Raw genomic sequence first — 100993 nt, 5'->3', positions numbered from 1 at the left:
AACATGGTGGTGGCTGAAAACCTCTGGCAAGACTTTAAAATTGATGTGAAATTTGATGAAAACATGAAAAATGTTAAAGTGTTTGAAAACTTTTCTAACGAACCCAATAACTTCTTAATTTCTCTTCAAACTCTGATTTAATAGCTGTTTTGTTTATTTTGTTTTCTGGGCCAGACAATCACTATCTAATGACTGCCTTTCATGCACAATTAGCAAAAATAAACCTGAAATAAAGCATGTGCAGTTAAACAAATGTTCCAACTAAAGGATGAAGACCCCCCACTATGTGCAAAATCACTCACACACATAGGAAACCTGGAGCACGTACAAATGTATAAACATGATGAGAAGACTCACGGTCGGGTTGAGTTTACTCCGGCTGTAAACTGCACTTACAAAGCCTGCTAATCACAAGCAGATTCGAGCGTTCAGGAGTGTGTGTGTCTTTATGTGTATTGAAGGAGTTCAGTCTGTTCTTTATCCCTGTCCGGGCTACCGCACTCCTGTTGGCGGTCAGACGCCTCGGAGCTCCTCCGGTCCTTTGGAACCCCGGAAGCAATCACATTGACTCTTAAAGGCACTATTCTCAACCAGTTTCTAACTTTTAGCTCCTTTAATCTAAATTAAGGCAGAGGAATGATTACAGAGGTCAGTGCTGAGGCTCCCGTCTCAGACCGTCGCAGTCTGTTAGAGGATGACGAAGAGCCTCGATAGAAGGTCACATATAGTTTTATATCTGGCACTCCAATGCAATGGATGTGCCCTCCCTCAGTGATTATCAGTAGACTATGTGTCACCATTGTGGTGTCTATCTGTTAGGTTGTGTAGTAGCGGGTGTCCATCCTTAATCTAAGTAGGTTTCTAATCAACCCAGTTATACCGGCTGCTCCACCATCAAACCCAGTGCTCCAGCTTCAGGTCATTTATGACAACCCTTGGGCCATTCATCCTTGTACTGTATGTCTATGAGCATTCTTATCCTATTGTAACAAAAGGGAAACATTAGAACTTATACTTTACTTCACTATTGTATAAAAGGAAAAAACAGCTATGAGTCATATTAATAAAGGTTATTCCTAACAATCCCGTTTTATATATCTTTAACCCCTTCCACATGCTTGGGGTCAAATTCAAAAATGCATCCTAAGCGCTCTGTAAGGGAAAGGGAAAGCCGAGCGACCCGGGCTTGTCGTGCGTTCACATCCTCTGATGCCAAACGGACATTACAAAATGGCGGAGTTAAATGCTTCCACGAGGATACACTAACAAACCCTTCAGGCCCTATTATACTGGCGCACACAGCAGTCACACTGGTGCAGGAGGACACAAGGAAGCGCGCGCGGGTGCGCGAGAGATCCGGCGGAGCCACGGCGCCCCCACGCGGACAGCTGCACACACCATGGTGTGTCGCGCGCTCCGTGGAGGAGGGATCAGGATTTGAGGCTGGGGCTGGACCGGGACAGCAGGGCGAAAGGACTTTCTGCTGCGGGAAGTGAGCGCACATCCAGACGCTTTTCTTACCCAATTTGTCCTCCCGAATCCCCCTGTTTTCTCTCTCAGCTTTCCCTCCCGTGGAAATGAGGACATAATCAGCTGGGGGTGGGGGGCGCTGCGTACAAAGGTTTGAAGTTTATAACTGTTCAGGTAAGATGCGCTTTTTTTACGCTCAGCAGCTCTCCAGATTTGGTTGTGTTCAGTCATTGCTGTATCTGAACTCTCGCCTCCATCTTCTTTTTTCTTCCCACTTCTGTATGAGTCTCCGCTGCTTTTTAATTGCAGCCCGTGAGCAAAGTTTGATCACACGTCCTCAGAAATCCTCCAAACTTGATACTTGGTTTCTAGCGCTGCTTCGCTGTTTTGACCTATCTGCATATTTTTGCGTGATGTTCACCTGCACAATGAGATGATAGGGCCATGCTCCTGGCCCGGGAGAAGAGTGAAAACATCTGCAGGAGCGACTCCTCTCCACTGGATTGTTGTCTGTCCGCGAGAGGGAGCCATAGCAACGCGTGTGACCCCCAATCTGATGGGGTGTAGTGTTCAGTTGAAACGCAATTATAGGAGACCTACGAATGATGAGTCAGAAAACCTCCTTTGCAAAACTTGGGGGAAAAAAGGATCCTTCCATGTGGGTTCAGGCTCTGTTGGTAAATTTTCTAAGTTGGGTAGATAATCATGCTGCGGTTTTTTTTCTCAAGAGGCAGACATTCTCTGAAGGTTGTGGGGGTTTTGAACACACTGCATAAACTCAGAAAGCAATCAGTTGGGAGCAATTGTCATTTGTTCGTTGTAGATTGCTCAGATTCACGTAGAGTGATAAATCCTACGGACGCAGGACTGTTTTGATGTTACTTTCTGCTCTCTGCAAGCTCTCCGTCTACAGAACAGGATTTCATATGGGCTCTTTGCCTTGAATCTATACCCTCTAAGGCAGGGACGTCAAATTTAAGTCTACAAGGGCCGGTGTCCTGCAACTTGTGTCCCTGGTCCAACACACCCGAGTTATATGGCTGCCTTCCCTCCTCAGTATGCAGTCATGCTAATGACCTAAGTTTTTGATTCAGGTGTGTTGAAGCAGAGGCACATCTAAGGTTGCAGGACCTTTAGATTACCTTTTTTTTTAGATCTTCTCAAACTCAAATCCTGGAGTTTGACACCTGTGCCTTAAGGTACTGAGGGGTCCTGCATGTCACGTATCAACTTTAAAATATAAACATATTCCTACAATCCGTACAGACTTAACAACTGTCCACGTAAATGTCTTTTGTGTATGGCAGGGGTCTCCAAAGTCAGTCCTGGAGGGCCGGTGTCCTGCATGTTTTAAATGTTTCCTTGTTTTAACACACCTGATTCAGATGATTGCAGTTCAGCAAAAGCTTGTTAATCAAGTATCAATGGAAATCAGGTGTGCTGAAGCAGGGAAACAGCTAACACATGCAGGACACTGGTCCCAGAGGTCTGACTTTATACACCCCTGGTCAATGGGAGTGAACTGGGACACTCACAACCCACACAAGATAAAGTACCACTAACCTGTCTGCACAGGAAATTCCCAGCTGATCATAATTTCAAAGCCACACATTTGAACCTGTGTGTGGCTGCCCCACCAAGCTGCCCAGTGTGTAGTTTGTGCAAACTTGATTTTATGTGGGTTTTGGTCCATGAAATGATCTGTGCTATAAAGTGAACTTTCTTAAATCAGCATTAGATATGAATGTCAGTGGCTGAATCAATGTCTCTTCCAGGCAGTGGGGGTTCATCCATGAATGGCAGCTGGGGCGAGCCTCTTTTTTTGCTCTTTTCGAAGTTTTTCTTCTTTTTTTATTTGCTTTATTTTGTTAAGCTTAAATGTTTCAGACCATCAAACACATTTTAATATCAGAGAAAGACAACCTGAGTAAATATAAAATGCAGTTTTCAAATGATGATCACATATAACTTGTCTGACCACATGAAGTAGGCTAAAATATCTCAATAAGCAGTAGGTCATGCCCTGATCTGAAGAAATCCATGTACAGATCACAAACTACATTGCTAATATTTTTCAGTCTGGAAAAGGTTATAAAGTCATTTCAAAGGTTTGGGGCTCTAGTAAAGAACATTGATAGCCATTATCTACAAATTGAGAAAACATGGAACAGTGGTGCACCTGTCCAGGAGTGACTGTCCTTCAATAATTTCTCCAAGATGGCTCATCCAGGAGGTCACCAAGGAACAAAGACCAACATCTAATGCCCTGCAGGCCTCACTTTTGTCAGGAAGGTACATGATTGAATAATAAGAAAAAGGCTGGGCATCCATGGTAGAGCTTCAAGAAGAAAACCACTATTGACTGAAAATAACTCTAAGGCCCATCCCACATTTTCCAAAACATCTCGATTATCCCAAGGACATTTAGGACAATATTTACGGTCTGACAAGAAAAAAGGGGAAGGTTTTGGAAGCTGTGTGTCCCGTTACATCTGGTTTAAAACTAATACAGCATTTCAGAAAAAGAACTTCATACCTACAATAAAACATGGTGATTGTCATTGTCTGTTTTGTTGATTCAGGACCTGGACTTCTGGCTTACTTGATGTAAATGTTGGAATCATGAACTGTATCAGAAAATCCTAAAGGAAAATGTCCTTGATCAGATTGTGATCTTAAACTTCAGCACACTCGGGTCATGCAGCTAAAAAGTAGTCCAAAGCACACCATGTTCCTGAATGGCAAAAAAAAAATATATGGTTTTGAAGTGGCCTTGTTAAAAATGAGATGCTGTGGCATGATCTTAAACAGACCATTCAAAAAAGCACAGAGAAGAAATCTGTAGAGTGGTAAATACCTATTCACAGCTGCATCCATCTATACAAACTGTGTTTAAAAGAATTACCTTGAATTACTACTAGACACCATTTAGCAAGTTCAGCATAGGCTTCTTCCACTGAGTCCTCCCAGGAGACAAAGAGTTTAACGAGAAAGACTTTCTTCAGAGAAGGAAACCAGAGCACTATGTCAGGTTTGAAGGTTGTGTTTGCAATCTCTGTGGGAAAGACAAGTCGCTGGCCAACATCCAAGTGCATTTCCCAGTTGAAGCTGATTGTGCTTCAGTTGTAATGAGATGCTTCTGGTAACCTCTGCCCCCTCCTGTACAAAAGTAGTTCGCACAAGCTAGCGCTCTGTTGGTATCAGAAAGTTGGTAGCAGCTCATTTCTCTTCCAGAGTGGTGGCAAGGCTTTTGAGGACCTGGTTGTGGCGACAGGTGTAACGTCCTTAGGTGTGGCTGACTTTACACCCTGTCATGATGTGTTTGAACGATGCTGACATGGAGCACAAGGCACATCCTGGATCTTCACCCAGCAACTGTTGAAGAATGTTGGTGTTGGAAGGATGGCATATGTCTCTCTGATGATGACGCTAAGACGCTTTGCCTTAATACCTCACACCTCATTCCAGCTGATCTTTCACCTCTCTACACTGTCCCATTGTGTCCACTGGCCCTGCTTCCCATGTCAGATTGCCTTGGGCCACCTTGCCACCTACCCTGACGACTTATTTCCTCCACCGCAATCTTCCTGTGCTTTGTTACTTTAGCTGAGTTTCAGATTATCTGTCTTGCTGTTAGTCTAATGTCTCCTCTTCCTTGTGAACATGTCATCATGTCTGAGGGCTGATATGCCTCCTCCACTGCATTGGCTGGTTTCCATTTGTGGCCTGCCACCAATGTTGCAGCATTGTTGCTCACCACCACATCTGGAGACTTCCAGGGGTTTTCCCTGGCTGCTCAGACACTGTGGGCATGGGGTCAGTTCTGATGAAGAACTTAAGGTCAGCCAGCACTCCCTTATCAATTGAAATGTAGCGTGACTTGGATGGTTTTGTCTGAAAGCAGCGCAAAGAAGCTTGTGAGCACTGACCCAAATGTATTAGTCCAGAAAGACTACATGAAGTCCTTCTTCTGCCCATTTGCCATCTTGATCTAGTGCCATGTCATACTGGTATGATCTAGGCACCCTGAGAACCCTGTTATTCCTGCCTTATGTAAAGATGAATCAATGTACTTGTGTTTTAGAAGTGAAATAAACATTATTTTAGCGAAGATACTGATAAAGATTTTACCTCCCACATTCACCATTTATATGGACTGGCTGATGTTCTTTGATTCCTTCTCCTTTGGAATCAGTATCCCTCCTGCCCTTCACCACTCTGTGGGTACAACCTTCCTCAGCCACATCACTTTCATAAGCCTCCAAAGAAACCTTAGAACTTCTGGAGCACTTTTGTACACCTTGTACGGGCCATGTCGCCTGTATAAAAAAACACTGCCTGCAGGGTTAATGTGACTGTGATGAAATCCTCTAGAGCGCAGCAGACTTGTTAATCTAATTGTTTGCAAAGACCAAATTTAAAGCCTATAGCTGCATATCCAATCAAGTCCATTCTGTTTGCTCCAAATATGTAGCTGTAATCACTTCACTTTTGTATAAACACCCTGAAAATTGTATTTTCAGGGTGGATTTCTACAGTTTATTGCTGCAGTTTGGTAATTGCTTCTCCTTAGAGGCTTTTATTTAAACTCAGGACAAAGGGCTCTGTTCTGTTTAACTCCAGCAATGTTTTAAAAGCATCAGTATAGCTAACTGTGTGGTAGCTATTTTGTTCTCTGGGCAACAATATGATGTTTGTTTTTTTGATATCCTTATTTGAAACAGGCACAAAGTCTGGATGAAATCCTGTTCAGAATTTTATAGACAACAAACTAACACAAATCAGAGAAATGTACCAAAACAAATAAAATTTGTTTTGTTTTATTATTTTCATATGTGGATGGGTTCCATATTTAAGGAGTTATTTTCTGAATTGGTCTTTGTGTTTAACTTTACCATTTTACAAGTTACCAAATGGATACCTGGAAGCGGAGCAACCATGATGTGAACTTGTATGCGCCTTATTTTTTCTATATGTATCAGACAGCAGAAGAGGAAGATGCTGACGTTAGAAGCCATCGTGCTCTGCCTTCTCCTCGGAACCCTGACTAATACCATAAAAGCAGAGTGCAACCGTGAGTGCAACTCTCTCAACGGCAGCAATAACAGTGATGTATTTTGTTTTATGTCAAGCTTTAACCATATTCGCTGGCGTGTGTTTCTTTCAGAGAGGAGAGAATGTCCCATACACTTGTACTTCACCATAGATACATCTGAGACCATCGCGCTCCAGGAGTCGCCCCCTGGATCGCTGGTGGAAAGCATCAAGGTTCCTCTTTCATCTACTGTTTTACAAACTGATTTATAGCAGACAGGTCTGGTGGTTATAATAGGCTGTATCGCATATAAACTATAAGAGGAAAGTCACTGTAAGTGAAATATTTTACAGCAAAAATCATTAAGGTTCAATGTACTACAATATGTATTATTAATGAATAAACAAAGCAAGACGAATTCAGTTTAACTTTTTGTAGGACCCTTACACAGCAACGTTAGCAGATCGACCATAGAAATATAATTAATAGAAGTTGTTATGCTAAATAGCTAATTACTAATTTGTGCTAATTAGTTGAAACAAATCATGTAACTTTTTTTCTATTAAAAAATTTATTATATCAGACACTGTAAACCCACAGCATTACCTGTCACAATGTTATTAGATAAATCACCAGTGAATGTTATTTATAACAGACACAGAGCTTCAGTTCCCTCAGCCATTCTTCAAAATGGCAAAGACAAGAAAACATGTTTCTTTTTAAGAAAGGAACTGAATGCAAAAATAAAACAATCACTCAAACGTGTCCATATCTTCAGTTAGAGCAATAATGAAAATAAATGTTTAAAATAACTGAAAACTGTGACTAACAAGGTTGAATGAGGGCATACCAATGAACATTGGTGTTGAATAATGAACCAAAGTTAACAAAAAAAAGACATTTTGTAACAATGAGTGGTTGAAAGTCAAATTATTGTTCTTTTCTTTACCTCTGAATAATTTTGTGATTTTGCTCAACCTCAATGTTACAGCCCCCCTCGACAGTTTTTAATATTTTTTGTGAAAATGTGTAAGCCTTAGAGTAAAGTAGTCTTTAATTCCAATTGAATAACCATATACTAAATATTGACTCCATTACTCCAACGGTGAGCCATGGAGATTACTTCAAACCTCCATTACCATCCTCACGGTTTGCAATGGCAAAAGAAACCTTGATTCTCGTCCCATCTCGTTTGCCACAGTTGCTATTTTTGTAATCTTTATCTTTTCTGTAATCTTTAATATTTGTATTAGAAGAATTACAAAAATACTTTAGTTTTATTTCTTTTATAGAAACTATTCGGATTGTCAGTTATTGTGGCACCAGGTATTATGTGAAAGTAATAGTTTTTTTTCCAATATACTGTAAATGTAGATAATAATGTTCTGAAATTAAAGATTGGATTTTTTACATTTTCATTGTGTGAATGCTACTGCTATAAAAAAAAGAGTAAATTGTTGAGTTAATTGACCTTAAGATAAGAAAAGCTAAAAGAAAAGTAAATTAAAACAAAGTAGAATAACAGAAAACACCTCTGTGCCTTCTGCTAATGTGTAGCATTTTAACAGTGCTGTGCCATTGATGTAACACCTTCACATTTCTGTTTTCTAGTGAGTAGTCATTTTAAATACTTGTCTTAAAAGAATGAAACTATAGTACAGATCGTGGCAGCTTCATAAACTGTACAAGGCTCCCATGGGTCCTTGAAATCCTTGAATGTTTGTGAATTTGAAAACATGAGTTCAAGGCCCTGGAAAGGTTTTGAAAACAGTCATAAAAAGACACCCATCCTTCAAAGTCCTTGAATGTTTTTTGGAGTTTAAAATTTCAAATGGATGATGACCGCTGTCCTGTCGACGTGTCATTAGTTTTTTTTCATCATTGCCTTCTTGTGTTTCTTGTATTGTGTCCAACGTAGCTAACGTGTGCGTAACAGCACATGCATCGGTGCGTGCAATGGTCATGTGAGTGAATTGGTGAATTGCCAGTCTTGTTGAGTCGACACGTAATGCCATGCCTGGAAAGTTTCAGAATTGCTTGCCAAAGGAAGCTATGCTGAGTGGTTTTCAAAGGACAACCACTTCTACTTGGTGCATCACAAAAAGTCAACAGTATTACTGCTCTAAATGCAATATTTTAGATATGAGAAAACTGCATTAATGAAAAATACTATTACTAGTATACTAACACTAGAATATTATTAATATGAATGTAGGCTATACGGTCAAGCCACCTTCTTTCATTGATTCTGATCCAACAACGTCATTTTGTTTTTTTATTGAATTTGCATTGAATTAAAATTGTCTATTGACAACATATTCAGCAGTAGCAGTATGTAAATTCTGTCGCGTGGTCCTTGAATTTGAGGAAATTGGTGCTGGAAAGTTCTCGAAAGGTTCTTGAATTTGATGTTGACCAAGGTGTGGGAACCCTGGCTGTAGAAGTCATATTATTTATTTCATTTTCACCCACTGGCTTTGATGTATCGCTTTGGAAAAAGTCGAAATGTGAAAAGTCTTTTACCTAAACCCAACAGTTGGTGTCATTTCTAAACGGTGTCTGATCATAGATTTCTTCACAGTGTACTGTAGTATAATGTTCTGTCTCTTCTTTCCTGTAGATGTTCACAGAGCAGTTTGTACAGCGTTTGAACGATGATGACGTCCGGGGCACTGTTAAAATCAGCTGGAATATTGGTGGACTGCACTTTTCCCAGACTCAGGAGGTTTTCAGCCCTATCCAGGCCAGGAGCGAGTTTATCACTGTAAGACACAAAGTCACACAGACCTATTTCACTAACCTCCATTCGCTACAGCCAAAGCCCAACATATCTGAGGGCTATGTTTAAACCTTAGCAAGAAACGTTGTCTCAATTTAGCCTCTTCACTGCATCAATGTTGAAACTTTAGGTAAAGACAGATGTTGCTGTTGAAAATACTAAATGTTGTGCTTATTTCTAAGTTATGTTGCAGCAGCACCCGTGCTTCTCTAGTGTTTCAGGTTAAAATATTTGCTATAAAAATGATGAACAATTCTGTTTAATGGCTGAGAGCCCTCTCAGACCTTTAAATATGCTTGTTTTCTTGACGCTGCAGCTACTTCCTTTAGCTTAGCACAAATTCTGGATACATAATAGTTAATTCTGTATTTTTTAATAACTTAAAAACAACCTGCGTTCTCCCTGTTCATCTACAATAACAATTTCTTAATTCTGTTTAGCAATGTTGAAATGAACTTATTCATGTTCATCATTCACCACCTAAATATGATTTGCATTCGTTTGACGTTCCACAGTTCAAAGTTCTTAAAAATGTGAGCTGAACTCATGACAACACTAAAAACAACCTAAAAGTGCAATTTGGAGCCACACACAGGAAAAGTTTTCCTTCCTTAATTTGCGTACTGTACTAGTAAAATAAATTTTATGGATTTTAGGTACTTCCTACTATTACATTTGTATTTGTGAGGGTTGCATGACATTAGAAAATCTTGGGATGGCAATAATATTGGTAAATACTGCCACCACGATATCAGTTGCGATGTATGCCTGCTTTCTTCTTTCTTCCATCACTCTGTGACCTGTTGCATTTTAGGCAATGTCATTTGTGTCCATTGTGAGCATCTGCTGCTGTGAGACTCTGTCCAACTGGCTAAATAGTACATTAGCATGCAAATTGCTAGTTCATGACACTTGGAATATATTAGCCAACAGTTATTGCACTACAGTCCTTTGCTATATGAATATTTTACACACTCACATTGTGGAGACGATATACAGGCTATAAATTGTGCAGCCTTAGTACTAGTATGGTTTTGCAACGTCACATGTTGGTTACATCACTCATATTTCCCACCAAGAAATCCCTTGATTATGTTTGAAATGTGTTTTTTGTGGTTGAGGTTTTCTTGGTCATGTTTGATAATGATATTTGTCATTTTCAAAGAGTTGATCTGAGATTTGTGACATGGTGCATTATCCTGCTGTATGTAGCCATTGGTTGGTACACTGTGGTCTTAAAGGGATGGACATGGTCAGTAGCAATACTCAAGTAGGCTGTGCCGTTTAAACATTTAGTTGGTGCTATGGGGCCTGAAATATGCCAAGTAATTTGCTCCATATCACTCCAACTAATATTGTCCAGTATGGACCCAATCTATCATGCTGTTTACTCCAAATTCTGACCCTACTAATATGAATGTTGCAGTTAAAGCTGAGATGTATCAAAACAACATCTACTTTTAGCCATTATGGGTGAACCTGTGAATTTTCTATACCCAGTTTCCTGTTCTCAGCTGTCGGGAGTAGCATCTGGCACAGTCTTCTGCTGCTGTAACCTATCTGCTACATGGTTCAGTGTGCTGTGCATCCTGAAATGGTAGTGCACAACCCTTAGTTGTAACGAGTGGCTATTTGAACTCCTGTTTACTTCCCATCGCTTCAAACCAGTCATCCCAATCTCTTAAAACATTTACAAGGCATCTACATTTGCACAACTGCCACACACTCGATATTTTCCTATTTTCGGTTTATTCTCTGTAAACCCGAGAGATAATTGTGGGGGAAAATCCTAGTAGATTAGTGGTTTCTGAAATAATCAGAGCAACCCGTCTGGCACTAACAACAATGTCAAATTCATTTATATCTTTTTTTTTCCCACATTCTGATGCTCAGCTTGTTCATTTTTCCAGCGTCTCAGGAGCATTCGTTACCTTGGAAAAGGCACTTACATTGACTGTGCTCTCAGAAAAATGTCAGAGGAGATGCTGCAAGGACCTTCAAACCCCACACCCCTCCGTTTCGCGGTGGTAATCACTGATGGCCATGTAACTGGAAATCCATGTGGCGGCATCAAGGTGTCGGCAGAGGACGCTCGTGATAAGGGCATCAGGATGTTTGTTGTGGCAGCATCAACGAACATTGAAGAGACAGGACTGAAGGAGATCGCCAACTCCCCAGCGTCGGTCTACAGGAATGACTTCATGGCTGTGGATCTTAGCCAGGGCAGACCTATTATACAGACTGCGACAATGGACCGCATTATTAAGACAATAGTAATGCTCAAACATACGCTCACACATTAAACTTAGTTTTTAATACTTGTACTTAGATTGTTTTTCTTTTTTTTTTTTTACAGAGACATATGGCGTTTGTAGACGTAAGACTTCCTTGAATTATGTCATGAATATCATAAAATTAGACTACAATTTGTTATTTATATCCTTATTGACTGCTTCTCTGTAACTAGTGTTACAACGTGTCCTGTCTGGAGACAAAAGGACAGCCTGGTCCAAAAGGTCACAGAGGACAGAAAGTCAGTTTTATACATACACACTTAATAATTTCACTATATTTCAGCCACTTTCCATTGTTAATGATGCTTGAACTTGTTGGCCACAGGGAGCTAAAGGAGACAATGGTGAAGCAGGACTTAAAGGAGAAAAAGGTCGCCCAGGTGACCCTGGCATTGAAGGTCCTATTGGTCAGCCTGGTACCAAGGTAAGAGGCTCTCACCAACCAATTTTAACTGAGCATTTAGTAGCACTAAAATGTAATAAAATGTTTTTTCTTTTCCTCTCTTCGTAGGGTGAACCAGGTTCAAAAGGCGAGAAGGTGAGGGTTCAGCTTGATTTTATGGGAATTTAGTTTGTTGGTCTTGATGACATTTAAGGTTTGTCAGAAGTGCCAATAATCATGGCTGATTACCATGTTTTGATCTTCTGTCTGAACACAGGGAGAGATTGGAACTCAGGGGAAAAAGGTAGGTTTTTTTGATGATTTCAGACTTGTTGCCTATTTGTACTGGGTTTTAACGAGTGTCACGATCTCTAACTGTGCTCATTTACTGCCAATAGGGTGTGGCTGGTATTCCTGGACGTAACGGAACTGATGGACAAAAGGTAAAGTTTTCATCATAGCGCTTTTGTTCTGTACGTTGCAGAGATTATGGTCTTTTAAATTTACTTCTAGAGTTCTTTGTTAATGTACATTTTTACAATCTTTTCCTACTTTCAGGGCAAATTGGGACGGATTGGTGCTCCAGGTTGCAAAGGAGATCCAGGCGACAGAGTATGAGACTTATAATCACTTAAGGCAATTGGAGCATCTCTAATTAACTGGTTTATAGTCTATTTACGATCAGGGTCAAATGGTTTTCAGGGTCCTGACGGTCACCCCGGAGACATCGGTGAACGTGGTCCTTCAGGAACTGATGGAGAGAAGGTACGTTTCATTTCCACATTTTTTTGTAAAAACCATAATATCTTACCCATGCACCCCATTGTTGTTTCTAGGGTGACCCTGGGCGCCCAGGAAAAGCTGGTCCCCCTGGCCCAGATGGAGATGGTGGAGCACAGGTAAACCAGAAACAGATAGTGAAAGCAGAAATTTTCCACAAAATTGTCAGTGCTGCAGCTAAATTCTTAAAATCTGATGTTTCATCTCCAGGGAGAGAGGGGAAGTCCTGGGTCACCTGGCATTCCGGGAACTAAAGGGTTACCTGTAAGATGCTTGAGACAGATTAATTAATTAAAGCATAAACTTTCCCATGCGGAGTGGTTGATCTAAACGTTTTCTTTACTAGGGACCCCCTGGACGTCCAGGAGCACGAGGCGAGGAAGTAAGAATATCCAATTGAACTGCATTCAAATGTTTTTGTGCATGTTCTATCTTTGTGCTGCCTGATGGCATCAATCACTGTTGTTTTGTAGGGAAGAAGAGGAGACTATGGGCCTAAAGGGGATCCTGGACCAGATGGTTCTAAGGGAGAAAAGGTAGGTGTTCATGTGGTTATGGGCAAGGACTTTCTTTAAAGTTTTAAAGCTTTTTGGATAACTTCAAAATTGCACCATCCAGCTGAACACTGATTGTTTCAGGGTGAAATGGGGCCAGAGGGCTTGAGAGGAATTCCTGGAGAACCAGGAAGCAATGGTGTAAAGGTAGAAAGACCTATTTTATTACATAAATTGGTGTCTGGTCAACAGTATATACTTGTCAATATACTCTAAAGCTTTATTTCAATGCAACCTCCATTTTCTTTGATCTAAACAGGGAGACATTGGTTTGCCAGGACCTAGGGGACCAGCAGGAGCAACAGGGGATACTGGAAGAAATGTAATTCAAAAGTCACATTGAGGAACCATTTCAAAAGGTCTCACAAAGCTAGCTACTGCTTTGACACTGTTTGAACTTTAGGGTACCAGAGGAGACCCTGGTGATGTGGGACCAAGAGGAGAGCCCGGACAACCTGGACCAAAGGTTAGAAGCAGTGGATTTGTTTTTGTGTCCACAATAATATTATTCTCAGTTTATTTCACATCTGCTTTTACTTTCTCGACAGGGAGACCCTGGAAGACCTGGCTTTAGCTATCCTGGAACCAGAGGAGATCCAGTAAAATACATAGTCACACAGACATCTTCAAATTTCCAATTTCCTATCTTGTGGAGTTAACTGACATAAAATGTTTCTGCTTAACTGTAGGGTGAAAGAGGGGACAAGGGCAATCGTGGACACCGTGGCAGCAGAGGAGACTGTGGTCAGAAGGGACAACCTGGCAATAAAGGAACCCCAGGAGAGCCAGTAAGTAACATCATAAATGTAACTATAGACACGGTTTTACTTAACATCACAACTAAGTGACTCCTTTGCCTTCACCAGGGTGAACCAGGGCCCTTTGGGGAGCCTGGACTAAGAGGACCAAGAGGGGAGCCTGGTGGTGATGTAAGTCAATGAATAACATTACTTAGCATTATCCGCTGACAGTGGTATTCCTAACACACCAGAGAGCTCAAAGGGAAATTAATGAATTCTTCTTCTACAGGGAGATCCAGGCCCAGAGGGAGATCCTGGACTTACTGTGAGAACACATTGTCTAATCACATTTTATCAATAAAATACAAACTCTGGGGTTTTAAAGGTCAGGATGTTGTTTCTTTCTGTAGGAATGTGATGTTATGAACTACATCAGAGAGACATGCGGCTGCTGTGGTGAGATAGGTTACTTGTATACAACCATCTAAAATCTCTTAAGTGTTTATTACTTACTGGATGCATTTGTTTAAATCTTCAGACTGTGAGAAACACTGTGGAGCCTTGGATATTGTCTTTGTTATTGATAGCTCTGAGTCTGTGGGTCTCACCAACTTCACCTTGGAAAAGAACTTTGTCATCAACACCATCAATAGACTGGGATCTTTTGCCAAAGACCCTCAGTCTGAAACAGGTTCGAATGTCAAATTGCAACACCAAAACGCCCAAGAGGATTCCCCAAATTAAGCACTCTATTAAGAAACCCCTTACTTTTACAGGCACGAGGGTTGGTGTTGTACAGTACAGTCACAGCGGGACCTTCCAAGCAATCCAACTCAACGACCACAAGATCAACTCATTGTCGGCTTTTAAGGTTTGGAAAGCACTGGGACAGAAATAAACACAGATGTACAATACGGCAACATTACTTTTTAGTTGAAATCACAGATCACTCTTTCATCCTGTTTGCTGCAGGAAGTTAAACAGTGATCAAATCTAACACTAGTTGTATGTTGCTCTGTTTTTTGTCTTCAAGGACAATGTCCTGTTTTGAATCCAGAAATGTTGTGCATTGATAGCTGAATTGGAAGCTGGAAGCTGAAATCTTCTGCAACTCTTGTGGGAAAAATTTTAACTTTAATTTTCCAACAAATTAGACAATATATTTAGAGTCTGATTTTAAATTTCTATATCATGAAAAGGAACAAACGCATCAGGAACTGTAGTATACACATCACACCTCTGAGATCCAAAATAAGCTGCACATATGCACCACTGCTAGTGAATTTACACAACTGCTACTTATATGTTGGAGCAAAGATCTGACAGTAGCACTTTATAAAACATATTTGACAACATTGGGGCACTCATGGAGCACTGGATTTCCATCTCCAGATGGTTAGTTTATCTTTAAATATGAACGAATAGAAAAGATATAGTGTCATCACAGAAAGAGAAATTTTTTCAGGCCTTCTTAGCACTGGGAATTCCTTACCCTTCATCCCAAAACACATGCACTATACAAAACAGAAGTAAATTAAAAGCGACACAAATACTTCAAAGACATTCCCCAAACATGCATTTAGTTTTTTTACATTTAGACCCAAAAAAGCTTGTTTTTATATGCCAGTAAACAAGGCAAGTTTGGTAACAGTGAGACAGCAGCTTTATCTTAGAATTGTTTCTAAATTTGTAATTTTAGAATTTAGAGTTTAAATAGTCAAGTTATTTTTAGTCTTCGTTTTCTACATTTTTAAGCTTACTTTAACTTGAGTGCCTTTTTTTGCTTGTAAAACCGCACTAACAAGTACTGCATGTTGCCGGATCTCCTCTAATACCAGTATGGTTGCCATACTAGCTCTGCTGAGCGCTGCCAACAGAGGCTTTTTTTTTTTATGTTTCCAATCATTTAAATATACTGATACTGCATTGTCCAAACATTTGTTAGCTTTCATGGTTGCCTCTTAGTTTGAGCCAACCAGTGACTTTATTTGTCCATAATTCTTTTCTCTTAAGCTGCTCCCACGTTGTTCCTACTCGTGCCATGTATGTTGGTGTTCTGAAAATGTGTTATATGGATCTAAATATGAGGAAAGATGTTTTGGCGAAACATCAAGTACTGTTACATCTTGGAAGTCTATATGTCGTTTTTCCTGGGCTCTATTTTGAATAGTGCATGTGTATTCACTGTGTTCTGCTGTGTCAGGATGGGGTATGTTAATTTTGTCATGACCTCACTGTCTCATTCAGAACGTAGGTCATACGGTCAGTTTCAGTTTCAAGCATCCAGGTGAGTGAATCTTTATCAGTACAGACACATAGTGTAGCCATAATTGTTGTTAGTTTTGGGTCATTACTGTGATATTAGATTGGCATTTGCAACAGAATCCAGAGCAGCAGTGCTCATGTGATGGAATTTTTCAACATCCACAAAAACAGTGGCAGTCTGGCTTATTTGGTGATCAAATTGTGTATGCTGTGTCAAGTGTGTAGTAAAGTGATGCGTGATCATTATTTATCTATGGCATCGTTTGTTCCTATGCCATTGAAACGTAAAGGCACATGTGTGATGGAGGTATAAACACACTTTACCACCATGAAGTCTTTATTAAACAAGCCCTTAAGCTAAAAATTGCATTTCAGAAATATTGTTGCAGATATACTGCATGTAGTTTGGTATTTCTCTTTGTCAATTTTTAACAAACCCATTGCCCATGTCCTCTTCCCTGTACTGTCCAGGACGCTGTGAAACAATTAGAGTGGATTGCAGGAGGAACCTGGACGCCATCTGCTCTTAAGTTTGCCTATGACAACCTGATCAGAGACAGCCGCAGAGCCAAAGCCAAAGTAACAGTTGTTGTCATTACGGATGGACGTTTTGACCCGAGAGATGACGACACACTACTCACATATCTGTGCAAGTGCGACTGCTGCTCTGTTTTTTTAAATTTGGGACTAGAACTTGCTATAAATGTAAAAAAAGAGTCTTATCTCAGAGCTTGTATTTGTTTTTGTGTGTACTGATCCATGTTAACAGCGACCCCAACGTTGATGTGAGTGCCATTGGTATCGGAGACATGTTTGAGCAGATTGAAGAGAATGAGAGTCTGCAAAGCATTGCCTGCCAGAAGGATGGCAGAGTGATGGGAATGAGACGGTTTGCAGATCTCGTGGCAGAGGAGTTCATTGACAAGATTGAGACCGTGCTTTGCCCTGGTAAAATCATACAGTGGATACATACTATATGTACTGCATGTTTACTTAGTGTGTGTTCAAAGATAATCTTTAAACCGTTTTTTATTATGTCTTTTTTTTTGTTAGATCCTGTCATCGTATGCCCCGATCTTCCTTGTAAATCAGGTAAGACTAATTTTATTTAATGCTTCTAGGTATGGGGACCCTTGTTTTTTTTTTTTGCGGGGCTGGTCCGAGTTTGTGTGGAGGCCCCAAGCGGAATATCATTTGGTTTTATAAACCAAAGTTTTAATAGACACTGATTACAAACAGACTTATATATTACAAGTGTTTACTTTCTGTTAATTTTGATAATTATGGTTTACGGCTAATAAAAATCCCTAACTTAGTTTTTCAGTACATTTGACCAATAAAATAATATTAACTTGAATGTTTTTGGCCTACATAATCATAGCGAAGACTGCTTTCTTCTTGTCCAGCATACAGTCACTAAATATCTTTGTTAAGAATTTTAATCTTTTTTGAGCCTTTTAGGCCTGCATGGGCCCATAAGCAATAACAATGTTTGTTTATACGTCAGGCCAGCCCTGTTTGGCCACAATTGGCTTCAAATTAAGTCTGTCTGAAATGGCTTCTTAGGACTCTGGTCTGGATTTTACTGAATATTTTATATTACACTCCATTTTTGAAATTGAAATCGAATAAGTGCATTTACAGGCATGTTTCTCTTGTATAACATTTGTTTTCTAGCAGGAGGCTTTTTGCCCCTGTCTTTCAACACAACATTTAATTAAATCATTAAGCTGTATGCCATTTTAGACCAGCTCGGTGTGCCTTCAGCATCATAACTGGCTCTGTTGATACATTTGTGGGACACCTCCCACAATGTTGTTCCACCCACTTGTTGCAGGAGGGGGCGTCACTGTGGGGGAAACCCCGTCCCCTTGGAAGCCGCTGGCCGAAGAAGGCAGCCCCTCTTTAGTCCCCACCTCATTGGAGAGTGTGGCCAGCCTGCTGAGCAGCCTGAATGAGCAGCAGTACGGTGTTGGCATAGCAACCATGGCGTACACAGCCCAGAGAGCCAAACTCACCCAGGGAGTGGACAGGGAGCAGTGGACCAATCTGTTCATCGACTCATTTAAATATGTCTATGGAGATCTTATGGGAGACCCTGAGAAATCCTTTGGGCTTTGCTAGTGTTCCGGTGCTAATTATGCTACCTCTCCTAAATGACAATGAATAAACTTGCTGAAATGACCGATTTTTGTTGAAATTATTTTTATTCAGCAGGTGCAATACACATACAGGCCACTGAAAATAACTCTATGAAGCTATGAGAGCAGACTTGGTTTTTTGTGTAGATGTAAAGGGAAAAAATGTGAAATGTGTGTCATGCTGTCTTCTCACTAAAAATATTTCCAACATAATGTGTTTTTTGTCTCACAGAAAATATGTGTTAATTATGTTATATAATATATGATGTTCTTCCATATTAGTCGAGAGCCATTTTCAGTTAAAATGGAAAACAGATGTCATCCATTTGATGGTGTTGACTGTAGATCCATTCATGTTACTTTTGTACAGTGGCTCTGTGATGAAGCCTCGTTTCCACTGTGAATCATGAGCTCTCTGAATCATTGAAATGTTTGCCATTTTGTTTGCTGTTTTGCTCGTATCCATGGCTACAGCCTTTACTTTTATTCCCCGTGAACGATTTATGGTTACACATGAAAAATAGCAGGTCTATAAATATATATTATATTATTTTGTATATTAGTCAGAGGCTTTTGTATGTGTATGTTTGGTTGATTTGCTTGGCTCAGAGAGAGAAGGAAATTTTGTATGTTATACTCTTGACTGGTGCACGATTTTTACAGCCTGTTGCTTGGTCTGTAAAGTTTGATGACTAGAAAGAAATTACCACCTTGTAGCTTTCAGTAAATGTTATTTAACCAGCTCTGTGACTGCATCTATCAGATGTGAACAATGTTGTTTTGAATAAAATGGAATGTAATTGATCTTTATATGTTCGCAGGCAAATAAAATAGCAGAGCAAATTCAGACAGTGCAGTTTTTGTTAAAAAAAATAATAGCCTTGATTGCTGCTGGAATGTAAAGAGTTGTTGCATGTTATTGGATTTTTTCCCCCAGCTTGCTTTAACTTTTGAACATCTGTGCTCCAGCTGTTGCTGACTGAACACTGCTCTGTGCATGTGTGTGTGTCTATTTCAGAGCCTGCTGTGGCTAGCTGTGTCCAGAGGCCGTTGGATGTGATTTTCATGTTGGATGGTTCTGAGAGGATGGGCCTGGAGAACCACCGTAGGGCCAAAGAGTTAATTGAGAATGTGGCGCGTCGCCTGACCCTGGCAGACGGGCCGACTGATGACAGCAAGGCCCGTCTGGCTCTGCTGCAGTTTGGCAGCACAGGAGACCACAAAGAAGAGTTCCCTCTCACACATAATCTCACAGTGATTGTGGATTCACTGGCAGCTGTGAACTACTTGGATTCCTCGTCTGCTTTGGGCAACGCCATCATCTATGCTGTAAACAATCTGGTGATCAAACAGGTACTGTACCTTCAAACAAACAAGTTAAAAGCCTATGCTAATGCAGGGTCTAACAGTGAATCTGGCTCCATGTTAACACGAAGCTTAACATTCAAACACTTTTTTCACTTTTTAATTTTTTGTGAGGCTGTTCGACAAGATTTGTCCAGAGTTACTGTCTTTCATGATTTACTTATATGTTTCCTTTAAACAAGTCACTAATACCAGAAAAGAATAGGGATTCGAGTCTGAGACGTACTCACTAAACAAGTAAAAATTAGCTGGTTAATTAAGTCTTAAGTCGAGTCTTCATAACTAATGTAATTAGGTTTGAAAGTAAGCCACAGTCTGTGAAAGTTTTTTGACTGCTGGTATAGCTTTCATAGTTATAGCCGGACCCTGTCTAGTTCATAACTAACCCTTCTTGTTAGCTATGGCATTGTAAAAATGTCCACACAGGATTTTCTCAAACTGAATTCTGTTTTAATGACTTTAGGTCATTTCAGAAGATAATAAACGTACCTTACCTTCACCATCTAATTATCTCACTGTCAAACTAGTCTTAATAAATTGACTTCTATTCACTTTTTGTTCTTCAGAATAAAAGCACTTCTTGTCTGATTCATTCAGAAAGTCAACATTAACAGGTGTTTTGTCAATTCTGTTTAATTTGAACATAAATGAATATTTATATTACTAAATGGGTAAATATTACAAAATACGATTTTCAAATTAATATTAGTTCATACCAGTTTTGTATGTGTTTTTCCTAACTTTATGACCAAAAAAAAGTGATTAGATTGTTATGATCAATGTTTTATCGCTTGCTGTTTGTCTTGGCACTTTTTCTCAAATGCTAACCTGCTGTTCTACTTTGCATTTGTAGAGTCAACGGTTATCACGACGCAATGCTGAGGTGGCTTTTGTCTTCATCACCGATGGAATCACCTCCACCGACCAGCTGGATGAGGGCGTGTCCGCCATGAAGAGAGTTGAAGGCGTTCCCACTGTGATCGCCTTGGGAAGAGACACCGACGAAGAGGTGCTGCGCAACGTTTCACTGGGAGACTCGTCGGCCATCTTTAGAGGCGAGGACTTCTCCATGCTGGGGAAATCTGCTTTCTTTGAGCGCTTCATCCGCTGGATTTGCTAGTGAGGAACTGCAGTGCTCTGCACAATAGTGTTAGAAACCATTGAATGACAGAGGGACCAGCTCCTTCAGTGTACATGTTAAACCCACACAGAGGCACCAGATGTAACTCTGTTACTATTATCATTCCTGGATGAAAAGCACTGAGGTAGCTCCATATTGTGTTAGGGAATAAAATTTGTTTGCAAAATTGAAAAGAGCGTATTCGAGTCCAACTCTAAAACACTTCCAGACATACAGAACCTGTGTGTCCATTTAAAAGTCTTGTCAGCACTGCCACAGTAGGTATCCCACAGGAGAGATTCGAGATTATTGTATGTTAACCAAGCACTCTATACATTTTACATAGTTATTTTTTTATCATGTTTAGCTTGCAGGAACAAACATTTATCTATCATTCTCTCTTTGACAAACCTTACACACAATCTCTTCTTTTAAAACATTAGTATTTACATTAATGGTGCTAAAAGCAGTTTGGGATGTTCTGAAACCATTGTTTTTACTTCATATTTTACTGTTATTATGGTAGTTTATACTGGTTATAAAAAAAACCTTAAATGTTGCCCTGACCAAGAAATTTTCCACATAAATGCCAAGCAGGTACACACAAATGCTGTGGTCGATTACACATAAGCAAGAAACAGTGAAATCTGTTTACAGTAAGTTTAAATAAAGACTAAAGTTTGACCCCCTTCACTGTGTCCTGTGTTTGCATTGTGATAGTAGGTGTAGTGTTCATTTGTCCTGGATACAAGATGATTTCGGTTGTTGGAAACTAAACACCCTTTAAGCTCACGGCTCCATTCAGATCTCTCTCATTCACACACATATTTTGTCTTGCTCTGGCTAACCTTCATTTTTCTCCTATCCAAGGCAAACCTCCATCTCTCTAGATTTTCCTCCACCTGTTCCCTGCTCTCACCAAAGATGATAATGTCATTTGCAAACATTATAGTCCATGGAGATTTGTGTCTAACCTCATCTGTCAATTTGTCCGTCACCACAGCAAACAAGAAGGGGCTCATTGCCACTTCCACCATAACTCCTCCGTCACACCTACAGCATACCTGCCCACTGTCTCAAAGCTCTCATACATGTCCTGCACAACTGTAAAATACTTCTCTGCTACCCCCGACTTCCTCACACAATACCACAGCTCCTCTCTCGGCACCCTGTCATCTGCTTCCTCTAGATCTACAAAAACACAATTCATCTCCCCCTGACCTTCTTTGTATTTCTGTTGACATCTTCAAAGCAAATATTGCATCTGTAGGACTTTTTCTTGGCATGAAACAATACTGCTGCTCACAGATGTTCACTTCTGACCTCAGTCTAGCTTCCACTCCTCTTTCCCATATGTTCATTGTATGACTCATCAACTTTATTCCTCCATGGTCTCTACAACTCTGCACATCTCCCATGTTCTTGAAAATTGGTCCCAGCACACTTTGCAATTCCTCAGGCATCTTCTCGCTCTCTAAGATCTCATTGAATAGCCCAATCAAAACTCTACTGCATCTACTTGCATCTCCATCCTTTATCACTTTAACCTGCTGAACATCCTCCTTATCTGTGTTTCTCTGTCTATATTGATTTTAATAACCAGTTCTTTTGTCAAGTTGTGAATATTAAACATAGCTAGCACTAACTTGTGCTAACTACTTAGCATGTAAAAATCTAGTGTTATGTTTAAGTGAACTAAGGAACACCCAGGAACTAAAGTCATTGACACAATTCAATGGCATTAACATTATAATAAATCATCATTTTACCATCTTACCATTTCTTAGTGGTTCAGGAAAGCCTGTTCTGCTCATTGCTAGTTCAAAATGACAGCCTATGTAGAATGACAGGCTTCTTTTTAGTCTCTTTTCTAACCCTTCAAGCAGATTTCAAGATTTTTATCTCAATCAGTGAAAACCTATCAGCATTTGAGTTTTAATAAAATGCCTATGTGTAAGAGAGCTGCTGGGTCAGTAAACCAATATGGCCCACTGAACTGTTGCTTTCACACAGTCCACTGGGTCTCGGTTTAGCATACATAAGGGGGGGTCAGATATGCGATCTGCCCTTTAGTTTCATTTTGCCTCGTTTGCAGAAAAACTTCTTTTTGTTTTTGTAATTTCTTTGTCCAATCATTTAAACATTCACTGATACCTAATCTACCAATTTAGAAGTTTAGACAAAAAGAAAAATCCTCTGTGGAGATCTTTACTAAAATATATTTTTTTATTTGACCCTGAGAGCAAACCTAGTGAGGAAATGGTATACAGAATGTAATTTTTGTTATATCAACATGCACTATTTAGAAGCTATAGCTAAAAAAAACTCTTCTCAAATTATTGGCCATGTAAAAAACCTTAGAACAACAATCTTCTGTTGCATTATATGAAACTGAACATATTTGAAAATTCCAACTTTTAGTATTTCATAATTATGGCTAGATATCCTAATTATGTAATAATGACAATAAAATAATAGCAGTCTCCATCACACGCTCTACTACACCATATATTGCAGGTGATGGAAACTACTATTCCTCGATGCAACTGTTTGGGGTTCAAGTTCCCATGTTTAGACCTTTGCTGCATGTCTTCTCTATTTGCCCCTTTCCTGTCTGAATTATGTGAATAAAGGCCACTAGTGCCACAGAGAATACAAAAAGGAGTATTTACATGTTCTGACCAAAGCCTTTTTATCTTAGCTCTGCTTTGAAATGGGAGAGACAAGAGGACACACAATTCATCTTCTCTCTTCCATTCAACCAGGCAGATGCGTACTAATTTGTAAAACTCACCAGCTTTGAAATTCCTGTAACATCTGATGGACATCTAGCCCTCCGATATTCATCTTTTAACTAATTAAGTAAGACAAATGTCAGTTTTCTACCTGAACAGCTGATATCTGTATTTTATAATTCTGAAATTGTATCGGACATTTATGAGATTGTTGAATCATAAATATAAGATACAGGATGTATTTTTATTTTTACAGAGATGGGAATGGGTTTCAGTAGACCTGGTCTTGGTTCGAATGTTGTTTTATCTGCTGGACTGTGCAGCCTCTCAGTGCACACGTCAGTTGCACTACGACCTGCTCAGGGTTGTTTGATGATTGTTTGTCCACACGAGGGCAGCAAAGACCAGACTGTGAAAGCATTGTTTTAAGCACATGCCACATTACCTGAGAAAAAAATGCAAAAATTGAAAAATTAAGTCCAATAATTTCTATATAGCTTAAAAACTACGTTTACTATTGCACTTTAGTTACCTTATTAAATAAAAAATACTCAAATAGCAACCTATGTAAAATAGAATATAAGCATTAAATGTTACAATTAAAAACATGCGTTTATATCTCTTCAGATTGTAATCAATAATTGAATAAACCTGTTGGTGTGTGGACATAACGCAAGGAATTAAACAGAAACGTTTACCCGTCAAGAAATCACATTTCGGTAGGGGATCTTGGCCCCTAAAGGACACCGTAGATGAGAGATCCAATACTCGTGATACTGTTCTGATTGTCTGCTTCTAAAAGGTAAAGCTTTTGTTTTCTACACAGTTATTGATCCTCTGCTGTTTGTGTGGTTAGATGCATTTTGTTCAAGTGTAGCGGTACTTTATGCACAATAACGGTATAAAAACGTATAAAGTTTCCAAGGTGCAAAGTTCTATATTACACAACCCTGGCCAGGATAATTAGATCACAGAAAAAGAAAACGCTGTTTGTGAGCAGAACTCTTTATCAAAAGGATAGTTTTGTCTTCATCAAAACAAAGGCACCTCTTCGATGTTAGCTGAACCAGTCATGCATAATAATTAAATTGCATATAAATAGGCACCAGTATGGAGGGAGAGCCTGTTTCCGCCCTGTTTACCCCCGCTTTGGTGGTGGATGTGGACAAAGTGAAGAGAAACGCGCAGAGGATGAGGGAGCGCTGCCACAAACTGGGAGTCCAACTCCGACCGCACATGAAGACCCACAAAACCCTGTACGCAACTGCACTCCTAGCACTGATGTGTTCATCAGGTTGTAAGTGAGGGATGCTGACATTCTCTCTCTCTCTGTATGTGTGTGTGTGTGTGTGTGTGTTTCTGCAGTGAGTGTGCTGACATCATGACAGGTGGATCACGACAATGCATAGTGGTTTCCACCTTGGCAGAGGCCAGTTTCTATGCTGATCATGGCTTTGATGACATCCTCTATGCGTACTGTCTTCCTTTAGACAAGGTACTCTCAAATGACACTGTGACTATGTTTCACATTCAATTATACTGTGCTCATTACAGTGCCATGCGAAAATATTTTTACACCCCTTTTCTATGTACCTCCATGTATGTGGTTGTGACTTTACACTCACCGACACTTTATTAGGTACACCTATCCAACTGCTCTTTAACGCAAATTTCTAATCAGCCAATCACATGGCAGCAACTCAATGCATTTAGGCATGTAGACATGGTCAAGGGCTGCATGGTGGCGCAGCTGGTAGCACTGTTGCCTTGCAGCAAGAAGGTCCTGGGTTCAATTCGGCCGGGGGTCTTTCTGCAAGGAGTTTGCATATTCTCCCCATGCATGCATGGGTTCTCACCGGGTACTCTGGCTTCCTCCCAAAGTCCAAAGACATGCCTGTTAGGTTAATTGATCTCTCCAAATTGCCCTTAGTTGTATGAATGAGTGTGTTCATGGTTGTTTGTGTGTTGCCCTGCAATGGACTGGCGACCTGTCCAGGGTGTACCCCGCCTCCCGCCCATAGACTGCTGGAGATAGGCACCAGCTTCCCCGCAACCCACTATGAAATAAGCGGTAGAAAATGACTGACTGACATGGTCAAGAATATCTGCTGCAGTTCAAACCGAGCATCAGAATGGGGAAGAAAGGTGATTTAAGTGACTTTGAACGTGGCAGACAGGCTGGTCTGAATATTTCAGAAACTGCTGATCTACAGGGATTTTCATGCACTACCATCTCTAGGGTGTACAGAGAATGGTCTGAAAAAGATAAAATATCCAGTGAGCAGTAGTTCTGTGGCGCAAATGCCTTGTTGATGCCAGAGGTCAGAGGAGAATGGCCAGACTGGTTCGAGCTGATAGAAAGGCAACAGTAACTCAACTCGTTACAACAAAGGCATGCAGAAGAGCATCTCTGAACTCACAAAATGTCAAACCTTGAAGCTACAGCAGCAGAAGACCACACTAGGTGCCACTCCTGTCAGCTAAGAACAGGAAATTGAGGCTTCAATTCACACAAGCTCACCAAAATTGGACAATGGAAGATTGGAAAAACGTTGCCTGGTCTAATGAGTCTCGATTTCTGCATTCAGATGGTAGGGTCAGAATTTGGCATCAACAACATGAAAGCATGGATCCATCCTGCCTTGTATCAACGGTTCTGGATGTGCAGCCGACAAATCTGCAGCATCTGTGTGATGCTATCATGTCAATATGGACCAAACTGTCTGAGGAATGTTTCCAGTACCTTGTTGAATCTATGCCACAAAGGATTAAGGCAGTTCTGAAGGCAAAAAGGGGTCCAACCCGGTACTAGCAAGGTGTACCTAATAAAGTGGCCGGTGAGTGTGCATGATAGTATAAAGCAGAGCAATATATGGTTTTGAGATGGAATTATAGGGATATAATGGCTCTCCAAAATGCAAATATGCCAGTCGAAAAAAAATGTGTGACTAAGTTATGACAACTTGATGAATAATATCTGTTAGAAGAAAAATATTTTAAAATGAAAAAGCTGTAATACTTTGGTTGTGTAAACGTGCACACCTTTAAATTTCAAGGAAGCCAAGAGGCCCGTGGTACCTCTGGGGTGGCTCCAGGGACTCAAAGCTCAGGTGCTAGAATCTGTCAACACGATAACTGTTAGTTGTGTGCACTACACAAATCTGTTATGGGTCAGAGATGCCTCTCTTTATTGAAGAGACCTAAATGGAAATGTTGTGGCATCCAAGACATGATGCTTGTCGTAAAGCTTACACTCTATGTCAGCCTGAACACACCAGGCCCATGGGAAAAGTTGGTGGTGACACCATCATGGGGTGGGGATGCTCGTCTTCAGGAGGGTCAGGGAAGCTGGTCAGATTGATAGGACGATGGATGAGGATAAGCACAGGGTAGTCCTGGAGGAAAACCATGCTGCAATGTATGGAGGCCTTAGTCCTCAACATCGTTGTTCCGGGTAAGAGTCCTGGCCTGGTGACGTTTGCCGCATGTATTCCCCTTCTCGTCATCCCAATTTCAGTCTGCCTACTTTCAGAAAAAAAAAGGCACTAGTCCTGTGAAACAAATAAAAAAAAAAGAATATTTATGTGGTACAGTGACTCAAACATTTTTAACACCATGAATTCTTTTCCTTATTCTTTACAACTTTGTGTTGGTCTGTCACATATAATTCCAATAAAATACATTGAAGTTTCTGCTTGTAAAGTGACAAACATTGTGAAACATTTCAAGAGGTGTGAATAGTTTTTGCAAGCCCCAACGTAACGTGAGAATGTTACAGACACCATTTGTTGCAAGAATATTGTAATGCAATTGTTAGCCTTTCTAAAATGACTAAGATTATTGTTCTACATCTGTGTTTATAGGTAGAGCGCTGTGCAGCCCTGTCTGAGAGACTGGATCTTTTCCAAGTCCTGCTTGATCATCCCGATGCTCTGGAGCAGCTCAGAAAGAGGCCCCTGAAAGGCAGCCGGCAGTGGCACGTGTGGCTAAAACTTGACTGTGGCAACGGGAGAGGTATGCACGCTGGGAAAACGCACCCTCGATGCTTCTGATTATTCAACGGCTGTGTGTTTGCTCTTTGCTGTAGCTGGCGTCCTGCACTCAGAGCCCGGGTCGCTCCAACTGGCCCAAGCTATCGCTGAGGCAGATGGCGTGGAGCTAACAGGAGTGTACGCCCACTGTGGGAACACCTACAATTGCAGAGGAGTGGGGCAAATACAGACCGTCGCCCAGGAAACCACCAACCTTACACTGCAGTTCATGGACAAGTAAGAAAAGAGGTTAAGACAGAGTTGTGCAGAGGATGAAGACTATTTAAACAACTAAGAAAAAAAAAAACAAATGTTTGCTTTGAAAGAAGCATTATATTTGTTGTTTGTTTTCCACTTGGCAGATTGAAGGCTTTTGGCATCAGCTGCAAGTCCAGCATCGGCTCTACCCCTTCCTGTAGTCACCCTGTCCAGGACATGGGAAAGCTGAGCGAAGTGCATCCTGGAAACTACGTCTTCTATGGTGAGTTATGTATATCGAGGTGCATCTGGGCATGGTGGCTGGTTTCAGAATGATGAAAACCAAAACGACGTTTACAGTATGTATTTTTGTTGGGTTTTAGATGTCCAGCAGTCTATGATTGGCTCGTGCAGTCTAGACGACGTGGCTGTGAAGGTTTTAACGAGAGTTATAGGACACTGTCCACACAGGAACCAGCTCCTGGTCGACTGTGGATGGGCTGGAATCAGGTGGCCTCTTCTGTGATATTTAACCAGTACTGCATTCATTTAAACCCACTGTATCTACAGAGAGATCAAAATCTTTCTGACATTTTTCCTCTCAGTTTGGATGGAGGTGGAAAACTTCCCACTGGATACGCTGTGATCGAAGGGCATCCGAACCTCAAGTAAAACCTGTTCCCTCTTCCTTCCTGATCTCCAAAAATAACCCAGGTGTGGCAGATTAACTCATGAGAGATGATTTCCTCTAGGTTGTTGTCTATGACTCAAGAGCATGGGAGAGTGGAGCCCACATCAGGTCCATTGGACTACAGCAAATACCCCATTGGCTCTCTGCTCACATTGATCCCCTACCATGTTAGTATGGTTACTCTGTTGTGACTCTATTAATGGAAATAGCCTCTTGAGTATTACAGTGAGACTCTTTCAGAGGTTATCTACTACACACTTAGTGTGGAGCAAGGTCAGTTAAAACAAGCCATTTTAATTACCCAAAAGTAGCTTTTTGGCTAATTCTGGCATTGTGTTGATCAATGTGCATAAATTAAAGAATTCAACACGGTTCCTTAAAGCCTTTAACTTCACACTGTCTTCCTGTTTAACCTCTTTTTTTTCTTTACAGTCATGTGCAACAGCCATGATGCACCCTGTGTACTATGTGCACTCTGAGGGTCGCCTGCTGGGAAAGTGGACACCCACCCGCGGGTGGTGAACATCTGTCCTATAGCATCATTCCTTATTATGTAGACATAATCTAAACAAAAAGACTTGTGAACTAACATAGTGTACAGACGTGGCAGCCCTGTTCACTGCATGCTGCCTCGAAAAGGGCAATAGAAATGAACGGCTGAAGACAAAAAGAGTCTCATTTCTAAATAAATGAGTTATAAATAAAGTGGTTCTGTGATTATTACACCCATACAATTACAGTTTTGTTTTGTATTCCATTGTTATTATATACAGCATCTGAGAGGCTGTTTAACCACCTGGAGAAACATGTACAAATCTGTTGCTTTTCACCCAGAGAATTGCTGAATTTTTCCAATCAGCCAACTGGATGTGATTTATTTTGATCTGTTTAATAATACATTCTATAAATAAACATTCTGTGAGCTTTGGAGACTATGGCTACATGTTATATTGTACCAAAGACCTTATTCATTTATGTATTTCATGTTTAAATTTAATCAAATCAATTTAGCATTTCAATGTAAAAAAAGAAAATAGAATGCAACAAAACAAGACATTTTATCTGGGATCATTCAACAGATCAGTGTAAAAAAAGAAATGAAGTTGTTAAACATAAATGCATAACACAAAATAGTTAATATAGCTGCAATAATGTAAAGTGTATAATCTTAACAGCGTTTTAACAACTTGAGGCAGAAAGCAGTGGATCAACCTGGTGGTTCTGCTTTTAAGGTTGCAGTACCGTTTGTTGGCAGTTCACTCTCCTCTGCAGGGACCAAGTTGAGATGCAGTACATCCAAACACTCTGTACTGTCCAAATTATTATCTGCATAACATCGTTTGTTTTTGTCCTTTTGAGGATGGCCAAAAAAAAAAAAAGACCAAAAGGTTTGTTTGGATTTTCTTTCTTAGACAAATTCTTCAGCTGATCAATGATCTCTGATAAATGCTAGAAAAATGAAAAAGCGCATCAATAATAATTACATTCATAATAAATAGAAATATAAAGAAAATATGTCTCATAATGTGACTAGCATATTTTCGTTGCAGTCAAAAGAGATCGTGTTTCCTGTTAAACATGGACTCGCAGTGAATCCACATCGATAACTAGTTTAACATCATACTCTGTAAAATAAACGAAAACCTCTAAGGAGTTGCAATGTGGCAGATTTACACGCTGTGTCTTGAAATGCAACTTGGGAAACGTAGTTTTAAGCGACTGCAGCGTTCTGATTGGTCACTGCCTGACTTTTCACTTGTCACGTGGTTTAAAACTTCAGCAAGATGGCGCGGAAACACTAACAGATGAGATTTGCTTTCTGTTTTTTCCTCGGGTTCAGCCAGTCGCTTTGGTCCACCGCGTCATCTCCAGATGTTCCAGTTCTCCATGACTCAGCAGCCTCAGGAAATATGGCTGCGTTCATGAGGAAAACAGAGTAGAAACCCTTCATTAGCTGCCATCACACGTTCTCGGACTGCTGCGTGGTTGCCGCCTGCTTCTCAGTGTGTCTTGTTGTTTTTATCCTGAGGGATGAGCGTGTTGGAAGTGAAGTTCGTCGCGGATGGAGATGTTCTGGAGCACATCCTGGACAAGCAGGAGGGTAAGGAGCTCGACTTTTCTGCCAGCGCTTGTAAAAAATGTTCAAACACTCATCAAATATATTTTAGGCAATTTAGGATACATTGAACTGTCCTTTTTCCGCGGTAGCCTCAATATTCAATGAATAACTTTTTCTCTAATCCAATTGGACTTAAAAGTATTATTAGGTTGGACTTAAATTCTGACAAATCTGGCCTTCTTTTACCAAGCTTCTTGGCCCAGTTGGCGCCCTGTTGGGGCCGTTTGTGTGTTTGGGATTATTATCCTCTGAGAAGAGCCATCTGATCCAAATTGTCCCCCACAGAAGTAATTAGTCTGGAGGTACATGATGAAACCAGAAAACCATAAAGGTAAACACCACAAACTGGAAACACCAGTGCCAGTGTCCACACTGAACTGGGCCAGTTGTCAAACATAGTGGTGGCAGCATTATGCTGAGAGGCTGTTTTGTTACCAGTAGTTCTGGCACAATAGTGAAGAGGCCACCAGATACCTCAACTTAAATCAACAGCTACATGGTTGAAACTAGGATACATTTGGCTGATCCGTTAGGAAAAAGATCCCGAACACACCTCTAACCTCGTTTTAAAATGGAGGCGACTTCGGGAATGGCCCAGACTTCAACTCCATTGAGAATTTGTGGACTGTGCTGTACCAGCTCTGCCAAGATGTTCTACCTCTAACTTGTTTGTGTTCTGCCTTAACAAGGCGTGCAGAGCAGCGCTGGCTCCGTGCAGAGGATGGTGAAGTTTAAGAGCCCACCTGGACGGAAGGGATGCAGAGAGGATGGACAACAGGATGAGGAGGAAAACGGAGTCTTTGATCAGCAGAATTACATCCAAGCTTTAGGAACAGATAATATTGAAGGTATCACAGACAGTTGGACAGTGCAGGCTGTCAGGTTCTTTATGCAGCCTTTATCAATTTGTTCTCAGGTTCCCCATTTCATCTGCTGGTGACAAAAGAAGCTTCAGGTGTGCTTTCTGGCTCTGGGTAGATGTTGGTGGTGCTCTGATTCAATTTACATTCAAGTCAGCTTTTACCAACATATATGTCCATCTCAGCAAATTAGAATATCATCAAAAAGTTCATTTATTTCACTGATTCATTTCTAAAAGTTTAACTCATATTTTGTAGAATCACTACACATAGAGTGATCTAGTTCAAGCGTTTATTTCGGTCCATTTGAATGATTATGGCTCCCAGCTAATAAAAAACCCAAATTCAGTTTCTCAGAAAATTTGACAAAAAAAAAAAAATCAGCCTGCACTCTGGTGAGGTGTTCAGGAATCCCAGGTTACTTTAATAGCGGCCTTCAGCTCATCTGCATTGTTGACTGCGGTGTCGCCAGGTTGCCAAGTTATGCTGGAAGTCCATAAAGCTCGTCAGCAGAAGGATGCATGTAGGGCTTTAAAACCTCCTCATTATCTCTTTCAGGAGTAGCTTGAAATGCAGCAGTTGTAGCCCAGCCGGATACAGCTGTGTGGTGGTTCTGGATGCTCTCACTCCAGCTGCAGTCCAGCTGCAGTCCAGGCCTTGTGAATCTCCTCCAAACGTTTAAATAAGCTTTTGCTGTACAATCCTGTAAAGGTTGCCGTTATCTCCTGTTTCAACGGGCAATCTTATGGTGTCGGACATAACATGGATGTGACATAACATTGTTCCTCTAAAAACTGTTTTCTATTTAGTTATTTTTAATATTAGAATTTTCTAAGAAACTGAGTTTTGGGGTTTTCATTAGCCATAATCATCTAAATTGCAGAAATAAACGTGAAATAAATGCATTTCCATATATGTTGATGTAAATTCAAAAGATGTTGCATTGGTAACAGTTTATGATACTAGACTGAGTATATATGATTAGAGTTTTGTGAACTGTCTGCAGTGTCTTTAGTAATAATTAATAAAGAAAAGATACTGCATTCATGTTATTTTCTTGGTTTTGCAGAAGACGAGGAAAGTTGGTCCAGAGTTGCTGGTTCCTCCATTTTTACATTCCAGAAAGTCAAACATGGCAACAGCATGGCCCACACTGGTGAGAGCTGCCAGTTTCCTCTTACATTTGTATTCTTTCAGTGTTTTTCTTCAGCTGGATGCATCACTTGTCATATTGGCCACTTTCTGTTTATATGTCTGGTTTGTGGACGCAGCCAGCGAGCTGGCTCGGACCCCTGGGAAAAGCGTGAGCTTCAGTTCGGCCGAACTCTGCAGCCCCACACGAACAGGCCGAAGTGAGTCCAGCAAATCGTCTCAAGGTTTATGATTGATCATATCCTGTGTTTTTTAATTATTTTAATGGGATGTGCTTTTCTTCTCTCTGTCTAGACCACAAAGCTGAAAACAGGACCCCACAAAAGGTAGGACCCCAAAAAGAAGTGTTATTTTAGAATGTGGTCTGAGATCTGTCTGGTCTCATAATCGGCTCTCCCTTATGGTTCTGAAAGCAGAGCAAGAAGGTCCAGTTTGTCTCCACAACCCCACACAGGCTTAGAAAGAGACTAACAGGTAAGTGTAACATGTGGTAATGAGATCTAGTCCAATGCCTTCCAAGAATTTTCACACTCACTGACACTTTTCATGTCTCGTCATGATAAATCCCCAAACTTCAATGTGTTTCGTTGGTGATTTCCTGGGATCTACCAGCACTAATTAATTCAGAAATGGGACATGGAATAAGAAAACTAATTCTTCAGGATTGTCCTGTTTGTTGCTTCATCCATTAGCTTGTCCCTGCTGAAGACAGATGTCCCCACAGCATGATGCTACTACCACCATGTTTCCCTTGCGGTTGGTGTGTTCAGGGTGTTGTGCAGTATTAGTTATTTGCCTCACATAAAACGTACCGTATTTTCCGCACTATAAGGCGCACTTAAAAACCATTAATTTTCCCAAAAAATGACAGTGCGCCTTGTAATCCGGAGCGCCTTATATATGGATCAATTGGTTAATTGGTTGATCCATACTGGTTGTACACGGCGCTCTGTCAAAATGTTTCAGTACGACTGGTAAACTACAAAGCCGCACCGCTTGCAGCATTACGGCTACCGTAGTCAGGGGCGTCGCCGAAGTAATAGCGGTAAACACCTGTACTGTGCTTACTCCTAGTCCAACACCACTTGTGTGTGTATAACGTTTGAATGTACTGTTGCAGGAATTGCCTGAACTATATGTGATTAGAAGCTCAGTGTGTGGGGTGTATGTTTCGTGTGTGTGTATGGAAGATGTTGACATTACTCCTCCGGACAGAGGTGGCGCTGTGTGCTGCCGTAGCTGAGAATCAAGAGTGAAGGAGTGACGTCGGTATTATTGTGTGTGTGGGGTGGGTAGAGACGGCGACCGGAGCAGCGGTGTATGAGTCTGTAAGCCCTGTGTTTTTACGTGCTGCAAAGTCATTAAAAAGAACCTCGAATCTCGTCAACAACTCAGTGTTTTGATGCTGTTTCTTCATGCTCAACTCAGCAACGTATGAGTGAGGGAGTTAACCCCGAGGAAACTAGTAACTTCGGCCCTGGAGAAAGCGTCTCCCCTGTGTCATCAGACTACGGTCAGGGGACAGAAACAGGAAAGGTTAACAGTACTAACGTTTGATTTAGTTCATCAAACTGTTTCTTTTACGTGTTTACTGAATCAGGGAAAAGTTCCCTTTCACGTTTTAACTAACGTTTGATTTCAACTTCAACTTCATAGACTCCAATGCATTCCTAACGTGCGGTTGGCTCTATTCAATAGATTTCTATGTAGAGGAGACCTTACCATGAGAGTGAATGGAGTTATCAGAACGCTGGTTTGTAGTGTATTAATAAAGTTTGACTGACTGACTTATCTGACTGTTTTGTTGACATTCTCTTTAGCACAGCTCCATCTAGTGGATGCATAACGCAACCCCAGTCAAACGTTAGACTGCAGTAGCTTCTATTCTATGCGCCTTATAATCCGGTGTGCCTTATAGTGCGGAAAATACGGTAATTAGGTGACTTCTGATAGAAATTGTTTGCTCTGAATTTTATTTTGGATTTTGGGGTATCGGAGTGAAGGAGGCTGAGCTTTTTACTTTTAAAGGAAATTTAAAACCATGTATCGTTTTCCTTCAACCTGACACTTCTGCACTACTATGTGTTGATCTATCACATCAAATCACATTAAAATACATTGAGGTTTGTGTTGAGAATATGTGGTAAAGTAAAATAATGAGAATTGTATTGCAACCACTATATGTAAATCTGGTGTAATGTGAATGTTTTCAGCACCGAGTCTTCGGTCGGACAGCGATAGTGAGCTCTCACCCTCTGATTCTGGGGAAGAGGAGGAGGAAGAGGATAAGCTAAAGGAAAAACAGAAAGTGAATAAAGAGGAAAAGGAGAACCAGAAAAACCAAAGAAGTGCCAGTAAAGGTTCATCTGTAGCTCTCTACAAGACTCCAACTAAGAAGAGCAAGAACACACCAGAACCTGTTAACCAGCCCACCATGACCGAGGAATATTTTGAGGCTCATGGCAGCTCCAAAGTTCTGACGTCGGACCGAACCCTCGAGCGGCTGCACACGCCTAAACTAGACAGGGTTTGTTGATTACTTCCAATGTTTTACTACCTGCTAAATGTGTCTGATTCTGCTTAAAGTGGAGACTGAATTTCTGTCTTTTCCCAGGAGACTTTGGCTCATCTTTTAGAAGGTAAACCGGCCTGTTACTCTAAGGAGATCCAGGAGCTGCACAACAAACACAGAAAGCACTTTACCAAATGGATGTTACAGTTACAGTAAGTATGGCTCTAATTTAGTCTTGTTTTTCTCAGGGTTTAAGCGTTAGCTCTGAAACATGCAGGGCCTTGCAAAGTTAGTCCTACTCCTTAAATGTTTCCATGTTTTACAACCACCAACTTCAAGGGATTGTATGAGTCAGATCAACACAGAGTAAAGCAAAATTGTGAAGCAGAATAAAAAGGAATAAACGTTTTATTAATAAGCCTAAGAATCCATTTGTACTCAGCCCCTGTGAAAATAAAACCCAGTACAAAGAATCGCTTTCAGAAGTCACCTATTTAGTAAATATCCGCTTGTGTTTTTTAATCTCAGTACAAATCCAGATGTTCTGTGAAGGACTCTTGGGTTTGTTAGAAAACATTAGAGAGAAACAGCATCATGAAGATGAACAAATACAGCAGACAGGTCAGGGAGTTGAAAGAAGGTTGGGGTCATAAAACAATACCCCCACCTCAGAGCTCTGTTCATCCATCATCTGGAAGCAGAACAATCAGAGCCCAACTACCAGGACATTGCAATCCACCTAAACCGACAGACCTGTAAGGAGAGCATTAATCAGAGAACCAATCAATAGGCCGATGGTAACTCTGGAGGAGCTGCAGAGACCCACAGCTTAGGTGAAAGGATCTGTTGACAAGACAACAATTAGTTGTCCTCTCCATAAAACAATTAGAAGTCTTGCTTGCTTGTCCCCATCAGGGACTGGGAAGATGGATGAATCCAACGTCCAGCAGGCCCACTGTAAGGTGTCTGAAGCGGATAAAGGCTGACCCCAAAAAATCTGCAGCTATGACTGCAGTGAAAGACTATTTTACAAAGTATTGACTGTGTGAAGCTGAATAAAAATGCATACCACACATTTTTATTTGTAAGGCAAGTCTATTTATGTAGCACATTTCAGTAACAAGACAATTCATGGTGCTGTACATGAAAAAAAAGAAAAAGAGACATAATAGGAAAAGTACATTACAGTGGTTTAAAGGTAATTAAATAATTACAGAATAAAAAATGAATAATTAAAAAGATAATAAAGAAATAATTTAAACAAAAAATTAACGATAAAATGATAAGAAAATGAGAGGAAATTTCGACTGAAAGGCAACTAATCATGCCTAGATGGCATAGTCAAAGGCCACTCTAAACAAATAAGTTTTTAATCTTGATTTAAAGCAACTTAGGGTTTCGGCGCTTTTACAGTTTTCTGGGAGTTTATTCCACATTAGTGGAGCATAAGAACTAAAAGCTGCTTCTCCATGTTTGGTTCTGGTTCTGGGTGTGCAGAGTAGATTTGAGCGAGAAGACCTGAGAGGTCTGGCTGGTTGATACACTGACAACAAGTCTGTAATGTATTTTGGTGCTAAGACATTCAGTGATTTAAAGACTAACAAAAGTATTTTAAACTCTATTCTCTGAGCTACAGGGAGCCAGTGTGAAGACACTGTTGCAGTAATTAATTCTACTAAAGATGAACGCATGAATTAGTTTTTCAAGGTCCTGCTGAGACATTAGTCCTTTAATCCTGGAGATGTTCTTTAGGTGGTAGAAGGCCGACCTAGTTACTACCTTTATGTGTCTCTGAAGGTTCAGGTCTGAGTCCATCACTACACCCTGGTTTCGAGCCTGATTGGTGGTTTCTAGCTGTATTAACTGAAGCTGTGTGCTAACTTTTAAACGCTCTTCCTTTGGTCCAAAAATGATTAATTTAGTTTTGTTTTGATTCAGCTGAAGAAAATTTAGGCACATCCATGCATCGATTTCTTCTAAGCATTTACCCAGCACTTGAATGGGTTTATAGTCACCTGGTGACATCGTAACGTATAGCTGTGTGCCGTCTGCATGGTTATGATAACTTACGTTGTTGTTTATTAAAATCTGAGTTAAGGGGAGCATATAAATATTGATCAGAAGGGGCCCTAAGATGGATCCTTGGGGAACGCCACATGTGATTTTTGTGGTCTCTGATGTAAAGTTACCTACTAACACAAAAAAGTCCCTGTCCTTCAAGTAGGATTTAAACCAGTTGAGTGCTGTACCAGAAAGGCCGACCCAGTTTTCCAGGCACTCTAATAAAATGGGGTGATCAACAGTGTCGAATGCTGCACTAAGGTCCAATAATACCAGCACTGTGGTTCTTCCACAGTCTGCATTCATACGGATGTCATTGAACACCTTGACAAGAGCAGTCTCTGTACTGTGGTGAGCAGGAAGCCTGACTGGAAGACATCGAAGCGGTTGGTCGTTGTTAGGAAGTTGTTTAACTGTTGAAAAACAGCTTTTTCAATAATACTGATGAAGGGGAGGTTTGATATAGGCCTGTAGTTCTGTAGTAGCAGCTTGTCCAAGTTGCTCTTTTTCAATAGAGGTTTGATAATTGCTGTTTGTTAACCTGTCGACCGTGGCAAATAATGCACGAGCATTGTTAATGTTTTTGCTGATGATCTCAGAAAAGATAAAATAATTTGCATTCGTGTATCATTTTCCTTCCACTTCACAATGCTGCTCTATTTTGTGTTGGTCTGTCACCTAAAATCCCAAATAAAACAGACAGAAGTTTGCGATTGTAACTTGTCAAAAAATAAAAAAGCCCAAAGGGTGTGAAAACTTCTGCGAGGCGTTATTGGACATCTGTGGATGTCTGTGTGCAGGTTGGGATTCAGTGTGCTGGTTTATGGTTTGGGCAGCAAAAAGGCTTTGTTAGAAGACTTCAGGGTGTCTCATCTGTCTCAAGAGATCCACCTCGTCATCAACGGATTCTTCCCCTCCATTACTCTCAAAACGGTTTGTATTCAAAAGAAAAAGAAAACAGAATAAAAACTTGTCTTTGTAATACCTTATACCTCCATTAACTGTTTTATTTCTTCTTCTTTAATTTCACTCCAATATTATTTCTTCAGATATTAAATGCTTTGACCTGTGAGGTTCTGGAGCACCAGGGAACGTTCCGAACCCCCTCAGATCAGATCCATTTCATTGCTCAGACCCTCAAAGACAGTAAGCGTTTATGTTGAAATGTTTTCCTCTTACGTTGGACTTGACTGACGTTTCCTCCCATGTCACCCCAGGCCCAGATCTCCACGTGTACCTGCTGATCTATAACATCGACGGACCAATGCTGCGAGGGGAGAAGACCCAGAGCGCGCTGGGGCAGCTGGCGTCCCTGCCTAACCTGCACTTGGTGGCCTCTATAGACCACATCAACGCTCCGTTAGGTGGCTGCTTGGAGAAACTTGGTTATTGATCACGGTGAAGGGTCTTCTTGTGGCTAAGTGGTTCCTGTGATGTTTCCAGTGTGGGACCAGTTTAAGCAGAGCCAGTTTAACTGGCTGTGGTGGGAGTGCGTGACGTTCCAGCACTATACCGAGGAGACGTCATATGAAAACTCGCTCCTGGTGCAGCAGACGGGCGCTCTGGTTCTGTCCTCTCTCACACATGTGCTGCGCAGCTTGACACCCAATGCAAGGTAAACCATCCGTGCTTACCCCTTAAGGACTTAAAATGAAAGTAAATTATTTATTGACTACTTTCTTAGAAGTACAGTGACGCTTAAGTCCACTCATCACCAGGAAGGATTCAAGTCAGTTTGAACCATTAATCCATAATTCAAGTGAACAAGTTTAAGGTTTTATTAAGATTTGAAAACTATACATCAGATATGCATCTGACTCCACAATGATAGAGCTTATTTGAATTGGTTAGTTTCTTGTCACCGGTTTGGTTAAGAATCATTTTCTAGAAAGTTCCAATGGGCTTGAGGTTGGGTCCATTCCAGGTGCTTAAAACCAGTTTTGGAATCACTGTGCTGCTGGAACACCGATCTGTGATGAAGTTTCAGTCAATCTGATGAAACCTTTGGCTTCAGGAACAACCAAGGAACTACCAGTGATCAAGCCCATAAGAAACTGAAGTAGTCTAACATCAACATGGACGGAGAGGTTGCTGAGCAAGAAGCCCGTTCTTAAATCTCAACAGAAAGTTGCTTCTGTCCACATGGACCCCTAAAGACTTCTGGAGAAGGAGATTTGTGGTCCGAAGAGACAAAAATGTAGCTCTTTGGCCACAATGATGATAAGAATGTTTGAAGGAGTCAAAAAGTGAAGCTTGCAAACCTAAGAGTATGGTACCGAAAGAAAGGCATGGGGATGGCAGCATCAGCTGTACAGGTGCAATGCAGAAAGTGGATCAAATGGTGAAGGAAGACTACCTCTAGATTCATTAACCTCCCCTCAAACCAACAACTAGATGGTTGAGACTTGGTGCGGTGGAAAGTTCTAACAGGAAAATGATCCCAAACACAAAACGGATAAAGCAGGCTAACATTTTGGCTCCAACCTCAACCTTTTTGAAAATGTACACAATGTGGACTCCGTGCCAGGAAACTAATTCTGCAAAGATGTGTGGCCAATAGGAAGAAATGGCCCAGAAGTATATAATGTGCACTTGATTTTGTCCCATTTGAGAAATTCCCCAATAAACTCAAAGTTGTGGAGCATGTTCTTGCTCTTAAATTCATTGATTGTTGAATAATCCTTTCACCCTGAATAAAGAACAATTAAAATGCTTCATAAAATGAAAAAATGACATTCATCCTGATGAAGAGTGGAGATGGACTATAAACTGGACCTGTAAATTCTTAAAATGAAATCTGGTTCATATCTTTTTTACCATTACTGGGATGTCAAACCTTTTTAGAGTTTATCCACTGAAAACATGTTCACTTTCTTTTTGCAGAGGAATCTTCAAACTGTTGGTAAAATTCAAGCTGGAAAACAAAGACAATCCTTCATACACAGGTAGGAATACTTTCACAAGCTGAAACTACTGAACAGTTATTTTCTTTTGGGGTCATTTCACCTCATCATTGTGATGACGTCAACACTTTTTATGCAACATGCAGGATTGTCATTCCAAGACTTTTACCAGCGCTGTCGAGAGGCGTTCCTGGTGAACTCTGATCTCACATTGAGGACTCAGCTGACAGAGTTCAGAGACCACAAACTGATCCGAACACGCAAGGTGCTTCACTTTAGGATTACCGACTTTACTCCTCGATGTGTATCCCTTCAATATAATTTAGTTTAATTTTACTTCACTACAGGGTGCAGACGGAGTGGACTACTTGATTGTTGCTGTGGAAACGAGCACGCTGATGGACTTCCTAGAGAATGAGGATGACGACTGAAAGGACAAGACTTTAAAATTATGATCTGTATTTTTCCCTGCAGGTTTTAGTTGAGCCATTGGCAAATTAAGAAACCCACGCTGGTATTTGCCACGGGGCTAATAGTTAAAATCACATTAATAAAGTGTTGGCTCTAAAAGCACCATTGCACTGTGACGTTCACATTAGTTTGATGTACACATCTTTGCAGATTTCGTCTGATCCAATGAAAGCAACAGTGAATTAAATTATTGCTGGATACTGTCTTTAATTTCAAAATAGAGCTACACGTTAAACACATTCATTCTTTTATTCTTGCAAGGCGTTTAGGCATGCAGCTAAACAATGAAAGCAATCAAATCTCTTGATGTTCGGGGAATCTTTGGCCACAAGAATGAGAAATTAAATCATGCACATACACAAGCAGACGGTACCAGGGGACGACGTGTGGGTCTTGGAATCCTGAGATTGGTGTTGGGAGTGGGATATTGGTCTCTGAGTTCATGCTGTGGATATCGTTAGTGCTGGATGTCTGCGGTTTTCTGAGCTGGCGATCTCTGACCATCTCCTGAATCCAGTGTGTAGGTCTGCAGCCTGTTCTGTGTGGCTGTGTGCACGACCTGGAGCTCCTCTTCATCCAGGTCACTCAAGAGAAGCAGAACCGCATCCAGGATGTGGGTCTGAAGAGAGCACAATAACTGGCATAAATTTCATTCAGCACTACGTTTCACAAGGGGGTGCTGCTTGCAGAAGTTACCTTTTTCATTGTTGGTTTCTCCACGGTGGAGGGAGAAGATGGAGAGGAGAATTTGTCTCTCGAGAGGGGCTTCATTCCCAACTCTTTCCTGATTTTGCTAACAAAAAATGGGATTTGAGAAACGTCCTCATCTGATAAAGTGAAACTGTTTACCTTGTTAATAGATGAAAGGTGAGAAAATCTACTTGGTCTCCTCCATGTTGTAGTTAAGTGGATCGTTCTCTGTCTCTGTGTCCAGAAGGCCATTGTTGGGAAGCTGGCTTTGGATGCTGCTAGTAGGTGTGCTGACCTCGTCACCTTCCACAAGAGCAAGCGCGATCTCATCCTCTGTTACCACTGAATACATAAAACGTCAGATGTGGACAGTGCCTCACAATCGTATTCACAGGCATCTGCACATTTTACCACGTTACAGGTGCAAATACAAAAACCTGAAAAGCGTTGCATGCATTTGTATTCTAATCCAGTGAAACCAGTTGCCTTCAGAACTCAATTACTGTGCCCACCAGCATAAATCCAGTTCTATGTAGGCCTCGGAAGTTATTTAAAGAACAAGCAACAGCCCCAGGAATATCAGGAAACTAAAACTACATCATCTGAACACACTATCACCACCCTGAAACGTGGAGGGGGTAGCATCATGCTGTGGGGGAGCTTTTTGTTTTATAGGGAAGCTGGTCTGAGGTGATGGGAAGATGGGTGGAGCAATAACAGGACGATCACTTGAAAATCTTGAGAGTTGTTTAGTTGCTTAGCCATAAAAAAAACGTACGTTTGCTGTTGTAATGTGACAAAATGTGGAAAAGTTCAAGGACTGTGAACACTTCTGTAAGCCTCTGAATATGACCCAACTACATCTTAGATAGTGAAAAAGGATTGAAAGTGAATGGACATCTCGGCCAGAACTGCCCTCTACCAGAGAGCTTGTACATAAAACCATGATTAAAAATAACCTTGATTGTCGAGCTTCTGGAGTCGAGGCAGGCATCGCAACACGGTTAGCCGATACCGGCTCGGGTCAGTCCCACAACAGGGGTTCTCAGCTAACCAGAGCACTCTGAGACGTGTCAGGGGGCGCAGATGGCACAGCTCTGACAGTGTAGGAATCATGTTCCTCCTCAGGTAGAGCTCACTTAGAGACAGACAGCCAGCCAAGGGAGATAAAGACGAGATGTTGTTCACACTGCAGATAGAGAAACAGGAAGAGCATTGTTGTCAGCAAATCGACACAAAATGGTTCCACAGATGTGACAGTAACAAGATATTGTCTATTGTTTGGCTAAAAAAAAAGTATGGATTTTCACAGCGGGATCTCCCCAAAGACAGTTTTTAAAGAGCAAACAGAGGAAAAGAAATCCCTAGTAATTCTGCTTTGTGTGTATATGGATCGATGACATCACAAGAGGCACAATAATGGAGCTGCACAGCTGGCATTAATAAAAAACAAACTGGGGCAGAGGAGCAACCTATGATGCATTTTAACACAGATATAGGAGCATTTCAGGTATGAACCAAAGACTGAGTCAGATGACCTACAAGCCATGAGTAATACTGCTGTGGGTGGCAAACTAAGGATGATGATGATGATTGACTCAGAACTTTGAATGGTGCAAATCTGAACATTTCTAATTAAATCTTTCTTCTGGTTGGTTTCTATGGATGTTTACCACTCATAATATGAGGAATGCTACACTGCTCAAAAAAATAAAGGGAACACTCAAATAACACATCCTAGATCTGAATGAATGAAATATTCTCATTGAATACTTTGTTCTGTACAAACTTGAATGTGCTGACAACAAAATCACACAAAAATCATCAATGGAAATCAAATTTATTCACCAATGGAGGCCTGGATTTGGAGTCACACACAAAATTAAAGTGGAAAAACACACTACAGACTGATCCAACTTTGATGTAATGTCCTTAAAACAAGTCAAAATGAGGCTCAGTATTGTGTGTGGCCTCCATGTGTCTGTATGACCTCCCTACAACCCCTGGGCATGTTCCTGATGAGACGGTGGATGGTCTCCTGAGGGATCTCCTTCCAGACCTGGACTAAAGCATCCGCCAACTCCTGGACAGTCTGTGGTGCAACGTGACGTTGGTGGATGGAGCGAGACATGATGTCCCATGATGTCTCAATTGGATTCAGGTCTGGGGAATGGGCGGGCCAGTCCATAGCTTCAATGTCTTCATCTTGCAGGAACTGCTGACACACTCCAGCCACATGAGGTCTAGCATTGTCCTGCATTAGGAGGAACCCAGGGCCAACCACACCAGCATATGGTCTCACAAGGGGTCTGAGGATCTCATCTCGGTACCTAATGGCAGTCAGGCTACCTCTGGCCGTGCGGCCCTCCAAAGAAATGCCACCCCACACCATTACTGACCCACTGCCAAACCAGTCATGCTGAAGGATGTTGCAGGCAGCAGATCGCTCTCCACGGTGTCTCCAGACTCTGTCACGTCTGTCACATGTGCTCAGTGTGAACCTGCTTTCATCTGGGAAGAGCTCAGGGCGCCAGTGGTGAATTTGCCAATCCTGGTGTTCTCTGGCAAATACCGAGCGTCCTGCACGGTGTTGAGCTGTGAGCACAACCCCCATTTGTGGACGTCGGGCCCTCATACCATCCTCATGGAGTCGGTTTCTAACCGTTTGTGCAGACACATGCACATTTGTGGCCTGCTGGAGGTCATTTTGCAGGGCTCTGGCAGTGCTCCTCTTGTTCCTCCTTGCACAAAGGTGGAGGTAACGGTCCTGCTGCTGGGTTGTTGCCCTCCTACGGCCTCCTCCACGTCTCCTGGTGTACTGGCCTGTCTCCTGGTAGTGCCTCCAGGATCTGGACACTACGCTGACAGACACAGCAAACCTTCTTGCCACAGTTCACATTGATGTGCCATCCTGGATGAGCTGCACTACCTGAGCCACTTGTGTGGGTTGTAGAGTCCGTCTCATGCTACCATGAGTGTGAAAGCACCACCAACATTCAAAAGTGACCAAAACATCAGCCAGAAAGCATAGGTACTGAGAAGTGGTCTGTGGTCCCCACCTGCAGAACCACTCCTTTATTGAGTGTGTCTTGCTAATCGCCAAAGATTTCCCCCTGTTGTCTATTTTATTTGAACAACAGCTGTGAAATTGATTGTCAATCAGTGTTGCTTCCTAAGTTGACAGTTTGATTTCACAGAAGTTTGATTTACTTGGAGTTTTATTGTGTTGTTTAAGGGTTCCGTTTATTTTTTTGAGCAGTGTATATTCTGCCTGTGCTCCACTGCAGCACAATACTCTGGCTTCCTCCCATAGTTCAAAAACATGACTGTTAGGTTAATTAGTCTCTCTCAATTGTCAATTGGTATGAGTGTGTAAGCAATGTTAGGGTTAGGTTTAGGTCTCAGTCTATATCAGAGTTATCATTAGCCAACACGCAGAAGTTGCCCCCTGATCAACACTACCAGGTGAAGTTAGGAAGTTGTGCGACGCCGCATTAAATAGCCATTAACCAAAATGCTTTCTACAACTTTTTGAAACCCTAAACTTTATGCTTCAGGTTAAGAGACGGCTCCAAAGCATCAATAGGAACACCATTCAGGCTGGAGGCAGTTCAGGCAAGATCTACAAACAGAAATATTCTGAAAGGATATTCATTTCAAAGGCATTGAAAGGTTTACTGACTTCTAAACTAGCAGAACAATATCCTTTTTTAAAATAGAACCGTTTGACTATTTGGCACTGATCATAAACAGTGCATATTTTTTAATAATGTCAGAAATCCAGGCTGTGGAATAAAAGATTTCAGTGCAATCTAATGTCACAATGAAAGCCTTTTTTTTTTTTTTGCAAGAAGTACTTTTTCTAAGAGTCTATAATGGGCTCATTAAAGGTATGTCTGCCTAATCATTATTTTGGTGGAAGCAGGACTACAAACCATAGCCATACAGAGTGAAATTAAAGTGGAATTTGATTTACAATGTGAATAAATAAATAAATAAAAAATAAAAATAAGCATAAATAGATAGATGTATTCCATGTGAACTGTGATCAGTTCCCTTACGCCTTATGTGATGTCACCAGAGGCACGTTCAAATAGAAGCTTGTTTTTGGAAGGGTAGATTTTACCATGAAATAAAGATTTACTATGAAGTAGAAAAACAAATGACAAAACTGCCCATAACGTGGTCTTATAGGTGACGTGATGTTTAAAGTGACTTTGGTTGATTTTCCAGGAAAGCCTTTTTCACAGCTTTAACAAGAAGTCTATAATAGATATAGAAAACAAAGAGCTCACTTGACCAACCTGAGAGTCAAGACTTCAATACTGGGCATCTGAGAGAAGATAGAAATCTGAAACGACATACATTTATACAACTACATGATTGTTTGAAAAACTACATCAAAGGTCAACACAATTTAGTAAGAAACATGCATTCACACAACTTTGACTACTCACGTCAGTTAGGTTGCAACCCCTGTAAAACAACACGCACCACAAGGTCAGCTCAGACTTAAAATATAGAGCCCGTCATTCTTAACCAACGCGGCTCTTAACATGTAGACCAACAACCAGGTAAATTAGAGATGTGATCAATTTAAACTCCTACCAGCAGTTTAGTTTCTTCACACTTTCCAAGTCGGAGGCCTTAGCCTTAGCAAGAACAAGTTTCCGTGTTAGCTTCATTGCCTATCATCTACACGCCTTAAAAATTAGGAATATTTTCAATTAAATGTATATTAACAAACAACAAAGGCTGCATCATGACAGCATCTGCGTACAAACATTTCTGCTCGGCTGCACCGGGAAAAGCTGGCGTCTACAACATTAATGCGCATGCGCGTATCTAACAACACGTCCTTAGTTACGGCTCGTAATAACAACTTGTCTTTAATTGTTCTTGCTTTTTTTGTTAACATCATACACTAGTTAGTACCGAAATCATTACTTTAAGAAGCCATTGTTTAAGCCATTTAAAGCGTAAAATTTGTAATTGTCCTGTGTGAAAACTCAAAATCCCACAATGCCGCTTAAGTGAATCAGTAAATCGCGCCTGCGCACTAAGGCTCTCCCTCTTTGGACCTACGTCTCCACTGAAACGATGGTGAGCCTAGCCTGCTCCGTTCATAATCCGAATCAATCTCACTTTTACTGTGTTATAAATCGTATTTTTGCCCCTACGGAGGCTTTGTAGGGACCGTATTTGTCCGTCCAGAATATTATTTTGGTTTGTTTGGTGGTTGAATTGTCAGTAAAAACGATGTTTTTGGAAACCACTGACACAGAAATGGCTGCCGCTTTAGCTCTGTTAACCAAGCCAGGCCGGCTGGTCACATTTCATTCAGTGACTGCTTAATGCCAGTCGCTACAACGTAACCCCAGCACCTCCTCGGGTGTGTTACATTAAACTAAAAATAACGCGTCATTTTTAGTTTCTCTACGGAATTGGTTGCGTTTTGAACGGCTCTAAAATTGTTGCGTTGAAGTGAGTAGGCTAGCCTAGTCAAGAGAGCGTTACGTTTGCCTAGTCAGTCTGACCCTGAAAAGCTACTGCTGGCCGTTTTGTCCCGTTTCCAGGTGTCTGACCTTACTGGTACCAATATTAAGCACATAAATAGTATTTTATAGGGTCCTGAATTTGCTCAGAATAACTGAAAACGGCCATGGAGACACTTGTTAGCCTAGCAAAGCTTTCCAGCACACTGCCAAGTTGCATGAATCCTGGTTATCACAGTGAATATGTTATATGTCTCCGTAACAATCCTACTGTTTCTGTCTCCAGGCCAAGCGCACCAAGAAGGTGGGGATTGTTGGTAAATATGGCACGCGTTACGGCGCGTCGCTGAGGAAGATGGTGAAGAAGATTGAAATCTCCCAGCATGCTAAATACACTTGCTCTTTCTGTGGAAAGGTAAGTGTTGGGAGTCTGTGAAAGTATTCAGTTTGAGATGGTATTTTTTTTTTTTTTATGTTTGGTTTTTGGAGTAGGAATGCCTCCATGATATCATGTCCAAATTTTATGGAAGCAACGTGGGGAGTTACACTTGAAGAAGTTGAAAGCTTACATATGTCATTATTTTACAGACCAAGATGAAGAGGAGGGCTGTTGGCATCTGGCACTGCGGGTCCTGCAAGAAGACGGTGGCCGGAGGTGCCTGGACGTACAAGTATGTTTTACCTATTTAGTGTTTCTGTTGCTCAGCTCTCTGTGTTTAAGTTTATTTTGCAGGAACCTCACAGCTATGGTCCATCCTTCAAATGGTTATTAAAATACGGTCAATGGTTTGTATGTTTATTGGCATCAGTTTGTCTTCTCCACGAAGCATGTTTGGCAATTGCTGTTGCATTAAACAGTTAATATGCATTGGGTCAGCAGCCAGCTAAATAACTGGATAATGTTTTTATTTTTTTTGGGAAAGTGGCCAGGTGTCATACATGTTGGTGCTCTTTCTAGTAACTCCTGGAAGGTTTAGCTCGGGCATTGAGGATTTAAAGCAATGTGTGTTTTTAAATGAGGAAAACACCTAAAATCTACATGTGTGTGCCTTGAGGACTGGGGCTGTTTATCGCATTACAGTGATTAAGGCTGCACAATATATTGCGAATAAATCATCACCGCAGTATCAGTGTGGCCATTATTCATATCGCAAAGAACTGTTTGGGGTGCAATAATTGTTGCGTATTATAATATATTCGTTTTTTCATGTTTGTGGCAAAAAGATTCTTAAAAGGGTGATTGTCTCCCGTGTGTATGTTTTTTGTCATATTGGAAATTAACAAATGGGTTATTGCTGTTTTTATTTATTATTTTTTTTTCACAGTCTAAGCATCAGAAAATTCACCCTTTTGCCATTTTGTTTTTCCAGTTTATACCCTTATATTTTTTTAAAGATTTGATATTAAAACCTATTATTTTAAATCATCTGTTGCCAAAACGGGTTAGAAATGTCCCAGAACTTGGTATTAAATGAACCAAGGTTGGTACAAAATGTCCTTTGGTAGACAGGTGGTTACAAAACCCCCAAAACAGTTTATGTATGGGCAGGGGGAGAATTGGTCCCCACTGTTCTCACCCATTTGTTCGTAGGAGCATTTGTGTGCATTCCTGTTTTATTCATTGTTAAACTTGAAAGTATTGCATAACAAATTGATTTAATCAATACATGTTAAACCTGTAATATGCAAGCCTACTTGACTTGATTCTGTACCAAAGGGGAAATGCAAACTATACCTAACGGAGCTGCATCAATGTTTCTTTATTTTGTGTGAAGATAACTGAATAACTTGTAGGTATAACAGGGATGCACAGGGTCTTCAGCGTGTTTTAATATTTGTCTTTTTGTTCTTGCAGCACAACATCTGCTGTCACAGTCAAGTCTGCAATCAGGAGACTGAAGGAACTGAAGGACCAGTAAACCAGTGCACAGCTGGTGGATTTGGGACTTTGTTTTCTATTATTTCAGCCGAACTGGACATGGCCTCAACATCCAAAAATAAAAGTCTGGACCAGAGATCCTTGTGTCCTTGTGTATATGTGTTAAAATTAAAAACCTGTGGGTCTTCTCATGGAGGATGCTTCACTGCCACTCAGGGTGTAATTGGGTTTTAGCATGAAGCAGTATGTAAACATAAAACCTTACAACAGTTTTTAAAGTACAAACCAGTTATTCACACAACATTAATCATAGTTTTTTGTCTTGAGTTTGCATTTTCATCGGATAACAATATTGTGAATAGGCATGAATAGATATTTGACTGTTCAAACTGGTTTCTGTAGAATCATGGTCAATTTAAAATCTCAAATCTAAATGGAGAAGATTGTTAATAGAAGCTGTGATTTGGTGGCAAAGAAAAACGCCTAAAGGCTTCTAGTGAAGGGATGGAGATGATCTATCAGCAGTACTCAAGAAATTTAATTTGGTGTTTGTGGGGAGGACATGTTTGGATAAACATAAGTTCAAGCTGTCAGAACAAGTTGACCCAAAACATACTTGTGAAATGCACTTTTTAGTGTTGAGAAAATATTACTCGTCTTACCTTTTTTAGATTGATCAAAAGAAAGTTCTAAAAATGAGTACACTGCATTGGAGCTACCTCACGAAAGTAGAATTAATCCAGAACCTGAGAAAGTTGGGCTTGACAAAGACCTGTCAGAGCCTCCTGAACTAATTGGTTTCATGAATGCCAGGCTGAGGATAAGCTGCAAAGTTATTTCAGGTTTAAGTATTTCTGCAAAGTAAACAATGGCTGTGTTGAAGTGAGCATCAGGTCAGTCACAAGTTTACTGATGTGGAATAAGTTATGTCTTGGATATAGGTATAGATCTATATGGATCTTTTTTTTTTTTTAGCAAATTTGTAAACTGAAAGCTGCAGAAGTGACCAACGTCCAGTAGGTGGCAGCAGGGCCCCACTTACCGGAGGCAAATTCCTTGTTTGTATGCACGAACTTGGCAATAAAGCTGATTCTGATTCTGATTAAAAGGCAAGCCTCTATTGAAAATTGTGTCTTTGCAAGTGCCTGATCAAAATAAATAAAATTATGTGCAAATTAAATTATTAAATTTCAACCACTCACTACTCAGCGCGGCTTTGCTCGCTGATTAGGGTATTTCTATTGGCCCTTTTCCATGGGCTCTATTTTTGCCGGGGCTTGGATCCATTCAGCCCGTTTTTTGCCCGTTTGTGATGTATCTTGAAGGGGGCGCTGTTACTCACGGCTCCAGCTGACTCCTGGTAAATACTAGCATGGCTGCGTCCAGTGTGTTCCGACCGGGGCTTTTCAACCACAGAGTAGCGATAGTGACCGGCGGAGGGACCGGGATCGGTAAAGCCATCGCTGCGGAGCTGCTGGAGCTGGGTGAGACTAATTCTGTTCTAATGAAGTTTACTTTCTTACTTTTAACAGGGTTAACAGATTGTTCAACGTCTGTCTGGCGACTGCGGCCAAATGAACTCCAGGACAGATTCATGTTTTCTAGGTGATCATTAACAACCTTGAAATGTGTTACATTTATCAGTCTAACTGTGCATGCGCAGCGTTCGGGTTACAGCTTACTCTGTGGTGTTTTACAGTTGGATTCAGTAGAATTGCATACTAATTTCAGTATAGAGAGCCATATTTTCATGGCATGACTTTTCATGACCACATAGTAACTTGTTGATCATCAGATGCATTTCATTGTCTCTTTTGATCCAAGTGTTGTTGCTCTGTCTGCAGGCTGCAGTGTGGTGATCTCCAGCAGGAAGGCAGAACGGCTGGAGGCAGCAACTCAAGAGATGAGACAGAAGATCCCCACCAGCAGCCCTGCAAGTGTCACCTCTGTACCCTGTAACATCCGTAGTGAAGATGAGGCGAGAGAACATTTTCAGCCTCTGCATGCTAATCTGCTCAGTTCATGATCGACTGCTTTGATTGAACTGTTGCATCTCTGTGCTTTTTCTGTGACAGGTGAAGACTCTTGTGTCATCAGTGCTGAAGCAGTATGGTAGGATAGACTATCTGGTGAACAACGGAGGCGGTCAGTTCAGCAGCCCAGTGGAGCACATAGCCTCCAAAGGCTGGAAAGCTGTGATAGACACCAACCTCACTGGAACCTTTTACTGCTGCAAGGAGGGTAAGTCAGGCACCTGCAGTGCCTTAGACTAATATTAATACTCTTTGAATTGTTCCACCTTTTCATTTTAGATCGATAAACTTCAGTATTTTTTATTGGGATATGTGTCAGTGCAATCGTGAAGTGGAGGTAGGAAGAATGATTCGTTTTCCAAATCATTTTAAAAAATACACTTAAAAGCATGACAGGCATTTGTAGTCAGCTCCTCCAAGTCACTGCCTTTAGTCTGTTGCAGTATGTCTTTAACATCTTCGTCGGGAGCTCCACAGGGTCAATATACACGGCCGGGCTGCTATAGCCAAACCTTTGGTCACTCATGCCAATGCCAAACGTCGTTTTCAATGATGCAAGGAGCGCAAATCTTGGGCTGTGGACAATGTGAAACATGTATTGTTCTCTGATGAGTCCACCTTTACTGTTTTCCCCACATCCGGGAGAGTTACGGTGTGGAGAAGCCCCAAAGAAGCGTACCACCCAGACTGTTGCATGCCCAGAGTGAAGCATGGGGGTGGATCAGTGATGGTTTGGGCTGCCATATCATATCATTCCCTTGGCCCAATACTTGTGCTAGATGGGCGCGTCACTGCCAAGGACTACCAAACCATTCTTGAGGACCATGTGCATCCAATGGTTCAAACATTGTATCCTGAAGGTAGTGCCGTGTATCAGGATGACAATGCACCAATACACACAGCAAGACTGGTGAAAGATTGGTTTGATGAACATGAAAGTGAAGTTGAACATCTCCCATGGCCTGCACAGTCACCAGATCTAAATATTATTGAGCCACTTTGGGGTGTTTTGGAGGAGCGAGTCAGGAAACGTTTTCCTCCACCAGGATCACGTAGTGACCTGACCACTATCCTGCAAGAAGAATGGCTTAAAGTCCCTCTGACCACTGTGCAGGACTTGTATATGTCATTCCCAAGATGAATTGATGCTGTATTGGCCGCAAAAGGAGGCCCTACACCATACTAATAAATTATTGTGGTCTAAAACCAGGTGTTTCAGTTTCATTGTCCAACCCCTGTAGCTGTCCTGTCATTAGATATTCTTAATCAACCTGTACCTTTACAGCTCCTCCAGTGATACCATGAAGACAGTAGGTTGCACTGGATTTTACTTATAGGCATTGGATTAAAAAGGTCAGAATAAAAAAGCACGCCTCACTTTTCAGAATTTTAGATTACTTTGTGGCTGTAACGTGGCAAAATGTTGAAACTCTGAAGGGGTATGAATACTTGCTTCTCTGCTTGACTGTCACCTGTCCCTGCACTCAGTCTACACAGTCTGGATGAAGCAGCATGGAGGAGTGATTGTCAACATCATCGCCGACATGTGGAAAGGCTTCCCAGGCATGGCGTAAGATGCGTTTCTCCACCAAATTGACAAAAAATGTAAACATTTCCTGCACGCTTCTTTTTACATCCCGCTGTTTCCTCTCACTGACAGCCATACAGGAGCAGCGAGGGCAGCAGTGGACAACCTAACCAAGACTTTGGCCATCGAGTGGGCATCCTCAGGAGTCCGAGTCAATGCCTTGGCACCTGTATGTGAAGTTATGAGCTGATCACGTTCAAAGTTTTTTATGCTGCACTAACTAGGGTACATGTTCGGTTTAAGGGAACAATATTTTCCAAAACGGCAATGGAGAACTATAAGGAGCTTGGACCTCATCTCTTCAGGATGTCCATCCCATTTAGCCCTGCAAAGAGATTAGGAGTGCCAGAAGAGGTGTGTACTTGTTTATGTACACCCACACACACACAGACACACTCTGTAGTCTGTAGCTGTGTGATGTCAACAACTACAGCTTATAGTAAAGATATATATCTAAGATTGAGTTGGAATGCACAAATTACCCAATAAAACTACTAACTTAATTATTTGAGGTTTTCAGTCTGGAAATTGGTGTCATGACTCATTTTTCTTCTTAACCAACCCATGCTGCAGTAGAGCTAACTTGATCTGCGGAAATATTAATTTATAAGAGGACTTTGAAGCCATAAGAACCCACTTTTCTCCATTCAGATCTCTTCTGCTGTATGCTTCCTGCTGTCCCCTGGTGCCTCGTACGTCTCTGGAGCCACCCTGAAGGTGGATGCAGGACAGAGTCTGTACCACTCCCTATGGGAGATACCTGGTATGTGCATCTCACAGCTACACTTGAATCCTCAACTTTGAAGGGTTGTGTTTGACAGCTCGCTGTACTTTATAATGAGCTGAATAATTGTGTGTGTTTGTGTGCAGACCACGGCTCATGGCCTGAAGCTCCACAGGGGGAAAACCTGGACGCTCTGAAGGAACTGCTCAAGCACCAAAGCAAACTTTAATAAATCCTGTTATATGCAAAACTAAAAACGTTTGGACAATAAATGCCACAAAGATACAGCCGTATATCCACCATGGCCAATAGGCACTAAATATGTAGAGTGATTTATTGTGGAAAATTTTATATAAATTTGTATATGATTACTACGTATATGTTATGTTTTTGTTTTGTTTGGATAGTGAGACATAACTCAAAGATTTGAATTGTACTTAAAGATATTTTAATTATTAGCCTTTTTAGCTGTTTTAATAATAATAATACCCTAATTTTTGTTTTAATCAAAACATAAGGGCTTTACAAATGGAAATTTAAAGGCTTTCAAACTACAAAACACCGAAACAGAATAAAAATGTAACCATTAAAATACGTGCAGTCTGTTTGTTTTCGCTTTTATCTGAGACTAAAAAAAGATTTTAAAAAATCTGGAATTTCAACATTTTTAAGGTCTGGATAAGTACGGGAAAAGAAAATAGAAATTGGAAATGTTTTCTGAATTTCCTTATTTACTTCCTTATTCAATTTTCTAAGTTGTATCCATCCATTTGTTTTGCCGTTCATCCACTCAGTTGTGAATTTCTGTTTTTGTATTTTATAATTTGGCTTAAAAGGAGAAAGGGATGAAGTGGCTTGAAACGTATAGGAACCCTGTGAAAGGCAACAGAACCATTCACATGACAGATTTACACATGATTGTGCAAGCTGACAATATGTAGGGATTTTAATATGTGTATTATAGTCACAATATTGTACAACATTTATATTTGTAAAAAAAAGTCACGAAATGGAAAAGTTTCATTTCTCATTTTATGCAAAACAGCAATAAGGTTTTGTTGCAATACAGTAATACACCTTTAAAGTGATTCTGCGTGATCTAACACTTTTAAGGGACTACTTTGGAAACACATCTATAAATCATCATTGGCATATACTCTAATAAAGATATACTTTTTTTTTATAAGCATCATAGTCTAGAAGCAGATACTACCTGCTAGCAATCAGAAACTACACCAATAAATAAATGTATTCCTCGTCACATATACTATATATGATCGCCCTTAAGGAAAACATTGGTGTTTTGTCCCATACACTATGCCGTAATTTTGCCGTCAAGTGTTGCTGATTGTCGCAGCCTTCATTTCAGCAGCAGAGGTCACAACACATATTTCAGGTACGGCCGATTATCTTTGTAAAACCTTATATGTGCCCGGATTATTGTTACCATGTCACGAACTGTGCTGATATTTTATACCCAGAAGTGAATCTGTGAGCAAAAACAAGCCTTAGGCTGAATGTAGCTTCTAAATGACTCTAGCTAGCGGGCTAGCTGAGAAAACGCCAAAAAAGCATAAACGTAAATAACCAAGTTTACAGTAAACTGGCATCCTTGTTTAACCTTGGATTATTAATAGAGTGACTGTTCCTATTGTATCTTTATTCAGATTGTCTAATTTAAAGATGTGACATCTATGTTATTTACAGCTTATCACTGGCACTGATAAGCCAGTACATTTAAATAAATAACTTTTTTTTTAGTATGGGAGGTGATCACGGCCACAGCAAGCTGTCCATGCCGGACTGGCGACAGTGGAAGGTGGAAGGAACCCCGCTGGAGTTCACACAGCAGAGACTGGCAACCAGGGGCCTCAAAGACCCGTGGGCACGGTCTGTGTTTTTACATATGAGTGAAATATTTAATTAATTCAAGTTTAACAATGAAAGGAACAAATCTAAAAGATAAAAAGCGGCGGCAGCCTGGCACCAGTGCATACACCTTTAAACACATAATTTAAGGCAACCTTTGATTTCTGCATTAGGTCTTTTTAAGTTCACACTATCAATTGTAATAACTCTGATTGAAACTGAAATAAAGTTCAGCTGTTCTGGTAGGATTTACCCGACATTTGCCTATTTGATTTAGATTCATTGTTTCATTATACTTCTCTTGGCCTTGAGTCCAGAAGGTGTTGAATTCTTCAGATGAACCCGTTGGCAAAAGACTAGAACAAGTTTTCAAAGAATCCCACTGTGCAACATTATCATTCAGGAGAAAAATCCCACAGTGTCTTATGTACGCTATGGGACACTGAAGGTGATTAGCTGGAGAAAAAACGTGACCACAGTGACGTCACAAAAACTGGATCTTTCTCCAAAGGTGATGAGATAATGAGACTGAAACTGGTTAAAGAAGTAGCCAAGAGGCCAACAGCAACACTGGAGGAGCTGCAGTGAAGTTCCAATGTGTCAACAATTTGCTGTGGATAAGGTTATGAACAGGTCCAAGTTTGGGTCCAGAACCTTCTGGTGTTTACCAGGAAGATGAAGAGAGATGTTATTTTTCAGCATCACAGTGATTCGAAGCATATGTCAAAATTGGCAAAGAATGGCTTAATGAGAGAAAAAGTTCTGTAGTGTCAGGTTCTGGAATTTCCTAGTCAAAGTTCAGAACTGAATACTACAGAGAATATGTTGATTCACCTGAAGCCGGCTGTGGACAATAGTCTGATAGAGTTGGTGAACATTAACAAGTTGGCAAATATTGGCAAATCATGATGAAGACTGAATGTTAAATCTGAATCAAAAGATGCTTCAATAAAACATTAATTTAAGGTAATGTACACTTATACAATTCTATTATTGCAGCTTTAGAATTATTCTTCCTTCTATTAGATTTGTTTTGAATTTACAAGATGTTTGTGACATTATATGTGAAAAGGTTTCCGATAAATTTATCAAAGTTGGTTTTTTATGCCGTAACAATCTGGCATCTGAACAGGGGTGTGTTTAGAGCCATGATATCTGACACTGGATTTTCTCCCCTCTGTGTCTGTCTGCAGCAACGAGGCATGGAGGTATTCAGGTGGCTTCGCCCGTGCAGTGACTCTGTCAGAGGTTCTGCTCAGAGGATTTAAGTGGGGCTTCGCTGCATTTACTGTTGCCCTGGCGATAGAGTACACCATGTTTCCTCCAAAGAAAGGGGGGCACTGATTCTCTGCACTTGAGCCAACACCATATGTAATTTGATCTTATGACATTCTGTATTTTCAGTTTAATTAAATGTATTTTGATCACCTCAGATTTGTTTTATTCTTAATGGTGTTTAAGCATCAGAATGCTTTTAAAACTTCCCTTTACAGACTGTTGAGGATGGAAAGGGAGAATTTACAGATCCTCCTAGTCTTGCTTCCTCTTCCTGCTCAGTTTCTGGAGGCATAGTTTTAGACACTTAAATGTTAGTGTTACAAAAACCAGCAACACAGTAACTAATAGTGCTATAACATCCAGGCAGTAGTACTGGAACCAGTAAAGGTCATGGAGAGCTGGTCTGAGGTGCTTTGCTCCTTTATGTTGCATCACAAATTCTGTCCAGAACACTGAAAGATCCAGAGGGTCAATTGGGCGGTCGTTATGAAGAGCTGAAAGCTTCTTGATGTTCTCTTTGTACCTGAACACACACATACAGAGATACACAGGGATGGAAAAGGTTGACTTGGAAGGAGATCCAGTTCACATTCTGAAACAAAAAGCTGAAGTGAAGACTAATCAGATGTCAAACCTCCTACCTGGTGTTATTGATGAGCTCATTCAGCCCCTGCAGAAGGCTTTCTGAGGTGATGGAGGTTATATCCAGCACGAGTCCTGCTCCTCTGCTTGCTATCTTCTGTGCATTGTCAGGCTGCTCTGCATTCAGTGGTACCATCAGCATGGGTACAGCATGACACAAACCCTCAAAAATCCCATGTGAGCCAGCGTGAGTGATGAAAGCTCGAGCTCCAGGATGAGCTAATAAAAGATGTCAATATTTTTTTAGAAGAAGGATATTTTAGATGTTTAAACTGTGATGTGTTATCTTTCCTGACTTTTTAAATGCATTTAAGCTACCTAACAGGTCATTCTGAGGCACCCATTTCATCATCTTCACATTGTCTGGAATCCTGCTGGGAAGTTTGCCAGTGTACCTCCATATCACCTATAAAAAGTGATAAAGTTTCAGTTCATGGCTTGGAGCCTAAAGATTATATGCAGTGCCTTACAAAAGGATTCATACTCACTGAACATTTACACATTTTGTTTTCTTCTACACAGAGTCTGATCATGAAACACTGAAAAAAATTTCTTGTACAAAAAAAAAATCTAGAAAGATTGTGTACGCAATGGATGACGGGTGCTAAAGCATTCCAGACCGCCCTATTTAAATTAGGAAATTGTATGTGCTACTGGCTGTCATCATGGAGAGTGTTGGAGAGCAGAGCAGCCATAAAAGAAAGATGAAGTTCGAAGCCATGGAGTTAGAACTAAAAACAATAAAAAAGTATAATAATTACAAATGTCATTTATGTATCTCAAAGTGGTACAAAACAATAGTAAAACAGGAAAATAATAAAAGCTAAAGTTAAAACAGCAGTCATAACTTTTGTTGTTGTTATTCACAGCAGCAGGTCTGTCATCGCAGCCTTTGCCCTGATGATATTATTTCCCCTCTCTGTTCATTTGCACAGGGCACCTCTGAGTGCATACTTGCACATGCAGAAGGCTGAGTTTAAAGTTGTTCTGCTAGCAGATGCTTTATGTTTGTTGTCCGGACAAACCCAGTGAGGCAAAGACTACACCCCGCATTGCTTTTAATGAGAATGATGGATTACAGACTGTTGTCCAGGAGGTCAGAAATGTCCAAAGTGGCGAGTGCCCTCCGCCTTTAGCGGTTTGTGCGCATTTCAGCAGCAGATGATCTCACTGACAGTGATGATCCATCTATGCCTCCAGAAGGCAAAAGTGACAGCAGACATTTTACAAACATGCTAAATCTAGATGCAAAAACAGCAAACGCGATCCGTTTCAGGTTTGATAAATCGCATTGCAGGTGGAAAGGGATTACATTTGAATATCCCCCTCCTTAAATTTGCATGTTTGGGTCACTTTCCTATGTTATGCTTTTTCATGAAGGCAAAAAAGTTTTGGCCCACTGTTTGGCTCATTTTGCACATGCAATTCAATTTGCATCTGTTTTGTAGATTAGCTTTACCCACACAATCTAGTCTAAACGTGAATTTGTACACGTTCAACCTAGCCTAAACCTGAGTTTGTACACGTTCAACCTAGCCTAAACCTGAGTTTGTACACGTTCAACCTAGCCTAAACCTGAATTTGTACACGTTCAACCTAGCCTAAACCTGAATTTGTACACGTTCAACCTAGCCTAAACCTGAATTTGTACACGTTCAACCTAGCCTAAACCTGAATTTGTACACGTTCAACCTAGCCTAAACCTGAATTTGTACACGTTCAACCTAGCCTAAACCTGAGTTTGTACACGTTCAACCTAGCCTAAACCCGCGTTTGTACACGTTCAACCTAGCCTAAACCTGAGTTTGTACACGTTCAACCTAGCCTAAACCTGAATTTGTACACGTTCAACCTAGCCTAAACCTGAATTTTACACGTTTAACCTAGCCTAAACCTGAGTTTGTACACGTTCAACCTAGCCTAAACCTGAGTTTGTACACGTTCAACCTAGCCTAAACCTGAATTTGTACACGTTCAACCTAGCCTAAACCTGAATTTGTACACGTTCAACCTAGCCTAAACCTGAATTTGTACACGTTCAACCTAGCCTAAACCTGAATTTGTACACGTTCAACCTAGCCTAAACCTGAATTTGTACACGTTCAACCTAGCCTAAACCTGAGTTTGTACACGTTCAACCTAGCCTAAACCCGCGTTTGTACACGTTCAACCTAGCCTAAACCTGAGTTTGTACACGTTCAACCTAGCCTAAACCTGAATTTGTACACGTTCAACCTAGCCTAAACCTGAATTTGTACACGTTCAGCCTAGTCTAAACCTGAATTTGTACACGGTCAACCTAGCCTAAACCTGAGTTTGTACACGTTCAACCTAGCCTAAACCTGAGTTTGTACACGTTCAACCTAGCCTAAACCTGAGTTTGTACACGTTCAACCTAGCCTAAACCCGAGTTTGTACACGTTCAACCTAGTCTAAACCTGAATTTGTACCCACAAACCTTTTGAGATCAGGCCCATAGTGTTTAACATGTAGGCCACAAAGTTCATTGTTGTTCTTATCTGACCAGAGAACAGGTGCAGTTGGACCAAACTAGATTCCTTCAGAAAGTCATTGGTTGCAGTGGATTTTATTTAAGGGTATAAGTAGTACACTGGGCTGAAGCCAAATGTACATCACACTTTTTTATTTGTAAAAAGTGTGACGTATCTTTTTTTTCCCACTTCACAGTTAGGCACTACTTTGTGTTGGTCAATCACATAAAATGACAATGTGACAAAATGTGAAAAGGTTTAAGGAATATTAATGCTTTTGAAACTGCATGGTGCCATTTACATCCATAAGTGTCCCTGTACCTTCTGTGGAATCTGCCTGAAGGCATCTAGGAAGGTAGCAGCGATGTCTTCTGGCAGGTCTGAAATCATGGAGCCCAGAGTAAACACTACAAATCCATGCTCTCCTGATAGCCACGATGCCAAATCCTGAAAAACATACACACACATTGAAGCTTTGTAATATTTTTGAATAGTTTCTCTGTCTCATTTGTTTTTCTATTTAAAGATGTCAAAATAAACACAAGGTTTGCATTTGGAATATAAAAAAAATGTCTCACTTCAGGAAGAGGATTCCTCACTTTGCAATTGATCCCACCAACCAGAACCATGTTTGGCATGAGGGGACGGGGAAACTCCAGCGTGAAGTCAATCCTGTGGAAATAGAATCAGAAGAGAAGGAGATGTTTCCTCTGTACTCCACATTACTACAAAACACACATTTCTTCATTAAGACAGTGTGTACATGACAATATAATTATGAATTTTGGTGTTTCAGGTCTGCAATACAATCTGAAAAATGTTGGGATGCAGCAGTCAAGGTTCAATGGTGTAACAAGGAGTCTTTGAGGAGTGATTATTGATTCTAGTAGCAGGAGAACCACACCAACAAAGCAGGGCTTTGAGAAATGAAACAAACTCAACCGTCGAAGTTACCACCTTGGCAGACGTAATAAATGGAAAATTAAATAATACTGAATATGCAAATAATGCATGATGTACAACTTAATGACATTATAGTTGTTCTGAGAACCAAAACAAAGCAGTAAAAGCTTCATTATCCCAAAATTTTTTTAATTTGGAGACAAAAATGTAAAGAAATAATGTAGAGAATTGATCTTTATACTTCCTACCTGAGCAGCCAGATATCAGCTTCTGAAAAAATCTCTGCCACTCCCACCTTCTCTTCCAGGAACTCGTAGGCCATTTGGTCAAATTGCCAGTACAGCAGCCGACAGAGTAATGGCTCCAGTGAAGCCACCTGTGTATCGGAAACAAAACAGGACAATGGACATGGTGAACAAACCGTGGGCAAAAAAACCCCTGATAAAATCAAAGTAAATAAATTCAAAATTTTTACTTTATTTATTTATTTTTTTACATACAGTATGGACACAACTCTATTTATTGGATAAACATTTAGACATCTTTGTAAATGATGTAATATCTTATCTTCAGATCAAGAAGCAGGAAAAATTATTTGATATTTCTAAAACAAATACCCGCACAAGTCCAGATCTGCTGTTAAAGATCTGCTAGCAGGGCCTAATGAGCTCTTTCACCTGTCTAACTGACAAGACCCTTTCTCCAACAAGGACGCTCTGGGTTAAAACAATGGAAAAGATAATTATACTATGTCAAGAAGTTAATTCAATACAGAGTTTAGCAAAACTTATGGGTTGTTCAATTTGCACTGGCTAAGGAGCTGATGCCAGAAAAATGTGTTTGATTTCATTCCAATAAAACATTTAAAAGATCGCTGGTTGAAATAACAAGCTCATTTCCACAGTCATTGATGATATGGGGCTGCATGTCAGGTAAGGAAGCAATCATTACCTCAACCGCAAATGCTTAGGTGGACACTGACGTTTTACGCTCTTTATTTTCTTTAGTGAAATGTCCAAAGAACTGAAGCTGTTTTAGAATCCAGATAATCTGCAACTAAACACTAGTTAATCACCCGGGTTGAAGTCACTGAGGTGGTCAAAAAGCTCCGTGGTGGGAAAGAACATTAGGGACAGTGCCTCTGCACTGGCAGACAAGAAGGGGGCAAACAAGAAGAGGGACCAGAGGATGTGTTCCAACTACAGGGGGATCACACTCCTCAGGCTCCCTGGGAAGGCCTAAGCCAGCGTATTGGAGAGGAGAGTCGATAGTCGAACATCGGCTTCAGGAGGTTCCAAGTCCAAGACAATGGTTCTCAACCGGAAAGGGGTGGCTTCCCCTCTCCAGAATGGAGCGGGAGATCGACAGATGGATTGGTGTGGCTGCTGTAATATTAAACTGAGAAATGTTAACAGTTTTGAGTAAAATCCCTATTCCTGTACTGTAAAAAAAAAAGCTGAGTGAACATTGTCCAGAAACAGTGATTCTAGATTTCGTCCCATGGAGTTCATATGTACTGTGTTGTGGACTCAACCTTCAGTCGCAAATCAACAAATCTGTTCACTTAAACAAGGCCTTAACCATTCAATGTGAAGGTATGAACAAGGTTAACTAGATCCCTGTGAGCTAGAGACCTGATTTTTAATGGTGGATTTTGCAGCCTTTCAGAATGGGTTAGTATAACATGATGGGGAGAAAGAAAAACATTGTCTATATGTCCTCACCAAGGTGTTGATGACTCGCTCCTTGAAGTTCATTCTGTCTGTGTATCGAGTAAAAAATCGAGGCACAAAGGATGGAGGGGAGGGACAGCCTGCAGCCTTCATATCCAGAGAACAAGGGATCCCCCTCAGTAAGTTAATGGTGGGGATACCTGAAAGTGATTTAGCAACAACTGATGAGAGGATACACGTGGTTCTAAAACTGCTCCTAGTAGTGGTTCTTTGAAAAAAAAAAAAGGTACTATTTATAAGTAAACATCAGAATGACTTTCCAACCTATGACAAGTTAACAAGCAGAGAATAGAAAAAAACGATTGGTTCAAGCGCAATACTATTGTAACTCCAAATGAAACTACTTGGGAGCAGAGGAAATTGTTTGTTGGGTCTGCATGCAAATTGAATTAGGCAACAGTGAACTGGGTTTGACATGATACAGCAATCATTTGGTGAGGAATGATATCAGCTATGAGCCACACATGAAATTCATCAACCATGAAATTCATGTAAGGGATCAAACCATGACCTCCATTCAAAACTTTGAGCTGCTCGTTAGAGGGTCTTAAGGCTAACTCTTTAAAATCTGTCTGCTTGAAGTTCTGTGATTTAATGTTAGTCTAAATTGAGTTTCATGAGAGGACAGTATTTCCTGTGGTGGTACTTGTTCAAAAAAATGAGTGATAGATAGATGTAATCCAAAGAATGGATAACTCAAAAACAGAATCAAAACACAAAAACAGTTCAGGCAGCCAAAGATGTTGAGGTCTTGGCGACCACTGACAAGGACCCAGAGGCCGGCTGTGATGTTGAGACCTCAGTGGCTGGCAACAACTGAGAAGGTGCATTGGAGGTCGGCAATGCATTAAGTCTGGAAGTCGGCCCGAAAAGCGTAGAGGACCCTCTGAAAGCCCTGTCTGGAGGTCGGCCGGGCTCTGCAGACTTGAAACCGCGGTGGAGCTTGGGAACCTTGGAACCACGGTGGAGCTCAAGGGAGCACTGGGAGAATCCTTGGGGAAGCCCTAAAGAGTGGTGTGGCAACCGATGACATCCTCAGCGAGGCTCTGGAGATCAGCATTGGAAGTCTTAAAGAACCCAGGTGATCTGCGGTGGATGTGTTGTGGAGAGTCAGAAACATGAGGCAGGCCTACTTTGTTGGTCTGGAAAAAACAGCAGTGATGATGATGGCTGGTCTGGAGAAGCTGAGCCGTTGAGATGACCCTCAGAGGAAGGACCTGAAGCTGAAGCTGAAGATGAAGCAGAGTCGTCTGGCTGACGCTCTGTGATTTGAGCAGACATGTCCATCTTACAACGCCATCTGTGGAGTGCAAAGGAATTTGAGACGGGCCCATCACCAACGCTCTGGAGACGAGAAGCAGGAATGTCGCCTAGGCCCTTAAAGGTAGGACCGGATGCAGCCAGCCAACAGTGCCAACTGCACCGAACAGAGGAGGTAGGTAGAGGTGGCTGTGTTGCAGTGCTCTGGAGACATAGTAAGGACATTGATAGTGTTGCTGGTGGGGCCAGAAGTATAGATGGTGAAAATGAAAATGATGATGATGTGGATTGAAACAAGAGTGAAGTTTCAGTACTGAGGATGGCGGAGTCAGAGGTGTAGATGACAACGAGGAAGAAGATGACTGAGCCAAGAGTTTGCATGACGAGGACAGAGCTGCAGATGTCAGGCACGGGGGTGGTGGAGATGGTTGAGGCAGAGGCTGTGATGGAAGTGAGCTCTGGAAAATCTCCACCTATGACTCACAATAATGTTTGTACACTTCCTCCAACAACTCCTCAAGCCCAATGGGGAAGGTAAGGAACCATCTCTTGCAGCTGAAGAAAAATGCACACTGCTGCCAAACTCTCCCATGGTCTGTCTGGCTGTGGCACAATAACTATTAACAATAAGCAAGAGGTGGTCATATGTCTCCTCTGACATAAACCCTGCAGGGTCCAGATGACTGGTTCCTTATGTCAAAATGTTTGTTGAGGTAGGACCCAATGCAGAGCATACAGGTCCTTCTCAAAATATTAGCATATTGTGATAAAGTTCATTATTTTCCATAATGTAATGATGAAAATTTAACATTCATATATTTTAGATTCATTGCACACTAACTGAAATATTTCAGGTCTTTTATTGTCTTAATACAGATGATTTTGGCATACAGCTCATGAAAACCCAAAATTCCTATCTCACAAAATTAGCATATTTCATCCGACCAATAAAAGAAAAGTGTTTTTAATACAAAAAACGTCAACCTTCAAATAATCATGTACAGTTATGCACTCAATACTTGGTTGGGAATACTTTTGCAGAAATGACTGCTTCAATGCGGCGTGGCATGGAGGCAATCAGCCTGTGGCACTGCTGAGGTCTTATGGAGGCCCAGGATGCTTCGATAGCAGCCTTTAGCTCATCCAGAGTGTTGGGTCTTGAGTTTCTCAACGTTCTCTTCACAATATCCCACAGATTCTCTATGGGGTTCAGGTCAGGAGAGTTGGCAGGCCAATTGAGCACAGTGATACCATGGTCAGTAAACCATTTACCAGTGGTTTTGGCACTGTGAGCAGGTGCCAGGTCGTGCTGAAAAATGAAATCTTCATCTCCATAAAGCTTTTCAGCAGATGGAAGCATGAAGTGCTCCAAAATCTCCTGATAGCTAGCTGCATTGACCCTGCCCTTGATAAAACACAGTGGACCAACACCAGCAGCTGACACGGCACCCAGACCATCACTGACTGTGGGTACTTGACACTGGACTTCTGGCATTTTGGCATTTCCTTCTCTCCAGTCTTCCTCCAGACTCTGGCACCTTGATTTCCGAATGACATGCAGAATTTGCTTTCATCCGAAAAAAGTACTTTGGACCACTGAGCAACAGTCCAGTGCTGCTTCTCTGTAGCCCAGGTCAGGCGCTTCTGCCGCTGTTTCTGGTTCAAAAGTGGCTTGACCTGGGGAATGCGGCACCTGTAGCCCATTTCCTGCACACGCCTGTGCACGGTGGCTCTGGATGTTTCTACTCCAGACTCAGTCCACTGCTTCCGCAGGTCCCCCAAGGTCTGGAATCGGCCCTTCTCCACAATCTTCCTCAGGGTCCGGTCACCTCTTCTCATTGTGCAGCGTTTTCTGCCACACTTTTTCCTTCCCACAGACTTCCCACTGAGGTGCCTTGATACAGCACTCTGGGAACAGCCTATTCGTTCAGAAATTTATTTCTGTGTCTTACCCTCTTGCTTGAGGGTGTCAATAGTGGCCTTCTGGACAGCAGTCAGGTCGGCAGTCTTACCCATGATTGGGGTTTTGAGTGATGAACCAGGCTGGGAGTTTTAAAGGCCTCAGGAATCTTTTGCAGGTGTTTAGAGTTAACTCGTTGATTCAGATGATTAGGTTCATAGCTCGTTTAGAGACCCTTTTAATGATATGCTAATTTTGTGAGATAAGAATTTTGGGTTTTCATGAGCTGTATGCCAAAATCATCCATATTAAGACAATAAAAGACCTGAAATATTTCAGTTAGTGTGCAATGAATCTAAAATATATGAATGTTAAATTTTCATCATTACATTATGGAAAATAATGAACTTTATCACAATATGCTAATATTTTGAGAAGGACCTGCAGTGGAGTAGATGAAAAAAGGTTTAATAATAAACAGACTTACAGGATGACCAGGTACAGGAACGCAGGCAGGTGTGAGACAGGGGCAGGAGGATAACAGGAGCATGGGATAAAAGGACATGGAGCCAGGCAGCAAACAGGGTAGTAACCAGGAGAAGCCAGTGGAGAGTAATGACAACTACTGAGTATAAATGCTAAGGAAGAGTGGATAATGAACCAATGAACCATGGGAGTTAATCGGAAGGGAATGAGAAGCAGCTGGTGGAAGAGGGACTGCAGGGAACTGGGGGAGAGTGAATAATTAATACTGATGAGCAGGGAGTGCAGGGAGGTAACAGAAAACATCTAAATGAACTGAAATTAGTAAACAATGAGACTGCCAAAAGAACGTAAACAAGGAGGAACCAGATCTAAAAGGAAATACAAACTAACATATCTAACATGGGAATCCAGGGAAGTAACAAAACCCTAAACACCAGAATTTATCTAATAAGCCCAAATACACTGAAATAAAGCAAGTGAAGAAACCTGGCAAAGCAGATAAAGTAAACAGAACACAAACTCAAAACCCTAAACACAGGCAGATTATGACAGTGATACATAGATGTAATCCAAAGGAAGGGTCACTTACCTAATTTCCGAGCAACCAATGACCCCGTTGGGACCACTGGGTCTGTCAGGACTGCATCAAAGTTCTATGAAGTGAATGAGACTGATGAGAGGAGAAAATTAAGAGTGCAGATAAAATCTAGTGCAATTCTTTTTTGGGGGGGTCTGCAAAAAGCAGCAACAGGCTTGGGACGGAGGCAAGTGTTCACCTTCCAGTAGGACAAGGCCTACTAAACATACCGCCAGAGGTACAATGAAATGGTTTGCATCAAAGAATAATGATGTGTTAGGATTGCCCAGTCAAGGATCTGTGGCAGAACTTAAAAATATATGTTGACAGCTCCTTTCCATCCAATCTGACTTAACTTGAGCCATTTTGCAAAGAAGACTATTTGTTTATAGACTGAATACAAATGTACACCATACTTTTGAGATTTGTCAAAAAAACATTCAATATTGCTTCCTTATTATGCACTACTTTGTGTTGGTCTTTCACATGGAATACCAACAATATACTATGAGGTCTGTGTTGCTTAGGCATTTGAGACACAATCAATGTAGACAATATATAAGTCAATAGGTTTTGAGCTATGTATTCTGCTACACAACGTATTTTTAGGAAATGCCTGTCATGTTTCAAAACACAAAGAGATATATTTCAGGCTCAACCCACGGTTAAAATAAATCTGAAAACATTCACTGTGAAAATAAAGAATTCCAAGGTGCTGAAATAATGCTTGAATATTTACGTTTTTATGTATCTACGTATCTACACTGCTTGTCCAAAGAATAGTTCAGGCAACAAATCACAGTATAATCTACAAATGTGATGTATTTTCACTCACCTGCTTTGCCAGATGAGAAATGAGGCTAGTGTTGAACAGTAGACTCGCTGCCGTGGTGTGAAAAAAACCTGTAACTTTCTGGATCTGAGCGAATCGTTTCTTTATTTTCTGAATGAAAGGCTGTGCAGACTTTTCCATGATCTCCTTGAGTGAAGACATCACAAAATCAATTTCATCCTTGTCATAGGGAACAGGATAGGTGATGGTCTCATAGTATTCTCCTGGACCCATCCGTATGTTCACCTCTGGAATTACCACAGTGACCCTGTGTCCACGCCGACCCATTTCTTGTGCGATGGCTTTTATGCCCACCCAGTGACTCCCATCCATGGGCACCACCAGCAGGTTACCTAAAAATTCTGAAGAAGAGCTGTTTTTGGTAGGAATGGTGTCAGTTTCTTTAACGTCCTTTGTCTTAACAATCCTGGGAATCTCTGCAGAGTCCTGCACTTTCTCTGCAGCACCTCTACTCTCTAACGCCATGCTCAGGAGGAAGAATAATACCAACACAGCTGCTTTCCCCATTCTTCTTCCTTCCTTTTTCATGTATCTCCAGTGAAAAAGAAAAATAATCAAAAATGAACTATAAAACCTTTCTTTGCTCTGCTCTTGCTGTTGGAGCTCTGTAAATTAGAGTTGTGTGTGTTCAAAGTCCTTACAAACAAGAAGAGCAGATATCTCAGTCCTCAGTAGCTTCAGGTTAAAAGTGTTGGTTCTTTAGTTACTAAGTAATTAAATTACCACCTACCATTCAAAAAGAAACTCCGTAATTGGCTGCTGATATCTCCCATTCAGCTAAAGAACTGAGCTAAAGTTTAGTGGGCGGCAACAGTGGTGTTCAGGGGCGTTTGCACAATACCCAGAAGTGAATCTGTGAGCAAAAACAAGCCTTAGGCTGAATGTAGCTTCTAAATGACTCTAGCTAGCGGGCTAGCTGAGAAAACGCCAAAAAAGCATAAACGTAAATAACCAAGTTTACAGTAAACTGGCATCCTTGTTTAACCTTGGATTATTAATAGAGTGACTGTTCCTATTGTATCTTTATTCAGATTGTCTAATTTAAAGATGTGACATCTATGTTATTTACAGCTTATCACTGGCACTGATAAGCCAGTACATTTAAATAAATAACTTTTTTTTTTAGTATGGGAGGTGATCACGGCCACAGCAAGCTGTCCATGCCGGACTGGCGACAGTGGAAGGTGGAAGGAACCCCGCTGGAGTTCACACAGCAGAGACTGGCAACCAGGGGCCTCAAAGACCCGTGGGCACGGTCTGTGTTTTTACATATGAGTGAAATATTTAATTAATTCAAGTTTAACAATGAAAGGAACAAATCTAAAAGATAAAAAGCGGCGGCAGCCTGGCACCAGTGCATACACCTTTAAACACATAATTTAAGGCAACCTTTGATTTCTGCATTAGGTCTTTTTAAGTTCACACTATCAATTGTAATAACTCTGATTGAAACTGAAATAAAGTTCAGCTGTTCTGGTAGGATTTACCCGACATTTGCCTATTTGATTTAGATTCATTGTTTCATTATACTTCTCTTGGCCTTGAGTCCAGAAGGTGTTGAATTCTTCAGATGAACCCGTTGGCAAAAGACTAGAACAAGTTTTCAAAGAATCCCACTGTGCAACATTATCATTCAGGAGAAAAATCCCACAGTGTCTTATGTACGCTATGGGACACTGAAGGTGATTAGCTGGAGAAAAAACGTGACCACAGTGACGTCACAAAAACTGGATCTTTCTCCAAAGGTGATGAGATAATGAGACTGAAACTGGTTAAAGAAGTAGCCAAGAGGCCAACAGCAACACTGGAGGAGCTGCAGTGAAGTTCCAATGTGTCAACAATTTGCTGTGGATAAGGTTATGAACAGGTCCAAGTTTGGGTCCAGAACCTTCTGGTGTTTACCAGGAAGATGAAGAGAGATGTTATTTTTCAGCATCACAGTGATTCGAAGCATATGTCAAAATTGGCAAAGAATGGCTTAATGAGAGAAAAAGTTCTGTAGTGTCAGGTTCTGGAATTTCCTAGTCAAAGTTCAGAACTGAATACTATAGAGAATATGTTGATTCACCTGAAGCCGGCTGTGTACAATAGTCTGATAGAGTTGGTGAACATTAACAAGTTGGCAAATATTGGCAAATCATGATGAAGACTGAATGTTAAATCTGAATCAAAAGATGCTTCAATAAAACATTAATTTAAGGTAATGTACACTTATACAATTCTATTATTGCAGCTTTAGAATTATTCTTCCTTCTATTAGATTTGTTTTGAATTTACAAGATGTTTGTGACATTATATGTGAAAAGGTTTCCGATAAATTTATCAAAGTTGGTTTTTTATGCCGTAACAATCTGGCATCTGAACAGGGGTGTGTTTAGAGCCATGATATCTGACACTGGATTTTCTCCCCTCTGTGTCTGTCTGCAGCAACGAGGCATGGAGGTATTCAGGTGGCTTCGCCCGTGCAGTGACTCTGTCAGAGGTTCTGCTCAGAGGATTTAAGTGGGGCTTCGCTGCATTTACTGTTGCCCTGGCGATAGAGTACACCATGTTTCCTCCAAAGAAAGGGGGGCACTGATTCTCTGCACTTGAGCCAACACCATATGTAATTTGATCTTATGACATTCTGTATTTTCAGTTTAATTAAATGTATTTTGATCACCTCAGATTTGTTTTATTCTTAATGGTGTTTAAGCATCAGAATGCTTTTAAAACTTCCCTTTACAGACTGTTGAGGATGGAAAGGGAGAATTTACAGATCCTCCTAGTCTTGCTTCCTCTTCCTGCTCAGTTTCTGGAGGCATAGTTTTAGACACTTAAATGTTAGTGTTACAAAAACCAGCAACACAGTAACTAATAGTGCTATAACATCCAGGCAGTAGTACTGGAACCAGTAAAGGTCATGGAGAGCTGGTCTGAGGTGCTTTGCTCCTTTATGTTGCATCACAAATTCTGTCCAGAACACTGAAAGATCCAGAGGGTCAATTGGGCGGTCGTTATGAAGAGCTGAAAGCTTCTTGATGTTCTCTTTGTACCTGAACACACACATACAGAGATACACAGGGATGGAAAAGGTTGACTTGGAAGGAGATCCAGTTCACATTCTGAAACAAAAAGCTGAAGTGAAGACTAATCAGATGTCAAACCTCCTACCTGGTGTTATTGATGAGCTCATTCAGCCCCTGCAGAAGGCTTTCTGAGGTGATGGAGGTTATATCCAGCACGAGTCCTGCTCCTCTGCTTGCTATCTTCTGTGCATTGTCAGGCTGCTCTGCATTCAGTGGTACCATCAGCATGGGTACAGCATGACACAAACCCTCAAAAATCCCATGTGAGCCAGCGTGAGTGATGAAAGCTCGAGCTCCAGGATGAGCTAATAAAAGATGTCAATATTTTTTTTAGAAGAAGGATATTTTAGATGTTTAAACTGTGATGTGTTATCTTTCCTGACTTTTTAAATGCATTTAAGCTACCTAACAGGTCATTCTGAGGCACCCATTTCATCATCTTCACATTGTCTGGAATCCTGCTGGGAAGTTTGCCAGTGTACCTCCATATCACCTATAAAAAGTGATAAAGTTTCAGTTCATGGCTTGGAGCCTAAAGATTATATGCAGTGCCTTACAAAAGGATTCATACTCACTGAACATTTACACATTTTGTTTTCTTCTACACAGAGTCTGATCATGAAACACTGAAAAAAATTTCTTGTACAAAAAAAAATCTAGAAAGATTGTGTACGCAATGGATGACGGGTGCTAAAGCATTCCAGACCGCCCTATTTAAATTAGGAAATTGTATGTGCTACTGGCTGTCATCATGGAGAGTGTTGGAGAGCAGAGCAGCCATAAAAGAAAGATGAAGTTCGAAGCCATGGAGTTAGAACTAAAAACAATAAAAAAGTATAATAATTACAAATGTCATTTATGTATCTCAAAGTGGTACAAAACAATAGTAAAACAGGAAAATAATAAAAGCTAAAGTTAAAACAGCAGTCATAACTTTTGTTGTTGTTATTCACAGCAGCAGGTCTGTCATCGCAGCCTTTGCCCTGATGATATTATTTCCCCTCTCTGTTCATTTGCACAGGGCACCTCTGAGTGCATACTTGCACATGCAGAAGGCTGAGTTTAAAGTTGTTCTGCTAGCAGATGCTTTATGTTTGTTGTCCGGACAAACCCAGTGAGGCAAAGACTACACCCCGCATTGCTTTTAATGAGAATGATGGATTACAGACTGTTGTCCAGGAGGTCAGAAATGTCCAAAGTGGCGAGTGCCCTCCGCCTTTAGCGGTTTGTGCGCATTTCAGCAGCAGATGATCTCACTGACAGTGATGATCCATCTATGCCTCCAGAAGGCAAAAGTGACAGCAGACATTTTACAAACATGCTAAATCTAGATGCAAAAACAGCAAACGCGATCCGTTTCAGGTTTGATAAATCGCATTGCAGGTGGAAAGGGATTACATTTGCATATCCCCTCCTTAAATTTGCAGGTTTGGGTCACTTTCCTATGTTATGCTTTTTCATGAAGGCAAAAAAGTTTGGGCCCACTGTTTGGCTCATTTTGCACATGCAATTCAATTTGCATCTGTTTTGTAGATTAGCTTTACCCACACAATCTAGTCTAAACGTGAATTTGTACACGTTCAACCTAGCCTAAACCTGAATTTGTACACGTTCAACCTAGCCTAAACCTGAATTTGTACACGTTCAACCTAGCCTAAACCTGAATTTGTACACGTTCAACCTAGCCTAAACCTGAATTTGTACACGTTCAACCTAGCCTAAACCTGAATTTGTACACGTTCAACCTAGCCTAAACTTGAATTTGTACACGTTCAACCTAGTCTAAACCTGAATTTGTACACGTTCAACCTAGCCTAAACCTGAGTTTGTACACGTTCAACCTAGCCTAAACTTGAATTTGTACACGTTCAACCTAGTCTAAACCTGAATTTGTACACGTTCAACCTAGCCTAAACCTGAATTTTACACGTTTAACCTAGCCTAAACCTGAGTTTGTATACGTTCAAACTAGCCTAAACCTGCGTTTGTACACGGTCAACCTAGCCTAAACCTGAATTTGTACACGTTCAACCTAATCTAAACCTGAGTTTGTACACGTTCAACCTAGCCTAAACCTGAATTTTACACGTTTAACCTAGCCTAAACCTGAGTTTGTATACGTTCAAACTAGCCTAAACCTGCGTTTGTACACGTTCAACCTAGCCTAAACCTGAATTTGTACACGTTCAACCTAATCTAAACCTGAGTTTGTACACGTTCAACCTAGCCTAAACCTGAATTTTACACGTTTAACCTAGCCTAAACCTGAGTTTGTACACGTTCAACCTAGCCTAAACCTGAATTTTACACGTTTAACCTAGCCTAAACCTGAGTTTGTACACTTTCAACCTAGCCTAAACCTGAGTTTGTACACGGTCAACCTAGCCTAAACCTGAGTTTGTACACGTTCAACCTAGCCTAAACCTGAGTTTGTACACGGTCAACCTAGCCTAAACCTGAATTTGCACACGTTCAACCTAGCCTAAACCTGAATTTGTACACGTTCAACCTAGCCTAAACCTGAATTTGTACACGTTCAACCTAGCCTAAACCTGAGTTTGTACACGTTCAACCTAGCCTAAACCTGAATTTGTACACGTTCAACCTAGCCTAAACCTGAGTTTGTACAAATTCAACCTAGCCTAAACCCGTGTTTGTACACGGTAAACTTAGCCTAAACCTGAATTTGTACACGTTCAACCTAGCCTAAACCTGAATTTGTACACGTTCAACCTAGCCTAAACCTGAGTTTGTACACGTTCAACCTAGCCTAAACCTGAATTTGTACACGTTCAACCTAGCCTAAACCTGAATTTGTACACGTTCAACCTAGCCTAAACCTGAATTTGTACACGTTCAACCTAGCCTAAACCTGAATTTTACACGTTTAACCTAGCCTAAACCTGAGTTTGTACACGTTCAACCTAGCCTAAACCTGAATTTGTACACGGTCAACCTAATCTAAACCTGAATTTGTACACGTTCAACCTAGCCTAAACCTGAGTTTGTACACGTTCAACCTAGCCTAAACCTGAGTTTGTACACGTTCAACCTAGCCTAAACCCGAGTTTGTACACGTTCAACCTAGTCTAAACCTGAATTTGTACCCACAAACCTTTTGAGATCAGGCCCATAGTGTTTAACATGTAGGCCACAAAGTTCATTGTTGTTCTTATCTGACCAGAGAACAGGTGCAGTTGGACTAAACTAGATTCCTTCAGAAAGTCATTGGTTGCAGTGGATTTTATTTAAGGGTATAAGTAGTACACTGGGCTGAAGCCAAATGTACATCACACTTTTTTATTTGTAAAAAGTGTGACGTATCTTTTTTTTCCCACTTCACAGTTAGGCACTACTTTGTTTTGGTCAATCACATAAAATGACAATGTGACAAAATGTGAAAAGGTTTAAGGAATATTAATGCTTTTGAAACTGCATGGTGCCATTTACATCCATAAGTGTCCCTGTACCTTCTGTGGAATCTGCCTGAAGGCATCTAGGAAGGTAGCAGCGATGTCTTCTGGCAGGTCTGAAATCATGGAGCCCAGAGTAAACACTACAAATCCATGCTCTCCTGATAGCCACGACGCCAAATCCTGAAAAACATACACACATATTGAAGCTTTGTAATGTTTTTGAATAGTTTCTCTGTCTCATTTGTTTTTCTATTTAAAGATGTCAAAATAAACATAAGGTTTGCATTTGGAATATAAAAAAAATGTCTCACTTCAGGAAGAGGATTCCTCACTTTGCAATTGATCCCACCAACCAGAACCATGTTTGGCATGAGGGGACGGGGAAACTCCAGCGTGAAGTCAATCCTGTGGAAATAGAGTCAGAAGAGAAGGAGATGTTTCCTCTGTACTCCACATTACTACAAAACACACATTTCTTCATTAAGACAGTGTGTACATGACAATATAATTATGAATTTTGGTGTTTCAGGTCTGCAATACAATCTGAAAAATGTTGGGATGCAGCAGTCAAGGTTCAATGGTGTAACAAGGAGTCTTTGAGGAGTGATTATTGATTCTAGTAGCAGGAGAACCACACCAACAAAGCAGGGCTTTGAGAAATGAAACAAACTCAACCGTCGAAGTTACCACCTTGGCAGACGTAATAAATGGAAAATTAAATAATACTGAATATGCAAATAATGCATGATGTACAACTTAATGACATTATAGTTGTTCTGAGAACCAAAACAAAGCAGTAAAAGCTTCATTATCCCAAAATTTTTTTAATTTGGAGACAAAAATGTAAAGAAATAATGTAGAGAATTGATCTTTATACTTCCTACCTGAGCAGCCAGATATCAGCTTCTGAAAAAATCTCTGCCACTCCCACCTTCTCTTCCAGGAACTCGTAGGCCATTTGGTCAAATTGCCAGTACAGCAGCCGACAGAGTAATGGCTCCAGTGAAGCCACCTGTGTATCGGAAACAAAACAGGACAATGGACATGGTGAACAAACCGTGGGCAAAAAAACCCCTGATAAAATCAAAGTAAATAAATTCAAAATTTTTACTTTATTTATTTATTTTTTTACATACAGTATGGACACAACTCTATTTATTGGATAAACATTTAGACATCTTTGTAAATGATGTAATATCTTATCTTCAGATCAAGAAGCAGGAAAAATTATTTGATATTTCTAAAACAAATACCCGCACAAGTCCAGATCTGCTGTTAAAGATCTGCTAGCAGGGCCTAATGAGCTCTTTCACCTGTCTAACTGACAAGACCCTTTCTCCAACAAGGACGCTCTGGGTTAAAACAATGGAAAAGATAATTATACTATGTCAAGAAGTTAATTCAATACAGAGTTTGGCAAAACATATAGGTTGTTCAATTTGCACTGGCTAAGGAGCTGATGCCAGAAAAATGTGTTTGATTTCATTCCAATAAAACATTTAAAAGATCGCTGGTTGAAATAACAAGCTCATTTCCACAGTCATTGATGATATGGGGCTGCATGTCAGGTAAGGAAGCAATCATTACCTCAACCGCAAATGCTTAGGTGGACACTGACGTTTTACACTCTTTATTTTCTTTAGTGAAATGCCCAAAGAACTGAAGCTGTTTTAGAATCCAGATAATCTGCAACTAAACACTAGTTAATCACCCGGGCTGAAGTCACTGAGGTGGTCAAAAAGCTCCGCGGTGGGAAAGAACATTAGGGACAGTGCCTCTGCACTGGCAGACAAGAAGGGGGCAAACAAGAAGAGGGACCAGAGGATGTGTTCCAACTACAGGGGGATCACACTCCTCAGGCTCCCTGGGAAGGCCTAAGCCAGCGTATTGGAGAGGAGAGTCGATAGTCGAACATCGGCTTCAGGAGGTTCCAAGTCCAAGACAATGGTTCTCAACCGGAAAGGGGTGGCTTCCCCTCTCCAGAATGGAGCGGGAGATCGACAGATGGATTGGTGCGGCTGCTGTAATATTAAACTGAGAAATGTTAACAGTTTTGAGTCAAATCCCTATTCCTGTACTGTAAAAAAAAAGCTGAGTGAACATTGTCCAGAAACAGTGATTCTAGATTTCGTCCGATGGAGTTCATATGTACTGTGTTGTGGACTCAACCTTCAGTCGCAAATCAACAAATCTGTTCACTTAAACAAGGCCTTAACCATTCAATGTGAAGGTATGAACAAGGTTAACTAGATCCCTGTGAGCTAGAGACCTGATTTTTAATGGTGGATTTTGCAGCCTTTCAGAATGGGTTAGTATAACATGATGGGGAGAAAGAAAAACATTGTCTATATGTCCTCACCAAGGTGTTGATGACTCGCTCCTTGAAGTTCATTCTGTCTGTGTATCGAGTAAAAAATCGAGGCACAAAGGATGGAGGGGAGGGACAGCCTGCAGCCTTCATATCCAGAGAACAAGGGATCCCCCTCAGTAAGTTAATGGTGGGGATACCTGAAAGTGATTTAGCAACAACTGATGAGAGGATACACGTGGTTCTAAAACTGCTCCTAGTAGTGGTTCTTTGAAAAAAAAAAAAGGTACTATTTATAAGTAAACATCAGAATGACTTTCCAACCTATGACAAGTTAACAAGCAGAGAATAGAAAAAAACGATTGGTTCAAGCGCAATACTATTGTAACTCCAAATGAAACTACTTGGGAGCAGAGGAAATTGTTTGTTGGGTCTGCATGCAAATTGAATTAGGCAACAGTGAACTGGGTTTGACATGATACAGCAATCATTTGGTGAGGAATGATATCAGCTATGAGCCACACATGAAATTCATCAATCATGAAATTCATGTAAGGGATCAAACCATGACCTCCATTCAAAACTTTGAGCTGCTCGTTAGAGGGTCTTAAGGCTAACTCTTTAAAATCTGTCTGCTTGAAGTTCTGTGATTTAATGTTAGTCTAAATTGAGTTTCATGAGAGGACAGTATTTCCTGTGGTGGTACTTGTTCAAAAAAATGAGTGATAGATAGATGTAATCCAAAGAATGGATAACTCAAAAACAGAATCAAAACACAAAAACAGTTCAGGCAGCCAAAGATGTTGAGGTCTTGGTGACCACTGACAAGGACCCAGAGGCCGGCTGTGATGTTGAGACCTCAGTGGCTGGCAACAACTGAGAAGGTGCATTGGAGGTCGGCAATGCATTAAGTCTGGAAGTCGGCCCGAAAAGCGTAGAGGACCCTCTGAAAGCCCTGTCTGGAGGTCGGCCGGGCTCTGCAGACTTGAAACCGCGGTGGAGCTTGGGAACCTTGGAACTACGGTGGAGCTCAAGGGAGCACTGGGAGAATCCTTGGGGAAGCCCTAAAGAGTGGTGCGGCAACTGATGACACCCTCAGCGAGGCTCTGGAGATCAGTATTGGAAGCCTTTACAGAGCCATGGTGATCTGCGGTGGATGTGTTGTGGAGAGTCAGAAACATGAGGCAGGCCTACTTTGTTGGTCTGGAAAAAACAGCAGTGATGATGATGGCTGGTCTGGAGAAGCTGAGCCGTTGAGATGACCCTCAGAGGAAGGACCTGAAGCTGAAGCTGAAGATGAAGCAGAGTCGTCTGGCTGACCCTCTGTGATTTGAGCAGACACGTCCATCTTACAATGCCATCTGTGGAGTGCAAAGGAATTTGAGACGGGCCCATCACCAACGCTCTGGAGACGAGAAGCAGGAATGTCGCCTAGGCCCTTAAAGGTAGGACCGGATGCAGCCAGCCAACAGTGCCAACTGCACCGAACAGAGGAGGTAGGTAGAGGTGGCTGTGTTGCAGTGCTCTGGAGACATAGTAAGGACATTGATAGTGTTGCTGGTGGGGCCAGAAGTATAGATGGTGAAAATGAAAATGATGATGATGTGGATTGAAACAAGAGTGAAGTTTCAGTACTGAGGATGGCGGAGTCAGAGGTGTAGATGACAACGAGGAAGAAGATGACTGAGCCAAGAGTTTGCATGACGAGGACAGAGCTGCAGATGTCAGGCACGGGGGTGGTGGAGATGGTTGAGGCAGAGGCTGTGATGGAAGTGAGCTCTGGAAAATCTCCACCTATGACTCACAATAATGTTTGTACACTTCCTCCAACAACTCCTCAAGCCCAATGGGGAAGGTAAGGAACCATCTCTTGCAGCTGAAGAAAAATGCACACTGCTGCCAAACTCTCCCATGGTCTGTCTGGCTGTGGCACAATAACTATTAACAATAAGCAAGAGGTGGTCATATGTCTCCTCTGACATAAACCCTGCAGGGTCCAGATGACTGGTTCCTTATGTCAAAATGTTTGTTGAGGTTGGACCCAATGCAGAGCATAGTGGAGTAGATGAAAAAAGGTTTAATAATAAACAGACTTACAGGATGACCAGGTACAGGAACACAGGCAGGTGTGAGACAGGGGCAGGAGGATAACAGGAGCATGGGATAAAAGGACATGGAGCCAGGCAGCAAACAGGGTAGTAACCAGGAGAAGCCAGTGGAGAGTAATGACAACTACTGAGTATAAATGCTAAGGAAGAGTGGATAATGAACCAATGAACCATGGGAGCTAATCGGAAGGGAATGAGAAGCAGCTGGTGGAAGAGGGACTGCAGGGAACTGGGGGAGAGTGAATAATTAATACTGATGAGCAGGGAGTGCAGGGAGGTAACACAAAACATCTAAATGAACTGAAATTAGTAAACAATGAGACTGCCAAAAGAACCTAAACAAGGAGGAACCAGATCTATAAGGAAATACAAACTAACATATCTAACATGGGAATCCAGGGAAGTAACAAAACCCTAAACACCAGAATTTATCCAATAAGCCCAAATACACTGAAATAAAGCAAGTGAAGAAACCTGGCAAAGCAGATAAAGTAAACAGAACACAAACTCAAAACCCTAAACACAGGCAGATTATGACAGTGATACATAGATGTAATCCAAAGGAAGGGTCACTTACCTAATTTCCGAGCAACCAATGACCCTGTTGGGACCATTGGGTCTGTCAGGACTGCATCAAAGTTCTATGAAGTGAATGAGACTGATGAGAGGAGAAAATTAAGAGTGCAGATAAAATCTAGTGCAATTCTTTTTTGGGGGGGTCTGCAAAAAGCAGCAACAGGCTTGGGACGGAGGCAAGTGTTCACCTTCCAGTAGGACAAGGCCTACTAAACATACCGCCAGAGGTACAATGAAATGGTTTGCATCAAAGAATAATGATGTGTTAGGATTGCCCAGTCAAGGATCTGTGGCAGAACTTAAAAATATATGTTGACAACTCCTTTCCATCCAATCTGACTTAACTTGAGCCATTTTGCAAAGAAGACTATTTGTTTATAGACTGAATACAAATGTACACCATACTTTTGAGATTTGTCAAAAAAACATTCAATATTGCTTCCTTATTATGCACTACTTTGTGTTGGTCTTTCACATGGAATACCAACAATATACTATGTGGTGTGTGTTGCTTAGGCATTTGAGACACAATCAATGTAGACAATATATAAGTCAATAGGTTTTGAGCTATGTATTCTGCTACACAACTTATTTTTAGGAAATGCCTGTCATGTTTCAAAACACAAAGAGATATATTTCAGGCTCAACCCACGGTTAAAATAAATCTGAAAACATTCACTGTGAAAATAAAGAATTCCAAGGTGCTGAAATAATGCTTGAATATTTACGTTTTTATGTATCTACGTATCTACACTGCTTGTCCAAAGAATAGTTCAGGCAACAAATCACAGTATAATCTACAAATGTGATTTATTTTCACTCACCTGCTTTGCCAGATGAGAAATGAGGCTAGTGTTGAACAGTAGACTCGCTGCCGTGGTGTGAAGAAAACCTGTAACTTTCTGGATCTGAGCGAATCGTTTCTTTATTTTCTGAATGAAAGGCTGTGCAGATTTTTCCATGATCTCCTTGTGTGAAGACATCACAAAATCAATTTCATCCTTGTCATAGGGAACAGGATAGGTGATGGTCTCATAGTATTCTCCTGGACCCATCCGTATGTTGACCTCTGGAATTACCACAGTGACCCTGTGTCCACGCCGACCCATTTCTTGTGCGATGGCTTTTATGCCCACCCAGTGACTCCCATCCATGGGCACCACCAGCAGGTTACCTAAAAATTCTGAAGAAGAGCTGTTTTTGGTAGGAATGGTGTCAGTTTCTTTAACGTCCTTTGTCTTAACAATCCTGGGAATCTCTGCAGAGTCCTGCACTTTCTCTGCAGCACCTCTACTCTCTAACGCCATGCTCAGGAGGAAGAATAATACCAACACAGCTGCTTTCCCCATTCTTCTTCCTTCCTTTTTCATGTATCTCCAGTGAAAAAGAAAAATAATCAAAAATGAACTATAAAACCTTTCTTTGCTCTGCTCTTGCTGTTGGAGCTCTGTAAATTAGAGTTGTGTGTGTTCAAAGTCCTTACAAACAAGAAGAGCAGATATCTCAGTCCTCAGTAGCTTCAGGTTAAGAGTGTTGGTTCTTTAGTTACTAAGTAATTAAATTACCACCTACCATTCAAAAAGAAACTCCGTAATAGGCTGCTGATATCTCCCATTCAGCTAAAGAACTGAGCTAAAGTTTAGTGGGCGGCAACAGTGGTGTTCAGGGGCGTTTGCACAAACTAAAGTAATCCCAGTCAAGAGAAAGCCGTGGAATTTGCAACATGAACCTTGGCAAACTAATCCTTCCCTCATGTGTTTCTGCATGTTGGGAAACATAAGATACCTGATCATTTGTTGTTTGTTTTCCTATAATTTTGTCAAATATCAAATCTGAACAGTGGCGGGATATTTGTTTTTTTTTAATCAATGAAAAAAAACAACTGAAAAATCTTTAAAATATTGATTTTCTTTTGTCATTTAGGAAATACAGTCAGAAATATGGTTGAGCAATGCAATGGATTATAGGAAATTAGTGCTGTGGGATCCATGTTGATTTAAAAGCCTTTGATACTATAAACTATTAATTGCTAAAACCATTGATTGTAAAGGCGAAGAGGTATGATATTCGAAATATTGCACATTCTTGAACAAAAAGTTACCTTAATAATGGATTTCATTATGTTCAGATAAAAAATCTTGATTGGAGGTTACCTGGGTTGTACCACATGGTTCTGTGTTAGATCCTTACTTTTTTGGAACGTACAAAAATAGCTTCTGTCATGTATCAGTGATAGTAAAATTGTCTTTATTCTTGTTTGTTTTTACATGGCACCATCAAATCTGGAACAATGTCAAGAGAATTGATGAGAAGATGATAGGATTAATAGCAGGTGGATTTTCAGTCTGGTGTAATAATTAACCATCTGACTTTTACACCAAGAATGTCAGTGAGTAATAGTTCAATATTTTCATAGATCTGCAAAACCTTTGTTCAACTGATTGAGTACCTTACTAGAAGAGTATTTGTTATAGAGCAGTTCTCAGATGCCTAGCTGTTTAAAGAAAAATTACTTTTTTCGAGCTTGTTTATTTAGTCCTTTTGGTTGGCCAGACCACTACATAAAAACCCATTATTTTAAAAATTGTTCTTCATACATGGTAATTAAGATTTACTGAGCTTGCATCATAACTAGGTTTTCACAGTACAGTGCTATATAGAATGAGTCTATAGAATAAAGCTAAACTGAACATGCAGTTTTGTTTTAAGCATCACTCTTCTCAGTGGTCTTGTTTGGAGGAAATACACATATAGGTACGTCTAAAAAAATTTTAGTTTTGCCAGTCATCTCAAAAAGTGAAACTCATATATTATATATAATCATTAAACATAGAGTGATATATTACAGGTCTTTGTTTATTGTTATTTTTATAATTATGGTTCACAGATAAAAACCCAAAATTTAGTGTCTCAGAAAATTTGTATACTGTGAAAAAGTTAATTCTTGGACACTCATGGTGTGTCGCTAGCTAATAAACTAACTCATAACACCTGCAAAGGTTTCCTGAGCCTCTAAATGGTCTCTCACTCTGGGTCATAGGCTACACAATCATGGGGAAAAACTGCTGACTTGACAGACTTCCAGAAGACACCCTTCACAAGGAGGGAGGGTAAGCCACAAAAGGTCATTGCTGAAGAAGCTGGTTGTTCACAAAGTTTTGTATCCAAGCATATTAACATAACATTTAGTGGAAGGAAGAAGTGTGGTAGGTAAAGGTGCAACAGGGAGAACCGCAACCTTTAGAGGATTGTCAAGCGAAATCCATTCAAGAGTTTGGGGGAGCTTTACAAGGAGTGGACTGAGGCCGGAGTCAGTGCATCAAGAGCCAACACACACAGACCAGTACTAGACATGAGATATGTTGGATGGGTGCAAAAACTTGTTATCACTCATGTAAAAACTTTGTGTTGCAAGGCACCTGCACTATGCCTTCCTCCCTGTGTGTGTGAGATCATTGTTATCTCTGTGTGAACCAGCCTCCTTTCTGTCTCACACACACACACCCTGTCTGAACTGTCTGTTGAACTGTGCATATAAATAAAGAGATAGGGTGTCAAAAACTTTGTAGTTTCACTGCAAAGTGGGCTACCCTTGCTGCAAGTAACTCTGACTGTATCGTTCTTACCTCTGAGTTGACTAAATAATACCTAACATTTATTGGTCCTTCGAAGCCGGATTAATTCAATAACCTTATTTCTCTTTGCTTTAACAGTGACTCTGGGATCCGTGGGTGAAGCCTGACGTCGAGCGAAGCACCGCTGCACAGCCTCCATTAGCCGGAGTGGCTGAAAGTCCCGGTGTGTGTGAATTCACACCTGGCCAGTGGGTTATCGCCTTCCTCGGCGCGGGGTGACTCTCACAGGGTCCAGAGAGTCACCAAGAAGTCAACTCCGAGGTGAGACAGTTTTAAAATACAGTTCATAGGAAAAGTACTTAACAGTCGTTGGTAGTGCGTCGCCGGTAAGGACGCTGCATTGGTATGGTTTTATTCCACCGTGAAAGGAATAGTGACAAATTAAGGTAGGGCCCCGCCAAGAAGGGGGCCAAATAAAACGACTAAGGGTTATTCCCCTGCGAGGGAATAGAATAAGCGCTATAAAAGTAAAAAGAACGGAGTAAACTGAGCTCATAAAATAACACCAAGTTAACTTAGAAAAATTACAAGGTACCTGAAACTAACTGTGTGACTGTGTTGTGTGTGTATGGAGGACTAAGCATTTTAATAGAATCAGCAGGATTCTGCTAGTCCTGTGTTTTCTTTTGCCCAGATTAAAACTACGTACTGGTGACTTTGGAGATTCAGGTCGGATTTCATTCCAGAAAATTAACACCGCTGCGAATTAGTCGCAGTAGAAGGTCGTGTTAATGTCCTCTCCTTAAAGTCTCATGCCAGTGACCTTTTATCTGGGACATTTATACTACAATTAAACTAACATAAAACATAATGGGGAAGAAACAAAGTAAACTAATTGACTTAGAAGGGGAGGTAAAGTTTATGGAGAACTATGTAAAAGGAGCAGGTATGATCTGTCATAGATGGAATAAAAAATAAAAAACATGGGTTTTTGGGCAAATTAGATACAAAGGATGTCTTAAAATTACAAGGGGATCTAAAATTAGAAATAATGAAAACTAAAAAGAGAAAAATAACAAAGAACAATGGGGAAAGAACAGAGAAAAATCTCTGATTTAACAGAAATATGTACACGATGGCATAAAAATACGGATTTTCAGGTAACTTAATTATCACTGAAATCCTAAAACTACACGGGGATCTTAAACTGGAGATTATGCATTCAAAAGATTCAAGAGACAATAAAAAACCTTGCCAGATTATAATTTCAAAGGGGACTTTTCAGTCCCTGAGTGCACACAGTTGATTAACAGATTAAAACAAAAAGATGAATAAAAAAACAACAATAAGAGCAGCCTTTAACTGACATAGCCATAATACTGAGGCCTTAAGAAAAGCACAGAAAAAAAACTTTCAGCTTAACTGAAAACAAATAAAGGGGGGTGGACCGCCACCCATCCCAGTTTAGAATACCAAGGTAGCCCCAAATTATAAAGACTAAGAGGTGGTTTTAGAGGACGTGGTAAAAGAAGTTAAAAGAGGAGGTGACAATGTGGACAACATGGAAACTGTCCAACTGGACAACCCAGTGAACAATGACTAGAGAAGGGAGAACAGAATGTTGTTAAAGAAGTAATCTGAGAGTAAAAGATTTTGTAGGCAAGCATTAGTGAGAAACAGGTGCTTTAAAAATCATTCTATGGTGTTATACTACTAACAATATCATGATAAAATGCAAAAGATTCATTTTACAGGGAAATAATTCCATATTTGGCTCAGATTGTGTGCATTCTTGATTTTTCCTCTTTGAGAGAAGTTAAATTTCAGCTCTGTGAAACGACCTTGACAAAGAGATGCAGCTGCCTGAAAACAAAGATAAAACTTCTGCAAACAGCAGAAGCCTGTCTCTGCTGAAAGGTCTGAAAAAAAATTGTAACTCTACCTCTGCATGTGTCAAACTCAAGGTCCGCGGGCCAAAACCGGACCTCAGGAGTTTAGTGATTCTCTAGAAGTAGAGCCTTTTAATATGGTGATTGTGTGCTTGAATGTTATTTTGTCAATCAATAAGCAGTTTTGTCTACATTCTGCCTTTTGAAAATGTTTTGAATCTTGCTCTTTATGTATAAAAAAAAAAAGAAAAGAAAAATTGGCTAAAGTCTGCAGACACAAAATGAACCTGGATTGAAGCTCTAACTATGTTTATTTAATTTGAGATCTTCTCCAAATGCAACAGTATATGTCAGTCTACATGAGATACTAACAACTTCACCTACTGGTATAATATAAAGATCTGAGTGAATATGTGAAACAAACAATGATGAAAGTTTTTCAACAGGTGATGCTCATCCAGGAGGAAGACAGTGTTCCTAGGAAATGCAGCTCATTCATTAACAATCAATTTTTCTCCTATAGGTGGAAGTTTTGCTGACTAATCATAGGCTGGATCTATGAAACATTATGAGCACAGAACAAATGACCAAGGTTCTGACTGACTTATGAACCTCACTGACCTGACAATGATAACATGACACCCAACAGATAACACCTTTAAGGTGGACCCACTAAGAACACCTTATTGATTCTTGGTGAATAAAAAAAAAGAATTGAAGCGTTCAAAACAGACCTAGTGGAAACAAAAGGGGTTATGAGGAAACGATGTGCATTTTAAGAATAATAGAAGTCAAATTATGTTCAAAATTTTGCAAATAAAATGACTCTGACAGAGAAATAAGTAAGTAGTGTGTGAATGTGTGTGAATGGGAATGACTGATTTCATTGTAATGCATCTTTGAGGGACCTTAAAAGCGCTAATAAAGGTCTGATGTTCTGATGATCTTTGCCAAATTTATATCTTAATAAGGTTTCCAGAATCTTTTTCGAAAAATCATATAAAGATAGCAAAGGTTCTACCTGTATTGAAAATACTGATAACCATAAGAAAGTTCATAGATCCGTCTTCAATTTTTCACAATTCTTGTACAAACAGGTTATTTAAACTTTCATGTGGCCAAATGTCTGTATTTGACTTTCTGTTTTTGTGAAATAAATGTCTTTCATGTTATGTAAAAATTAGAGTCCTCAACATTATCATAATAATATTAGGTCAGTTCTCTATGGTAAAACAAAAAGATTTTAACAGATGTTTAGACTTTTTCCAGTCAGGTTCAAAATGATTGAATTACACTCAAACTTAACATAAGATGAAATGAACCTTAACAGAATTACTGGACTGGACTGAAATAGAGAAAACTTGAGTTTATTGAAACAAACTTTAGTTACTTGAACTAAATACAAAGTTGACTGAAACTGTATGTTGTATCTATAAAACAGGGTAAAACAAACTAAGATTATAAGATATAATATGCCCTTCATTTTTTGTGTTCATCAGTGAGTGAGTTTTTATTTTTAATTTTTAATAAGAACTAAACCAAGCATTATTTATAATAATAGCAACTACCAAAAATATTGATCTAATTTTTAAATGTAATAAGGACTTACTTTATAAAATATGATAAAAAAGAATAATAAGAATTTGGAAAAACAGAGGCTTTAAACCTCTGCAGGAACAGCACTGACAGTCAAAGGTAGATCCTAATACAGGAATCTGGAAGCTCATTCTGGCGTGGACAGTCAAAGTCCATCCAAGGACACATTTAGATGAGGCAGAGGGACAAATACAGGGCTTAGCTGAGAGCAAAGAGAGCAACATGCATCCTGCCCTAGCTGCTGTCCCACCTGAACTGTGGTCCCAATCATCAACTGATGTAGGGCTTATAAAGGGGTTCCCACCATACAAGGTTAAAACTAATATCTGAAAAAAGGCTATCAGTCCGCCAATACCCCTTCAAGCCAGAAGCTGAAGAAGATACTAAGCCAGTAATACAAGATATGTTGAAGTCAGGAATATTAAGAGAAGCACCTGACGCTACATGCAAGGCATATCACACTGACATCGCTATTATTATCACAGCCAAACATAATTCTAAAAAGATGTGCTCTTTAAATCCAAGTACTCTAATACCTACTGCAGAAGATGGAAAACCACATTCTTATAAAGCAAAAGTTGAAGAAGACACCAAACCCAGACAAGACACTTCTCAAACCCTTATACCAGAGTCATGTGTTGTGTTTGTAGATGGCTCAGCATCTAAAGATGAATATGGAAAGAATAGAGTTGGTTATGCAGTAACAACCATCGATAGGATAATAGAAGCTAAATCTCTACCCAATACATGCTCAGCCCAAACAGCAGAATTATATGCTGTAGTAAGAGCATGTGAATTACATGAGGGACAAATACTTACTATATACACAGACAGCCAATACGTTTTCGGATCAGTACATCACCATGCTAAGATTTGGCAAAATAGAGGTTTTAAAACATCATCAGGGACAGAACTAACTCATTTCAACCTATTAAAGAGAAAATGTCAGATCTGCTATTTATAGACACAGACGTGCTGAAAGACGCCCAACAGTCAGCACCCAAGACAGAAATAAAGGCCTGGCTAAAGAGAGGAGCACAGAAAAAAGATGACATCTATCAGATAGAAGATAAACCAATCCTCCCAAAAACGTTATACAACACAGCGGCTACAGTGACACATTGGGAAGACCCACGTGTCAAGGGGGGAATATGTCACATCTGGTAAAGCATTAATGCTACACTATAAATGTTTCTGACTATGCAAAGAATTTTTGCAGATCATGCATAATTTGTTGCAAACACGGGGGAAGAAATATTGCCTAGTTGTAATAGATGAACCTAGTGACACATTTCTTCCCCACATATGGTATCCCACAGATTATAAGGTCAGATAATGGAACTCATTTTGTAAATAAATTAATAGAACTAAGTTTTAAAGCATTAGGGTTTCAGTTAAAGATTAAGGAAAACAATGGAAGAAACAGGGAGGCCATGGCCCGAATGCCTATCCCTGGTTAAATTATGGATGAGAATAACTCCAAATCAAACTGGTCTTACTCCATTTGCCACCTACTGTACATCATTGTATAACTCCACCCACTGTGTTCTGAGCCTGAGATCACGTGGCACCAAGTTGCTGATGTGAATTTGTATTCTCAAAGAAATAGTACATGGCAGACCGTTTTCTCTGCCCTCTGACATGAATGAAATAGAGAAAGCACAACAGGAACCTTCATTAGCTGAGTGGATGAATAAAATGTTGCAGACAAAAGAAGAACAAATGTCCAGTGGTCTGCCGATAATCTCTGCTCCTATCCCACAGAATGACCTGAGGCCTGGAGACCTGGTCCTGATTAAGACACTCCACCGGAAGAATTGGAGCACTCCTCGGTGGAAAGGGCCGTTTCAAGTACTCATGACAACGCCCACAGCTCTGAAAATAGCAGAGAGGCCTTCCTGGATCCATAAAAGCCACTGTAAGCCAGTTTTGCCGTTACAGGAGCCAGATCAACCGACGGGGTAGCAGAAGGAAGTCCGGGTTCAAAGGAGTTTGGGGACCCCTATGGCCCAGCGTCTCAAACCGGTGAAGAAAACAGCTGATCTGCGCCCAATTATAAAATGGCTCTCTGTAACATGTGGACAGGACTGATAAGCCTGAGCTTAATTCTGGTAGCAGGACTCTTTCTCTATCTAAAGCAGGATCCACAGGAGGTGATACCGAACCAGAAGAGATGGACATCAGACGGGACCCATCTCAGAACACTGACGGAAGAACATGACGCACATCCATTCCTACAGAATTTCTGGTATTGTTCATGGTGGCATATGCAACACTGAACTAGGTAGAAATGCACGAAAATGAAGGGGACGATTATGATGACATGTTGTAAATAAATCACATCAAAAGCCTGAGTGTACTCATACATTGTATTTCATAAAATGACCTTACAGCAGAAAATCGAAAGAAGTTGTTGCTTAAGTGAAATGAGAAAAAGTACAATGATGACATAAACAGGGCAGATTTTTTAATTCCTTTATTATGTTTCACTGTTTTCATTAAGTATTATTCTTTTATTTTTATGATTTCAAGTATTATTCTTTTCTTTTTATGATTTCAAGTATCATTCTTTTATTTTTATGATTTCAAGTATCATTCTTTTATTTTTATGATTTCAAGTATTATTCTTTTATTTGTATGATTTCAAGTATTATTCTTTTATTTTTATGATTTCAAGTATTATTCTTTTATTTTTATGATTTCAAGTATTATTCTTTTATTTTTATGATTTCAAGTATCATTCTTTTATTTTTATGATTTCAAGTATTAATCAACATTTAACTTTTAATGGTCGCCGAGGGCGGCGGGGCCGTATGAGTATTTCCCAGAAAATATAATCTGTTTACCGTCCGTGGGTTTTCACTCATACAAAGTATTTTTCTTACTCGTTTTTATATTAAATGTTTTTACTTGTGATAAAAGGAGGGACTGTTGGATGGGTGCAAAAACTTGTTATCACTCATGTAAAAACTTTGTGTTGCAAGGCACCTGCACTATGCCTTCCTCCCTGTGTGTGTGAGATCATTGTTATCTCTGTGTGAACCAGCCTCCTTTCTGTCTCACACACATACACCCTGTCTGAACTGTCTGTTGAACTGTGTATATAAATAAAGAGATAGGGTGTCAAAAACTTTGTAGTTTCACTGCAAAGTGGGCTACCCTTGCTGCAAGTAACTCTGACTGTAACGTTCTTACCTCTGAGTTGACTAAATAATACCTAACAAGATACAAATGTTACATTCCTCATGTCAAGCCACTCCTGAACCAGACACAACGCCAGAACCGTCTTACCTGGGCTAAGGAGAAAAGGAACTGGACTGTTACTTAATGGTCCAAAGTTCTGTTTTCAGATGAAAACTCTTCCTCTCCACTCTTCCTCTCAGAGTCTGGAGGAAGAGTGGAGAGGCACAGAAGTCGAGTGTGAAGTTTCCACAGTCAGTGATGGTTTGGGGTGCCATGTCATCTACTGGTGTTGGTCCAGTGTGTTTTCTGAAGTCCACAGTCAATGCAGCCATGTACCAGGAACTTATAGAGCCCCTCATGCTTCCCTCTCCTGACAAGCTGTATGGAGATGCTGATTTTTTTTCCAGCAGGTCTTGGCACTTGCCCACACTATCAAATGAACCAAAAGCTGGTTGAATGGCCATAGTGTTCCTGTTCTTGAGTGGCCAGCGAATTCCCCTGACCTGAAAGCCATAAAGAATCTATGGGCTGTCGTCAAGAGGAAGATGAGACACCAGACCCAACAAGGCAGATGACCAAAGGGCTGCTATCAAAGCAATCTGGGCTTCCATTACAGTGCTACAGACTGATCGCCTCTATGCCATGGCTCATTGATGCAGTAATTCATGCAAGAGGAGGCCCAACGAAGTATTGAGCGCATAGAAATGGGTATACTTTTCAGAAGTCTGATATTTGTGCTTAAGACATCCTTTTTTGATTGATCTAATGTGAAATTCAAATGTTCTAAGACATTCTTTACCTGTAAGCCATAATCATCAGAATTACAAGGAATAAAATCTTGAAATATTTTACTCTATGTGGAAATAACTGTTTTACTTTTTGAAATGACTTGCAGAAAATAGTGCACTTTTCGCAATATTCAGTTTTTTTGAGATGCACCTGTATGACTGCATCCTTTATTGTTCTTTCTCCATTGTTTATGCTTCATTATTTCACTGAACCCAGCAGGACGAATAAATGGGCAAAAGCAAACAATAGTACAAATAGTATTCTCCTCCTCACATATAAAGCCCTTAATAATCTAGCTCCATCATACATCAGAGATCTGATTGTTTCATATGTTCCTAACCGGGCACTTCGTTCTCAGACTGCAGGTTTACTGGTGGTTCCTAGAGTCTCTAGAAGTAGAATGGGAGGCAGATCCTTTAGTTATCAGGCTCCTCTCCTGTGGAACCAGCTCCTGGTTTTGGTCCGTGAGGCAGACACCTGTCTACTTTTAAGGCTAGGCTTCAAACTTTCCTTTTTGATAAAGCTTATAATTAGAGTGGCTTAGGATCAGGGAGGGAGCCTTCCTCCCTCCCTGTTGGTTGGAGTAAGGGGGAGTCATATTTAGCCTAAACCAGCTCAGTTATGGTTGAGGTGCAAACACACCCTCCATTTCTGCTACCTGTATGACCCCTTCTCTTTTCCAATGGTTATAGTCAGTCTGACAGAGGGAGGTATCCCAATCCTTGTGGTTTTTAGTATAACAATGACCATCAGTGGAACCCTTTGTGGGGTTCCTTGAGACGACATTGTTGTAAATAAGCGCCGTTTAACTAAATAATCTGAACTGAAACTATCTGTGTAGTTATGCTGCTATAGGCTTAGGCTGCTAGAGGACATAATGACCACTTTCACCCTCTTCGCTACATTCTCACACTACTCTCCAATTTTGCATTGTTTGCTGTTATTTCAGCTTTTAACCTTGTTCTCTCTTTTCTCTTCCTAGAAGATACACCTGGCCTGGCTCTGTGTCTACCTGTGACACTTTTCTGGAGAAGGACATCGTCCAAGCTTCTGCTGGCAACAACTTAATGCTCACCCTCTACCGATGATCCACATGGCGTGTGGATCATAGTCCATCTGTTCTTTCTTTCTAGGTGAAACGACTAAAGGAGCTACATCCACTAACATTTACTTTTCCTTCCCATAGAAAGTACTCCTGGATCAGTGCTTCTGTGTTCTTTGTGTGTCTCTGCTCTGTTCTCTCAAACCCCCAGTCGGTTGTGGGAGATGGCCGCTCACACTGAGCCTGGTTCCGCTGGAGGTTTCTTCCTATTAAAAGGGAGTTTTTCCTCTCCACCGTCGCTACATGCATGCTCAGTATGAGGGATTGCTGCAAAGTCAACGCCAGTAACTGTCCACTGTCTCTACATGCTCATCCGGGAGGATGGAATGCTGCAAGTCACTGACTGGATGCAATCTGCTAGGTTTCCTTAGACAGAAAAACGTTTTAGCCAATATGAATAAATAACTAACTCTGACTGCACTGTTCAATTGTTAGGATTAATTGGAATGTATGAACCTGACTGTTGTGAAGTGCCTTGGGACAACATGTGTTGTGAATTGGTGCTATATAAATAAAACTGAATTGAATTGAATTGAATAGTATGTGTTACAAGTCCCTACTGCAAGAACCCAAAAGAATAATCTGAAGATAATGGCCAATAACTGTTGGGGTGAGATGGATTTGATTATTACCTTACACTCACTGGCCACATTATTAGGTACACCTGTTCAATTTCTTGTTGACACAAAAAATAAAACAGCCCAGTTACATGGCAGCTATATAATGAATTTATACATTCAGATGCAATGAAGACAACTTGAAGCTAAATTTCAAACCGAGCATGAGAATGAAGAAGAAAGGGGATTTAGGGGACTTTAAATGCTGCATGGTTAGTTTTTGTCAGATGGTCTTACGTAAATTTTTCAGAAACCGCTGATCTACGGGCATTTTTCCACAAAGCCATTTCTCTGGTTTACAGAGAGTGGAAAATATCCAGTGAGCCTCAGTTGTTTGGCAACACTACCTTGTTTATGTCAGAGGTCAGACAGCAGACTGCTACAAAGCAAACGTAAAAATAACAGCTCATTACAACCAAGGTTTGCAAAGTATTTTATATATGAAAGCATGCCATGTGCCATGAAACTTCAACCAGATGGACAACAGCAGCAGAGGACCACACCATCTGGTTGAACTACAGCAGCAGAGGACCACACCAAATGTTACCTATGTTAGCAGTAGGAAATAGAGGTTATAATTCACACAGGCCTACCAAGAATGGACAAAAATAGAAAAAGTCGGAAAACATTGCTGGACTCGATGGGGCTTGATTTCAGCTGCAACATTCAGATGGCAGGGTCAGAATTTGGTGTAGAAATATAAAGGATTGTCCCATCATGTCTTGTATCGGTGGTTCACGCAGGTGGTGGTAGTATAATGGTGTGGGGGATATGGTCCCCAAACAACTTGGGCTCATTACACCAACTGATGATTGTTTAAATACCACAGTCATCCTGAGTATTGCTGCTGAACATGTATATCCATTTATCACCATGGTGTTCTAAATTATGACTTATTCCAGGAGGATGATACAGCCTGTCACAAATCTTAAATCAACTAAAACTGGACAATGGGTTCACTGTACTATAGTGGCCTCCATAGTCACCAAATGTCAACCCAACAAAACACATTTGAGATGTGTTCTGTTGGAACATGAGACTTGCATCATGGATCTGCACTAACATTTTCATCTGGTATTGTCTCATCAACAACAAGTCACACAAACGTCTCGTCATGTTTTAGTCATTAAGGAGCCATCTTAGGCTTGTCATTGTCTCATTATCATCATGAAAAAAGGGGCATCAGCAAAATAATTAGTCATCATCATTATTAACATAAACAACACTAATGTGCAGCCCACAAGTCTACTAACTATGTGTTGCTGTCCATTCAATGTGGACCAAATTCTCTGAGGAATGTTTCTGACATGTTGTTGATTCTACACCAAGAACAATTAGGGAAGTTCTGACGGTGAAACGGGGTCCAACCCAGTACTTTATAAAGTGGCCAGTAAGGGGATTTCAGACCCCTAAAAGAAAATTCCATCACAGAAAATGCACCATAATAAACTGGAGATTACACTGTCTTTTGCTGTTCATCCCTCAAAGGAATTTTTAATTGTTATTGGGCCCATTCTGATGTTTAGAAGGAAAGTTAACTTTCATCTATTCCCCACGAGAAGGGGTTGTTTCAAGAAGAGCTTCATCGTCATTTGTCAAGATGTGATTCCCCAGCAGCTCCGTCCCCCTGCAACGCTTTTGTGCATCTACACAGCATTTTGTGGCCATGGAAGAGACCCTCGTGGTGCATTGAAATACTCCTTGCATGCTATTTTATAAAAATGTACATAAAAGTAAAATGTAATAATCATCAAGTGCCACTAAGGCCACATTGACCAACTTACATCCTTGAACAGCTTTTTTTTGTTTTAGTGTTTCAAATTAGTTTTTTTAAATGATGAAATCTTGACAAAAAAACTAGTCACTTCTATACTGGGTACTTTTTAAACTGAAAAAACGAAATCAAATTGTTGTCAGAACTGTCCTAAATACCAGCACATAAGGCACATCTGTTTTATTTATGAGACTATTCTACTGCGGCATGAATAACTATTTTACAGTTAATACAGAGGTCAAACTAACTCTCCAGTGTCATCTAGAGCAGCCCCTCAGAAGTCAAGTTCAAACTAGATTGAAAGATTGCTGATGTTCACTGTGCCCAGATGTTGTGTCTACCTACAGGGATGTAGTCTTTGTTACTATTTCAACAAATCTTATTTATTATGCAATTTATTTTCAGGATAAGAAAGAAATCAGAAAATCCCTTTCATTTTTCAGTGCGATTTAGTCACTTTTCTTGAATTTTCTAAGCCTGGTCATTAACACACACAGAAAACACTTATCCAGATACTTAAAAAAAACAACATAAACGATGTTAATGGCAGTAATAATTGCCTATTGTGTAAAGAGCCACTGCTGATTTAATATTTTGCTTCCACTTAAGTTTAGATTAATGATCTATCAAAGTTGTGTGATAACAATTAAAATGTATACTGTCGTATTTCAAAAAGTGCCCACTGCCCAGTACAGAAGTGACTGGAGATTTTGGACAGATTACATCATTTTACAAACCAATGTACAACTACTACAACTATTACCAATGTAGGAAAATACCTTGGTGCCATTTTATGATGAACAAAATAAAAAAGTAAATTGACTAAAGCACTTGAAATCATTCCAATATAAGTAATCGGACTATATTTAAATGCGCTATGACGTTAAAATGTGGCCCTAAACTTAAAGGTCCAAATGTTAGGCGGAAAATCTATGTTTTGGAGTCATGCAATAGGTAGGACGATATATGGACGAAAAATATAGGATAACTAAAAAACACAACTCAGTGACCCAGTTAGAGCAGAGAAAGTTGTTCAAAATCATTAAATCCTTGATAAAAACCTATGATTAACTTACCGTTATCGTTCTTGGCCAGCTGGTGGCGCTGTAGCGCTGCTCTGCCGTACAGAAAGTTTGGCGGGAAGTGGAACTCTGAGCTGCTGTGTTTGGCTCATCATCGTCATGCACCGCCTCGCGCTCGCGCAGCTTTCCTCCAGCACCTAGCAGATGTGCGCGAGGCGAGCTCTTCCCAGCGCGAGGCGATGTGTAAGGGCGGTTATTTTTCTCCAGTTTTACATGGTGAATGAAGCAGTTAGGAGCATGTCAGGAGATGAAACCTGTGAGGAAACTGATTGGATGTGAGTTTAACATCTGAACACGGTTCAGTACAGAGTAGCGCCCTGATTGTACTGTTTGTTTTTAGCCTAGCTTGGTTGTCCCCCCGGTGCTAACTTATCTAAGCCAAAGCGCACTTATTAGCCGGGGCGGATGAACTTTTTCGATCAATTCTCGGGTCTTTATTTAATCGTTTTATATTATAAGTTAACTTTGTGTTGTTTTACAATTTAAAGTTATTGTATAACCACGAACCCCCAATCGGTCGTTCATTGGACTACAATAAGTTTACTCGTCAGTGTTGTCTTTCAGCAAACATCCTAAAATCAGATGCAACTTAAACGTTGCAGGTAGTGAAATGTGTTCTCGTTATACTTCATTCAGTTGTATAACATATAAAGAGTTAATGTTAAGTCAAGCAAAGAGTGTTCTACTCTGAAAAGTACTTCTCACAGCTTAACTTATTGAACTTAATCAGGGAAAAAGGAACATCACGTTGCTTATGCTAAGATGCATTTGTATCATTTTGATATCTGTCAATATTATTTTATCTTTCTCCTTATGATGCAGGCATGATACACATGGCATTGATTCATCTCATTTATTGTCCGTGAAAGTCGAATATTATAGGTAGGTTGATAAGATGTTGAAGGGAAACTCACAAAAGTCTTTATTTCGATTACCTGTGCTCACAGAACAACATTAAGCTGTAATTAATACCACTGTTGCTCTCTCACAGGTCATTTGAGTTTAGTCTGAGGTGGACACCCATGTCTTTCCGACGGTCCTCCAGACTTAAGTCAATCCTGAAAACTCCTGTGTTAGACGAAGACGTTGAACAGCCTCGACGTAGAAGCCTGCGAGGAAGGTCACGGTTGAAAGAAACTGATGCAATTAAGAGCAACAACTGTGACATCATCGACCTCATCAACAGGAATCGTGATTTGGACCATACTGCCAAGCTAGGAGAGGCTGTTGGCGTACTCGATTTTGGACTGGATCAGTCAAATGATGAAGATGGCTCTGAAAGCTGCAGCATAGTGTCTGGTCCCTCCACTCTATGTCAGGACAATAAAGAGGAGCTTTGCCACAATCTTTGCTCAGCGTGCCAGGAGCTCTACAAGAAAGCAAAAAGTTTGAAAACACCAATCTTAAGCAAACTTCTAGATAATGGTTAGTTCATTTATGGTGTTCTTATGCTAAGAGAAATCAAAATGACATACATGGTGCAAAAAGCTCTTGGAAAAAATAAATGCATTAATGGTTAAAAATGTAGGGGCACCTGCACTACTTTTTCTAGAAATCTGAACCTTGTGATAGAATTATTATAATTATAGTAATACATTGTTTAATACATGTAAAAATACATCACCACAAATATTTTTTTATCAGCATTAGGAAATTTGATTAAGGTAATATTTTGAATAATACTAATCTATTTAATATTTTTATTGACACCAGTTGGGGATAAAAAAAAAAGCTGAATTCTTGAGCCATGGCTTAAAAATGTCAGCTTGTAGACAATTAGATGTCTCAGTTTCCTTTAACATGATAGAGAAATCCACCATGATTGAACTTGACAAGACATCCACAAAACCACAATGTACATGAGATTTTTATTTCTTGCTTTTTCAGCTTAGCTTGACATTTAGTGTGCAATACCTAAGCTGGTGTATTTCTGAATTATTTTGGTGAAGGTGGGTCAGGTATATTAATGCATCGTTTAATTTCTGTCAAATAATCATGATTAAATCAAGAACACCTGCTCCACATTATAGCACTCTTGTTATCCTGCATCTTTATAGCAGGTTATATGTCTGTTGCGATTGCTGCCTGTGATTTGACATGATTTACACATCCATCCATCAGCCATAACATTAAGACCCCCTGTGTAGAGCAGACTCCACTAGACCGTTAAGCCTGTAAGTTGTTAGGTGGGGCCTCAATGGATCAGACATGTTTGCCCTGCACAGCCCACAGATGTTTGATTGGGTTTAAATCTAGGGAATGTGGAGGCCAAGTGAACTCCTCAAACTCAGTGTTGTGCTCCTTAAACCATTGCTGCTGGCCCATTTTTACTTTGCAGCACGGTTCATTGTCCTCCTGAAAGCACCCACAGTAATCAAGGGAAACCCTTTCAGTGACATAGTGTACATGGTCTGAAACAATTCATTGGATTAGCTTCCAAGCAGAGCATTGCCAAAAGCATCTGACTGCCTCTTGTCTGCCTGCCTTCTTCCCATAATGCATCATAGTGCCATGCTTTTCCCAAGTAAACAACGCCCACACACGCAACCATCCATGTAATGTAAAGGAAAACATAATTTATGAGACCAGGTCACCTTCTTCCATGTGTCCGTGGGCCATCTCTGATACTCATGGGCCCTTTGGTGGTGTTGTTAGTGGTGGGAAGGTGTCATCATGGGCAGTCTGACTGGTCTGCTGGTGTCCAGACTCATACACAATAGACTGTGATGCACCTTTCTTACCAGCATGACCATTTTCAGCCAATTGAGCTATAATATTTTGTCTGTTGGATCAGAACACATAGACCAGCAATAGCTCCATTTAAATACATATCAGTAAACCTTGGCTGTTCATTATCCTTTTGTGGGCCCACTGCTGTTCCCTTCTTGGAGCATTTAGGTACTGACCGGTGCAGCCCACCAACGCCCAACAAGAACTGCGGTTTCAGAGATGTTCTGATCCAGTCATTTCAATTTGGCTCTTGTTCAATTCCCTCACATCCTTACGTTGTCCATTTTTTTCTACTTTTAATGGATTTTCAGGACGAAAACATAAGGTATTCATGTGCCATTGGTCATAATGTTATGCCTAATTAAGTGTATACTGTCATTTATTTAAATGGCTATGAGACGCTGTGTGACAACGGTGACCCTGTTAGAACTTCCATGTTGTACCTCCGCCTTTCCATTGACCATTCATGCATAAAAAGCATCTTTCCACCACAGATAAGAGACCCTAAGATAGCCAATACTTAATGCTCTGTGTCACGTGGACTATTATGGTCTGGTTTCTTATTCAGATCCCCAGTCTCTGACCTGTGACCAGTGGGTGCTGATGAAAAAATGGAAGCCCAAAAGACTACCTGATGCCAGACAGTAAGACCAGTTGAAGTGTGTTTATTAATGCTGTTCAGATCCATATTTATTGGTTCTGTGTTCTGACAGGAAGTTTTTGAGCCATCTTCGGCTGGATAGTGGAGTCTCTATGTGGCGAGAGGACCAATCATCACCCTGTTTGAGGGCGCATACATTCCTCCAGAGGTAAAGAGTTTATTTGATTTTCTCAGGTTTGCAGTTTTCATATCAAATGGCTTTATATGTGAAGCATTTTTCATGCCAGGAACCTCAGACGGGCCAAACGTCTGGCAGAAATGAACAAAAAGAAAAGGAGGAGGGGTAAGTCCCAGAATTTCCGTGTGGCTAAGCAGCAGCGTCTCCAAAACAACCATCACCGTCAACATACAAATACAAAAGGTTCGGTCAACAGCCCCAGCTGTTTTAGCAGCTGCAGCAACCTCCAAGATGGTAGCAGTCCAGAAGTGGAGAGTCGGGCTGCAAAAGATGTGACTGTTCAACTCATTCCTTCACCTGTAGCCCCGAAATTCGCCACATCAGCAGAGGTCCGAGCCCAGGAGAGGGCACCAAAGAAGATGTCTGAGTTCAGAGATCTGCTCGCTCAGCTGCGGGGAACCAGCAGCATGATCACCAGAGAAGCACACTACCAAAAGCACTGAGGTGTTCATCTTTATCTGACCAGAGAGCTCCTGATTAATCAAGCTTTATTATTGAGGTTTTCTTGGTGTTTGCTACTGTTTACCCAGACTGCAGTTCTGTTGGGTTTGTATTCTTTAAAGTATTGTTGCCGTTTCATGCACTTTTCATGTCGGTCTTCTTGTTTTTTTGTTTTTGCTAAATATTTATTGGATTGGAATTTCCATGCAACTTAACTGTGAATAAATTCATTTAAACATGGACTTCTTCACATCCCTTTAACAGTTTATCATTTGCATCAGTCTCTCTGTCACATTTTTATTGTTTTTTTTTTTTATATAGATTTTTGTCTGCTGGTGAACAAGGTTTAGAAGCTGCTTTATTTTATCCATTTCTTGATCACTGAAGATCAAAGCACATCTGCTTTACTGGATCTAGATGATCTCTGGTCTCTGTCATGTAAAGACCGGCTCAGAAAAATGGGCCTGTGTTGCATCATATTTCTTCCCCAGAGAAACAGGAAGTCAATCAAGCTCAAACAACCCAGAATTTAAAAAATAAATCATTCAGTTAGATTTATTTTCTTAAGGGAATATTATTGGGGCCAACAGATGATTTAAAAAACCTTACCTGTTAACGTGGTGTATTTCTCCACTGCATAATACAAAAACTTTAATTTCTCTGAATTATCAAGTGTGAGATCACCTTCTGATGCAATAAAGAGTTAAAGACTTTCCACACATCTTTACAAGGTGTGACCTCTTAGGTACACTGAAAACAGTCAAGGGTTTTTTTGTCCATGCAAAGGTTTCCTCATAACAAAACGCACTGCAAAAATAGTCATAATAAAATGTTTATTGTGCATACTCAAATACTGCATGTTGTTGTCCATTGGGACATGAAAATGTCATTTGATCACAATTATTATATATTCTAATACTTCTGTTAGTTTGTGTATCTTATGTAGAATTTTTGCTTCAGCTTCTTCAGTAGATCAGATCATTCAGCAAATAGCATTCCCATTCTTTTCAATTCAGTCGCAGTTTTATTTATATAGCACCAATTCACAACACATGTCGTCTTTACAAAGTCAATTCAACCAAATCATACTGGTTTTAACTCAGGTACATACATTCCAATTCATCGTAACCATTGAACAGTGCAGACAGATTCAGTTATTTATTCAAATTGGATAAAAAGTTTTTCTATCTAAGGAAACCCAGCAGATTTCATCCAGTCAGTGACTTGCAGCATTCCCTCCTCCTGGATGAGCATGTAGCGACAGTGGACAGTCACTGGCGTTGACTTTGCAGCAATCCCTCATACTGAGCATGCATGTAGCGACAGTGGAGAGGAAAAACTCCCTTTTAACAGGAAGAAACCTCCAGCAGAACCAGAACCAGTGTGAGCGGCCATCTCCCACGACCGACTGGGGGTTTGAGAGAACAGAGCAGAGACACAAAGAACACAGAAGCACTGATCCAGGAGTACTTTCTATGGGAAGGAAAAGTAAATGTTAGTGGATGTAGCTCCTTTAGTCGTTTCACCTAGAAAGAAAGAACAGATGGACTATGATCCACACGCCATGTGGATCATCGGTAGAGGGTGAGCATTAAGTTGTTGCCAGCAGAAGCTTGGACGATGTCCTCCAGAAAGGTGTCACAGGTCACTCCTCCTGGATGAGCATGTAGAGTACAGTCACTTGCATTGACTTTGCAGCGATCCCTCATACTGAGCATGCATGTAGCGACGGTGGAGAAGAAAAACTCCCTTTTAACAGGAAGAAACCTCCAGCAGAACCAGGCTCAGTGTGAGCGGCCATCTCCCACAACCGACTGGGGGTTTGAGAGAACAGAGCAGAGACACAAAGAACACAGAAGCACTGATCCAGGAGTACTTTCTATGGGAAGGAAAAGTAAATGTTAATGGATGTAGCTCCTTTAGTCGTTTCACCTAGAAAGAAAGAACAGATAAACTCTGATCCAGTTTTCAAGGTTAGAGTCTGAAAGAGAGCACATAGTTAGTCACAGTAAAAGCTCAGCCAGTAGCTATGTCTAGGAGAGAGAAAGGGTTAAACACTGAAAGACAGGGCCAATTGTAGCAGCAGTAGAAGGTGAGCATTAAGTTGTTGGCAGCAGAAGCTAGGACAATGCCCCCCTCCAGGAAGGTGTCACAGGTAGATACAGAGTCAGGCCATGTGCAGCTTCTAGGAAGAGAAAAGAGAGAGAACATAAAGTTAAAAGCTGAAATAACAGCAAATAATGTAAAATTGGAGAGTAGTGTGAGAATGTAACTAAGCTTTATCAAAAAGGAAAGTTTTAAGCCTAGCCTTAAAAGTAGACAGGGTGTCTGCCTCATGGACTAAAAGTGGGAGCTGGTTCCACAGGAGAGGAGCCTGATAACTAAATGATCTGCCTCCCATTCTACTTCTAGAGGCTCTAGGAACCACCAGTAAACCTGCAGTCTGAGAACGAAGTGCTCTGTTAGGAACATATGGAACAATCAGATCTCTGATGTATGATGGAGCTAGATCATTAAGGGCTTTATATGTGAGGAGGAGAATTTTAAATTATATTCTGGATTTAACAGGGAGCCAATGGAGGGAAGCTAAAATAGGAGAAATATGATCTATCTTTTTAATTTTCATCAGAACTCTTGCTGCAGCATTTTGAATCAGCTGAAGGCTTTTAACTGCATTTTGTGGACATCCTGATAGTAATGAATTACAATAGTCCAGCCTTGAAGTAACAAATGCATGGACTAGTTTTTCAGCGTCACTCCTGGACAGGATATTTCTAATTTTGGCAATGTTCTGGAGATGAAAGAAGGAAATCCTAGAAACCTGTTTAATATGGGATTTA

The 100993-nt window shown here is 40.6% G+C and overlaps 11 protein-coding genes across 19 annotated transcripts; 8 read left to right on the top strand and 3 right to left on the bottom strand.

The window, feature by feature from the left end:
- Window positions 1-1452: 1452 nt before the first annotated feature.
- Window positions 1453-21614, top strand: LOC124869944 (collagen alpha-2(VI) chain-like). Of its 2 annotated transcripts, XM_047368210.1 has the most exons (32): window positions 1457-1644; window positions 6453-6544; window positions 6638-6738; window positions 9126-9269; window positions 11195-11557; window positions 11641-11661; window positions 11752-11817; window positions 11904-12002; window positions 12090-12116; window positions 12238-12264; window positions 12359-12403; window positions 12519-12572; window positions 12663-12725; window positions 12797-12859; window positions 12951-13004; window positions 13087-13122; window positions 13214-13276; window positions 13379-13441; window positions 13554-13616; window positions 13698-13760; window positions 13843-13893; window positions 13984-14082; window positions 14161-14223; window positions 14324-14359; window positions 14445-14490; window positions 14573-14725; window positions 14811-14905; window positions 16771-16952; window positions 17069-17247; window positions 17353-17391; window positions 19459-19793; window positions 20659-21614. In XM_047368210.1, exons 2-32 carry the CDS (start codon window positions 6469-6471, stop codon window positions 20923-20925), a joined length of 3036 nt encoding a protein of 1011 aa, XP_047224166.1. In that variant the 5' UTR covers window positions 1457-1644; window positions 6453-6468; the 3' UTR covers window positions 20926-21614. The 2 variants fall into 2 exon arrangements, with proteins under 2 accessions (XP_047224167.1, XP_047224166.1); XM_047368211.1 differs by lacking the exons at window positions 19459-19793; window positions 20659-21614 and adding an exon at window positions 18137-19287 and having other exon boundaries at window positions 1453-1644.
- Window positions 21615-24325: 2711 nt separating this feature from the next.
- On the top strand, window positions 24326-29285 carry zgc:162816 (uncharacterized protein LOC571260 homolog). Of its 2 annotated transcripts, XM_047368482.1 has the most exons (10): window positions 24326-24462; window positions 24763-24916; window positions 25026-25155; window positions 27524-27674; window positions 27748-27928; window positions 28054-28172; window positions 28273-28399; window positions 28495-28557; window positions 28642-28747; window positions 29013-29285. In XM_047368482.1, the coding sequence occupies exons 2-10, from the start codon at window positions 24771-24773 to the stop codon at window positions 29100-29102; spliced, it is 1113 nt and encodes a 370-aa protein (XP_047224438.1). In that variant the 5' UTR covers window positions 24326-24462; window positions 24763-24770; the 3' UTR covers window positions 29103-29285. The 2 variants fall into 2 exon arrangements, with proteins under 2 accessions (XP_047224438.1, XP_047224439.1); XM_047368483.1 differs by lacking the exon at window positions 28642-28747 and having other exon boundaries at window positions 28495-28603.
- Window positions 29286-30333: 1048 nt separating this feature from the next.
- orc2 (origin recognition complex, subunit 2) lies at window positions 30334-40848 on the top strand. 3 transcript variants are annotated; one of them, XM_047368478.1, is made up of 15 exons: window positions 30334-30681; window positions 31389-31547; window positions 32632-32715; window positions 32831-32911; window positions 33006-33037; window positions 33125-33185; window positions 34925-35238; window positions 35326-35435; window positions 38085-38217; window positions 38334-38430; window positions 38502-38648; window positions 38728-38899; window positions 40168-40229; window positions 40334-40452; window positions 40535-40848. In XM_047368478.1, exons 1-15 carry the CDS (start codon window positions 30612-30614, stop codon window positions 40616-40618), a joined length of 1725 nt encoding a protein of 574 aa, XP_047224434.1. In that variant the 5' UTR covers window positions 30334-30611; the 3' UTR covers window positions 40619-40848. The 3 variants fall into 3 exon arrangements, with proteins under 3 accessions (XP_047224434.1, XP_047224432.1, XP_047224433.1); XM_047368476.1 differs by having other exon boundaries at window positions 30335-30681; window positions 32629-32715; XM_047368477.1 differs by having other exon boundaries at window positions 30336-30681; window positions 32629-32715; window positions 33128-33185.
- Window positions 40841-46171, bottom strand: cfap410 (cilia and flagella associated protein 410). Of its 2 annotated transcripts, none has more exons than XM_047368487.1 (7): window positions 45957-46171; window positions 45806-45824; window positions 45653-45723; window positions 42308-42537; window positions 41540-41690; window positions 41355-41451; window positions 40841-41277 (listed from the first exon to the last, which is right to left on the bottom strand). In XM_047368487.1, exons 1-7 carry the CDS (start codon window positions 46031-46033, stop codon window positions 41116-41118), a joined length of 807 nt encoding a protein of 268 aa, XP_047224443.1. In that variant the 5' UTR covers window positions 46034-46171; the 3' UTR covers window positions 40841-41115. The 2 variants fall into 2 exon arrangements, with proteins under 2 accessions (XP_047224443.1, XP_047224444.1); XM_047368488.1 differs by having other exon boundaries at window positions 45653-45699.
- A 145-nt stretch (window positions 46172-46316) lies between these two features.
- Window positions 46317-48855, top strand: rpl37a (ribosomal protein L37a). The gene is made up of 4 exons (XM_047368489.1): window positions 46317-46451; window positions 47130-47258; window positions 47432-47514; window positions 48699-48855. The coding sequence occupies exons 1-4, from the start codon at window positions 46449-46451 to the stop codon at window positions 48760-48762; spliced, it is 279 nt and encodes a 92-aa protein (XP_047224445.1). The 5' UTR covers window positions 46317-46448; the 3' UTR covers window positions 48763-48855.
- Window positions 48856-49942: 1087 nt separating this feature from the next.
- On the top strand, window positions 49943-53661 carry pecr (peroxisomal trans-2-enoyl-CoA reductase). 2 transcript variants are annotated; one of them, XM_047368484.1, is made up of 8 exons: window positions 49943-50206; window positions 50567-50700; window positions 50798-50963; window positions 52244-52325; window positions 52416-52512; window positions 52587-52697; window positions 52995-53106; window positions 53214-53661. In XM_047368484.1, exons 1-8 carry the CDS (start codon window positions 50095-50097, stop codon window positions 53294-53296), a joined length of 897 nt encoding a protein of 298 aa, XP_047224440.1. In that variant the 5' UTR covers window positions 49943-50094; the 3' UTR covers window positions 53297-53661. The 2 variants fall into 2 exon arrangements, with proteins under 2 accessions (XP_047224440.1, XP_047224441.1); XM_047368485.1 differs by having other exon boundaries at window positions 50189-50327.
- Window positions 53662-54336: 675 nt separating this feature from the next.
- LOC124870060 (NADH dehydrogenase [ubiquinone] 1 beta subcomplex subunit 3-like) lies at window positions 54337-56368 on the top strand. Its single transcript, XM_047368490.1, has 3 exons — window positions 54337-54463; window positions 54829-54957; window positions 56130-56368. Exons 2-3 carry the CDS (start codon window positions 54830-54832, stop codon window positions 56278-56280), a joined length of 279 nt encoding a protein of 92 aa, XP_047224446.1. The 5' UTR covers window positions 54337-54463; window position 54829; the 3' UTR covers window positions 56281-56368.
- On the bottom strand, window positions 56361-68025 carry LOC124870054 (UDP-glucuronosyltransferase 1A1-like). Of its 2 annotated transcripts, XM_047368480.1 has the most exons (9): window positions 67043-68025; window positions 66220-66283; window positions 61976-62124; window positions 60500-60627; window positions 59927-60020; window positions 59670-59795; window positions 57175-57262; window positions 56856-57075; window positions 56361-56737 (listed from the first exon to the last, which is right to left on the bottom strand). In XM_047368480.1, the coding sequence occupies exons 1-9, from the start codon at window positions 67586-67588 to the stop codon at window positions 56467-56469; spliced, it is 1686 nt and encodes a 561-aa protein (XP_047224436.1). In that variant the 5' UTR covers window positions 67589-68025; the 3' UTR covers window positions 56361-56466. The 2 variants fall into 2 exon arrangements, with proteins under 2 accessions (XP_047224436.1, XP_047224437.1); XM_047368481.1 differs by lacking the exons at window positions 66220-66283; window positions 67043-68025 and adding an exon at window positions 65632-65738.
- Window positions 68026-68158: 133 nt separating this feature from the next.
- Window positions 68159-69726, top strand: LOC124870061 (NADH dehydrogenase [ubiquinone] 1 beta subcomplex subunit 3-like). Its single transcript, XM_047368491.1, has 2 exons — window positions 68159-68315; window positions 69488-69726. Exons 1-2 carry the CDS (start codon window positions 68188-68190, stop codon window positions 69636-69638), a joined length of 279 nt encoding a protein of 92 aa, XP_047224447.1. The 5' UTR covers window positions 68159-68187; the 3' UTR covers window positions 69639-69726.
- On the bottom strand, window positions 69719-80160 carry LOC124870053 (UDP-glucuronosyltransferase 1A1-like). Its single transcript, XM_047368479.1, has 9 exons — window positions 79361-80160; window positions 78538-78601; window positions 75904-76052; window positions 74429-74556; window positions 73856-73949; window positions 73599-73724; window positions 70534-70621; window positions 70214-70433; window positions 69719-70095 (listed from the first exon to the last, which is right to left on the bottom strand). The coding sequence occupies exons 1-9, from the start codon at window positions 79904-79906 to the stop codon at window positions 69825-69827; spliced, it is 1686 nt and encodes a 561-aa protein (XP_047224435.1). The 5' UTR covers window positions 79907-80160; the 3' UTR covers window positions 69719-69824.
- A 14038-nt stretch (window positions 80161-94198) lies between these two features.
- On the top strand, window positions 94199-98395 carry si:ch211-227n13.3. 2 transcript variants are annotated; one of them, XM_047368651.1, is made up of 6 exons: window positions 94199-94418; window positions 94966-95025; window positions 95135-95568; window positions 97442-97517; window positions 97587-97682; window positions 97762-98395. In XM_047368651.1, the coding sequence occupies exons 1-6, from the start codon at window positions 94288-94290 to the stop codon at window positions 98153-98155; spliced, it is 1191 nt and encodes a 396-aa protein (XP_047224607.1). In that variant the 5' UTR covers window positions 94199-94287; the 3' UTR covers window positions 98156-98395. The 2 variants fall into 2 exon arrangements, with proteins under 2 accessions (XP_047224607.1, XP_047224608.1); XM_047368652.1 differs by having other exon boundaries at window positions 94203-94326.
- The last annotated feature ends 2598 nt before the right edge of the window (window positions 98396-100993 follow it).

Source organism: Girardinichthys multiradiatus, chromosome 6 (assembly GCF_021462225.1).
Source record: "Girardinichthys multiradiatus isolate DD_20200921_A chromosome 6, DD_fGirMul_XY1, whole genome shotgun sequence".
NCBI lineage: Eukaryota > Metazoa > Chordata > Actinopteri > Cyprinodontiformes > Goodeidae > Girardinichthys > Girardinichthys multiradiatus.
Note: the sequence above shows the minus strand (reverse complement) of the source record. Positions and strands in the feature narration are given on the sequence as shown.

Coding starts and splice junctions, on each gene's coding strand:
- LOC124870053 (XM_047368479.1), bottom strand. CDS start 79,906: ATGAAAAAGGAAGGAAGAAGAATGGGGAAAGCAGCTGTGTTGGTATTA. Junction 73,725..73,855: donor TGAGGAATCCTCTTCCTGAA/GTGAGACATTTT, acceptor TATGTTTTTCAG/GATTTGGCGTCGTGGCTATC. Junction 70,434..70,533: donor GCCTCAGAATGACCTGTTAG/GTAGCTTAAATG, acceptor ATCTTTTATTAG/CTCATCCTGGAGCTCGAGCT.
- LOC124869944 (XM_047368210.1), top strand. CDS start 6,469: ATGCTGACGTTAGAAGCCATCGTGCTCTGCCTTCTCCTCGGAACCCTG. Junction 13,761..13,842: donor CCGGACAACCTGGACCAAAG/GTTAGAAGCAGT, acceptor CTTTCTCGACAG/GGAGACCCTGGAAGACCTGG. Junction 14,224..14,323: donor GAGGGGAGCCTGGTGGTGAT/GTAAGTCAATGA, acceptor CTTCTTCTACAG/GGAGATCCAGGCCCAGAGGG.
- LOC124870061 (XM_047368491.1), top strand. CDS start 68,188: ATGGGAGGTGATCACGGCCACAGCAAGCTGTCCATGCCGGACTGGCGA. Junction 68,316..69,487: donor CTCAAAGACCCGTGGGCACG/GTCTGTGTTTTT, acceptor GTCTGTCTGCAG/CAACGAGGCATGGAGGTATT.
- zgc:162816 (XM_047368482.1), top strand. CDS start 24,771: ATGGAGGGAGAGCCTGTTTCCGCCCTGTTTACCCCCGCTTTGGTGGTG. Junction 27,675..27,747: donor TGACTGTGGCAACGGGAGAG/GTATGCACGCTG, acceptor TCTTTGCTGTAG/CTGGCGTCCTGCACTCAGAG. Junction 28,748..29,012: donor TCACATTGATCCCCTACCAT/GTTAGTATGGTT, acceptor TTTTCTTTACAG/TCATGTGCAACAGCCATGAT.
- rpl37a (XM_047368489.1), top strand. Junction 47,259..47,431: donor CTTGCTCTTTCTGTGGAAAG/GTAAGTGTTGGG, acceptor ATTATTTTACAG/ACCAAGATGAAGAGGAGGGC. Junction 47,515..48,698: donor GGAGGTGCCTGGACGTACAA/GTATGTTTTACC, acceptor TTGTTCTTGCAG/CACAACATCTGCTGTCACAG.
- orc2 (XM_047368476.1), top strand. CDS start 30,612: ATGAGCGTGTTGGAAGTGAAGTTCGTCGCGGATGGAGATGTTCTGGAG. Junction 35,239..35,325: donor ACACGCCTAAACTAGACAGG/GTTTGTTGATTA, acceptor GTCTTTTCCCAG/GAGACTTTGGCTCATCTTTT. Junction 38,649..38,727: donor CCACATCAACGCTCCGTTAG/GTGGCTGCTTGG, acceptor TGATGTTTCCAG/TGTGGGACCAGTTTAAGCAG.
- LOC124870054 (XM_047368480.1), bottom strand. CDS start 67,588: ATGAAAAAGGAAGGAAGAAGAATGGGGAAAGCAGCTGTGTTGGTATTA. Junction 60,628..61,975: donor AGCGAGTCATCAACACCTTG/GTGAGGACATAT, acceptor TCCGATACACAG/GTGGCTTCACTGGAGCCATT. Junction 57,076..57,174: donor GCCTCAGAATGACCTGTTAG/GTAGCTTAAATG, acceptor ATCTTTTATTAG/CTCATCCTGGAGCTCGAGCT.
- pecr (XM_047368484.1), top strand. CDS start 50,095: ATGGCTGCGTCCAGTGTGTTCCGACCGGGGCTTTTCAACCACAGAGTA. Junction 50,964..52,243: donor CTTTTACTGCTGCAAGGAGG/GTAAGTCAGGCA, acceptor CCCTGCACTCAG/TCTACACAGTCTGGATGAAG. Junction 53,107..53,213: donor CTCCCTATGGGAGATACCTG/GTATGTGCATCT, acceptor GTTTGTGTGCAG/ACCACGGCTCATGGCCTGAA.
- LOC124870060 (XM_047368490.1), top strand. CDS start 54,830: ATGGGAGGTGATCACGGCCACAGCAAGCTGTCCATGCCGGACTGGCGA. Junction 54,958..56,129: donor CTCAAAGACCCGTGGGCACG/GTCTGTGTTTTT, acceptor GTCTGTCTGCAG/CAACGAGGCATGGAGGTATT.
- cfap410 (XM_047368487.1), bottom strand. CDS start 46,033: ATGAAGCTAACACGGAAACTTGTTCTTGCTAAGGCTAAGGCCTCCGAC. Junction 41,691..42,307: donor CCAGAAGCTCGACAATCAAG/GTTATTTTTAAT, acceptor TTATGTATTCAG/TGGTAACAGAGGATGAGATC. Junction 41,278..41,354: donor AGAAACCAACAATGAAAAAG/GTAACTTCTGCA, acceptor TGCTCTCTTCAG/ACCCACATCCTGGATGCGGT.
- si:ch211-227n13.3 (XM_047368651.1), top strand. CDS start 94,288: ATGTGCGCGAGGCGAGCTCTTCCCAGCGCGAGGCGATGTGTAAGGGCG. Junction 94,419..94,965: donor TGTGAGGAAACTGATTGGAT/GTGAGTTTAACA, acceptor CTTATGATGCAG/GCATGATACACATGGCATTG. Junction 97,683..97,761: donor GCGCATACATTCCTCCAGAG/GTAAAGAGTTTA, acceptor TTTTCATGCCAG/GAACCTCAGACGGGCCAAAC.